This window comes from Solanum lycopersicum, chromosome 9 (assembly GCF_036512215.1).
Source record: "Solanum lycopersicum chromosome 9, SLM_r2.1".
NCBI lineage: Eukaryota > Viridiplantae > Streptophyta > Magnoliopsida > Solanales > Solanaceae > Solanum > Solanum lycopersicum.
In genome coordinates, this window is record NC_090808.1 from 62,894,448 (window position 1) to 63,038,626 (window position 144,179).

At 33.7% G+C, this 144,179-nt stretch overlaps 11 protein-coding genes, 3 long non-coding RNA genes and 1 pseudogene across 15 annotated transcripts; 5 read left to right on the forward strand and 10 right to left on the reverse strand.

Moving 5' to 3' along the window:
• Nucleotides 1-232: 232 nt before the first annotated feature.
• Nucleotides 233-3,256, reverse strand: LOC101265476 (F-box/kelch-repeat protein At3g23880-like). Its single transcript, XM_069289061.1, has one exon. It carries the CDS (start codon nucleotides 2,952-2,954, stop codon nucleotides 1,761-1,763), a length of 1,194 nt encoding a protein of 397 aa, XP_069145162.1. The 5' UTR covers nucleotides 2,955-3,256; the 3' UTR covers nucleotides 233-1,760.
• Nucleotides 3,257-9,173: 5,917 nt separating this feature from the next.
• On the reverse strand, nucleotides 9,174-10,334 carry LOC101264858 (F-box/kelch-repeat protein At3g23880-like). Its single transcript, XM_004247506.5, has one exon. The coding sequence runs from the start codon at nucleotides 10,332-10,334 to the stop codon at nucleotides 9,174-9,176; it is 1,161 nt and encodes a 386-aa protein (XP_004247554.1).
• An 8,972-nt stretch (nucleotides 10,335-19,306) lies between these two features.
• LOC104649373 (F-box protein At5g03100-like) lies at nucleotides 19,307-22,227 on the reverse strand. Its single transcript, XM_010328362.1, has 2 exons — nucleotides 21,060-22,227; nucleotides 19,307-19,404 (listed from the first exon to the last, which is right to left on the reverse strand). The coding sequence occupies exons 1-2, from the start codon at nucleotides 22,225-22,227 to the stop codon at nucleotides 19,307-19,309; spliced, it is 1,266 nt and encodes a 421-aa protein (XP_010326664.1).
• Nucleotides 22,228-25,910: 3,683 nt separating this feature from the next.
• On the forward strand, nucleotides 25,911-26,933 carry LOC101264553 (F-box/LRR-repeat protein 25-like). The gene has a single exon (XM_004247505.1). It carries the CDS (start codon nucleotides 25,911-25,913, stop codon nucleotides 26,931-26,933), a length of 1,023 nt encoding a protein of 340 aa, XP_004247553.1.
• Nucleotides 26,934-38,690: 11,757 nt separating this feature from the next.
• On the reverse strand, nucleotides 38,691-44,085 carry LOC104649355 (sm-like protein LSM2). Of its 2 annotated transcripts, none has more exons than XM_010328325.4 (4): nucleotides 43,787-44,085; nucleotides 42,461-42,516; nucleotides 42,085-42,243; nucleotides 38,691-39,069 (listed from the first exon to the last, which is right to left on the reverse strand). In XM_010328325.4, the coding sequence occupies exons 2-4, from the start codon at nucleotides 42,461-42,463 to the stop codon at nucleotides 38,950-38,952; spliced, it is 282 nt and encodes a 93-aa protein (XP_010326627.1). In that variant the 5' UTR covers nucleotides 42,464-42,516; nucleotides 43,787-44,085; the 3' UTR covers nucleotides 38,691-38,949. The 2 variants fall into 2 exon arrangements, with proteins under 2 accessions (XP_010326627.1, XP_010326628.1); XM_010328326.4 differs by having other exon boundaries at nucleotides 42,461-42,531; nucleotides 43,787-43,867.
• A 247-nt stretch (nucleotides 44,086-44,332) lies between these two features.
• On the reverse strand, nucleotides 44,333-50,689 carry LOC101243825 (BTB/POZ and MATH domain-containing protein 2-like). The gene is made up of 4 exons (XM_010328323.4): nucleotides 49,770-50,689; nucleotides 46,921-47,269; nucleotides 45,544-45,820; nucleotides 44,333-44,713 (listed from the first exon to the last, which is right to left on the reverse strand). Exons 1-4 carry the CDS (start codon nucleotides 50,201-50,203, stop codon nucleotides 44,535-44,537), a joined length of 1,239 nt encoding a protein of 412 aa, XP_010326625.1. The 5' UTR covers nucleotides 50,204-50,689; the 3' UTR covers nucleotides 44,333-44,534.
• A 4,443-nt stretch (nucleotides 50,690-55,132) lies between these two features.
• On the forward strand, nucleotides 55,133-61,102 carry LOC101268799 (uncharacterized). The gene is made up of 5 exons (XM_004247444.5): nucleotides 55,133-55,666; nucleotides 56,816-56,996; nucleotides 57,450-57,897; nucleotides 59,571-59,645; nucleotides 60,297-61,102. Exons 1-5 carry the CDS (start codon nucleotides 55,589-55,591, stop codon nucleotides 60,796-60,798), a joined length of 1,284 nt encoding a protein of 427 aa, XP_004247492.1. The 5' UTR covers nucleotides 55,133-55,588; the 3' UTR covers nucleotides 60,799-61,102.
• A 337-nt stretch (nucleotides 61,103-61,439) lies between these two features.
• On the reverse strand, nucleotides 61,440-67,892 carry LOC101268512 (elongation factor Tu, mitochondrial). The gene is made up of 12 exons (XM_004247443.5): nucleotides 67,512-67,892; nucleotides 67,287-67,362; nucleotides 66,908-67,000; nucleotides 66,751-66,825; nucleotides 65,140-65,244; nucleotides 64,962-65,052; nucleotides 64,638-64,843; nucleotides 64,258-64,341; nucleotides 63,584-63,646; nucleotides 63,431-63,493; nucleotides 62,844-63,084; nucleotides 61,440-61,877 (listed from the first exon to the last, which is right to left on the reverse strand). The coding sequence occupies exons 1-12, from the start codon at nucleotides 67,694-67,696 to the stop codon at nucleotides 61,807-61,809; spliced, it is 1,353 nt and encodes a 450-aa protein (XP_004247491.1). The 5' UTR covers nucleotides 67,697-67,892; the 3' UTR covers nucleotides 61,440-61,806.
• A 3,721-nt stretch (nucleotides 67,893-71,613) lies between these two features.
• Nucleotides 71,614-74,451, reverse strand: LOC101264252 (probable inorganic phosphate transporter 1-7; annotated as a pseudogene).
• A 13,261-nt stretch (nucleotides 74,452-87,712) lies between these two features.
• Nucleotides 87,713-88,374, reverse strand: LOC104649371 (uncharacterized). Its single transcript, XM_010328360.1, has 2 exons — nucleotides 88,190-88,374; nucleotides 87,713-88,010 (listed from the first exon to the last, which is right to left on the reverse strand). The coding sequence occupies exons 1-2, from the start codon at nucleotides 88,372-88,374 to the stop codon at nucleotides 87,713-87,715; spliced, it is 483 nt and encodes a 160-aa protein (XP_010326662.1).
• A 43-nt stretch (nucleotides 88,375-88,417) lies between these two features.
• Nucleotides 88,418-89,011, reverse strand: LOC101263640 (uncharacterized). Its single transcript, XM_069289617.1, has one exon. The coding sequence runs from the start codon at nucleotides 89,009-89,011 to the stop codon at nucleotides 88,418-88,420; it is 594 nt and encodes a 197-aa protein (XP_069145718.1).
• Nucleotides 89,012-101,140: 12,129 nt separating this feature from the next.
• Nucleotides 101,141-102,777, forward strand: LOC104649370 (FBD-associated F-box protein At5g38590-like). Its single transcript, XM_026032996.2, has 2 exons — nucleotides 101,141-102,418; nucleotides 102,733-102,777. The coding sequence occupies exons 1-2, from the start codon at nucleotides 101,141-101,143 to the stop codon at nucleotides 102,775-102,777; spliced, it is 1,323 nt and encodes a 440-aa protein (XP_025888781.2).
• A 3,759-nt stretch (nucleotides 102,778-106,536) lies between these two features.
• On the forward strand, nucleotides 106,537-107,608 carry LOC101268224 (uncharacterized). The gene is made up of 2 exons (XR_011211617.1): nucleotides 106,537-106,915; nucleotides 107,126-107,608. It is a non-coding gene; the product is annotated as an uncharacterized lncRNA (long non-coding RNA).
• A 3,663-nt stretch (nucleotides 107,609-111,271) lies between these two features.
• Nucleotides 111,272-112,578, forward strand: LOC101267933 (uncharacterized). The gene is made up of 2 exons (XR_011211656.1): nucleotides 111,272-111,586; nucleotides 112,136-112,578. It is a non-coding gene; the product is annotated as an uncharacterized lncRNA (long non-coding RNA).
• Nucleotides 112,579-125,986: 13,408 nt separating this feature from the next.
• Nucleotides 125,987-128,208, reverse strand: LOC138338285 (uncharacterized). Its single transcript, XR_011211711.1, has 2 exons — nucleotides 126,381-128,208; nucleotides 125,987-126,226 (listed from the first exon to the last, which is right to left on the reverse strand). It is a non-coding gene; the product is annotated as an uncharacterized lncRNA (long non-coding RNA).
• Between the last annotated feature and the right edge of the window lie 15,971 nt (nucleotides 128,209-144,179).

The following is a 144,179-nucleotide window of genomic DNA, read 5'->3' on the forward strand; positions in this document are numbered from 1 at the left end:
AAATGACTAAGGTCACCCCTACTTATATTTGTTTAGGAATGATTCTATCTAGAAACTAAGGATCTAGACTATTCTAGTCTTTTCTACAAATATCTCTTTTAAATATCTAATACTCCAGACTATCTAGATTTTTCTCAAGTATAAATATCAAAGATATTTCAACAAAGTTCTACAAAATAACTAAGATTTTTTATACCTCCAAAAAATCAACTTTAATTTTCTCAGAGGAGATCTCCCCTTAGCTTTGCAGATAGTCAAACACGGAAAAAGATTAAGTTGTGCAAGAACAAATCTCGTAGGCTTCAGCTTTGAAAATTAAGGAAGAAAGCGAAGCTGTTGGAGGACAAATCTAATCAACAATATCAACAATATAAATAGTCTTCTTTATTTTACCCTTTTTCTTTATTTGGCGACACAATATAAGACTAGAGCTAGTTGTGCAAAGGTAAAAGTTGAGGTAGACTTGACCTAAGAGAAATCAAAATTGCAGAAGAGGATGAAGTCACAGGGGAAGTTAATACTGGATGAATTACTATCAAGTATGACTATCTACCGAAATATTGCAATCATAGTAAGTTACAAGGACGTATAGAAGCTAAAATTCGGATACTACATCCAGAACTGGTACGACATTCAGAGGCAATTTTAGGTAGATCCAAGGACAAGGTGGACACTGCTGCCACACAAACTAGAATACTGAATAGTGATAAAGTTGTTGGAGATACACAAAAGAGCAGGAATGGATGCAGAGAAGAAGTAAATATGCAAAAGATTATGCATTTGCAACTAAGGGGACAAAAGAGAGAGGAGAAGACTTAGCATGAATACAACTAAGAAATAATAAGTTGCATACGGTATCAACACTTTAGTATAAAAAATATCATAGATATTTAGTAGAACTTTCTAGAGATATCATTAGTATTCAATTACAAGTGACTGTTTTACACGGTTTGGTAACCAAGATAAACCAGATGTTGCTGATTGCTAGCTGGAGTTTTGTGTCACATGATCCCAAGCATAGATTCACCATGCTGATCTTCACAGTTTTTGCAAAAAACAACTCAAATAAACATAGTTCCAAAAACTATACAACTGATTAAAAGTATTACAAATTGAATAAATTATGACTAAAATAATAAAGCAACGACATAACAAATGGGACATTAACTTCTGTTCAACCAGATACTACGTGCAAACATTCAAGGAAAGGAGAAGCTTGCTCAATCTTTTGTCACGACAAACCTTCAAGGTTCAACCTATCACTAAGCACGATAAAAAACTAGAGTTCCAAAATATATGTTCTTGCATATGGAAATGGAAATAATATTAGCATATCATAGTGAACGTTGAGAACAGGGAACACCCACACTTCATCATTTTGATATTTGCAATCAGTATGAGGCGTGAATCAGTTGTTTCTAACATCAGATTTCACTTCCTGAAAATCAATAATACACATCAGTTATAAAACCACTGTACTGATATGTCAAATGAAATGTAAAAGCAATGTTGATCTAGAAAACGGCACAAGCAAGGCTATCCCATGCACAGTCTACATTTAACATGCAGCAAAGATAACTTTGATTAGAGACTCTTTTCTTAGTCAATGCAAAAGACAAGCTCCATTTCACTACCAAACTACACGTAAGACACATGAGATTGTGCTTCCGTTCAACTTTTCAGCAATGAATATGAAACAATTACACAATTGATTTATCTAATGCTTAGAGAGCAGGAGCCTGCAAATTACAAGTCATTACTTACTCAATTGCATCCATGTGAGCTTCCGCACCCTTCATCTTGTTGTGTCCCTGATCGTTTTGTAAAATCGGAGAAACTAGGCTCTCAAGGTAAGTTGACTCCACAGAAACAAGATCAGATCGAAACGTAGTGAACTCGGGATGTGTGATTGATTCACCCTTCAGATTGTACAACACGAAAGTTTTTCCACACATCAACAAAACTTTACCTTTATTTGAAGCTAAATGGGGCGGATAAAACAAAAACATCAAAGAAGGATAAGGATGAGGATACTTAAAGGTAAACATCTTAGTCCAAGATTCTTTAACCCCATACTCCTTCCTAACCCATAGATCTAGGTCAGTTCCTTCATAATTGCCATTACATATCACAGAAAGATTATTTTCCAACACTCCCAACACAAAAATTCCATCTTCTTCACTATAGCAAGGCGCCTCTACCTTTTCCCATTTATCATCAGCCAAATCAAGAGAAATGATGTTCCGACCCTTACGCCAAAAAGGACCAGTACAATTAGAGTTATAAGCCCAATTAAGCTTCCCATTCACAAACTTACCACAGTTAAAGGATTTCACCCAATCCTGGGGAATACTGATGCTTCTCCAAGAATCATCCTTTAGACTATATATTTTGACGTAGTCTCCAAATAAAGGCAAAAAGCCGGGAGGGTAAATACATGCCACTACCTTATAGTCATCATGACACTCATCATATCCAAACCCATATATAAATCGTTCAGCATTCTTAAACTTAAATGTAAAATCAGGCAATTGTTTGTGCTTTCTAGTTGATGGATTCCATAGAAACAATTCATTTTCCGTATTAGAAAGACAAATCAGTCCATTGACCGAACCTACAACAAACCAAACATATGATGTCATGGAACAATCCAAGTCTGATGTATCTAGAACAAAGCTATTAAGTAAAGATGTAAAGGAACATTCTTTCAGATTGAAGTTGGGTTGACTACAACTCAACAAAATCTTATGGTTAGCAGATACATTAAGATGGGCCTTGATAAATTCAGGGGTAGAGGTGAAAGCAAGACAAGATTTTGAAACAGACCTAATTATCAAGACGGAACTCACTGGAAGCCTTAAGAGGATGTCAGTATTGAGTTCCGGTGGAAGGATTGAGAATGGCAACATTGACTTTGGGGGTTTGCTTTGTTGATATCCGGCTTCCGATTCCATTTGAGTTTATATGGAGTGTGTACTAATGTTAAAGTCTTGTTATATACATCTTTAGAGGACAATTAAAAGAAACCTATTTTGGATATTATTTCCATTTTTGCTATCGAAGCACCCTAATCGAATATTCAATTTTCTTTAGAGTATATATGTTATGTATGAAAAAATGACTTGCTACATTATGTTGGAATATTCATAGGCTAATATTGGAAGTATAATTAAACACCATAGTAAAGATTTTTCTGCTTAATTAATTAGTTATCGCTATTGTATAGCCAAATGTATTGATAAGATCTTTATCTTTATGCTTGATATTAGGTCATTAAAGAACTTTAAAATTGATTGATTCAAGAAAATTTGAACAAGGAAGTAGATATAACGAAAAAGTGGATGAGAAGCTACCTTGTGTAATACAATGGCTCTGCAAACACATAATTTACTCCCTGAAAATCTATATTGTTGAGTGGCCAATTCAACTCTATTGCTTACAGGTAAAAGTAGATAATAGATACTCTAACTGTTCCTTGTTAAATACGGACAAACATGCCTGTGGTCCTTCTCTTTATCGACAGTGTTATTGCTTGTCATTTGACGTATCAGTTAGGTGCTTTTGTGAAGTGAAATTTTTTACTTGATTCAGACTCCTAAAAAAATGTCACCACACAAGTGTCAGATCCGAGGTGCTTGATTCATCCTATGGTATTTGGAGAGTCCGAGCAATATTCTACCTTCCTTCAGTCAATACAGAATGAGCAAGTAAAGCAAATGCTAGCAATCTCTTAATGTTGTGAACACTTTACAGGTTATGAGGCACCAAATCTGAGGTATGCACTGCTTCTCGAGTTCAGCTTGAATTTGTCTAATACTACCTTCTAAAAATTACGTTGTCTATTCCACTTCACAGTTTGTTATTTTTTTCATATATTTCTGTACTAATGTCGGCTCTTAGATGCTTTCTTTGCCGTCAACAATATCATTTCTTGCTTTCACAGATATAACAATATCATATACAACTACAACTACAACAACATACCCAGTATAGTCCCACAAAGTAGGATCTGGAAGGCTAGAGTGCACCAAACCTTACCTCTAAGTACCTTAGAGGTAAAGAGGCTGATTTCCATAGACCTTTGGCTCAAGGAAAACCAGTCTAGAAAAAGGAGTAAAGGTCTAACAGAACTACAAGAAACATCACATTATAACAAAAACAACAAATAGTAACAAAATATGATAATAGTGGTAATACAAGGAACAACTAAGAGTAACAAAATATGATAATAGTGGTAATACAAGGAACAACAAAGAGTAACAAAACTCAAAGGACAGAATTCTTTACAGTAATTAAGCTGCAAGAAGTTTCTATTTTATCTTGGGCTGATTCCAAAACTTAACTGCTATTATATAGGAAGCTTGCCGACAAAGTTGCAGCTCCTGATTTTCTTTATGGGGATCCTTACAATCCTGAAAATACGGAGAAGCTGCAGTGCTATTGCACCCATCATTTGTCTCTGCTGAATGATGATTGTTTTTTACCAGAATCATTTGTGATCGGATTTAGCTATTACCCCTGGATTTTGTACAAGTGTGTTGCACATGGGACAAAACATTTGATGTCTCAATGGCACTAGAATACTGGTGACTTGTTCAGTCAAGTTAGGCTCTCACTGCGCGAGGCAGGGAGGTTCATCAGTTCGATGTTTAGTACTACGTCCAGATATTGCTGTTCTATCATGCAAAGTTTAGTTTCATTTTTATGTCTTACGTGGCACACTCCGTGACTCCACACAATTGATGCGTGTGGGAGATACTTGAAATCCATGTAAGCTATAAAGGTGTATAAATTATAAAAAAATAAGTTCAGGGGTAATAGGACCTTAGTTTAGTTAAGATGTGTCTTTGAGATTTCGGTCATAGTCTAGCGAGGTACTTGTGCATTTTCCCTTTACTTATTAAAGAAGATCTATAGTTCTTTCTTATGCATTTTGCCTGAGAATGATAAGCAATATGCATTTCTGGTACTGGATGTTCAGTATATTAATTAAAATGCTTACAAGATTGGCTATTGCATGCATTTTCTCTAGGAAAAGGCATTATTCTTGGTCCGTGGTGCAGTCTCAGATTCAAGCTTTACGAAAAATCCTTGGTAGGGAACGCATCCCTTAGCGAGAATTCATTGGGGCTTCTAATGTGGGTACCAGACATGGGAAACCAAAAAAATAAGTTTGGGATACTGCATCAAGGATAATCTAATACAGTATTTGAGTATATCAGAGATCGATAATTCACATAGCGGTGAAATTCCTTAAGCTAATATTATCAACCCTTTTGTCATACCTTCTCAAGTTAAATGTATTAAATGGTAAACTAATATCTTTAAATCCTGTTTTTCCAATGCAATCATTACAATGGAGTTTTTAGATTCATTGCGCAAAATCAGTAAGTGTTAATACTAAAGATTTAAGCATATAAATAATCAAGACTCATACAATCTTAACAGTTAAAAAACCATCAACTTCGAATTTCAAACAAAGTGAATAAACAGAGGAAAAGATTTAATGATCAATCACAAGGAGGGGGCACACTGTGCATTCAATTTGCAATAGAATAAATTGTATCACCAATTTAATAAAAAATAAAATTTTTCCATTTCGTTAGGGTCCCCTGTTAGCAGCTTCATGCTCCTGGGCTTCACAGGATGCCAACTCCCATTCTTCCTGTCAAACTTGTAGGCTTTTATCTGACTAAGTTGAGGCTTGTCTCCATGACTCGAATTCTTCATATACAGTAATTGATTGATGAGATATATAATCGTTTTGAGTGATGATGATATGTTGAGTCTCCTAGGACAAAAACACCACAAAAAAGCATCCACAAATGTTGGGAAATCCTCTCTTGACTCTATAATTACTTCTAAAAAGTCCACTTGTGGGATAACAACTCTATAGTATTGTTTCAAGTACTCCATATTAATCCCATCGCAACTGTAAATATGAAGGGAAACTTGAGACCAAGAGGTAGGATTTGATAGAAATTCCGAATTTAATAGGAATTCCATCAACAGATAAAACCAACCAACATTGAATGAGCTTTTGTTGAAATTAAGAATTAACTTGTTGAAATTGCTTGATCCTTTTGCAAGTTCAAGCTGCGGTATATCACTTCCTTCATACTCGAGTGATACCAAATTTGGAGCATCTACTTCAATTTTCTGACAACAACAAAGGAGCAAATTATTAATCTTCAGGTCCCTCAAAGATTCACTTCTGCCAATGTTAACCCTTGTTGAATAACAAGGGCCAAATAACTCTAAAGATTTCAGATTCGGATATTCACCAATATCCAATTTTCCCAAAACATAACTAGAATATGACAAGTGTTCAAGAGTTGGTGCTTCGATTTTAACAACTTGTTCACTCTTTACCGTAATGCTAAGTGACCTAATCTTTTGAAGATTCCGCACCTCACACTTTTTCCACCCACGACAATGGCGAATGATTAAATTCTCAACCAAGGGATAATTAGCGAGTAGACCCTGTAGCATGTTGTCGTCTAAAGTTACACTAGTTAGAGAAAGCTTTCTCAAAGAATGACAATTCCCCACATGACCACTAGGTAATGAACAAAAATACACCAGATTACAATTCCTCAGCACCACTTCTCGTAAACATTTTGCTGTCAACAATTTAAAAATATTGAAGGATGAATGATATCCTAAATTTCTATAGGCGAGTTCTCTTACACCATTCTGAAGAGCAACGTCAAGCCACTTATCAATCGAATCGAAAAGATAACCTGTAGTAGGTGTTACAATGTCCATGGAAAGCTCAAACTTGTCGATAGGAATCTTCTCATCCATGTATCTCTTCATAATTTTATCCACTATATCGGCGTCAATTTTACCTATCATCCTCTTTTCATCCGTACCCGAATAAACTACCAATAACAAATTGGGATGAGTCAACCAAGATCGTAGCCATGTTTTGGAGAGAATTGTCATCCGTGATGCCTCTACATAATTAAGATTCGACAATATTTTGTGAATAACAAGTTCAGGCAATATATCAGCAGCTGTAGGTTGATATTTACTATGCTTCTTCGTCTTCTTCTTATTATTGTACAACCATACCTTTAAAACCTGTTTTTTAACTCCAATTTTACTGCAGAAGTCGCTAATCAGCTTTTCATCTACGTTCTGCAACGTCCATCCAATTCTTTCCCCGAATTCAGACATTCTTTCATTAACACGATTGCCTAATTCTGCTCTCTTCATGGTTGTGTCTGGGAGTTTATAGATTTTAATTTTGGTAAAATTTATGTCACGCTAAAATAAAACCTTTAGTTTAACCTATTTAAAGACAAAATAAAACCTGTAGTTATAATCCTAATCAAATTCTAATTAAATATTTACGTGTAATCCTAATTAAATTCTGATAAATATTTATCTCTAATCCTAATTAAATTATGATAAGTATTTACCTGTAATTCTAATTAAATTCTGATAAATATTTATCTCTAATCCTAATTAAATTATGATACAATATTTATTTACATGTAGTATCCAAGTTGCCTTATACTACTAATTTCCTTGTTTAAAATTTTAATATTTATAAAACAACTGTAAATTGATTTTAAATATCTATGCATAGCTGAAAAAGGGTCGTAACATAAAGGTAATTATTAGTTTTGTTCTCGAACCCTTCTACTTAACTAAGTAAATTTAGATGAGGAAAGAATCAAAATAATTCATTCTTCTATTTTGGGTTAAGGCTCAAAGTATTACCCTTGTGCTTTTGTGCTTTTTCAATTGCACGATCTATTTTTCAACGTTTTTATAGTATGGGACAATTTTTTATTCGCAGTAGGAGTGTACAACGGTTAGTTCTGTTCAGTTTTACCAATAAGAAAATGCTTATAAAATTAATATATGACATCTCCAACAAGTTGATACAACAAAACAATAACGTAACTTACAAATGTTCATAAAATAGAAACAATAATAACTAACATGAAAAGAATTATCAAGTGTAACACAAAGAGAAATTTAGAGGAATATGATTCTTACTTTAGGTTTTGACGTTTTGTATAATGTGAAATTGTGAACTCAAAATCATGATTGTGAAGTGTGAATTGAAAGCTAAACGACAAAGACATTAACTAGCTAGTAAGGTATTGAGATAATATTTAATATTTATGCACGGAAAAAATAGTAAATCACTACGATCTTGATCGATGAATTATCGATTTATCCAATAATTCAATGTCAAAAAAACCAACACTGAACCGATAACCGAATATATTTTTCTCTATAAAACCATTAAAAACCCGTTAATCCAATAACAATAAATCAATAATACTTTTTTTTTCGCTTCGATTTATCGATTGATTCGATTTTTGTCCACCACTAATTACATAGGTTTCACAAAACATGTCAAATGACAAGCAATAACTCTGTAGATATAGAGAAGGACAACACTCTTAACACTCAATAGCAGTAGAAAAACATCAAAACAAGTTCAGAACAGAAACAGAAAGTTAGATATTAGCAGCAAAGGAAAAACTCGAAACTATATAACAACTATTACTATGTCTCGGTCCCAAACAAGATGGGATCCGCTACTTGAATAATTGTGTCCATTTCAGCTTCTGCAACCTTCATTCCTGCTGTATCCTTGGTTTGTTTTGTAAAACGGGAGAAACTAGGCTTTCAATGTAAATTTCCTTCACAATATCAGACACAAACTTATTAAACATTGGAGTAATTTGGTTCATCATTTGAGTAGCTATGACAGAGATAGACAACTTAGTTTACAATGGAGCTTCTTTGCTCAAGTTCTCGACATCTTCTAATTCCTGCAATATGCTAGCTTCAGAATAACAATTTAAATATGCTTGATCTCTAGAAATAGGGGTTATGCATTACGCATCACGTTCTCACCTAAAGGATGATCAGTCTAATAAATTGGTGATCAAAAACAACTCTAAGAAGGACCTAAGCTAAGATTTTAATTTCAAGTCCTTGGCGCTTCTTTGAAATTACACTGTTTAGAGGCATAACAGATTAACATCTGGTCAATAAGAGAAACAATTTCAAGGGCCATTTAGCATGAAGTTGAATGCAAAATTATTGTTACATGAAAATAGAACATAAGGGGAAAAGACTAACAAGACAACATAGTTTATAAAATAAGCATAATTCAACAACACTTGACAAGAAAGTAGTTGTTACTTCATTGTTTCGCAGCCTAAGCTTTTCATAACCATTTTTGTTGCATCCTCAGTCCCTACCGTAGAAAAAGGACAAACTAGGCTTTCAATGTAGATTTCCTCCTCGTCCCAATTATAGGAGTTAATAACCTTTGAAGATCTGAGCTGGTCACCCTTTAGATTGTATATCATGAATTTTGATCCTAACACAACCAAAATTTCACTTCCACTTGCCATGTATAAATGTATTGGTTCGAGATATCCATACACTGATAGATCCCGTAAAATATTGAGAGTAAACATCTTTATCCAAGATTCTTTAACCCCATACTCCTTCCTAAGCCAAACATCCACCATATCAGTTTCGACAAAACCACACCAGATCAAAAGATCACTTCCCAAGACTGCCAAGACTCCGAAGCTCAAAAGCAAACCTCTTCCTCCTTTCCAATAACAGGGTAGTTCCATCTCTCCCCATTTCCCGTCAGCCAAATCAATAGAAATGATGCTTCGTGTATTAGGATGAATGCTAGTAATCCAATAAATTTTCCCATTCACAAAGTTACCTGACTGCGTTAGTGGCACCATACTTGGACAATCATCAACCCATCTCCAAGAATCACGTTTTAGACTATATTTTTGTACCTCAATTTGAGGTGACAAGTTATCATTCCATAGAACGACTACCTTATAATCATCACGGAACTCATCATATCCAAAACTATACAGGCAATACCCCAAAGTAGTTTTAATTTTAGGAGTAGGCAACTTTTTGTACTTTCTGATGGATGGATTCCATAGAATCAATTCCTTCTCCGGACTAACAAGACAAATCAATCCATTGACAGAACCTACGGTATAAGCACAATCTGGAACTTGCCTGTGATAATACAAGTCCTTTGCCTCGATACATGAATTATTATATAAAGAGCTAACACTACAATCTCGAAAGCTGGGCACAATACGTTCAAACATCATAACCTTATTATGGCGGCGGGTGTATTCGTTGTTATTAGCATTTAATCTGAGATGAGTTTTGGCAAATTCAGGGCTAGAGATCAAAGCAAGCCATGATTTTGAAGCACACTTGAATTTCAAGAGGAATTTTACCGGAAGCCTCGAAAGGATTTCAGTAACAAGTTCTGCCGGCAGAACAGGAATTGAAATTGAATTTTCCATCCTTGTTGATGAAAATTGACAATTGATTTTACTTATTTGAATCTATTTGTACATAATATATACTAAAACCCTATTCGTAAAACTCCTTTTTGGTAGTGAATTCACATATAATTTTTAATTATTTTGATATAAAATTTAAATATTTAGAAATTAAATAAAATATAAAAATAGTGAACAATTCAAAATAAGGTGCAGCAGACAATATTTCATGATTCTTAGGCTTCTCTTCATCATATCATCATATTTAGAGCCGTCAATACGGGCTAACCCGTCGGGCCGGCCTGGCCTAATCCGGGATTTAATAAGGGTGGACTAAGATTTTTGGAGCTCATTTAAGAAAGGAAATTTTTTTCAAAATGTCAATATTTTAGCATTTAAGAGAACTCATTAGCAACAACTTCAATATTTAGTAAAAATGTCATTTTAGTTTGCTATGTATGTTTTTATTATTTATTTTTATTTAAAGAGTATAATTATTTAATAACAAAAAGGAGAAAATTAAGAGGGAATATTTCAAAAAAAGGTCGTCCTTAATTTTCTCATCAGTTATATTTTCAAATAAAATTTAAATTTTTTTTTCTCCAGAATTTTTATCTTTTTAAAATTATATTCATTTCACAATATATTCTTATATTTATTACAGTTTTTTATTAGTTTGTATTCATTCCAATAGGTATGCCGAATTTATCTATGTAGTCATTTAAGAAATATATTTGTATTTTTATATATTTTTTCCCTATATAGTTATTTTTTTCTTCAAAAATCCTATATGTATTCATTTCAATATGTATTTTATTTGTATTTCTATTTATTCTAGTTTTTATTTAGAATTTTGTATAATAATATATAAAATACAAAAAATTAGTATGATGAAAAAGTGAATGAAATATAAAATTGAAAAGAAATAATTGAATATTTGGTATACTCATTCTTAAATAAAATACATAACTAGTTGAAATACATTTAGAGTAAATACAAATTAGAAAAAAATATCAAATTCAGTTGACATACCTTTATTAGTTTGTATTCATTCCAATATGTATGTCAAATAAAATGTAGCTATTTAAGAAATACATTTGTATTCGTATATATTTTTCACTGTGTATTTATTTTTCTTTTCAAAATCTTGTTTCCTTTTCTAAGTCGTATTCATTCTAATATGTCTATTATTTGTATTTGTATTCGAATACAAATAAACTAATAGAAAGTTGTTCTTCTTATAAATAAAATACATAACTAGTTGACATACATTTGGATGAATACAAATTAGGGACAAATACAAGATTCATAAACCATACAACATGAAGTTTTTAATAAACACAAATATTGATAGTATACATAGTGATTTGAATACAAATTAAGAAAGCATACCAAATTCTAAAAAAGAACTATAAATACAAAACAAACTAATAGAAAATTGTTCGCGATCTTCGCCGTCTTTTTCAAGATCCTCACGAGTAGACAAATATTTTACATTTGCGTTTTGAATTTGAGGAAGGTTTGCACACCAATGAGTCTTGTAAATGTTCTTACCCTCTTTCTTCCCTCATTTTAGCAGCGGATCATACATTATACACTATTTGTTAAGTAATAAATAAATTAAAAGATGAAAAATCACCAGAAATTAGTTGATTAAGATGAATACCTCTAGTAAGCCTCTTGGATTCAGCCATTGGAGAGTAAATCATAACGGAAATTGAAAAATACAAACAACATTTTTTTAAGATTTAAACAAAAATAAAATTAGAAAAGAAATCTGAAAATAGGATAAAGATTAGAGATACCTTAATCAAAGGGATTCTTGTTGATTCAATTTTGGATTAAAAAAACAATCAAAATATATGGCAAAAAAATATTTGCAACTTGAATGTTGGAGGAAAATCAGAAAAGCAAATTGAAAATATAAATATGAGAGAGAATAATTTATTTTTTTTTTAAAAAAAAAGGATATATAGAATTAATTGAAAAAGAGAGATAAAATAGGAAGAAAATTGGAACACATAAATTTTTTAAAATAATGACATTTTTGACATTATTGCTAATATTTATAAAGTATGGATATTTTTACTAAATATGTTATTTATTTTGACTAGTTTACTAATTTTTCCTTTAAGAAAAAGGCTCTTTAGCCCGGCCTGAATAAACCTGCTCATTTGGGGGCTTGAGAAATATTGGTAGGGCCGGCTCGTGGGCCAACAAAAATTAATTTAAAAATATAATATAATATTAAAATTTAAAAATAAAGAGAGTCCAAAATCAAAATAATTAGGTTAATATTTCTATTTAGATATTTATACTTTTAGTTGAAAAAAAAACTTAATAAATATTAAGGAAAATGCACAAGTACCCCTAAATAATGACCAAAATTCTAGAGACACACCTTAACTAAACTAAGGTCCTATTATCCCTAAACTTTTTTTTTTTTGTAATTTTATACACCTTTTGTCTTATGTGGCACTCTATGTGACTCCACGCAATTGTGGCGCGTCAGAGATATTTAGATACCACGTAAGCTAAAAAGGTACACAAAATTATAAAAAAAATAAGTTCAGGGGTAATACGACCCTAGTAAGGTGTGTCTTTGGGATTTCGATCATAGTCTAGGGGGTAATTGTGCATTTTTCCTAAATATTATAAAGATTATTATATTTGTAAATTTGATTAACAAGTAGTGACAAGATCTCATTTGTTTCCATTAAGATTAGGACGTTTGAATTTGAATACACATTTAAATATTAAGATGTGCATTAAGATCTAGATGTGTAAATCTGAATATTAAAATATTGTCTCTTAATCTGAACTAAATTTTTGGGACAGTTTATTTTCAATATCTGAATGCACATGAAATTAAACGTTATATCGATAAAATATTATAAAAATCTTGTTAGTAAAATAGTTTTTTCATATAAAATAATATTTTGAACATTTTTACCGTAATAAGGTAATATGATTTTATCTTTTAAGAACTCAACATCAAGTTACATCATTAATATGACTATTTTTTGCACTCAAATACTTTTGAGAATCTAATATAATGCAATTTAAAATAGTTTATATAGAGTAGTAAATATATAGTTTAGGAAAATATTTTATTTTATTATAGAAATTTTTAATTGTTATCGATCAAATAACTAATACTTTCTTATTTTTTAAAATCGTCCTAAATATTATATAATGGGAGTGCTTATCAATTCAAATATATTGATAAAATTAGAAAGTAAAAGATGTATATTAAGTTAAATATGAATAAAGGAAATTATAATGACAAGCATGTAATTAATATTAATTAAATAAGAAAACAATTTTTATAGTTGTCGTGATTTAGTTGAATTAAGATAGGAGTCTTATTTTTTAGTCTGAATAATGTTAAGGGTGTGTTACAGATCTGATTCATTCAAATATATCCAGACCCATTAAGAGACTTATAAAAAAATAAAACAAACGAACTTAATGAATTGAATCTGAATAATTAAGATCCAGTTTTTAAAAACAAACACGCTTAATGAGGCAAAGCTGAATTATTAAGATTCAAACCCCATTAAGTGCAAACAAATGAGGCCTAACATAATGTAATATTGTTTTGTCGATATTTATGATAATATTTTTAAATTATAATTTATAATTTAATCTAATAATTATAAAAAAAAATTAGAATTTTTTAAAAAGTGGGCTGGCCCGACAAGCCTGTAGCCCACGTACTTGTCGACTGGACTGACCATTTTCTGACCCACACAAAAAATGGGCTAGCCTGGCCTGGACCGTAAAATGTCAAAGTCTGTATGAGTTAACCCGGATGGGGTGGGCTAGCCTATATTGACAGCTCTAATCATATCATATCATATCATCATATCATATATTATTATTATAAGTGGAAAAACTCCAAAGTGTAAAATTAGATTACCAATTTACCTCTGTACATTAATTGTTAATTAGATATTAAACTTTCATTACCTCTAAACTTGCTGAATATCACAAAAAAAACTGAAAAAATATTAAAAGTCAGTCACATTACATTATTTATCATAGTCAACCATTAGCATTATTTTAAGACCTTTCGAACTAAATCATTGTTTTAAGAAGTCCAAAAAAATAATATTAAATACATTATCCAATTAAATGTGAAATTTAAGACATTAAAGAAAATGAAAGATAAAAAGATGTGTATCTGTTTTTAAAACCCTCTTAATTAGTTTCTTAAAACTCTTGTCTCTTCATTTGCCTATATTGAATAAAGAGGATTTTTTCAAATTTATAAATACAAATATTGAATAATATGAAACAAGCCTAGGATGAAAGATTAGTTAGACAATTGCTAATCACAAAATCCATACTTTTATTTGATCTATTCGTATTATTTTAATTTTAGATTTTATGATTTATATGTATATTGTTATAAATCAATTGAATGAGTGGATAGTCCATAAAGTTGGTACATGAACAACCATCCATATTCACTAGGTTCATGAACCTTTTTGGATAAGAATATATCTATTTATTATGATACTTAATATGGTGACTTTTGGAGTGATTTCTCACTCTATAAATAGGATTGTTCATTCACTATTGTATGATATACAGATGAGACTTACATACACTTGAATAAGAAGAAAATTCCCCTTCTTCTATCTACTTCTCTTGTCTTCTTCTCTTTATGATTATATTTTTATGATCTTGATTTTATAACACGTTATCAGCACGAGTCTCTATCTAATTGAGAGTGAGTTCTTGTTTTTCTTTAGCTCATATTTTGGTTGATCTCGTTATGAAGATCAAAGTATTATATGCATAAAATCAGGTATGTATTTTCTAAAATATTTTATGATTTAGAATAAAAAAGTATTGAGTTTGAATATTATTTTGATTGTTTTGAAAGACTCAAAGAATAAATCATGTTGTACTTCGGTTTATTATACCGTTGGTTAAGGGTAAGACGATGGATTCAAGTTTCATCACACCAAAAGGGTAAGACATCAGGTTAAAGTCCGGATGCACCATAATAAAAAATATTTGAGGATAAGACGATAGATTCAAGTTCTATCTCACCAAAAGGGTAAGACATCAATTAGAGTTTTGATACACCGTGATTGGGTTCAAGTTCCATAGAATTATGGCGTAACACGCCTTACATGGGTAAGACATTGAGTTTGATCCAATGCATAAAATGATGACTAAGAAAAATAATATATTTTTGATGAAATGTCTTTAAATTCATCATATTGAATTTGCTCCATTTCTTGAAAAGAATATGGTAGCAACATGTGATAACTCTGAAATCCACCTGTTGACTTGCTCCATTCAATCATATGAATGTGGTAGCAGTGAATGATTAGTTTGAAAGATGACAAATAATTAATGATATAGAATAAGGGAGTGGAGGGAAAGAATTATAATAGTCATCATTGTGGTAATGATAAAAGGAAGAACACTATGAGTTCTTCAAATAGTCCTTCAAAATGTGAAGGCAACTTTTATTATCAAAATGGTATGAAAGGTTATTAGACTTGTCAATGTTGTCAACCCCATAATTTGACAAGTTTATAAATCCTCTATCATGACACAAGAAGATAAAGTGATGGTACACTTCATCTTTCAAAGTGATGTTGAGGTGTGTCATGGAAATATGATGAATTTTAAAGCCATGACAATGTGCTTATAATGCAAATTTATGAAGTACATATAAATAATTAGTTCATTCCTTGAAGAGAATGTGACTTGTGATGAGTATCGTGAATGCTCGACCATTCTATAAAAGAATGGGTCCAAATGTGATAAAATCATTATAGGTTGGATATATGCCACAACTCGCCTCTATGGAAGGTTTGAGAAAAAATGATATATGTCACTTCTCATCTCTACGGGAGATTTGAGAGGAAATAAATTTTATTTGGCAGAAATGGCTATTTGTATAGTACGTTTTATACGTCACTACGGTGTGTTTATTGTGAACTATCGAAAGGGCAAAAAAAAGAAATAGTTCTTGCCTATAAGGTTTGTGGTCATTATTGTGTGGCAATACAAATTTGTCATTGGTTGTGTACCTATGGTATAACAAAAGTAAAGCAAGAAAGACGTCTTGCTCGTAATGATTTTGACCATGACAATAATAATGTAATTTCCTCCTTGAAGGAGATGTTCACCATAGGGATGGTGTCATGCAATATGTGATAGTACACAAAATTAATTGCAAGCTCTAACGGGTTGTGTTATTATCAGAGGAATAATATTGGGGTTGTAGTAAGTCTAATTTTTTTTTTAAGTTTCGGATTAATTGAAAATAAATATTGAGACTATAAATCACTACAATCGAAGAGGGTTATAAATATTTATGTAAAAGATTACCCGCTTTTCCTCTTGTTTGTTGCACACAAACATGAACATGCTGATGAAATCACATGAGAAAGTAAATTATAAATGTACTGAAATAAAGATTAGTTGGCATGACTGGTTGACCATTCTGGTTAAAATATGAAGCAAATGTAAGTGGGAATTCATGTGGATTACATGATGAAGAAATAAAAGATTCTTCAAGAATTCTCATGTGTTGCTTGTTCTGTTCATAAAATGATCATTGTACCAGTTAAGGTTGAGATTGTAATTCCCTAAAATTTTTGAAACGTATAAAAAAGGTGAATATGGACCTGTTCACCTGTCATGTGGATCATTTGAAACTATATGATCGATACATCTATGCGATGGTCACATGTGTTTTGTTGTCAACTTACAAATTGATTTTGTAAGGTTGTTTGCTCAATTATTAACTTAAGAGCACAATTCCAACTATGAAATTATACTGATAATGCTGGTTAGTTTAGCAGAAATTGTATACGTTCAATTATAGTTAAACCATGGTTATGAGAACAAAACTCCCAAATGAGATTTGGTATGAGATATGTAACATATATCAACCACAATGTACGAAGATTAGATATACCATCACAAGAAATTAAGTGATGTTTTAATCAGGGGGAGTATAATACGTGTTGCACTCTTTTTCCCTTGACCGAGGTTTTTTCCCATTGGGTTTTCCTGACAAAGTTTTTAATGAGGCAACAAATAGTGCGTATCAAAAGATATGTGTACTCTTTTTCCTTCACTAGATTTTTTCCCCACAGAGTTTTTCTTAGTAAGGTTTTAACGAGGCACATTATCTATGGACATCCAAGGGGGAGTGTTATAAATCAATTGAATGAGTGGATAATCCATAAAGTTGGTACATGAACAACCATCCATATTCACTAGGTTCATGAACCTTTTTGGATAAGAATATATCTATTTATTATGATACTTAATATGATGACTTTTGGAGTGATTTCTTACTCTATAAATAGGATTGTTCATTCACTATTGTATCATATACAGATGAGACTTACATACACTTGAATAAGAAGAAAATTCTCCTTCTTCTATCTACTTCTCTTGTTTTCTTCTCTTTATGATTATATTTTTATGAACTTGATTTTATAACATATATCACATTTAATTATATTTATGTTTGTCATATTTTCTTTCTCAGCTTTGGGGGCATCAAGATTACCACATCAATTGTGCATTTGTGATATGAGGTTTAAAGTTTCAAAGAGAGCGCAAGTAATTTTATTTTAAATTCTTAAATATTTTATAGACTTATTTATTTCTTTAGGTTAGAATATTGATTATTTCAAATTTGCAAATTCTTGATGATTATGAAGTATCTGGAGTGGTTATGTTATATTAATCTTGATCTTGTTTTGATTTTTGTTAGCTTTACTCAGGTTAAGGATTTCAATTACGGATCTTTCATGCTTCAAGCCAATGACAACTCCTTTAAACCAAAGTTTTAGGACATATACTGTTATGAACCAAGTTTAACCTAATGTGGATACCAAAGGTCACACCAGTAGTTATTGGGCTGACAAGGGCTATTGGGGCTAGAACAAGCAATAGGGCCAGGTTAATTTGGGATATGGATCGAGTAGTGGATGTGAGAATTGTTCTATCAAAAAGTGTAACTGCGTCACCAATCCAATAAAAAATAAAATTTTATTGCTCTGGCTAATGGTCAACTCTCCACTTTCAAACTCTACCAGATACCAGTTCTGATTTTCCCAATCAAAATTGTTGCTTGTCACTTGTTGTAATTTATTACACAAAGGCTTGCTGCTTTCATGAGAAGCAGAATGACTCGAACTCTTCATATTCATTAAACGATTCATAAAATATGAAATCTCTTTATGAGTTGTGAAAAGGATGACTTTTCTAGGATGGCGATTCCATTGCAAATTCGCATCCACAAAAATCTTTAAGAATATTTTCTCCTCTACACTCTAGTGATACCAAATTTGAAGCATTGATAATATCAAAAATAGGATACCCTTCCCCAGCGGCAAGATAGTACAAGTGTTCAAGAGGTGCTGCTTCAATTTAACGTGTTGGTTACTTGATGTCTTAATAGTAATTGACTTGATCCTTTGAAGATTCAACAACTCAATCTTTTCCAACCCACGACAATGCTCAAGGACGATACTGACAATCAAAGAACATCTATTAAGTAGAGTCTAAAACATGTTATCGTCTAAACTTATAGAAGAAAGAGAAAGCTTTCTCAATGAATTGTAGTTCCCCACACCACTAGATAATGGAACAAGCTTCAAATCAAAACCCCTCAGAACCAATTCTCTTTAAGATTTCGCTGCCAAGATTGGGAAAATAGGTAAGGTGTATAATGTATACCGAGGAACTCTAAATACAATATCTTTTACACCGCTCTGAAGTGCAATGTCAAGCCACTTATCAAACAAAGGAAAAATTTCTTCAGAAAAACTAGTGTCAGATGGACACATATAGTTGATATTTTCTGTTGGATCAGAGATAGGTTGCCTCTAAATCATTCAAACATATCCCTAGTTATAATTCCCCTTCACTGCCAATATATAAAAAGCAAAAGTGAAGTACTATATCATGAAACAGTATTTGACTTTATCGTTATATCTTCTTCACTTTGAAGCCATTACGGCGTTACTGCTAATAATATCCATCAAGTAACCTTCAGCTGCTTCTTCCAATCTTCCAAATTCGATATTTTGCACGAAACCTTCAGCAATCCATAAATTTGTCAATTTATTTGCTGAAATGATGTGGTTCTCTGGGAAAATGCTCATGTGAAGAAGGCAAGGCTTAAAATAATCGGGTCAGTTATCATAACTTAAATGCATAGTCTTTAACCTCATGCTACCAAGATTACGACTAGGGCCAATCCTTTGCATCTTCTAGACTCACATCGTGTAGTTTAGACGGGTAAGCTTCCTTTCGTAACACCTTTTTCTGCAACAATTTTCAACTCTCTTTTAGTGTGAGGAATGGACAGAAATAAGGATCGGTATGGTGCTTGACATACTCACCCGCTTTCTCAAGTTGAGTTATTAGTGCTATTCTATTTCTATTCTCATCCCATGGCCATACCATCCCACATATCATTCAACACAATGAAATATCTCTTTCCCAATAAGCTTTTCCGCTTGGCTGAAAATATCTTGTAATAGCTCTCTCCAGTTATGTGTTGGGAAATGTTGTACCATGCTTGAATATCAAAATGAGAAACAATGATTTCATTATTATACAACAATACCCCCATTCCAACAATTGGTCTGATACCTAGCTCATTTGTCCCTCGAGTCAGATGCAGAGAACTGCAGCTTCTGTTTTATCTCTTAAAAAGATGCAAAATTCACAGGTATCGTAAGTCTAAAACAGAACATATGCAACTTAACTTCTCTTTTTAATGCTCTGTGTCAAAAATGTTTGATTCAGTAGAACTCATTGATTATATGTTACATTCACCATATGCGCTAAATATTACTAAGTAACCCTCACTTAAAAATATTTTTGCTGAACGGAATAGACAAAGCCATATATATTTCTTTTCAGTTCTGTTATCTCAAATTTGGTAAGCTAGAGCTTCAACCTATTCTGGTGCTCTCAATTCTGATTTTAATTTTCAGCAACGAGAAGTATAAAGTTAAATGAAGACGGAGAAGCTACAAATTAGAAGGTGATTGTCTTTCTGAGACTCCCATGGAATAGAATGTTAAGAAAGTTCGTTAAAAGAAAAGCAATGTTGGCATCATCACGTAATTTTGGAACAAAAACTGGTGCAGCAACTTCTGTACATAAGTTCCTATAGATAGGGTCTCACTTAGAACTCTACTGTTAGCAGGATGATTCAAAATGGGACGGGAAACGGCCTCGAGTATAGGGGCACATATGACTTACCGAAACATCTGCCAAACGACATCTATTAGTAACAAACTGGTGCAGCAACTTTTGAACAAAAACTTAAGTCGATTCAAAATGTTAAGCGTACAAATACTGAAGTGTTACAGCTCTGCTTATATCTAATAGCCGCATAACCTGGTTCATGAACTCTTTTTAGAGAGACATGAAAAAAAATTAACTAAAGTGCAATTCTATACTCGTGTGAAATAAGAGTTTTCACAGCAATGGAATGAACAGCGTCGCCACTATACTTTAAAGGAAACACCAAGCATACTTACTGTCATTCTGTATAGCAGAAACAGAATGTACAACATCACCAATGTAACATAAAATAAACATCAGAAACAGAAAAACAGAATACCAAACAGTGTGTGCATTCAATTTGCACATAAAAATAGAATGAACTGCATCACCACTCTAACGTAAAATAAAATTTCTCCCCCTCCTTAAGGATGCTTGTTGCCCGCTCCTCACTTCTGAACTCAACAAGCTGCCAACTTGAATCTAATGTGTAGACTTTCACTTCTTTTAATTGACTATTGAAAGACTTGCTTTCATCAGGAGAAGAATGACTCAGACTCTTCATATTCATTAAACGGTCCATGAAAGATGCAATCGTTTTACTAGTTGACTCAAGGATTAGTCTCTTAGGATAACAACTCCATTGAAAATTAGCATCCACAAAAGTCTCGGGAATTTGATCTCCCTTATACTCTAGTGACACCAAATTTGGAACATCAAGCATATCCAACATCGAAGACTCTCTCGAAACACTAAAGTAAGACAAGTGTTCAAGTGTTGGTGCTTGAATTTTAACGCGCTGCTTTCTACCTTTCCAAATGGAAATTGACTTGATATTCTGAAGATTGACCAGTTCAATCTTTTCCAACCCATCACAATAATCGCATACGAAACTGACAATCAGAGGACAAATATTAAGTAGAGTCTGAAGCATCTTTTCGCTTAATGTAACATAAGATAGAGAAAGTAATCTCAAAGAGTTGCAGTTTACGACACCAGTAGATAACGAAGCACGCTTTAGATGACAACCCCACACAACCAATTCTCTTAAAGATTTCGTTGCCAAGATTTTGAAAATAGGCAAGCGGTATGATGAATATTTAGGAACATTAAAGGCGATATCTTTCACACCATTCTGAAGTGCAATGTCAAACCACTTATCAATCAACGGAAAACCTTGAGAGGAAGAATCAAAGTATGATAATTCAAACTTTTCTATAGGGATTATTCTGTCCCTATATCTCTTCATGATGTTATCCACTATATCTAAATTGTTTCCGTTGTAATCAACTATGACATCTAAATTGGGATGAGTCAACCAGGCTCGCAGCCATGTTTTAGAGAGAATACTCAGTTTTGCTGCTTCTTTAAAACTAAGAAAACAAAGTATTTTGCGAATCACACATTCTGGTAATACGTCAGCTGTCTCTGTCCTTATAGTCATATAATTGTTCGGAACCTGTTCTTCTACTTCGGTGCTGCTCGAAAACTCGGTAATCAGCTCTTCGTCTCGCTTCTCCACTTTCCACTCAAGTCTTTCGGTAGATTCAAACATTCTTTCGACCAAAATTTTGTCCTCAGTTGCTTCTCCCTTTAGAGATTTCTTATTTCTACGATACATGTTCTTTCATTAATAAATATTAGTATATATAATTCAAAGAAAGAAGCATTGTGACGCAAATTATTATTTCATCCCTCAACTATTATGACAGCCTTGAGAACCCACTTACTTTATTAACCGAACTTAATTACACTTCCATCTTGCAATATGAGTGAAACACACCCTTAAATTCTCACCAAGTTTACGATGTTTTTGACAATTCTCTCAACTTTTTACTGAGAGTCACATGTCATGCGGTAGATCCGGAGTATCTAAGTTCTAAGTTTAGTCCAGAGTGTAGAGGAGCGTTTTAAGTTCGGACGGTAGAGGAGGACCAAACTAATAATTTATGTCAAGTTCAAGCTGTTTTTAGTACTTCTTTTTAATTTAAAATTTTAAAATAAGGAAATTAGTAGTATAAGGCAACTTAAACACTACATGTGAATATTCAAAATTTAATTAGGATTATAACTCTGTTTATAGTTTAAACTTAAGGTTTATATTTAGTGTTTATATGGAGTTTATAGATTTTAATTTGGTAAAAATTATGAAGAGATACAGAGATGAGAAAATTCCTATAGACAAGTTTGAACTTTCGATGGACATTCCAATACCTACTGGTTATCTTTTCTATTGGATTGATAAGTGGCTTGACATTGCTCTTCTGGCTTCAAATTTTAATAACTATAACAATTAAAAATAATTAGTGGATTTGTTGGTTAAGAAATAACTGAGATTTGGATTAAAGTAACAATATGTTATAGTATATATATTTTGATGTATGATATGATTAATTTTTTTTGGTGATATATCGGTGTAGAATTATAAAAGATATTGATTTTTAACATATGGTGAAGTTGACTTCAATAATATGTTACAGCCCTATAATATCGTAACACCATAAATTAGTCAAATATGTATCAACTTTTTAGTATCATCAAATTAATTTGCATGATGTACTATGTTTTAACCTTGGTGTCTAGTTAATGAATTATACGAAATTATAACCAAATAAATTTAAAAAATAAATAATTACCATTGATGATAAAGTTAATGCTTTATTATATGTTCCAGCCTACATTAATGTAAAAAAATATTTCTTTTTAAATGTAGGGAGGACAATAAAAAAGAACAAAAAAATATTTTGAAAAATAAAATGGACATAAAAAATATTTCTTTTTAAATTTAGGGAGAAAAATAAAAAAGAACAAAAAAATATTTTGAAAAATAAAATGGGGTAGAAAATAGTTTTTTTTAAAAAAAAAGAATAGGAGAAAGAAACGACTGAAGAGAGAAAAAAAAAGGAAAGAGAAAAAATTTAGAAAAAAGAGTGGAGACAGAAAAATATCTGCTTACCTAATAATTAATATTTCAGGAAGAAAATTAGATTAGAGGAGAAAGGTAAGGAAGTAAAAATATTTAAGGGGAGATATTTTAGGGAAAAAAAAAAAAAGAGAGTTTTTTAGGTGAAAAAAAAAGTTTTTTTTAATCCCTTTATTATATTTTAGTTTTTTAAAATTATTGTTCTGTTTTTGTAAAGATTTTATTGTTACGTTGGTGGAAAGTCAAATTACTGTTATATAGAACTAATTTGGGTGTTCAAATCATATAATTAGGTTTTTCTCCATATATATATATATATATATATATATATATTGGTGTAGCCATATATAATTAAGGGGTGTCGATCGATAATCTTTCGTCACAAAATACATTGTTAGAGTATATATATCTGTGTGTGAAAAGATTAATTAACTAAGCTATATTTTATTGGACATATTATCTGCAAATAATGGTCCTTATTATATATTTCCTCTGTACCTAATTACTTGTCGACTTTTGAATTGATACACCTATTAAGAAAATAATTATTGACATAATGAGTTTATCATTTGACCCTTATTAATTATGAAGTGGTTGAATTAAAAATCTAAGATTTTCAAAAAGTTCTACCTTTCTAAAAGTAATTAATTGAGGATATAATAGATAATCTTTTATTTTTGTCATTTCTTGATTTGTCAAAATGGACAAAATAATTAGGAACATGGAAGTATTACTAAAAGTAGGAAGCTCCAAAGATGAAAAGTCAGATTACCATCATGTATCTTTTAAAGTTAAATTTCATGCTCTATCTTTTTTATATTTATTTTAATAGTATTTTACCTTTCAATTTTTCATGTGACTATTCATGTTTTCGTATTTTTTGTACTATAATTAAATATATAAATTTTTTTAATAAAGACTTTTATTCACTACTCCTATAATTCTTGTGTAGGAGCTTTAAACAAGTGAAATAATGTCACAATTTGTGTTAAAGTCGTGAGATCCCTTTATGCAGTCACGAGATTAGACAAAATTTCAATTACTGAAGTATCACAGTTTGGTGGGTTAGTTTTGTACTTATTATTTGTATTGATTACAATTATTATAAGACAAATTGTATTAAAGTCGTGAAATTCCCTTATGCAGTCACGAGATTAGATAAAATTTCAATTATTGAAGTATAAGAGTTTGGTGTGTTAGTTTTGTACTTATTATTTGTATTGATTACAAATAATACAAATAACCTCGTTCGGCTGGCAGATCAGGAATTGAATTTTCCATCATTGCTGATGAAAATTGAGAATTGATTTTACTTATATGAATCTCTTTATATATATACTAAAACCTTTATTCGTATAGCACTCTTTTTATTAATTTATTTTTGTTGCTTCCTAATATAAGTCGAACTAGAATTCACATATATCTTTTAATTATTTTGAAATAAAAATTTTTATATTTAGAAGTTACATAAAATATAAAATAATTAACAATTCAAAACAAATAGGAAAAACTATGTTAATGGGCCATAAAATTCAAAAAAAATTACATGTTCATACCCAAATTCAAAGTAATTCCTGAAATATTCTTCTCATAAATAGTTACAGCTCATACCCCATTTATTAAGCCTGATTATAATTGTTTATACATATTTGAGGTCTCTTGTAAGAATTTTATCTTGAGCCAATATTTGGTACTCTTACAAATCATTACTTACACAATTGTGTCCATTAGAGTGCATCCTTGATCCTTCATTCTTGTTGTGCTTATGAGAAAGTAAGCTCTCAAGGCTGACTTATTAAACTTTGGATATCTTATTGACTCATCCTTCACATTGTAAGAAGAAGAAATTTTGTCAAAACTACATAAGAAATTTGAAACAAAAAGGGCACCTTAATTAAATGTAAAACAAACATCTTTGTCGAAGATTCTTTAACACCATACTCCTTTGTAACCGAAAAGTGTAGTCTTGATATGATAGAAAACTGTCCGATTCTGTTTCCTACTTGAAATAGAACTCTTTTGGAACACACACATATATTATAATTCTAATTTATATTGTTTTTTTTGACTGTGATAAATTTATACCGTCAATCAAACCTCTATAAACTTAATCTCAGGATATCTCACCTTATCTCAATTTATCAAAATAAATTGATAGGAGTTTTACACATGGATTATTAAAAGGGTATTACATTTGCCAATTGTGTAACACTAGGGTATATGTTAGTTATTTTTATAACAAGAGGTATATTATTATTAGTTATAAACCACAAAGTTTAGGGTTTATGGGAGACCCTTTTCCCTAGAATTTACGAAACTGTGGGCGATAAATTCAAGAAAACCCTAATACTTTTTTCAGAGAGATGAACAAACTAATCAGGATGAGAGCTACATCTGACATATTGTCTGATGGTCTCATACACAAAATACTCTCTTTTCTTAGTTTTAAAGAAGCAACTAAGATGAGCATTCTCTCCAAAACATGGCTACGAGCCTGGTCGACTCATCCCAATTTGGAATTCGAAGTTGATTATCTTAATGACAATATGAAAAAAGTGGATAGTATCATAGAGAGATATCGGGATGAAAAAATCCCTATAGAGAAGTTTGAATTATCTAATGCTAGTTTTCCCCAAGAAATTTTTCCTTTATTTGATAAGTGGCTTCACATTGCACTTCAGAACGGTGTAAAAAATATTGTATTTAGAGTTCCTTGCTATACAACATACACCTTACCTGTTCTCACAATCTTGGCGGAGAAATCTTTAAGAGAATTGGTTCTGAGGGGTTTTGATTTGAAGCATGTTACGTTATCTAGTGGTGGTGTGGCGAACTACAATTCATTGAAAAAGCTTTCTCTTTCTTCTATATGTTTAGACGATAACATGCTTCAGACACTACTTAATAGATGTTCTTTGATTGTCGATCTCGTCCTTGAGCATTGTGATGGGTTGGAAAATATTGAGTTGTTGAATCTTCAAAGGATCAAGTCAGTTACCATCAAGACATTTAGAAAGCAACGTGTTAAAATTGACGCCCCAACTCTTGAACACTTGTACTATTTAGATGCTGGGGAAGCATATCCTACGTTAGATATTATCAATGCTCCAAATTTGGCATCACTAGAGTATATAGGAGATCAAATTCCTAAGGCTTTTGTGGATGCGAATTTGCAATGGAATTGCCATCCTAAAAAAGTCATCCTTTTCGCAACTAATGAAATGATTTCACGTTTTGTGAATCGTTTAACGAGTATGAAGAGAAGCAAGCCTTTGCGTAATAGATTACAACAAGTAACAACCTACAAATTTGATTGGGAAAATCAGATATGGCATCTGGTAGAGTTCAGAAGTGGAAAGCTGGCTCTTACTAGGGACAAATTTTATTTTTTATTGGATTGGTGATGCAGAGTCACTGTTTCATTTGTAAAAGCTATTAGATTTTCAGTTCAAATTTGAAATATCAATAAACCGAGACACCACATTGTACGTGTGTGGTGTGTCGAAAAGGGAAGTTAAGTTGCATATAGTTTTGTCTAAGACTAGTATTTCTGTGATGTGTGTGTCTTTTCTCTGTCTCACTGCAACCATATTGCCTTCCCTATGAATATGAACAAGAGAGAATTGACCTCTCTGGATCAATAATGTTCTTAATGTGCCAAGGACTATGCATTTTCTTGTTCATCAGGTTAACCATCAGTTATATTTATATAAACGAATTCCTTTGAAGGAAAAATAAAGCACCTCTTTTGCTGTTACGCATTATATTGCTCGTCTATCAAGATTTTAGCACTGATATGAAATTGTAAATTAATGTATTTTATGGTAGTTAGGTTTGTCCCGAAAATTAGACTTGTAAGACTTCAAATTGTAGATGAAGAACTTCATGATAAATGGTCTAAAGAGTGATTCTTAGAGAAATGTTGATGATTTCCAGGGTGGGGTGTTATTGAATGATTTAGGTAAGTTTGCGAAGGTGAAGATTCATTGGGCTACTACTTGTCGTCTTGGTGATTATGCATATATTTATCCCAAAGTAAGTTCCTACAAATAATAGTGGACGTCTTTGAGAACGCGTTTAGGGAGGATGAAGATGTAAGACCAATAACTGTGAATGTATCGTAGGACGACAGAGTTCACCAGCAGCATAGGATAGGTGCATGGTACCCCAGCATTTCCACCTAGCTATGAACTTGTCAATTAGTACTTCACAATGTACTTATTTTATAAACGAAGTTCAGCCTAATGTGGATGCCAAGGTCACACAAGTAGTTTTTGGGCTAAGATCGAGTAATAGGGCAAGGTTAATTTGGTATCTGGGTTGAGTTGTGGGCTGGATTAACATGTTAAGGATAAAAGATGTGTATCCATTAAAAGCTGATAGCCCTTAATTAGATATTAAAAGAATAAGTGTAAATAGTTTAAAGATTGAATAAGTGCATTCAATTCGAATTAGAGACAAATTAACTGCATCACCAATCTAATAAAAAACGAACTTGCTCCTTCCGCTCCATAAGGGTTGTTGTCGCAAGCTCCCCACTTGTGAGTTGGGGCAACTGAATTTTTCCATCAAAAGCTTTTATTTCTTTTAATTGACTATTGCCAAGGTGTGCTTCTATGAGAATGAGAATGACTCGAATTTGTCATAAACACTAAATGATCGATGAAATTTGTAACCGTTCCAACAACATGTGAGAATAGGTTAAGCCTCCTTGGATGACAACTCCATAGCAAAGCATCCTCAAAATTCTGATTCATCCATTGAACATTGACATTTAAAACATCCACCCGAGGGGTAGAACCTATGTGGTCCATTTGCAAATCTGTCATGTTAATAACACCGCAATTGATAAAAAAAAAAGAGAAACTTCAGACCAAGAGGATGAATTAGATAGAAACTTCCTCAAAACTTACAAAACCATGAACCGTTTAAATTGTCGCATTTAAGAATGATTTTTGAGTGCTCCAATCGGGTTGACTCTCTTGCAATTTTAAGTTGAGGAATTTGACTCCCCACTAGTCAAGTGATACCAAATTCGGAGTATCAATCTCCCATGTACTGACGAAACTTCAAGACTTTCAAGGAATCCGACTTAATCTTTCCAAGATTCAGACCCAAACAATGCTCAAGACGGAAAGAAACAATCAAGGGACAACTATTAAGTAAGCATGTTCTCGTCTAATCTAACACGATATAGAAAAAGTTTTCTCCAGTAGATAACAAATTAAGCATAGTACTACAATCATACAGAACAAATTCTCTTAACGATTTTGCTGTTGCCAAGATTGTTGAAATAGGCACGTGGTAAATTGTATAGTTAAGGATAAGATGTTTTACACCATTCTGAAGTGCAATGTCAAGCCAGTTTATCAATTAGAGGGTAAACTACATGAGGATGAGCAGAGAACTCTAGTAATACAGATTCTGTTCCCTATCATTATATCGCCTTCCCAATGATTAACAGACAATTCTAAGTTGGGTAGAGTCGACCATGCTAGTAGCCATGTTTTGACTCGGATTTGATTCACATCTATTTTGGATATCTTGTCTATTACAAGATATCTTCATTTTCACACATAAGCTCGGAATAGTACTATAGCAAGCTCAATATTCAGGTCCCATGCTTGTTATTCTCTCTTGTGAGGGATTATGAGACTAAAACATATACACATAATATCAAGGCTTCCACTCTGTCCAAATATATACAGAGTATCATGTATCATATATATATATATATGTATGTATGTACTCTTAGTTCTGCAATTGAAAAATGAAATTGAAGAACGAAAACGTGCTCCAAGTCCTTATGAGCATCTCAGGGGAAGGAAAACAGAGTTCAAAGGCGTGTTTCTATGAGAAGTAGAATGACTCAAATTCTTCGTATACATTCATGAAACATGTAATCATTTTAACGCTTCAGCATACGTTGAGCCTCCTAAGATGAAATATTTTCTGTTCAAAAGTATGTTTTAGAAAGTGTTTCCGAAACTAAACTAATTTTTATCAGCAATATCAAACAGTCTAAATTTAACAAGCAAGTTTTGATAAATATCTTATGGTAATCAAAATATTTTTGCAAAACTCAAACACTAAAGTTGTTCAGTCGTAACTTAATACTAAAAAAATAAACGACCTTTTTAGTGTCTCTATATCTAGCCCTCTTAAGTTTTTTAATTTATATTCATAACTATAATTATTTATAATACTTTATATTCATTTGGATCCTTAAAAATATTGATTGAATTTTTCATACTTCTCATTAAAAGACTATACTAGATAAAATAGTCATTAAGTACTATTCTTTAAGGTATTTAAGAATAACAATTTAATTAGTTTCAACAAAAATAGTCTTTATAATATTGGTTGTCATTATTTAAGATACTTAAGAATAACAATTTAATTATTTTTAGTAATACTTAATGACTAATTAATACTAACATTGTTAGTATTGTTTTTTCTTCTTATTGCGAGTTATGTAATTTAGATAATAATAAGGAGTCACTTTACTCTCTTCTCTCTCCTAGGAAAAACTCTATAAAAAAAAATTTAGTATAATTTATTCGTACTACTATGAAGTTAATTAAGGATTCAACCTTTTCAATATTCTTTTTTATATTTTAATTAAGGGTGTTTCATATAACTTTCAAGTCATTGCAATATCCTATATAGTATTATTTCCTTTTAGTAGATTGCTAATAACCAAAATTATATCAATAAGTCCTTGAAGCTTGTCACTAGCAGCTTTCAATTGGGGTGGTTCAGCAGGTGGATCTGAAAAATTATCATCACACGTAGAAGAATCATCGAAAGCAGCAGATGCATGAATATTCAAACCAGCATAGTCTTTAGATTTTAAAAAACCAGGCAATCCTCTAAGATCATCAATACCGTCATTGTAATTCTCCAAACACGAACTATATCGTGTCTTTAGTTTTGGATCTGTAGCCTGTTTAAGCAATGTATCAACAAGATCATGCGTGGACTGCATGTTCTTTAGCGATATGTCTATTGAGATAGTCGCAAGGCCTTCAAGATTTGCACCTCTAGATCGAGAATCCCCTTTTAGAGCTGATAAACATGTGGCGGGTTTTTGTGTTTTTGAGCAAACATCATTTATAAGATCAGCTCTCGCGCTTGTTAACATGAGAGAAACCATCAAAAACGAAATAGACATATACAAATGTTTCATTTCGTATCATCAAATATTTTTATTTGTGTTTTGTGTTATGCGTGTTATATAGTCATACTTTAATTGAGAAAGGTATGCAATTATTGCGTTAAAAGAAAATTAAGTAAGAATCTACTAGTATTTAATTTTTCAGTCTATCACATATATTAAATGATTTTTTATGTACCTTTGTAAAACTAAATTAAGTTATATTTATGTTGGATAAGATTTTAATTTACAGTAAATAATAGGACTATATTTTTGGTAGAAGAAAAAATTAGGACCTTCAAATCAATAATGTTCCTTTAATTGTGGTGATTACATTCTATATTGAATAAATTATAGTGGAAAATTGCAATTAATGTTGTGAAGTTTATTGCAGTATATATTAATTAATGTCAATATTATCATTCATGACTTTGTTTTAAGAAAAAAACAAGGAGCTTTATATTACTAAAAAAGAACTCCCTCCTTCATCACACGGTCAAATAATATTTGAATGAATCATTTTTTTATACATTTATTTCGATTAAATTTGAATTAGTATTAAAAAATAAGAGTGTGCAAAAATCGAATAACATTATGATTGTTTTGCCTACTTTGAAATTTTTGAATGAAAGGATAAAAGATAGTGAGTGCAATCTATATTTCTAAAAAAAAAATCATGCTTTTAATATTATGTGTGTTGCACGTATGTGATGATTCATGTTTTATTAATTAAAAGAAAAAGATAAGTGTCAAAAACACACCCAAATTATTTACTTTTTTTGAGTTTTATACCTAAACTATCATTTTTTAGTTTAAGAAACACACATTAGTGGTGTGTGTAATGTACTCTCGCTTTTATTTGAAAAAACTGACACATGACATTCCACATAGATAAAAATTAAATAATAAAAAATTAATATTAATTAAAAACTAAAGATTACTATCCATATAAAAAATTAAATTTTTTTTTATCTCACTTTACCACCTCCTCCACGTCTCTCCCCCGCGACAACCCCATCCTTTCTTTTACAAAAAAAAATCATTTATAAAATATTTAAAAAAAAATTCATATTTCATCCCCCCTCCCCCGATAGAAATTGATATTATTTTATTTAAAAAAAATCTACCCCATCCTATTTAATTTTCCGCTCCTAATTTTAATTTTTTTACGTTTTTCTTATTTTGTGTTAGATATGCACGTACATATATTTTTAGAAATTTTTTTTTACTAGTGTGCCGAATATAACATAAACAACTAAAAGATATAAAAAGTCTTGTGGCAGCAAGTAAAAAATATTTTCGATATGTATGGCTAAACACTGGAAAAAATTTGAAAAAAAAATAGAAGATTAAGTGGGATGGGTAAAATTATATTTTTAAGAAAATAAAATAATATCTAAATTGGTATTTGATGAGGGGATAGAGATGAAATAAAAAATGAAATATTTTTATAAAAGAAATTTAAACAAAATAAAAAACTTTAAAAAATGATGTGGGGTAAGAAAAATATTTTACATTTTATTGTATAAAGAAAATATTATTTTTTTATAATAGTTTTTTTAATTTTTATTTTTAATTATTAATAATAACTTATTTATTTTTTTGTCAAGATTGAATATTTTGTCCATATGGAGTGTGATGTGGAATTCTTTAAAATAAAAGAGAAAGAGTGTATTACACATACCATACCATGATGAGAGTGGTATAAAAGAGAGATGTGTGTTTCTCAAACTAAAAAGTGATAGCTTAGGTATGAAACTCAAACTTTCAATAGTTTAGGTATGAAACTTTAAAAAAAAAATAGATGTGTTTTTTACACTTATCTAAAAAACCGTAAAAAAAATAAATAATATATTATGCTTAATTTATTTTTTTTTAAACAAAACACCATGTGCTACTTAAAATATTTTCTTCTACAAACGGTTAAATATTAAAGTTAAAGTGTCAACAAAAAGAGTAAAACAGAAACTATATAAAATTATCCCAAGACTTTTTTCTTTTTTTTTTTTTATTAAAAAAAATTCTAGTTGGTCGAAAATATACATCATATGTTTCAATTAATATATTTGCCTTACTTTTCAATTAAATTCATTTAAAAAAGATTATCCTTTTTTCTTTTTATAACTCTTTAGGGTGCGTTTGTTAAGGAAAACGTTTACTTGGGAAAAGAACAAATATATTTTTAAATTATTTTCTTATATTTGATTGATGATGGACAATATTTTTTAGTTTTAATATTTGGCTAGTGAATTAAAAAATATTTTCCAAAAAATATCTTTTCTTTTTTGTTTTGTTTGAGACTAGAAAATTCTGTTTAGAAGAATACTTTTTAACTCAAAAATCATCCTGATAATCAATGTAGGACCTGACCCTAACATCGAACTAGAAAACGACCCCATCAATCTTTCTAAAATTCGACTCTGAGATCTGACACAAACTTTCGACACTAGAATATTTTTCAAAATTAATATTTTTAAAGAAAAAATTGACGTTGTGGGGGATGTAAGGGGGGGGGGGGGCGTCTGAGGGTGTGGCTGGGGTAGGATGGTGTAAAAATGAAATCTTAAAAAATTGAATTTCAATTTTAAAAAAATTGACGAGGGGGGTGGCATAAAAATGAAAATTTTAAAACTTGAAATATTTTTCAAAAATAAAAAATAAAACCAAATCCCGAGGGAGGGGTGGTTCGGGGTGGGGAGTGGCGTAAGAAAATTAGAAATCAACGGGCTACCTAGAAAGAAGGGAAAGGGGTTAAAAACTCCCTTAGCGTATCTCAAATGGTTCAAATATATCCTCCTTCTATCTTTTAGTTTAAAAATGCCCTCAACATTTTTATAAGGTTTAAAATTGCCCTTTTTTTAACAGTTCACTAACATGGCAAATGGTGAGTCATTTTAATTACATAGATGACTTCATCTTATTGGTCCACCTAATTTTTTAAGTCCAACCTAACCATCCGACCCATTTATGCTACGAAAATTCAAACCCACCCAAAAACCCGTTTACATATTAAACGACCCAGAAATGCTGAGCATTATCATTGCTCTGTTTTCATTTTTGTACAGGGTTTCTAATGAGAATTTGAATTCTAAACGACGAGAGTTTCAAGATAGCTTCTTCAATATATGACAAACATATTGAATTCAAAAACTTGCTTACAATAGAACTAGAAAACCTGTCGATTCTCCATTCTTATTTATCGAATTCCAAGTCGTAATCAAGTTTATAGTTCAGTCATTGATTCCTCAGAGTCATATGCAAAAAAATCAACTTAGACAAATCTTGTTGACAGAAGAAATAAACATTGTAATTCTTCCATCTTTTATTTTTCCTGAAATTAACTACAGAAATGGAGAAAAAAGAAAGAGTTGAAGGAGATAGGAAGAAAGAAGAGAATTAGAATTAATGGGAACAAACGAACCAAATACGATTGGCATGTCGGGTCATGATTTTTAAATGGATTTCTAGATTAAGTGGGTCATTTATTTTGAAATGGGTAAAAGAAGATTCATGTCACATTTGCCATGTCAGCGGACCGTTAAAAAAAGGACAATTTTAAACTTTATAAACATATTAAGAGTATTTTTAAACCAAAAGGTGGAAGGAGGAGATATTTGAACCATTTGAGATACGTTAAGAACATTTTAAACTTTTTTTTCCTAGAAAGAATAACATCGAAGACATTTGTAGTTATGTTTGAAACACTCTAAAGTAGAAATTAAGTCTTTTTCCTTTTACGAAATTTGCATTACTCGTTACTTTTTTTTAAAAAAAATGGTTTTGCTTTTGCAAGCCCCTATAAGATTCAAGTTTAAAATTAGGCATAATACATATATTGGATCCTAAACTTGGCTTCAAATTTTAACTTTGACCTACAACTTTCATAATGCACAAATAGGCACTTTAACTATCCAATTTTTAAATAAATAAACACACGAGTCCTACATGGCAAAATACACGTAGAACACCACGTAGGACAAAAAATGACATGTAGGATGACATGTAGGACATGTGTGTTTATTTGTTTAAGTTTATACAAGTTTAAGTGTCTACTTGTGCACACCCAAAATTGAAGAGCATAAATGTGATTAGAAGCCAAGTTAAAGGGCATATTTATGTATTATGCCTTAAAATTATGTTCTTAGTTCTATTTTATTAATATCTAATACATTGTAACCAATGCAAAAAAGAATAAGTGCATTCAATTCAATTTGAAATAGAAACAAATTAAATTTAACTACACCAATGTAATAAAAAATAAACTTTCTCCCCCTCCATACGGATCCTTTTTGCAAGCTCCCCACTTATGAGTGGTAGCGACTGATTTTTTCCATCAAAAGCTTTTATTTCTTTTAATTGACTATGCCAAGGTAAGCTTCTATCAGAAGTAGAATGACTCGAATTCATCATAAACAGTAAATGATCAATGAAATGTGTAATCGTTGGAGTAACATTTGAGAATAGGTTGAGTCTCCTTGGATGACAACTCCATAGCAAAGCATCCACAAAATTCTGATTCATCCATTCAATATTGACATTTAAAACGTCCACCCGAGGCGTAGAACCTATGTGGTCCATTAACAAATCTTTCATCTTGATCTCACAGCAATTTATAAATCTAAGGGAAACATGAGACCAAGAGGGCGAATTTGATAAAAACTTCCTCAACTTACAAAACCATGCCGCATTTAAATGGTTGATGCATCCAAATTTCGAGTGCTCCAACTGGTTTGACTCTCCTGCAATTTTATCAATTTCGGGAATTTGAGCCCCCACATAGTCAAGTGATACCAAATTTCGAGCATCAATCTCCTCTATCTTGCAATGATGAATCTTCAAGACCTTCAAGGAATCCGACTTGATCTTTTGAAGCTTCCCAGAACAATACCCGAGGATTAAAGAATCAATAAACGGACAACTATTAAGTAGAGCCTGGACTATGTTTTCGTCTAATCTTATATTGGATAGAGAAAGCTTTCTCAATGATTTGCAATTCACAACACCAGTAGATAACGAATCAGGCATGCTACCCTGTACATCCAATCCTCTTAAAGATTTTGCTGCCAATATTCTTAAAATAGGCATGGGGTATGATTTAAAGTTGAGAGAAAGATGTTTTACACCATTCTCAAGTGCAATGTCGAGCCACTTATCAATCAGAGGGAAATCTTCACGAGAATTAGCAAAGCTCTCTACTAATTCGAACTTTTGTATAGGGATTTTCCCCTTCCTGTATCTCTCCATGGCTGTGTTCGCCGTATTTATATTGCCTTCCCAACAATTAATAGTGAATTCCAAGTTGGGAAGCGTCGACCATTCTTGTAGCCATGTTTTGGAGAGAATGCTCATCCGCGTTGCTTCTTTAAAACTAAGACAACAGAGAATTTTTTGAATGAGACAATCCGGCAATATATCAATCATATTGAACCCTAATGTCAAAAAGAAAAACTCTAACGTGCTTTTGGAGGTAGCTATGAAACAATTCTTCAATTTATAAAGTATTGTTTCCCTAAAAGACAAAAAAATAAAAATAATCTTTGTATATTACAGGAATCCTATTTCTAATTGGTTAAGGTAATTTTTCGTCCCTTTAACTTTCCCAGTTTTATTAAAATTTAGAAATTTATTTTTGGAAATACCACGCTTTAAAAAAAAAAAAACCTATTCTAGCTATGATACAAAATTCTTTAATTTATATATAGGAAAACCCGTACATATTATAGAAATCCTATTTCTAATGTAATTGTCCTCCTTTTCTAAAGGGAAAAAACTTACTTACAGAGTTTTTGCACCAATCCAATACATGTCTGCCGCGTGTTAAGATTGTATATTTGTATTCTCTTTTCTTTTAATTGACTATAACAAGGGTTGCTTCCATGAGAAGTAGAGTGAATTGAATTCTTCATATGCATCAAACGATCAATGAAAACTGTAGCCATTTCTCTTGTTAATTGCAAGTTGAGTCTCCTAGGCTGACTACTCCATACCAAATCATCCACAAATGAAGGGTATTCGCGATTCATCCACAGAATGTAGACATCTAAAACGTCCACCAGAGGCGTAGCAACACCAGATAACGAAATTGGCAAATTTATGCTGCCAAGATTGTTATAAGAAAATATTGTTTACGTCATTCTGAAATGCAATGTCAAGTCTGAAGCATGTTTTCGTCACATGTTAGATAAGATAGAGAAAGTTTTCTCAAAGAATTGCAATTCACAACAACCACACTAGGCAAAAGAGTACAATACTCCAGCACTAATTTTCTGACAGAGTTTACGGCCAAGATTGAGAAAATAAACAAGGGGTATGATGACATGGTAAGGTGTTTTACACCATTTCTAAGTACAACGCCAAGCCACTTATCAATCATAGGGACAAGTAATACTTCATGAGAATCTTCGATGAACGTTTCAACTGATAATTCAAACTTTTGGATAGGGATTTTTCCGTCCCAATATCTCCTCATGATATCATCAACTATTTTCATATCATTTTCTTTTGAATAATCAATTGTGAAATCCAAGTTTGGAAGATTCGACCAAACTTGCAGCCATGTTTTGCTCATCCGAGTTGCCTCTTTAAAACTAAGAAAACAGAGTATTTTGTGAACGAGACATTCCGACAATATATCAATGGAAGGTGTCCTATCGTACAACCGTACCTTAAAACCCCATTTTTCGACTCCGCCAATCAACTCTTCGCCTCGCTTCTGCAATTTCTGCGAGCGAATTCAAACATTATTTCCTTGTGATTTTGAGTTTCAATTGTTTTTTCTTCCCATTAGAGGTTTTTTGAATTTATAGGTTATGCCTAACAAAAGAAAGACCTATATAGAGCGGGTGACTTTAACTTTGAACAATAATCAAACTCCTCCGTTTTGTATTAGACACGTGATGGGTTGTATTTGGGATACAAATCCCTGCGATATAGGAGAGAATCGTGATGAAATCTAATGGAAGTGAAAATATTAATTTTAAACTTTAAAAAAAATAAATTCAATGTAGGAGTATATTCTATCCTTCTGATTTGAGTTTTAAATATCTTTCTTATAGGTCTATTATTATTTGAGTTTTTCTTTTTATTCCAATTTAATATTTAGTGTGAAAATATGAGAAATAAAAAGAAAGAACTATGAAAACAAATTGTGAAATCTTTGTCAGGGTTCTATTACCCTCTAGATTTTTTTTAAAATGGAGTAATAACATATTATGTTGTACTTATGCTTTAACCAACGAAAAAGGTACCGGAAAAAGAATCGACATTGAACAAGATATTGAAAACATATGCATAAGAAAAACTTGAAGTCTTGGAACACTATTTGTGGTCTTGTAACCAGAGACGGACGGACCTACATGTTTTTATGATGAGTTGTACGTACACTCGTTAACTTTGAAAAAAATCATGTGTAATATATGTATATTTATCTTCAATAATTGATAGAAACTAGATATAATTAATAGTGTCCCATAAAAAGTATAACAACGGGCACACGTTCAAACATCCATTCCGCGACTAAGATTCTATTCAAGCTATAACCTTTCTTCTTAGCTTAATATTGGTTGGTGCACCCGGAGTTTTAAAATCCTGGGTTCGCCTCTACCTGTAATTATTTGAAATTCACATGAAACCAACAGTACCTCTAACTCTTTTATTTTCATTCAAAATGTAAGACAACAAAATCAGAATCCATTCGGTCTAGAGGAAACGATTTCAGCAAATCTTTTCACTTAGAAAGTTAAACCATCGATTAGTCGATTACACAAAAACCAGCAATTCCTATACCAAGAAATCCAAGTATCAGCTAACGTCAACAAGTGTACAAATTTACCAAAAAGACTAGTTCCATGTGTGATTTTTCTTACAAAAACGTAATTCTAATTCTTACGTAGTGTAAGAACTAAATACGAGATAACAATTTTGCCCTATCAATTCCTTCCACGTTATAATTTTTAGTAATTATGTCAATCCTGCAGTAATTAGAGTGAATACAATGGAAAAGATGTAGCAGACAATAGCAAACCTTAGGAGTAATTTGGAGGGCTCTCGTACACTGAATTCAGTTTTAAACATTCTTAATTTGGTCAAAAGACAGATATCATATCAACAATTTTCACATTACGGGCATTCATAACATCTGCATACTAAATTTTAAGATGATGAAGAAAACCTCTACGCGCAAAATGCATCCAGTAAGAAAAATCAGTATACTGCTGCTGACTTATCCACTGAAATGTGAACAGACCAATTTCGAACTCTAGAATTCAGCCACCCCGAGCTTCTCTCCTCGTAGCATCATGAAGCAGTTCAATGTCAACTCCATCAGGAGGTAACTGCACGTATCTGACCACCGATCCTCTGATGAAGCAGTTCCTCACGGACCTCTATTGCCATAAAAGAAACATAGGACGTATGTATTAGCATTCTGATCAGAGAAGTACTAATATTCATAAATAATAGAGGGGGAAACAGAAGGGGTGATGGCAGTGGGGAGGAAACGACAAGGGGAACATACTACATATCCATGTTTCTCACTCCTTTTCTCAACTTCCATTTTCGTTTTCATAGGCTCGTAAGTCGCAAGTGTACATGTACATCGTGATACAGCAGTCAACACACATATCACTAGTTGCATAAAGGCAAATTTTAAGCTGTCAGGTCGGATTTATTAGGTCAATAACTACATGCAGCTACTTACTAGTAGATTCTACTTTGGAATATAGTTTCAATATCATTCATACTCTTGCACACTTTCGGAAAAATTGATCAATGCAAGAAGGTTGCTACCGGAATCACGGATATTCAAAAGAATAGGGATAGTGTGTATAGGGAATGGTTGATGTCTATATAACTTCTCATATAAAATACAAGGAACGGAAAGAAACCATCATTTTCTTATGATACATCTTCTTTCATTTAATGTTTGTAAATTCAGATCTATGAAATTTATCACGTGGAAGCTCTAGCTAGATCTGTTTTCCCAGCTCTACAGACTACAAGGAAGTGGGTGTGTACCACCACATCCCATGGGACATGAGAAACAGGTGAACTTCTGTTCTTATTAAATCAGAAGCGGGTGAGGCTGGTGAGTGAATGAAAAGGAAAAACGATGCACGAAGACAAAAGGAGAGAGAATCCAACTTAGTGGGAAAAGAGTAGAAAGGTGAAAGGGGGAATATGAAGTTCACCATTGACTTTGCTTGCCAGGGCGAGTGAGGCTTAATCAGCCAAAGCCCAATTGCGTTCTCTGACATCATCTAGATATAGTCGCTTCTCGTTCCAATTTGTGAATCTAGTCAAAGTATAAGGGCTGACAGAGATTGTAGCTCCATTTATAATTCGTACTTCTAGAAAACCAGATAGAAAAGAAGTCCTAGACAATAAGACTGGAATTGTGACATGCTGGAAATTAACACAATCACATAAGTTTTAGTTCAAAGTGGTGAGACCAAAAAGGCAGCAACTACACAACAAATTCAACCTGTTGAAACAACAAAAGAATTTCATCAAAGAGTTCCATAAAAACATGTGGTAGTGTATCTAGAGGAAGGCTGATAGCAGCCACGGAAGCATAAATACAATAAAGAACTTTGATGAAGCTCTTAAAAGGCCTATGACAAGATCTCAAATAAGAAACTTCAAAAAGAAACTAATTGGGCTTCAATTGCAAAGAAAGAAGTGTCTAGTTTTGGGAGAAGAGTTCAAGCCAAGAGGATCTTTTGCACAAGTGTTCTAGCTATTTTTGTGGGCCAAATTGAAGCCAAAGATGAAAAACATGCCTTTTATGGAGGTCCAAACCAGTGCACTTTGGACCAATTTAGGCACCTGGATTGTGCCAAACATGCACCTAGCAAAGCTCCCACTTGGGGCACATTTTAGCCCTTAAAATGAGCTTCCTTGCTATCCAAGAAGGATCACACAGGTGTACAAATTGATAGGAGAGTTGTTGCTTAAGTTGCTTGCAAGTTATCTTCAAGATGTTCTTTAATTGTAGGTTCTACGTAATTAAGGTAGCCCAACACATGGTTTCCCTATTTTTAGGGATTAGTCAAAGATTTCATATTTTATCCTAGTTATTTTCCCACTAAAATATGAAGGTTCGAGTAATTCCTAAAATCAAGGGAGACATGTGCTAGGCTCCCCTAATTAGTGCCTAAAATTAAGGAAACTCTTAGAACCTTGAAGACAACTTGCAAGCAACTTGAGCAGCAACTCTCCTATCGATTTGCACACCTAATGGGTCATTTTGGCTACAATGTGGCCTAAGTGGGAGATTCATGGGATGCAAGTTTGGCACAATTTAGGTGGCTAAATTTTTCCTAAATTAAAATGATATGGACCTCCTTCAACGGCTGGTTCTTGAACCCCATATCCTACCTCATCTTGGACTTCAATTCAGCCAATAAAAAAGCTATAACACTAAGACAAAAGATTTTTCTTGGCTTGAGCTCTTCTTCCAATACTAGGCACTTCGTCTTTACAATTAAAAACAATGAGCTTGTTTTTGAAGTTTCTTATTCGAGATCTTGTCATGGGCCTTCTAAGACTTCCAAAGTCCAAGTATTTTTATTGGAGTTATTCCTCCACACATGCTATCATAGACAATCATATTTCATTCTACCACATGCATTAGAGCAAAGGTTCAGTACAGGGTCTCGACTTATGAGCAACTATCAGGTCAGGACATGCTAATAATCTGCTATTTAAGGTAAGCTTTAGATCCTCTGCAGCAATGCACCGCTACAGTCATATTTAATTCCCAAACTTACAACTTCTTAGCCTTGTAATAAACAAATTATCAGTTTCCAAAGGATCAAAGACTGTAAAGGCAGACCTCCTTACATAGCATTAGTACTTCATTCAACAGAAAGGTGAACAGATCATAGCGTAGCTAACAAAAACTATGAAAGAACACTGAGCTTAAACATTTCTAGGTGAAAGCCGCAAATAATCATAGTCATAGTGATAGGAAAACCTCATCCCCATATAGACTAAGGATCCCATATCACAGTGAGCAGTAGTTGCCAGAATCATATAAACACAGAAGTTAATACATCAAATTGACCTTCTCGATTCACATATACAATCAACATTAGTAGTTTCCAGCAAAACTATCGGCTTCACAACTCCGGAGTACTATGGAAGAGAAAATATCCACTTGTTTTATTGCATACTACAAAAGCATAAACAACTAATTCAAGAATTCTTGAATTGAGAAAGGAAGAGCCAAAAACAGAGGTTTTCAACAGATCGTATACACATAAAAAGAGAAGGTGAAAGAGAGGCAAGATGCAATGCATCTTCAAACTAAATATAGGTAATAAACCATATTTTCACAGATAAAGCCAACAACAGAAAATACGAAGAACAAAGATACAAGAGAAAGAATGAGGAATTACCATGTGGGGATACTTGTCCTCATCAACAACCCTAGTGTTTTCAAGCTTAATGTTGAGATACTGATCAACTGAATGTAGTGTTCCTCGAATAGCCAAATCGTTCTTCAGTTCGACAGTCACTTCCCTGCCCACCAGATCCTTGAAGTATGAGAAAAACAACTGGAAAACACAGAAGGCCAGGGGGAAAACCAAGTTAGAACATAGACCAAACAAATTCATGAGAAAAAAACTCAAATCAGAAGTGATCAGTAAATAAACTTTCTATTCAAGACCAATCGAAAAAAACAAAGCAGACACCAATTATATACAAATTAGGCGTGTATAAAGAGGAACATACAGGCTACAGCATTAAGAAAGAGGGATCAGGTAGCAGTACCATTTTTATCTCTCAGGAAGTATCACACTGTGTTCTCTGTAATCCTTGGCAGCTATCTGCTTCAAAAAAAACTGTGAGATATTATTAAAGCTCATAATATATGAGGGATTTGGAGGTGAGATATGCAGATATCAAAGCATGCACAAGTTACCCTCCACTTCTCGAGAATCCTCAAAAGCTCTATGGATTTCCTCGTCAACATCCCTATACTCCGAGACCCTACTCTCTACCCATCATCTCCCTTAACCCCCTTACCACCTCGAACTCGCCCCCAACCAGTGTTTTGGGAAGAAAGAAGCGGAAAAAAGCGACGAGGGCTCGCTTCACAGAAGCGAAGCGCGAGCTTTTTTTAAGTAAAGCATATATAGTATAAAAATAAAAAAAATATTAAATAACTGAATAGAGGTAATATATTATTAGATTAAAAGTAAATAGATAGTCAAGAATCCTCATAAGTCATAACATATAAAGCAAAAACATAATTAAATCACAAAAGGATCAGACGCAGCAGCCACGCAGAGAAGAAGAGAAGAAGAAGAAGAAGAGAACTTACAAGCAGTGGCAGACTGGCAGCAACCAAAAATTGAAAAAAAGTCGCAGAACAGTCGCAAAGAAGAAGAGAAGAAGAGAACTTATAGCAGCGGTCGCAGCAGTCCAAAAAACAAACTTGAAATCGCGAAAGTGGTATGTGAAGTCGCCTAAGGATTTCAGAAATTAAAAGAAAAACATTTTTTAAACCAAAAAACCGTAATTAGCGCTATTTCACGCTTTCGCTTTTCTTTTTCAATGTCGCCGTGCTTCAGGAAATAAAAGCGCAGGGGCTGTGCTTCGCCTCGCGTCGCGCTTTAAGTGCGGTTTTCCTCGCTTTTTATAAAACTGCCCCCAATCTATAAACTAAAACTCAATAGCACACTATACACACCTTAATATCCCATTTGGAATATTATTCAAATACTTCTTTCGGCTGATTAGGAAATGAAATCAACTGTAGCTTTTCACTTACTACAATCCCAAATTCTGGAAAATAACAACAAAAACGAAGAGAGAAAAAAACATCGCACGGACTTATTTGTTTCTCCTAATCCTAAATATCAACAAAACTTAATCATTTCCAGCATAATACACACCATCACAACTTAAAAAGCAATCCATTACATAAGACGACAAACAAAAACCACAAAGGAACATGAGAAATCGAATTCAAGGATCTGTTTATAGTGCGTAGCAGTACAAAACATGGCAACAAAAAACGAAATTCAGTACTATTAGAAGGAAGAATTAGGGTTTTTTTTTTCGTTACAGAGATATCTAAAGAGGAGAACTTACATTTCGACTTCGCCGGAGGTGGAAGTGCGTCGTACAGCTGAAAGGGTAGACTACTTTAGCTGCGTCTGAATTTGGACTTAATTTGCTTGAAAACCTATACATATATATGTATGATATTTGTTTGAAAATACTTCAATTTTTATTTAATTTATATAATGCTTTTTTTTTCCTAAGAGTTATTTTAACTATATCAATTTTTTTTGAAATAATATGAAATTAGAGAATAGTTTTAATCAAACAATCGAATATATAACTTGAAGACCTTCTGCTGCTTTGGTATTGCTCTCATCTATTTCTTTTGCCCTCCGAATAAAAAGTAAAGGTGCGTGGTGAGATAAATAGACGTAGCTGCTATATTTTTTTTAATTATTACTCTCATATATGTCTTTTACCCGCCTTTATAAAAGTAAAGGAGCATAGTAAAATAGATAGACGTTTAATCATATTACAATGTTATAAAATATTTAGGTATAATTACATGTTCAACTGAAAAATCAAGAGCCAAAATAACAAATAAATAACTGAATGAAATACAGAGAACCAAAATAACAGAAGGAAATATTATGGACAAAGAGTTAGAAGCTGTCTAATCAAGACGACCCTCAAGTAGCACAATAACCATACACAAATAAACATTACTAGGAACAAGGTAATTATATAGATGATTACAACAATATCAATGACACTGACGGACCCAAATTTACATCTATGTCAAACTACAGCCTGCATCATGAAGTTACAACTTCAACTACAATCTTTGTTTCACGCGTCGACCATTGAAATCACCGCCGTCAAGGACAAGACCATTCCCTAGCTTGTTGGTGATGCTGGAATGTTCATTTACCCTAGCAACATACTCCAACAGTTCTGTGAGGACATGAGGGCAACTTTCTCTCAGATAGTCAAAACCATCCGTTTGCATTACAGCTGCATAAAAAAGGATTCTACGATGAAAATCCACTTTCATTTCTGCAATGCTTCAATTCAACCATATGCATCGAAATTGGAAACAAAATTTTTCTAAAGCAGCAGTAAGAAATTCCCCCACATGTGAATTTACTTCCCAGTGCTTTTGGCAGCAAAAATCACTTTTAGGAGGGCATCAACACATTCAAAACAAGCGAATGAAGGTCAATCAGAAACAGCTCTCATAGCCAATTCCAGTAAACAGCTGCCCAGAAAATGGAGGGAGAGGGCAGGTGATGATGGACTTTGAAAGAAAGTATTGTATGGCCTTGAGACCAATTAGGTTGACCAATCAAGTTAATTCCATGACCCCCCAGTTGACAAATGACAACAACAAACTGTAGAGTAGCAACCCCAATTTCACTCTTTTTTCCTTGTTGGGCCTAAAGCTGAACCCCTTTAGAACAAGGACAAACAATAATGTCTCATTTAAGGGCTTACTAAATATAGACTGCAACGGTAGGCAGACATCTCCCCTTCCAAGTTCAACTTAGGGACAATTCTTTTAGCAGTACATGAAGAAAATTGTTGAAATTGCGATCAGAACTTCTAAAAATTTCACTTAAGAGAGATTAAACACGCATGAAACACATCTATTACAGAAAAAAATTTAAAAGGGGAATTATATCTTTTAAGAATTATACTTAGAACAGATTATTTGTAGATCATGGTGACAAAATTATTAATGTAAACAAACCACAAAAACTTAAGTACTTGAACCAAATAATTGAACTGAATCCCAACTTTGATGTAACATTTTGACATAAGTTGATTAGAAGATAAAAGAGCACCTCTTAGATTTTCTGGCATGGCAACAAATTTGAGACAGACAGATTTCAGCTGGAAACAATGGTGCTGTTCAGCCAGGGCTAAAGTGGTTGCAACAGTATTAATAGCAACTTCCTCACACAGGTTAGCCTCACAGAGCAACCTGAGCCTATCTAACCCATAACAGTCAGCTGCCGCAAGCAGATGTTGAGACATCAAGGTTGATGCCCATTTTGTGTTCAACCCTGTGAGTTCTTCCATGTCCGGTAGCACGTCCCAGTACATGAAATGAAGAAGAGCCTGTCATCAACATACACGAGAATTGAGCAAATAACGCAAAATTAAATCACAATGTTAACTGAAAAGAGAGAATCACATCAAAATTGGAACCAAAAAATTTTTAGTGCAAAATGAATTCCAGGTATGGCTTCTCTATCTGGCATCTTTTCAGCGACACAGCTTGTTGTTGATATCATAACAAAATTACACAGCTTCGATGATTATGCCAGATATGCAATATTTTTTTACTTTGACAAGAAAACCCACAACCGAAGATATGCATGTTAATTAAAGCATGTAATCAAAAGCGGGTACATAAGACATAAAAAAATAAAGAAAAATAAATATATAAATATGTAATGCCAGGAAAAAGTAAACGTAAACTTGAACAACAATTATATAAAAAGGAATTAGAAAAACTACACTCATAATATGTGAGCAAATATAATAAATCAAGTTCAAAACCGAACTTGAATTTCTAAATCAAATGTAAAGATAAATTTTATGTATTTATATTCTCCTACTCCTTAATAATTTATTGAGAGTTGATGTATCACCCAAACCAATATATAGTACGAACCCCCTTCGGCGGAAAATTATATTATTTATACATGGTTAAAATAATTTATGTGCATACAAAAAAGATGTTGAACCCCCTTCGGCAACTTCATGTGTCTATTTCTACAGATTTTGAAACCCCCCCCCCCCAATTGAAAATCCTGGCTCCGCCTCTGGCACCTCGGTGCCTACACTGGAATAGCACCAAAAGGGAGGCAAAATGCGTAGCTTATGTTGGATCTAACCTCAAGAAGAACCTCGAGTGAGCCTTTAAAGAACATTGATCATGCCTAAAGTAGGGATCAGGTCAATGCCTGAAAGAAAGAGGCAGAAAAATAACAAATAAATGGAGCATTGAAAAATTTGCCAGATCACACTGTGATAGAAGAAGCAATGACAACTGAGAGAATAGAAGAATTAGAAGTTCGGTAGTAGCATAGCTTTCCAGATTATTAACAGGTGGTGACTTGAAAACTTACAGATTGTGTTATTGATAGTACACAACAAGCAGTCAAATCAACATAAAGGCAGGAAAGGGGTGGGAGGTAGTACAAGGCTTTGACCTTAAAAACAGGGGCTTCCATGTCTTCTACTTTTATATGCTCTGTATTTTGATCCTTCATTGGACCAAAAAGTTGTGCTCTGAACACAGGTGACCTTGCAGCAAGTACCAATTTGTGAGCAGCAAATACCTCTCCATTAACATCGAAGTTCACATCAGTATCCTTCCCACTTTCAAGTAGCTGTCCAAAATGCAGTCCAATATCTGATGGAGATAGAGGAATGGAGTATGTTTTAGGTCCTTCGGTGTGAGACCTCACTACACCAACACAGCAATGAACTTGCAGGCAATCATCCTTCAGGTAGTCAGATGATTCTAAAGCGGTTCTTTTAAAAAATCGCTTATATCCCCTGCAAAACCCAAATTCGGTCATGTAGATTATTACAAGCTGCGTGTTGAGTAAAAGAAACGTTCCAAACATGGCTAGAGAAGTTAAGATGTGAATTAAGAACTTTTTAAGTCAAATCTCGCTAGTGAACATTCTGGTATTAAGACTGAAATGCAAAATTCTAGCTAAGAATTTCAATCCACAAGAAAACCACCACCAAGCTTCAATTTCAAAAGCTCATATGGAAACAATATGCCGTTTCTTAAGTTGAGTAATGAAAATAGAAGTAAAACGATAAGACTGAATAAGCATGTAAAGGTTAGGAGACAATGACCAGTGAGTCGTACAAGGATAACGCTGTCTGCAGTTTCTTATAGTAAAGTTCAGCAAATCTATAAATAAAGACATGATTAAAACACTCAGTTGTCACAAAAGCACAAGTGTATCACAACACAATCCCATATATTTGAAAGAGGCAGAGTAGGTGTCACTAGCCAGTACTAGAAAATCTTCAAGAGTCTAACTTTGAGCTGAGCACATAGGAAAAAGTAAGCATTTTGGCCATTTCATTACTATAAATAAATAAATAAATATATATATATATATATATATATTTATATTTATATATATATTATACACCCATATACATAAAATCTTCAATTTTGTGTCACATAAAATCAAAACGGAAAAATGAAAAGGAAGGAAAATTCTCAAGTCAGTGAGGAAAGAATATGATCAGTAAAACACATGGATTGTTTAGAAAGGTGTAGCCAAACCAAAAATGCCTAAGAAATGTATCAACGTTTATTGAGATTTAAGCAGAAAGCACAATCAAAGGGTGATTCTTCAACCAATAAAAAGGCCAGATGAAAAAAAAAAGAGAGAGCATATGTATATGCAAGGAAATAACCATGAGCAAAAAGGAACAGACGATATTTCATTGGACAAGCATGTGAAGTAAGAATTTGTAAACCAAGTTCAAAAAATGAAGCTAAAATTGTGATTCAATTATTAAAAAATTATAAGTTTGTAATGTTAGAATCATTTCTTAAATGTGGAGTTAATATTAAATTATTGTTACGCTTTAGTAAACCGGGCTGAATGTTAGTAGGTGTAGGACAAGATACACACTGTATATTTGTGTGGATTCCATACGGGCCTATATCCCTTTCATGCCATGTATGTGGGATAGCAATAGTGTAGGACTATTGAAGACCAATGAACTTGTGATGGGAATGAGCCCCAGGTTAAGCCCGAAGAGGGGACCTAACCTCATATTTATAGGCTTAAACGCCTTAACTAGTATGCCTACCCATTACGGACTCGATTTCAACTGGCTTACACTATTGACAGTCCACACATATGACATGAAATGGATACAAGCCCCTTTAGAATCCACACAAAAAACACAGTATGCGTCCTGTCCAACAACTACTATCATTCAACTCGTTTAACTAAAATGTAATAATAGGTTAATGTTGTCCAATTGAGAGAATGTTAGGATTATTTATTCAATGTGAACTTAACATTAACTTATTATCTTTTAGTAAAATGGGTTGAATGTTAATAATTGTTGGACAATCACAAGTTGTGTATTTGTGTGGATTCCATATGGGCCTGTGCCCATTTCATGTCATATGTGTGGGCTTGCAATAGTGTAAGGCTGTTGAAAACTAGTGAGTTGCATCATGGGAGGCACACTAAATTAAGGCTTTTAAGCCAATAAATACTAAATTTAGGCTTTTAAGCCTATAAATATGAGGTTAGGTCCCCTTTCCGAACTTAACCTAAGATGCATTCCCATAAGGTGTCAGTTATGACTATGGCACATAAAAGTACGCACCTCCTTGTTGCATTTTCAATATAATATGTAGGTGTGTTCTCGATCTATGTAATTACTACTAGTTATATATATAGTTTGTTCTAACATGTAATTCACATTAAGTGACTAATTCTCCAAATCTAATATTTTAATATCTAGTAAATATTTGCCAATGGATCAATAAAATATCATATACATAAAATTTTCAACTCATTAACAATTCGTATTTAAGTTTGTCAACTACATTTTTTTTCAGCTAAGGATCTATTGGAAACAGCTTTTCTACTTCAGGAAGGTGGGAGGGGTGACCAGGTGAGGTCTAATTACATTGGGGTATGTTATTGTTGTTGCTAGCTACATTTTGATTGAGCCAAAGCTACAACATCACATTTTAGCATGTCCACTGCAGTGAAATGTCATCTAAACATAGGAAAGTGTTATTCCTAGAAATTGATGAATTTATCCATTATTATGGCACAAGAGAACGTCACATTGTTATTTAATCTTTTCTACTTACAAGAATATTATATATGAGCAATTCTTGCTTACTTCCTTAATGAGAACGAATTGAGGTCGGGAAACTGACCACCAAACAAGGAGTAAACTAACCAATTTATCGAGTCTCACCGGGAAAGGATCGTGGTGTCAGGGAAAATCATAAACCAACAAAACAAGCAGTGTTATAGTACATGAAACTCACCACATGCTTCCACGGTATTTAAGAGTGTACGGTCCACTCTCCAACGCTCTCCCAAAATGGCTATGCACTTTATGCCTACTCTTACCACTCTGATCAATCAGCGTCAGCTCAAAAAGCGCCCTCACATCCGTTCCTTCGCTCGCTAGAGCAATGAACAACGACACATATGTTGAATTATCTTCAGTACTCTTCCCATCAGGATAGAAATAAATCGCCCACGTATACCCACCTACCATAAACGTATCAGAAGCGATATACTTCCCAATCCCAATCCCTTTCGACAACGAATACCCAGTAATCTTAAAATCATGAGAACCATTCACCGTCTCAGTCACCGATGTTGACGTGGTCACCGCAGATGATGATGATGAAGATGAGGACGATGAGGAGGGTTTGGCAATTGCCTCTGTTTCAACCCTTCCCATGTCCACCATACGTGAAAATTTCAACAATAACCACCTCAATCAGTCAATTTTTTTTCAAACTGAGGTAATTCAGAAATGTGGATCAGATCTAGGGTTTAGAAAGAGAAATTTGTAGGAAATGAGCTACGTTAGGGTAGGGAATTGGGGTTTATCGGCGAAATTGATGGGAGATTTCTACGATGGAGATGGAATCTAGGCTCTGTAAATTTGGGGTTGTGGAATTTTCTAGGGTTTCGTGACAAAAGGAAGAAGAAGAAGCAGAAGAAATGAAGTAGATGAATGATTTATATATAAGAAAAATGGTGGATTAGGTAATGGTAAGGTGGTGCATATGATTGTGTTGTAAATGCATAATGTAACCGTTAGGTCTAAAAAGTAGTATACGTTAATTACGTTATACCTCTAAAGTTTTTTAAATTATAGAGTAATAATTTCGAAACTTCTAGAATGGATGTATAGATTCATATTTTTCCCTTGATATATAAGTTGCATAATAATTATACTGTATTAGATACATGACTATTTATTAAATTTATATCGATTGAGATTTGAAATAATTAAAATAAAAAAAGCTAATAAAAATATTTATACCATATACATAGTATACAAACATAATCGCACAATGTATACAGAAAAGAAAAAAGGTATTTTGTAATTAATTAAATGGTAATGATTAAAAGGATTATGTTATGTAATTTATGTATACGTATTAGCGATGCGGATTTCTAAAAATAGTAAACTAGATAAAGTATTAATTTTATGCCTGAACGATTTATCTTTTAATTACTAGCTTCAAATATAGATAGTTTTTTCTGATTATATCATGCATAAATAATAAACTATGTTTGGTAATTAATTAAGAGATAAATTATTTATATATAAAATTAATATATTATAATTAATTGTTGTTTTAAATTACACATAATTAGTATATTAGTGTATTTATATAAGCTATATATAAGAAGTGATACATTATTTTACACAGAAATGTAGAATGATTAGGATATATTTTATAAATTATTTATATATAAAATTAATATATTATAATTGATTATTCTTTTAAATTACAGATAACTAGTATATTTATATAAGCTATAAAAAGTTATACATTATTTTACACGGAAATTATAGAATGATTAATATATATTTTATAAGAGAAGAAACCAGTGGTTATTGGTCGATTTAGCATATTTATTTGATAAAAAAAAAGATATATGTTTTATAAATATACTTAAAGTGATATGAATTATACCATTTATGTAATTATATCATTTATGTAATTATATCAGGTAAATATAACCAAAAGAGCAATATTTCAGATTCTACATTGGACAAATTACCACACAATAATATTTTGTTTTCTTCGTGTAAAAGAGAGCCGGTGTGAGAGAGGAGTGGAGTCAGAATATATTAGTGAAAACTTATAATATAACAAAAAAAAAAATACAAGATTATAACTGAAAATAAAATCTTTTCAGGTTGAGGCGCGGATATCTCGCTCTCTTTAAAGAGATTCAAGCTCACTGCAGCAAATATTTTTACCGGTCCAGCAATAGTCCTCTTTTTGAACTTGTCCTCTCCAGGATACAACAGTCCTCACAAATTATAACTCAACAACTCCAGACAAGAGTTGAGTCAAAGCTCCACAAAAGAAAATATCCATTCAACTAATGAGAACTCTATTTTAGACTAACACTTTTACTCTATGTTTTCTCTTTGTGTATTGTGTGTTTCAAACCAAATGAAGATCACTAATATTTATACTAGAAGAAGTCTTCCTAGCAGTGAATAAAAAGATAAATGTGTAGTAAATAATGAAAATAATGATATTAAGAGTTACATAGATTATAAAAATAATGGTGGAGTAAAGAATGGAATAATAAGAGGGCTAACCAATGCCTCTAACGTACATAAGCACAACGGCCAACTTACCAAACGTTCATCACAAAGTATTATGCTATAATGTCTTTCAATATTAATTATCCACTAAGTAATTAGGCACAAAGCATTGCAATGGTCATAACGCCCATGTCCTCAATTATTTTAGCTTATAACAAAATTATGTGAGATAAATTAATAATAATCAAATATAAAATGCTCAAAATGCCAACAAGATATTATAATCACTTTCGTTAAAAAAAATTATATTATACATAAATTTAATAATATTTTTTTTCATATATATATATAAATATTGATTTTTTATTAAAAAAATTATATGTTTATCTTACAATATTTTGAATTTATTAGTGAGAATTTTCACGCCTCAAATTTTAAAACGTTAACTCATTAAAATGATAATCCTATCAAGTGCTATTAGCTTCAAAGTTGTGATCTCAATTATTATCATTATAATAAAATAATATAATTCTTTTAAATTCCTAAAATATTTATCTGAATCATTACAATATTAAATCAAACACTATAGAAACTAGTAACAAAAGTAAATTATCAATGTATAGGTCTAAGAGAAATTTGATAAAATATTGAGGGCATACTTTGCATTAGCAATTAAGGTTGTATAAAATTTAGGAGAATTGTGTCGAAATGATAATTACATTAACAGTTTTTATAATTTTAAATTTGGAGATGCTCACTTGTTTTAATATAAAATTACTATTTATCAACCATTATAAGAGCATATCGCAATATTTAAAATATTAATGAGAAAAATAAAATTAATCATATCTTTAAAAAAACATTCAATTTTGGAAGAATTTTTGTCATCTCACAAGAAATTCACAAAACAAACAGTATATTAACACAAAAGTTTAGTATACAAAAGAAGTAAACAAGAGAAAAATATTGAGAAGGAAAGAGGAAAATATAAAAATGTGTAATTAGTTGTTATTGGCAAAAATCTAACCCTTAACTCCCACTAAAAACAAAACCTTCAAACTAGCCACAAATTCAAAGCACCCATTAGGAGATACTTTTTATTTTTATTGGGTGTTTGGAATGTTTAATATTGTCTTTTTTGAATGTTTGAAATGTTTAATATAATTGGTTGTTGAAGAAATTACTATATATATAAATAATTTTAAGTTTGAGATCAGAAGGGTGTATGTGAATACGTCTCTGACTATTTACTTATTTATTTTTAATTAGAAATTTTGAATTTGAATTTAAATTTTTTAATATTAAATTATTTTTGTTAGAAAATAATTTATCACTTAATATAACTTTTTTTGATATAAATATAAATTTAATCAAATTTAAATATAAATATCAAATATAAAATATATATAACCAAGCACATGAATTGTTGAAGCACAGAGAGGACAGATGCCCACTGCGTTGGGTTTCTTTTTTTAAAAATAAAATAAATGAGGTAGAGATTTTTAATTTATACATTCTATTTATTCTCTGTTTCATATTATAAATTATCTTTTTCATTTTCATTTTCATATTTATATTAAGAAATAATGTAATTTTATTCTTATACTCTTATTCAATTAGTTATAGATTTTCAAGATCAATTAAAGTAAATATATTATTAAAAATTAATTAATTAATCAATAAGGGTATAATGAATAAAATATGATATTTATGTATAAATTTTATAAATGATATATATTGTGGTTCAATTATTTTTAAAAAGGGGTGACTTATAATATGAGACAGAAATAGTATGTTAGACCTTTCCTTGTCTCTTTTTTATATTTCCTATTTCATCTTATGCTAAGTTTTGCAAAGAATAATAATTATTTTTTTGTAAAGGCATAATACATAAATATGTCTTTTAATTGGGAAAATTGTATATAATAGTAAACTAATAACCTAAATTAAATGGAATAGCTAGGGTTTGATTTAATTGTGCTCCATAGCAAACATTAGCTAAAATTTGTCAGCGTGTCTCTTCCAAAAATCTCGCTCGCCACTCTCCATTCTCGCTCGCCTCTCTCGCTTTATACACAGAAGTGTATAATTTTGTTTATGTTTTGTATAAAGCGAGAGAGAATTATATATACACATGCAAAAATGTATATCTTCATGTTATACACTTAATTATACAATTTACAAACATTTTACTTCAAATATTGCAGAGAAAAAGGCCAACGAATTATACAATTGCGAATTATGCAATTGCAGTGAAATACAATTTTCTCTAGCTTTATACAACAGAAGTGTATATATTGTGTTTCTGTTTTTGTATAAAGCGAGAAAAACATATATCTTCTTGCTATACACTTATAATTATGCAATATACATACATTTTAATTCGATTCAACTGTATGCAAAACAAATTATACAATTGCAGCGAAATAGGCCAGCGAATTATACAATTTAGGCCAGCGAATTATACAATTTAGGCCAGCGAATTATACAATTGTATATGTATAACAAATTATACAATTTTATGTTTGCTATGAAGCGCAATTATGCAAAGTTTGCTATAGCATACAACTATGATTTTTTGTTTGGTATATGTAAAAGTTGCCCCTTTTAATTTGATTTCAACTTATATTTATGCCGTTCAACTTTAGATGTGCATAAATAGATACTTAAACTTATATAAAGTTGAACAAATAGACACACATGTCCTACATGTCATCCTACCTGTCATTTTTTGTCTTACGTGGTGTCCAACATGTATTGTGTCTTGTAGGACTCATGTGTTTATTTATTTAAAAGTTAGATATTCAAAATGTCTGTTTGTGCATTATGAAAGTTGAAAGTCAAAATCAAAATTTGAAGTTAAGTTTAGGGTCCAATATATATATATTATGCTTTTTGCAAACTATAAAAAGATTAAAGCGTAAATTAATAAACAAATTTAAAACAAAAATGGAATATAAATCACACAAAGAAGCATACATTAAAGTTGCAACACAAAAAACTCTTCAAATGAATACTATAAGGATTACTTACCATTCTAATTTAAGAGAAAAATATATGAAACTTATATAATCTTTAGAGATGTGAATAGAAAATAATGGTAAAATTTATCAGCAATTATGTTAAATCAATATATATCATGTTATATATTTAAATCTATAGTTCATTTTATTTTATTAAATCAGATAATAATTTCACAAAAAATAAGGTATTTTTAGATCTGCTTGGTAAAAAAATTAAAGATTTTCAATTGGGTGGACCAAAGGCAGTGTGATTATAATAATAAATCTGCACCACAAATCTAAGAAGAATCCAAAAACATAGAAAGTTGAAAGCTTTAATTTTGTCAAGATTCAAGAATCCAACCAAAAAGATGTAACCCCTAATTTCTGAAGGGCCATTAAGTTTTGTAAACCACCAAATTGCAATAAAATCTAGGGAACTTAAGGTGAATAGCAGGATAAGCCCCTGATGCTGTGACTATCAATAAACCAACCATAAAGAAGAGATTTTTGGGTCAGAAACTCAAGTTTCTGAGTTGGGTTTCTCTTAATCATGGTTGAACGTTGTCTTATGGCTTCTCATGGTTATCCTCCGTGGCTTTTTTCACCTCCTGAATTGAGGGTTTTAAAGGTAACTCTTTTATGAACTCGATATTTACTTGTTGATTGATTAGATGATGGGGTTTTATTTATTTTCATGTCTTTTGTGTCAATTTTTACTTGTTTTGATGGTCATAGTTTAGTTTTGTGTTGTTTTGTTTTTACTGGAAATTCTGGGCTTTACTGGTAAATGGGGTTCAATTATTATGGTATGGGATAGAATAATATCATTATTTTCTTAAAAAAAAAAAAGAAAAAAAAGAGAAGAAGCAAGATTTGATCATGTAGTCTGATCTAGATGATAGTTCCATTGTTGCTGATGAACGTTGTGAGATTATATTGTCATTCTAATTTGGAGGTGCAGTGATCAGCATCTATATATTAAAACAGACCTCGAAGCTGATTAGGCCTACTATAGGTTGTTCCCTTTTTCTACCTGAATTATCACCGTGTATGTATATTAAAAAACACACATAGTTAAGTAGATGATAATAGTTCAAGTAGGATTAGGTCTTAAATGATAGATGGCCTAATCAGCATTGAGGTGTGTTTTTAATACATAGATGGTGATAGTTCAGGTGTGAAAAGGGAATAACTTGCACCTCAGGTGTACTCGTGAAAAAGTGTCGGTTCAAGTGTTTTTTTTTTAACCATAAACTCTGTAGACATACATATAATTTGAGTGCTACTTGTTTATATGCTGGTTTTGCTCTTTGTCTGATTCCAGAATATGCTAAGATATTAGAAATGAAAAGATCAGTTGTGCTAATTAATATCTTCCTTGCTTCGTACAAGCCTGGAGCATATTCTAATATATTGTTGGATTATCCGACTTGAAAAGGAACACATCTCATACTTATCATCTTGTTGTCCTATAATAGAAGCATATTCTTTGCAATTAGAGATGTGTTATTTGCATTAGACTTGCAACTTTTTTTTGTGGATTTGCTTTAATTTTGAGATATCAAGTGACATGCACCTAAGATATCTTAGGTGTTACAATCTTATATCTCCGCGTATTTAAGCCCTGCTTCAGATATTTGTTGTTCCCTGTTATTTAAAGAATTGTCAAGTTGTCTGACAATTGATGAGCAGTTTATCACTTTAGTAGTATACTCTGATCTTTAACTTCAAGTGATCGTAGACCCACTTAAATGGTATGCTTTCTTTTTATTTGCAGGATAGTCTTCCTTTTTTTCCTAGTCCTGGAGTGAATCAAGATATTGTGAAGTCAAGTTGTGCTAGCGTAAGGTTTAACCAGAGACTGGATTTATGGAAACCGATGAGTCGGTTATTGGCAGGCAATCCCTTTGTCAGAATTCTATCAACCTCTGAAGGACCAGAACTCATAGATGCACGAGGTTCATAGTTCACACTACCTCAAAATTTTCCTTAAATTTTGAGTTTTAATTGCTTGATTATCTTAGATGGACCGTTACTGCTCATGAAATCTTTTATACCATGCTGATAATACCATCTAGCATGTGGTAGTCTATATGGAGAGAGAGAAACAATAAATGCTTTGAGGATATCTCTATCTCAATCCAGAAAACCAAAAGAATTGCATCATATTATGTATTTTGGTGTAATAAAGAGGGTATGGAAGAAGTTGAACGGTTAGCAGACTTTTAAGATCTTTGTAATTACAAAGATCTAAAAAAAAAAAAAGAGATCTTTGTAATTACTGCAACTTTCCACTGTTTCTTGGGCCTATGATTTTTTGGAGGTCCCCTGCATATCCTTTCTGCTGAAGAAAACAGCTTTACCTTTACCAAAATATTGTACCATGCTGATAAAGTCTTATCTTTCCGCAGACGATCATTTGAACTCAGTGCTCTTGAGCTTTGGGATTGCTGAACAATGCACAAGGCAGGAGAATATTCTGAAGTACCTTAGATCTGGATCAAATGATGTAGAAAGCGGTGAAATAGATATAGCTATACTCTTTGATCTCATGGGACCACTGGTACATGCGATAAACATGCATCAACAACAATTTCCTTCTTATCTCGAACAACAATCTCGTGATGCTCAGCCATCTCTTGTTTATCCAAGTGCTGCGCTCCACCTATGGGAACCTTCTTCAAATTTGATAGGACTCGATTCAGGAAAAATGATTCATTCTGATGGTCGTCTATTAGTTAGTGGTGTCACTGCTAGCATTGAGATGAAGGACATACTTTCAATTATCTCCGAGTTCTACTTCTCAAAGGACTCAATGAAATGCACAAAGCATGCAATGGTGGTTCCGTACTTTGACAGGTAGCAATAATTTCTTTGCTTGAATTCTGCTCTTTTAAGTTTTTGTTGAGTAGATGTGACAAGTGTTTTCTTGTTCATGTGGTTTATCTTATTGAAAATAAAAGCTTTTCTCTTCTGTATTGATTCTCCTCTGTGAACAGATGTAGCCCATAAAAGCTTTCTTTCTGGCTTGCAGCACCATAGGTTTGATGTGATTCGAATATAGAGATATCATAGCTAAATTATTATTTTTCTTTCTTGAATAATTTGGTACCTCAGTTGAAGTGAGTTAGTGCCTTGTCTCTCAGATGCTACTAGAAGGTGACTAAATGTGTGGGCTAGATATAAGAGCAACATGATAACGGTTATCACTGATGAGGACTAGATTGAGAAGCGATTAAATAGTTAAAATGAAGCCTCTACTATTATGAACAGGTAAATGCTTGGTATAGTTGCATATTATCTGAAGGTATAAGTACAACGATGCAATCAAGACCTAAGTAGCCAGATGGGCATGGGAAAAGAGGATGCATAGACAGCGATTTTCCAAAGGAGTGTAGAAAAATCCTAGTTCGGAAGTACAAAAACACTAGTTCATTTCTTCCCATATGTCCTAGCCTTGGTGGACACAATTACCTTGTTACTGATGTTGTGGAGGCGACATGTATCTAGTGGAATTAGTCAAGGCGTGCGCAAGCAGGCCCTGACACCACAATTATCAAAACAAAGAAAGAAAGTGAAGTGATATCCTAATTCAGTTGGAACCCCTAGAAAACCAAGGTTTTCATAACAGGTAAAAAATAAGCATCTTAGCATGTAACAGTTAGTAATTGTTGCTGGTGGGAAGCGACATTTATCTAGTGGAATTAGTCTAGGTGCATGTGTTTATTAAAAAAAAACCTTGTTTAGAAGTGAAGTGATATCCTAATTTGGTTAGAAGCCCTAGAAACCATGGTTTTCATATCAGGTCAAAATAGACATCTTTTTTTTTTTTTGAGACAAGTACTGTTCTGATCCTATGGGAAAGGGTACCATGCTCAAATACCCTGGTTTACATCCTTTTACTCTGAGCTGTAACAGTGTCCAGGCCTTCCGCCTGTATGGTTGGCATTGGTAGATGCTTCTTGTGTGCCTATATGGGGAAGAGATGTAGGAGGTGTTTTCTAGTTGTTACTATCTACATGTTAATGTAATGTAACCAGATTAAGCTTGGTTTATCATGGCGATGAGCCAGCATCATAATTGTCAAGGATTTCTTAGCTTCTATTGGTTCGAACCATTTAGAGTGGTGAGATTAGGATATTATGCTTCAGAATCTGTACGTGATAGCACAAAGGATGATCAAGTTTGGGAGATTGGGGATGTCGCAAATTGGTACCGGGGTGAGCAACAGCTCTTCTGCCTCTTTCACCTGGGCTAAAGGGAAGTCATGCTAAATCGTGTATTCCAGATTGATACTTCTGTATACTAGAAATAGGTGAGTTACTGACTGACGAATTTAGCTATTGATCCAAACTATAGAGTTTTGCTCAGAACCATATTCTTCTTCATTAATTGAGACAGTGTGTAATCATAGTGCCACTAAAATCATCCAGCATGTTAATTTCCCTGTCTGTTAATACTGAAAAGAATGTGTGTGTTTGATAAAGTGATCACAGCCCCTCAAGGTTTAAGTCAAGTCATCCTTTGTGCAGGAAGACATGCAAGACAAAGTCCAAAGGTGAAAGTTCTGCTCAGAAACTTGACGTGAATGCATCATCTCTACGGAGGTATCAAATTCATCTCATATTCCCTTTATTCATGCTCTTTGTTCTCTTGGCTTCATTTTTCGTATAACGATTTCTATGACATGGAAATATTATCCAAAGATACATTTGATCTGTGCTTTGAAGTTTGACTTTTTTTTTTTTTGAATATTTTCAATGATTATTTGACTGGGTAGCAGAATAAGTTAAACATGCAACTAGGATATATTTAGCTAAATAAGGCAATTCGACAAAGCAAGTAGATTTTATTACTATGGGGAGTAAACAAGGAAGCAATCGCATAGCTGAATGTATGATCCATGTTTCCCATATCTAGGATAAGTAGTTCACTTCTCAGGTCTGAGGTTTTGCCTTTGTATACTCTGTCGTAGTTTTCTTTAGCGAACAGTTGTAGCTGTTTCTCTATTTGACATGTCTATTAAAACCATGATGATAAATTCCATGTATCTGCTTGAAGTATTCATATACTTGGTGCACATTATGAAGAGGGAAATGAACAAAGGTTTACTGTAATCAGCTTATTTTATAGGCGGAAAGAAATCTCAACTTTCAAGTGTAATAGCCCATCCATTGCATGAGCTCTAATCTCGTGTAATTTCTAGTTTAGACCACCACAGAATTAATCCTCTCTCAAACGTTTACGCTTTTTGACAGTCCTCAGAAAACTAAGTACCAGACATCACCTCAGAGAAAGAGCAACAAGAGAGCAGTTAAAGAGAGTGAGATCTACAGGAACAATTACCTCCATGCATGTGAAAGCCTTCTGTCCATAATAGTTGACAAGAAACGGCATGGAAAAACTGCGATACTTTCATTGAAGAAATCGGGTCCCCAACTACCAAATTTTCTGACCACGTTCTCTGCTACCATCGCTGGAACTGGCATAGCCGTCCTTTTCTCAATTGCCTGCAGACTAGCCTGTGGAAGAATCGTGTTCTCTGCACCTAGACTATTGAACACTGGTTTAGGCCTTGGACTTATATGGCTCTCTTGGGCTGTCAATAATTTGAGGGACACAGTTGTGGTGATCAACAGAAGTTCAGGCAAGTTGGATATGATAGAAGATGACATGATGAATAATTTGGACAAAAATGTGAAGGAAATCTACTTCAGAGCAGCAACTTTGCTGGCAGTCGTAGTGCTGAGGCTTGCTTGATTTCAAGAACACAAGATTTAGAGATTGTAAAAACATGCACAGCTCGGGGGATGATATCAATAGCTCGTTTTGGGACATTCAACTGTAATATAGTATTTGAGCAGAAAGAACTGGATTTTTTCACAGCACGAAACATGTAGTGAGTAACAAAGTTTCAAGCCCTTTCTACTCGTCTAGTTTGTTTTGTAGCGGAGTCTTGTATAATGATGTGCACGAGAGTTTCTAAGCTATTCGGATCTTGAAAAAGAATTTTGACATTATGTTCAGCAGCCTAATTTTAATTCATTCAAACAAAGTTGAATAATTACTACTGGCCACAAAAGGATACAGAACCACAGAAGGCTGTGTGCTTTAATGGTCAAGTATACATCTTTTCCCTGCTACATTAAGTCTTGACAATATTGTGATTTGCATTATCAGTCCAACTTTATCTTACAAGTTTATTTTGCCTTTTGTTAATTAAGATGCTAAGATTTGTACTACACTTAGTTTTTTGTTATAATACATTTCCCCATCTCCACAAACAAAAATCAAAAACATTATCTGAGATAAAGTCCAAGGTTCATCTCAATTATGCACTACTGACGGCCGAATTTCGTGCATAGATGTGAAGCATTTCATATACAGAATACCTGAGGGAGTGCAAGCAAACGGCTCGGAATGATGGTAGGATTTATTGTGTACATATGATAACGTAGCATCTACCATGGAGTTTCTCATGAATGCTAGAGAAAAAAAGACCATAGTTCATACACCAAAAAGTTCATTATTTAAAGTAATGACTGCTTATGAACTATAAGATGCTACAGAGTGGACTATTTTCTCCAATATATCCAATTTCACGACGACACATCTCTTGGCATTGCAATATAAAAAAATGTCAAATGATGATTAAATTAGCAACCATCACGTGTCTTGTATTTCCGCAAGCAGCAATAGAATTTTCATTTGTTCAGCTCCTCTTGAGACAAAACCAGACTGAAACTGAAGCTTGCATTTTCAGAACCCTCAGCTCAGTACTTTAGAAACAACCCCAGCACCAACCGTTCTGCCACCCTCTCTCAGGGCAAATCTTTGTCCTGAAAAGTTACGGGCAGATGGAACATAAACAATCAGATGTGTGCCATTCAAGGAAATACTTTTCTTCAACAAAGTTGAACAACAATCAAATCTCTTAGAAAACCCCTTAAAAACATACAACACATGCATAATTATGAGGCAGCATTCAAAGCGAAAAGAAGAATCAATATTCTAAGTTGCAACATAATCCAAAATCTTGCATTTGTTAGAATCAAATAGTGGTGTTAATGGTTCGGCTTGTCCAGTTATTCCAATATTTACACTATACTGTTTTCAGTGGATCTACTGTGTATAACACATTTTCCCAAACCAATCTTATCATCTTGGTTTCTCTTCTATTTCAGTTAATTTTTGTTACTTCATTTTAAGAAGTCACAAAAAACATGAATGTTACTAGGAATCACATTGGCTACATAGAATACTATTGTTTTATAATGTTCAACTTATATTTTATTGAAACCCGTATTTATGGGGAAAGAACCAATAAATCAGTCCAGTAGGTTCAGTTCTCAGTGTTGTGAAAAACGTTTGACATGTCCAGAATCAAATTTCAAAAACTTTACACCAAATGGGTTTCACTGGACATCAAGGCTAACAGGATCGGAACTTCAGATGAAGCGGGACAAGGCATTAATCCATATGATCCAGTTGTTTTAGAATGAGATTGATCATCACATTAGTAAGAAAAATAATGAAAGCAATGTAAATGTTCCCTCAAGTAAGATGATGAGCTCTTCTTTATCAGGGAGAAACATAACCAGGCAAAGCACAAGTCAATGTAATGCACCCCAAAAAATCTCCAGATCTCAATAAGATAGTATCACCTTGTAATTGACAATGACCATTTCAAAAATATTGTCACTACGCAACTTCAAGGGGAGAAAACAAGAATAACTACAATCACAGATGAACCCTTACTCTACTGATAAGCAAAAATCACAAAATGATTTATGAAATACAAATACCTGTTTCAAGAGGAACTGGAGATATCAGCTCAAAGGTAGCTGTAACATTATCACCGGGCATAACCATCTTGACATTTTCAGGCAACTCCACTTTACCGGTAATGTCAGCAGTTCTCATGTAGAACTGAGGCCTATAGTTTGAGAAAAAAGCAGTGTGCCGACCACCTTCATCCTTAGTTAGTACGTATATTTCTGCCTCAAATTTCTTGGACGTTTTCACACTACCAGGCTTTGCAATTACCTATAGACAAAATACTATATAAGATGCTGGAAGATACACATGTACATAGTTACATTATCTGGGTAATGATTATTGGATTTTGACTTCATGAAACATCTCATTATCAGACTTGAACAAGCATGACAAGGGAAATAGCACAACGCACCACAAAACTCTGTGATTCTACCCTGATACCAAGCTACTTCTAATAAAATTCTAGGGGACAAACAAGCAACCAATGTAAAATGTAGAAAAAAAACGAAAGCAGAAGGAACTTTTACAACATCTCACAGATAAACAACTCTGTAGATAAGGTGGCACAAATGCCAAGTCACTTTATGAGTAACACAGTGAAATTTGGACTTACCATTCCTCGTGTAATATCTTCTCGTTTCAAGCCACGTAGAAGAAGCCCGACATTATCACCAGCCTAATTAAGAAAATAAATCAAAACAGGGACGCACAATAGGTGATAAATGAAAACTATTAGAAAGATGCATGGATTGACTCAAATCCTTACTTGACCATTATCCAAGATCTTCTTGAACATTTCGACACCAGTCACTGTAGATTTTAAGGTTCCCTATAAAAAGAAAGATTACATGAACAAATGCTAAGAAAAGCACAATCATAGTTCTTCTATGAAAGCCCATAATGTCATTTAACATACAAATAAGGAAACACAATTTCTGAAAACTACACATCCAGCTACGATTAAATTAAGCATCCTCATCATTACAATAATAGTTAACTACAACCTAGACTTGTTATTACAAGTGTCATTGTGCCATTAGAATTCACGTACGTCTTAGGGAAGAGGAGAAATAGAAGAGTTTTGAAGGGACAGAAAAATATAATGTCTACTTGAGAAATAGCCTCTCATTCCTAGTTTCTTTTTGGTGCATTCATGACGTTACAGTGGGTGTACTAGTTTGCTTGTTTACAAGAGATTTTTCTATACCTTGTAACAAATTTACTCTTAACTTGTAAGATTGTGAAATACTACACATAATAACCCATATCAATAAGTTACATAAAAGCATGGCATCGTTCATCCTCAGGTTTCAACACAGACAAATAGGAAAGGCATATCGAAGTCTAGATATCACAGAAAATCTGGACATGTAATGAACCAATATATTCTCCCCCTAAAGAAAGTAGGTAATTGAACAAGTGAATACGCTAACAACTAACCTGCATCAGCCCTAAAATCTCCACATCCTCTCCAACTTTTATTGTTCCCTGTTCAATACGGCCAGTAGCAACAGTTCCACGTCCCTTCAAACATTAGCGGTAAAAGATCAGTATCACATTAAAAACAAGGTCCTAGCATTATTATTTTTCCTCTTTTTGGAAATGAAAGATGGACAGCTGAAAAAAAAAACTCTCGGAGCAAAAGGATTGTACTTAAATAAGCATAAAGAGTTATAGCATCATAGCACAAAGGCTATGAACATATGGAAGTTAGAGATAAACCTCAAAAATGAAGTACAATTCAAGGGACCAGAAAGAAACTGAAAAAGGTAGTTTAACTGATCTGTGGTTAAACATGAGCTACTAGGATATCAGATTACCTGAATTGAAAATACATCTTCTACTGGCATTAAGAATGGTTTATCAAGCTGACGCACTGGATCTGGAATGTATTCATCTACAGCATCCATCAACTTTAAAATAGCTTTCTTTCCAATTTCTTCATTAGTTCCCTGTAAAGCAGAAAGAGCTGAACCACGGATGATAGGAATTTCATCCCCAGGAAACTTGTAGAAACTAAGAAGTTCTGCAAGAAAAGAAATCTCACGTAAGGAAATGAATAAAACAAAGTCATGACAGCTGCAAGCAAGTTACCAGGACTTCAGGTTCTGCATAAGTAATAGTACAATTAAAAGCTGGCGCACCTCGAAGCTCCATTTCAACAAGTTCCAGCAGCTCAGGATCGTCAACAGCATCAACTTTGTTTAAAAAGCAGACAAGAGAGGGCACACCGACCTGCAAAGCATAAGAAAAAGAAACAATTAGAATCACCAAAAAAAAGTCTATTTCAGTTATTTTTCTGGTCTATCCACGAGTATCCACCTGGCGGGCAAGAAGAATATGCTCCTTTGTTTGCGGCATAGGTCCATCTGGAGCAGATACAACTAGAATACCACCATCCATTTGGGCAGCTCCGGTAATCATATTCTATAGTTTAAAGCAAGTGATTAGAAATTGAATAAACAAGAAGTTAACAATTATTAGAATTTTTCAGAGCAACTTGGAGTCTGTTATTAGCATTAATACCAGATGTATATCTTCACTATTTTTTTGGTGGAACATGGCTATTGCAAATATTTTAGACACCAAGGTTGACTTCTTAAGCTTATTTAATAATCAGTAATTTAGCCCATATTGTAAATATTTACAGCACTTGTTGCTTTAATAACTAAAATACTTTTAACAATTAAAAAGGAAATAGAGGAAAAAACAGAGTTACATTTATACTTGAAATTAGTTTCCAACATCAAGCAGCAAAAATAACCCGAAACCGGGATGGGTCATATGTCAATTTTTGCTCAAAGAGCTAAACAGATTCATCTTTAGGTAGGGATTGTCAAGTTACCATTATGTCTCAATGCAGAATTTGCAACTTGACTAAGTCTCCATAAGTTTTATCTTCAAAAGAAGAATCGATCACCACAAGTAACAACATATGGTTTGACCAAGCAAGTATGAAGAGATTACAAAGGAGAACAAGTTAAATTATCTCTCACTTCAGAGAAAGATTTTACGTAATCCCACAAGTTGCTCCCAAATAATAAATTGTCACTGCTGCCCCCAACTAACACTATGTTTCTTGTTCAAAGAGCAAAAAGCTTGAAGAATCATTAAACAATGAAACAATGAGAAAAGATTCCACCAAGAAAGGGTTGAAAGAATTTGATACTCACAAACCACAAGAAAGTAGTACTGTAGTAGTGCTTTTTACACTAGGTACTCCTGCATAGGCCAAAATTTACCACACCAAACCATACTTTTTCAATCAGAGAAAGTGAAGCACAATGAGGTGTAAGAAAAGTTGGATGATGTCTACCACTTGGGGACCTATATTGTGCCACAATATTTTAGCCTCTAAAAGACAACTCCTGCCATTTAATTTGAATTGACAACACTCTACTTTGCAACATCCCAAAATGTATTGATTATTATACCATCTTATTTATTGTATACTTCCATACAAATTTCAATAAATCCACATTTCGGTTATTTTTCAATTACTACAAATATAATAAACAAGTCAGAATTAATTGCTCAAACTTCGACATTTATCACTACTATCAAATAAAATGGGCCAATATTTAAGGTAATGCGGTAGATGGTCTAATATCATGAACTTCCTACTTTAATGGTTTTAACCAGGAATAAAGCAAATGTACACATTCAACAGTCGATATCATAAAAGAATGGAGCTTATAGTTTTTAAGTAGTTTCAGTCTTCATTCACACAAACTTTTGATCTTAAGGGAACTAGGTAAATTCTTAATTACTAGCGTCATGGTGAGTGAAATAAACTCTCAAATGATAAACATCTAACTTAGCACTATTCACAATTCAGGAAAGACATAATTAATCACTCCTACAGCAGTGGCAATACATAAAACATGGTGAACGAGCATACTGCAGTAAATATAGGTATGTTTTGCATCTCACTTTAACGTAATCCGCGTGTCCTGGGCAGTCAACATGAGCATAATGTCTTTTAGCTGTCTCATACTCCACGTGGGCCTACAGAAACAACAGCTAAAGCATTAAATACAAATTAAAATTCAAAAAATATTACACCACAAGGGAGGAGAAAATCCCATACTGTAGCAATAGTAATTCCTCTCTTCTTCTCTTCAGGGGCTTTGTCAATTTCATCAAATGCAATTGCCTTGGCCTTTCCTTCTTCTGCTAGAACCTGGACAACGCAAAGGTGCTTATCAAACAATTGGTAGTTACATAATGAGTGGCAAAGAAAAGGGAACTAAAAATGTTAAATATCATTCCATAAATAATACACTACTTCAAAATCCATTTTCCTCTACTTCAAACTTTAATATAACATTTTCTATACGACCTTTTAATCCACTGCCACAAGTATAATACACTAATCAATTCTACATTAAATCTCCAGTTCCCTGTCAAATGATTTGTCATACAAAATGGAATGCAAGTAGCAATACATAATGTCCAACCACACTAACCTTTGTAATTGCAGCAGTAAGAGTAGTCTTTCCATGATCAACGTGTCCTATAGTTCCCACATTTACATGAGGTTTTCTGCAGGAAAACAGAAAATAAATTAGATATTATTAACAAATTCAGCTTATCAGAATTAAAATAGTATTAGATCAAGTGATTTACCAAAACATACTACAAGTAAATTTACTATGTTGAGCTACAGTAGTTGAAGTTTTTCATAAGCTTACGTTCGAGTGAAGGTGGCCATAGATCTCCACCATGGATTAGAAAGACTGGAAGTATCATTTCCATTTTTCGTTTCGGAGAGCAAAAACTGAGTGGAAACTGATCCTCCTCTACAACACGAGTAGATTTGAGGAGAGAGTGACAACACGCGCTTCGAATTGGGATTTCTGAAAACGACGGACGCCATTGAAGAAGCTACGAAGCTGGAAATGGCGTTGAGGGGTATTTGAAGGGTTTAGGTTTTTTCCCACTGTGTGTGTTTCTCCGGCTGTCCAGAAGGGTTTTACTTGGAAGGTACTAAAACGACGACGTTAGAGTTCTTACCTTGTTGATGGGCTTAATCATCAGTTTGGGGCTTTTTCTTACGCAGGCCCATGCAAAACAAATGTCCCTTAGGTATCTTTCAATAAATAATTAGGAATTTTAGCGATATTTTTTTATTTATTATTATTTATAGCAATATATAACACTATTATGATAAATCTGCAATATGCATTAAAAGTAAATTATGTATGTGATGTATGTATAAGTATTATAATTGTTTTAAAGTATACTGGGTTTGTTTGATAAGAAATTGACATATTGTATTATAAGTATATTAAATTATGTAATAAATGTATTATCCATCAATAAATCATATATTATATTTGTTTTATAAATTGTTATATGTAATATGTATTAGAATTATATTATAAATGTATTAAAAGTGATCAAGTGAAAAAAATATTATTACTATAAAATACTCCGTTTTCTTAATTATACTGAAGCAACATGGATGAGAATTCTCTCAAAAACATGGCTGCAAGCGTGGTCGACTCTTCCCAACTTATCGTTGTTATTAGTTGGGAAGGCAATACAAAGTCGGATTTATTCACAGTTAGTGGACACAATCATGGAGAGATATAGAAAGGGGGAAATCCCTATAGAAAAGTTTGAATTATTAGAATCCGTTTATGATTCTCACTGAGACTTCCACTTCCCTTTGATTGATAAGTGGCTCGACATTGCTCTTCAGAATATTGTAAAAAATCTTTCTCTTAAATTTGCATTATATCCCACGCCTATTTTAACAATCTTGGCAACAGGAAAATCTTGATGAAAATTGGTTCTATTTTGTTGTACTTTTATACATGTTTCGTCATCTAGCTCTACGAAAGCTTTTTCTATCTTATGTAACATTAGACGAAAACATGCTTGATACAATATTTAATAGTTGTCCGTTGATTGTCTCTTTCACCCTTGAGTATTGTTCGGGGTTGAGTATGACTCTTCGAAAGATCAAGTCGGATTCACTAAAGGTGTTGAAGATTCATCATCCTTACGGGGTAGAGGAGATTGATGCTCCAAATTTGTATCACTTGACTATGCGGGGTCAAATTCCTCAACTTAAAATTACAAGAGAGACAACACTCAAAAATTGCTCTTCAATGCATGTTCAATAATGCTGCATGGTTATGTAAGTTGAAGAAGCTTCTGTCAAACTCATCATCTTGGTCTCAAGTTTCCCTTCAATTTTTCAATTGCGGTGAGATCAACACTACAGATTTGCTAATGGACCACATAGGTTCTATCCCCCGGGTGGACGTTTTACAAGTATTTTGTCTAACTATGGAGTGCCCAACTTTTGTGGATGCTTTGCTATGGAGTTTTCATCCTAGGAAACTCAACCTATATCAAATAATATTGAAACGATTATACATTTCATCGATTGTTTAGTGTATATGAAGGATTCGAGTCATTCCACTTCTGATAGCATACCTTTGCATAGTCAATTAAAAGAAATAAAATTTTTTGATGGAAAAAATCAGCCGCTGCAACTCAGAAGTGGGGAGCTTGCACGAAGGATCCTTATGGAGGGGCAGAGAGTTTATTTTTTATCAGATTGGTGATGCAGTTAATTTTTCTTATTTTCAAATTTGAATGTACTTTTATTCATTTCTTTAGGATATATATTTTTTTCACATCCCGGCATATAATTCAACTTTTAATATATTGAGCCAACGTTGGTTTACTTTCGACAAATTTTGTATATATTACACAGTGGTGTGTCAACAGAAAAACCATCCTGCTTTTGTACAATAGATTTTTTTACTTACTTGATTTTATAATCTGATCACTTCATAGAGAGGGAGACAGATGTATTTTTTTCTCATGTTCTGTTTTATTTTCAATTACCCCTATATGTAGTACATAAATCCACATATGATGAATTATAATCGTCTCATATCTATACGACGAGCCAATTGAGTCAACCTCATCATATTTTGTTAAGGTAACAGTAGGTATGAACATGAATCCGAGCTGAATGTCATTTGGATTGTAGGAATGCCAGGACTCGATAGAACTACTCTGGCCAACAAAGTGTATACAATACATTAGTTGCTAGTCATTTCAATGATCCTGCTTGATGCATTGATACAAGTCAAAGGTATTGCGGGAGATTCTTCAACAAGTTACTGGCTCGGAAGGAAAAGAAAGTGAGGATGACTTTGCTGAAAAGCCACGAAGAGCACTACTCGATAAAAGGCACCTTATCGTCTTGGATGATGTTGGGATGTTGCAATAGGGGATATGTTAGTAGCTGTTTTCCAAAGGTTAAGAGAGCAAACAGAATTATTAGTGGTCTTCAGAACCAGCTTGAAAGTTCAACAATTTTAATGGGAATTTCCTTTGATTGCAGCACTAACATGTGTTTCTGGACGAATTCTCTACAATCCAAAATAAAATATTTTAGCCCACAGATTTTTATCAAGGACAAGTAGTATATTTGAAGATTTGACATGGCGGATCTACATTGACGGTTTAACATAGATTTAGCTTGAGGGCATTCTGTTTTTATTGTTGTTGCTATAGTTGATTAAAAAAACAGCAATGAAATCGACTACAAAATCACATGAAGAGCTAAGCAAACTGAACAAAACTAAGCCTAGAAATGTCCAAAACAAAATTGATAAGAAAGCTTTAAATCTGAAAAAGAAAATTTATCTCATATGTAGCAGTTGCAGTTCAAAGCCAAGAGACGTACTTAATGACACAATACATAATCATGACATTTAACTTGGTTTCAACAGATAACTATGCCCTTAAACTTTGAGTGTGCATAGACACTTAAACTTGTATAAAATTAAATAAGTAGATACATGTGTCCTACGTGACATAATACTTGTAGGATGCCAAGTAGGACACAAAACTTTCATGTAGGGTGTCATGTAGAATAAATGTGTCTATTTGTTCAATTTTATATAAGTTTAAGTGCGTATTTGTACACACCTAAATTTAAAGTTATAATTGTTGATTGACATCAAGTTAAGAGTCATGTTTATGTATTATGTCTTTTTTAATAGAACTGGGAAAGTTAAGGGACAACAAATTACATTAACCAATTAGAAATAGGACTCCTATAATATATAGTTTATGTTTTTTCCCGTCTTTTAGGGAAACCATAACCTATAAATTGAAGAATTGTATCATAGCTACCACCAAAGGCACGTTAAAGATCTCTATTAATATTAACGTTGTGATCCATTAATGTTAAATATGAATGACATATTACCTGATTGTCTCATTCAAAAAATACTCTATTGTCTTAGTTTTAAAGAAGCAACACAGATGAGCATTCTCTCCAAAACATGGCTACGAGAATGGTCGACTCTTCCTAACTTGGAATTCACTATTAAATGTTGGGAAGACAATATAAATACAATCAATACAACCATGGTGAGATATAAGGAAGGAGAAAATCCCAATACAAAAGTTTGAATTATTAGAGAGCTTTGCTAATTCTCGTGAAGATTTTCCTCTCATTGATAAGTGGCTCGATATTGCACTTCAGAATGGTATAAAAAACATCTTTTTCTTAACTTTAAATCATACCCATGCCTATTTTAAGAATATTGGCAGCAAAATCTATAAGAGAATTGGTTTTTCGGGGTAGTATTCTTATGCCTATTCCGTTTTCTAGTAGTATTGTGAATTGCAATTCTTTGAGAAAGCTTTCGCTAACTCATGTACGATTAGACGAAAACATGATTCACACTCTACTTAATAGTTGTCCTTTGATTGCCTCTTTCATCCTTATGTATTGTTCAGGAAATCTTTGAAAGATCAAGTCGGATTCCCTGAAGGCCTTGAAGATTCATCATCTTTTCGAGATAGGGGAGATTGATGCTCCAAATTTGGTTTCACTTGACTATATGGGGAATCAAATTCCTGAACTTAAAATTGCAAGAGAGTCAAGCCAATTGGAGTACTCAAAAATCTATATTGAATGCATCAATAATTTAAATGTCGCATGATTTTGTGAGTTGAAAAAATTTCTTTCAAATTCGTACTCTTGGTCTCAAGTTACTCTTTATTTTATCAATTGTGGTGAGATCAACACGACAGATTTGCAAATGGACCACATAGGTTCTATCTCGTACGTCGACATTTTAAACGTCAATATTCTATGGAAGAATCAGACTATGGAGTGCCCAACTTATGTGGATGCTTTGTTATGGAGTTGTCATCCCAAGAGACTCAACCTACACTCAAATACTAAAATGATTACACGTTTTATCCATTATTTGATGCGTACGAAGAGTTTGAGTCATTCTACTTCTCATGGAAGCACACTGTGGCATAGTCAATTAAAAGAAATAAAAGCTTTTGATTGAAAAAATCAGTCGCTGCAATTCAGAAGTGGGAAGCTTGCAAAAAGGATCGTTATGGAGGGGAAGAAGAAAGTTCATTTTTATTAGATTGGTGATGCATTTAATTTGTCTCTATTTTGAAATGCATAATATGCACTTATTCTTTTCTAAAGTTTATTAATTTATTTGTCAGATATTTACACCAGCTAATCCAAATATTAGGCTTATGTAATGTGATCTTGAAATTATTTAAAGCTAATTTTATTATAATCACTATTCAATATATATTATATAGAGCAAAGAGTAATGAAGACAGGTTAATAAGAGAAGAGTTTTTACATACTGCATCGAATAGATGACACAAAACACAAAACATATGCACCCAGGCATCGACAAGGTTGACTATGCCAAGGACAATGAGTGAATTCCTCACCCCAATTCAAGCAGGATACCCTGCATCAGCCTTGGTCTTGTCTTGTCGTTGAGCCGAACACAGGAATCTAAATGCACTCAGCATTACCCCTAACTTTCCACATGCAGTTAATATTCCATGGCAAGTCGACCGCAATCTAGCAGGGAAAATTTCAGCAGGCACGACAAATGTAGTGGCGTTGGGTCCAAAGTTGATAAAGAAGAAGGTGAGTGAATAGATGACTACAAACCAGATAAGGTGGCTTGGGAGAGTCCAGTGGTGGTAAGGAATGGCTAGAGAAAACATGAACACTATCATCATTGTGAAACTAATCAATTGAATGGTAAACCTGCCAATCCTGTCAATGAGGAACACTGTGAACCAGTATCCAAGCATGGTACTGCAGAAAGCAGTAAGAGTTTGGGCTAGTGCAACCTCTTCAATTACATTCATAGTCTTGGCAGCAGGAATCCTTCCAATGGCACTGAAGATATACTTTTGGAACAAGTTTTGGCTGTATTATGCAATATCAAGAAGAAGCCATATGCTGTTTGTGCCAAGCAAGTAATGTTCATGTCGCCTAAGAAATTGTTTTGTGAAAAACAAACTTCATTGTCGGACTTTACAGCAGGCTTTTTTTGGTATGTCCCATTGTCAACCTGCATAACCTTCCATACCTGCAATGGCCTGCTTCACATTCTTGCTTACAAGAGCCGTGTAACGAGCCGTTTTAGGCATCTTCATCCTTCGGTAGTAAGTGAGAAGAGCAGGAAATGACCCAGCCATCAATATGATCCTCCACGCATAATTTGCTTAAGGAACGGTTGAACCAAGGGTATCCACTTGATTGAAACAAGCATGGAATACAACAGAGATAATGATGGCAAATATACCCCCTATGAGGATACCAAATCCTTGGATAGCAAAAACAACAGCAATGAAGGCACCCATAGGGTTTTTATTGGCATATTCAGACATAATAGTAGCAGAATGGGGGTAATTGCCACCAATTCCAAAACCAAGCCAGAAGCGAAAGAAGAAGAGGGTGTCCATGATGGTCTTAGGATCCCTACCAAAAGAAAGGTCAGTAGCAATGGAACAACAAGACATAATAATAAGGGTTATGCCATACACTTCCTTCCGTCCTATTTTGTCACCAATCCATTCAAACAAGAGTTGTCCTGCAATGGGTACCACAAAAGGCGACACACTAATAGCAGCAGAAACATAAGGAGGTAGTGAACCGGGATTTGAAGAGTCATCGACATGGTAGTAAGTACGTCCACGCAACTTAGTGATTAGAAATATGCAGAAAGAGATTGTAGGAATCAGTATTAAATCCCTAACCAGCTATTATGATTGTTGTGAAGTGATACGATTGTGAAACATTAAACTTAAACTACAAACATATAGAAAATAATTAAGATGAGTGAAACAGTTGAAGTTATCTAATCAGTACACTTCTGGCAATCAAAAGACATGTTTCGATCAGCAAATCAACACTCAACCGAAGCATTCTCTTGAAGCTACAATAAGAACTCACTTCATGGTCACAAAATTCACAAGCTTAATCAAAACGTATGAATGACGCCATGTTGAAAAAACTAAGACGAAAGGGGTATTGTAAAGGGAAGAATGTTACCTTTCTTAGTTCAGCAAACTTCCACCACCAACTTCAAACTCTGAAAAAATGATGAACAGAATCAAACAGTAAAACGCTACAAGGACGAAAATCACAGTGTACAAATTGGAGAGGGACGTTGAGGTAGAAGAGAGATTAAAAAAAATCACAATCTGCGTTGGCGTGGGATTTTTGTTATTTTGAGAAGCTGCTATTGACATTTCTGGATTTCTTTGGGCCGTGTCGAGAATTGAAGTTGGGCTGGGATTGTCTGGCATTGCAACGGCGGAAAATTATGTAAGCAAGCTAACTTTTACTATCTAATTATATGTTATACCTATAGTATTAATTAATTATAGAAAAGGGTTAATGTTTAAGATTGTTCCCATCATTTCTGTATTAGACGTGTATATTCACATTTCCTTTTTTATACAATTTTTTCACTATCTCTCTCTAACCCACTCTTTAATTCTAGAATATTCTACCGTAGTATCTAGAGTATTCGATCTTAAAAAATATATAGATTTTTAGAATATAAATTTTACTAGAATTTTCTTTTAATTATATTTAAGAAATGTGTTGATATTCTAGAGAGTTCGATATCTGTAGTAAATGATAGAATAATCTAGATCTTGTTGTATCTAGAATGATCCTAACATAAGTATAAATAGGGTGTCCTTAGTCATTTATATGCAACCCAGAACAAAGACAATTAAAAAGTCTTCCTTCATAACAAAGTTCTTCTATCCAAATTCTTACTTTTCTTTTCTTTCTCTTCTTTAGTTGAATCTTTTAATTTTAGTTAACGATCTTGGGCTAACAATCTTTTTCCCGATTATACTTTTCTTTTGCTATCTTTTCACAAGTTGGGATCATTCTAGTCAATTTTAAAGAAAAGGCAAGATTTCTGGTAGGTTTTGCTGGATCGTTCTAGTCAATTTTAAGTCTTCTCAAAGAGATCAAATGGAATCAGAACCCTCACGTCGACACAAAAAGCGGAGGAAACACATAAGCGGTAATCTATTTGCTTCTTTTTCTTTTTCTATTCAAGATTCAAGCTTTAGATCTATCGTTTTGTGATTAAAACTCATTTGTAAAATTCTCCGAAGGCTTCCGGTGAAGCCCCTCTTCCAATTCAGGTATGTATCAAAAAGCTGACTTATCTCAGTCCCTCTTGTGATTTGTGGAATGATACATTTTCAACAAGGAAGAGAACAAGAGGAATGCCAAATCAAGAAATCTGGCTAGTGGAGAAATGAAATTGTATATGCTTATGATTTCTTGGTTTTGGCTACTAGAGAAAACAATGAAGGCCATATTTCAAAAGTGGAAGGCCTTGAAAATTTCAATGAGAGAAAAAATGAAGATAAAAAAGTATTAGTTGTTGGATCTGGAAATTCTGATATAGAAATTGCTTTTGATCTTTGAAATTATGGAAGTCAAACATCAATTGTTGTTAGAAGTCCAAGAAGTTTCTCAATTTTGTCTTTACTTCTTTTTGGTTTGCATCAATGTAGGTTTGTGTTTGTTGAATTTGTAATTGATATCGATGATGTTCGATCAGTTTAGTTGGTACCTCAATTATTTTATTGGGTATATGTTACTTTTTATTAGCACATGTAATATTGTAACTTTGTTCATTAAGAGATTGTTGTTTCTTGACCGTCAACTTCAGGTCATAAAAAAAATTGGGATTCAGGCATGATTTTCATTTATTTCGTTGATCACCCAATCATATATACTCTTGTGTGTGAATTCTGGCTTCTAACATGATTTTTCATGATTGTCATTTTGCTTGTTTGACAGTCAAAATCATTCATTACTCTTAAATGATTATTATTGATTTAATTTCTAAATTTTTATTTGGATTATGTTTTCTTCTTTTGAAAAATACATGAAGTTGGACCAATAGTAGAATAATTATCACCATCGCCACCTGTTGACACCCAATTTTGGACCTCCACAATATAAATTAATTTTTGAGCTTCTTAATTTTCAAACGATTCAGAATAATTAGTTTTATAAAAATTCAAATAATTTTACAAGTGGTCAAATAGTTTTGGTCATTTCTTTAATATTCCAAATAATAAATATGTTTTTTAACTAATTAGTATATTATATCATATTTTTAAAAAAAAATCATCTCAAAAGATTTTGCATTTTTAGTTAATTATCTTATTTATTGGTTTAGTTCAAATTAGGATTATAATTTTGACTATTTAGTTTATTATTGAGTTGATCATTCTGTTTCATTAGATTTAAGAAGCTCGTTAATTGATCTTGTTTAAATTCACCGTATTTATATTTAGCCGAATTCACAAACTAATTCCAATTTGGTAAATTTGTAACCTCGATTGTCTACAATTGCAATCCATATAGCCAAAGCTTAAATTGAGTTCTAACCATATTTAGTTCTAGCCTTAACTCACTTTTGGACCAGACTTTGGGCTCTTTCACTCAAAAAATTCATTCTCAATTATTGACCTTGATAAACCCACTATACTAATATTCGTAGCCCAATTATTTTCTGTCAAACAAAATCCAATACTTTTACTTATAACTATTGAACTTGAATAACCCTATAACAATAGTCATTTCTGTAAGTTACTCTAGTTTACAACATTACAGTCCAATTAAAATACCAAAATAACCCACTTCCAATTTACACAGACGCGTAGAGTACGCCGCCTGACCCTGTTCTTCTTCCTCGCGTGCAACAGACGACCCTACTTTGTATCTTTTTCTTCACGCCGAAACCCAAAAATCCCACCAAATCTGGCGAGAAATCAGCGTAAAATGCAGACCCGTCGCATCTCCAAGCAGCGCCAACAGTGCTCGCCCATACGCTTTGTCTTCCTTTTCTACTATGAGCTGTTGAGAAGCTGCTGTTGGGCCGGGTCGAGAATTAGAGTTGGGCTGGTATTGCAAGGGACTGCTAAAAGTTAGAAAAAGGCCCAAGAATTGAATTTGCTTTGGCTATATCAATCTAAATTATAGCCAATTGAAATCCCGAACATAGCCAGATTGAATTAATTAGTGAAATCGGCTAAAATTTATGTAAGATGAATTAACATAAAAATTAATTAATAAGTTTCTTAATCTTAACAAAATAAAATAGTTAATTTAATTATAAACTAATTAACCTAAAACTATAAACTATTACTTAAACCAAACTAATTGACAAAATATTTTACTAAAACTAAAATCTTTTTGAGATGATTTTCAAATATTCACAAATGTACTAACTATATAAAAAATTATATAAAACATATTTATCATTTAAAAATTATAAAATGACTAATATTAATTTAAAATAAACTTGAAATTTTTTTATTTGATTTTTATAAAATTAGTTATTCTAAATAGTTTGAAAATTAAGAAGCTTGGAAATCAATTATATTAGGGAGGGTCAAAATTGGGAGTCAACAACTGTCCCTCATTTGACTTGGATTGATGAAAGAAATTCGAGGAAAATTAAATTGACTAATCCAATTTCGACCGACCACATCTTCATCTTTTGGAAAAGGGATTTGATACTGAATTTAGGAATTATGATCGAACCTTGAAAATGAGTTTCCTACATATCTTGGGCTATGTGAAGTCATGCCTCTTGTAATTCGATACTCCTAATTTGACATACGATTTTGAAAGAATTTAAAAGTCACCTCGATATCAAATTATGGAGGGACCGAATTGCTCGAAAATAATATTTAGGAGTGAGTGTTCGAATACAACCGAGTTTTTAACACTGATCCCGCCTACATATCCCTCAACTTAGGGAATCAGACTGTTTGTAGTTCGACTCAATCAGTTAAAATGGAAATCTATTATGCTAGATAACCCTTGGTTCTGGAAGAGTGACAAATCAGTCGAGTATGAAAAAGTGGCTTGCAGCCTCTTAATTATGAATGCGGAGCTCTTCACATTCATTAGTAAGAACTTACACGAACATAATTTGTTGTCCATCTTGTATTCCTAACATACTTGAACAACTTGGTAAGACTACAACGATTAGTTTTAAGAACATTTTCACAACTAGAAAATTAAAACTAGTAGCGAAACTAAAATCAGAATCATATTAGAAAAAATATACGAAAAATTTTTCTTAAAGAGGAATTGTTGTTAATATGTGTTTAAAGAATTTTACTGATTCCAACAAACTTTGCAGAAACACAAAGTTGACAATGTTTAATGAACCAGTGAAGAACAAAAGAATAGAAGAAAAACCCACATGTCTTTTGATAGGGGTGTGGTTTGATTGTGGTGAAAGTCATTCATCAGTTCGCTTCATAAGAGTTTGATACTCGTCTTTTGACTATGTCCCAGTTCGCTGCTACGAAAAAATTTCACGTTGTGCTGCATCTTTTTTTATGTCATCAGCACATGTAGTTTGATTTGAGAATTCATCCTATTGGATGCTCTTGACAAAAACTGAAATAAACTTGCTAGTAGAAACTGTAGTTTTTTTAAAAAAGTGGTAGCATCTCTTATGTTTTTTCAGTTTTCTTGGGATAAGTACAAGCAAGGGAGACTAGACCATACCTTACCATTCCTAATGAGTTTAAGAACCTTTACTTTTAACAACCATGAAGAAAATAGAGCTAGAGATAATTATATTGTCTATGATGGTATTACATATGAGAATGCTTTAGTAACGCAAACTCATAAAAGTCGAGAAGAAAGTTGAGTTATCAACCTCAAACTTCCTTTTACAAATTGATAAACTAAAAAATATAGATTGATCTTCTAATGCAACCTGGAGAATTTTCTCTTTTCTTCTTCTTCTTCAAACCTGTCCAGTAACTCCTAATAGTTCATCACTTTTTCTGCGATTTTTTGATTCTTTTTGACATTGTTATGTGATTTTATTTTGCTAGTCAATTCAGTAGGTGCTTTTAAACAATTTCTTAGTCATCTCACCATCCCAACTAGTCTTTCTTTCATGATTATTTTTTTTATTGCATTGTTGCCTGTGAGCAATATCTGCATTTCTTGCTGCATTTGCAAAACAATGATCCAACAAATCCTCTTCTTCACCTTTCTCAAAGATGTTTTCGTCTTGTAGTTATCAAATCTATTTGGAGAGAAATGACTACTTCCACCAAGTTGTAGGTTTTTTTAGTGTTAATAGGTGTTAGAAAAGTAAACTTTTCAACATCGGAACTCATCACATGATCCCCTAAAATTGCAGCAACATCAGTTGATGGCAAACCCTTAACCATACATTACTGATTTGGCACTTCTAGGAACATTTAAATTAGAATTACTGCACAAAATTTTCACTCACTTGGACCACCAAATCACGCTCATCATCATCCCTATTTACAACTCAGTTTCCAACATTTATTTGTGGCGAAGAATTCCTTTGTTGGTTAGGACTAGAAACGTTATTTTCGCTACCAAACTTTTCAGCTTGTGAATGACCTGTAGCTTCAAGTTTTTCATTAAACCCTTGTAACTTTAGCTACTGGTACTAACACAAAGCTAAAGCTGCTACACAATCAGATAGCGAGACATTCCTAATCATACCATCTAGTTGTTGTTGAGGATTTTTAGCTTTATGATCATTATTACCAATTTGTATGATTTCATTACCAGCTCACTTTGCATCTAATATCTCCCTCGCATCACCTTGATATTTTTCAAAGTTCCATCTTTTAATGCTTTTCTGTAGTTTTTATTGCATTCTTTATCAACAGCAATCTACATCCGTTTTCAGCATGGCTTAGGTGCTTACAAAAGGAACAATAACATGGCAATTATCATATACAAACTTCTGAAAGTGATCCATAGCAATTGGCTAGGTCTCGACTTCTCTTTGGTGGTTTTATCAACAGCAATTGCCTTACCCACTGCCAACACAATGGACAGTAACAATTGTTTTGCAATCAAGTATGGCGGTAAATTCGGGAAATATATCCAAACAAAGGCTTTTGAGGTTTGTTATCTAGAATTGAGACCAACTCTCCTATAAAAAATCGGGAAAGACTGTGAATTGGTTTTATCTACAGTTGTGTAACAGGTACTTGATATATTTCACCGCAACTAAAATGTAATCATCATACTTATCAAATCTAAGCAATATCTGTCGACGTGCAAGCCATCCTACAAGGAAACAACCTTGACTTCCTAGTTTTGTAAGCAACAACTTTCTCAATTCTGCATATCAATTTATTTATGGGAAAACTTTATTAGAAGAGCTTGGTGTAAGCCTTTCTCCATTGTATATCACTTTATCTCCTCCTCATGAATTAACAGTAGGTTCCCATGTTTGTTGTTTTGGGTTCGGGAGTGCTGTATAAGAATCTTGAGAATTAGAATTAGGGTTCTTCTCTCCCACAACCAAGGGTTGGGTAGATGACAAACAATCTATGGAATACTTCGCCATTCATGTCACCCTAGTGACAGAGAGGGGAACAACTTTTTAGGTTTCTTGATTCAATTCGTGTTATGAGTAATTTATTGACTTGAAGTGAATCGTAAGTGTATTAACATGGAATTTAACTCTCTATGTAGACTTGAGAAATGATTTTGTAATACCCTATATTTAAAGAAGCTGAAAGCCCAAACAGTATAGCAACAACACTGCAATCAAAGAAAAAAAAGAAAAAAAAAGAGAACGTAACAGCTGTGTTTCTTTTCCAGCGAAAGAACAAAGACGATAAGAAAAAGTTGAAGGGTGAAAACTGTAAGGGCGTAGGAGGAGAAGGAGGTTTGAGGTAAAGCTTTGTTTCCTTTATTCTTTTTCAACAGACTTGCTAAGAACCCTAGCCCGGGTAGTTTGCTTGGGGGGATAGAAATGTGATTGCTAGAGATTGGAAAATATATAGAATTAGTTGAATAAGATGGATAAATAGATGAAGTTAATAGTTTATTTCTCCAATTGAATTACTCTTGGCTTGAATTTATATAATTCATCAAATAGGTAGGCAACCAATAGGTCCAAAAGGGGCTGGGTATTCTGAATTTTAGCATGAAATAGCCTAAATGAAGGAGTTAACACGAAATTGTTATGGATGTGATTATAGATTGACCAAAGGAATTCGTACGGATTAATCAAGTGGCAATCTTGGTAATTTGACAGGAGTACTGTGAGTAGTAATCTTACCACAATCGATGTTTTACAATTTGCATAATTTTCACATGGTTTATAAAGTAAATGTGTTACTGTATGTTTTGAACTTGCATGTGGATAAGTCTTTTTACTGGATATGACACTAAAAAGATATTTGAGATGATCTCATTTTTACAAGATATGATTATTGTTATTGAAAAGGTTCTACAATTATTTGAGAAATAGTATTTTGAAAGGTGATTGTTAAACTTTGAAATGATACGATCTGATAATATTTAAATTCTCTGTTCGATTTTGAAATGCTTCTTTCGATTACAAGAAAAATATAAATGGGAGTAGACCTTGATGAATCTCATAGATAACGGTGGGATCGTTAGACCCGGTGCACCTTTTAATTACCAATTACTAATAAATCCCTTACTAGTGGGAAGGTAGAACTAGTATACCATTACTGATTTCTTTCGAGTAGGGATCTACCTATATGAATATTTAACGCATTCACTGTTATAAGTTGCTTCGTAAAGGGAAGCACACTGATTACATGATTCATTCTTGAAAACCTCCCAGCTATAAGATTTGATATATAAATATTTTTCTGAGTTTACTAATGAGTATTTACATTGATTTTGCTTATATGTGGCACATAAGATGGATGCTAATATAATTTATGTTAGAGCATTACTTCACCATTCGATTATCATACTAGCATGTTTTCTGACTTTTTCCTCATTAAAACGGTTGTGTTTAAGTGTTATTACTCACTGAGTTGGCATCTCACTCCTCACTAATTGTTTTATAGAGAATTTAGGTAGTATTGAGGAGAATTTCATTAACTAGAGAGTGTGATTTGGTAGCATCCGGTGAACCCCGCATTGCTTCGCGTGGTAAGAGAACATTTGATTTGCTATGTTTCTTTAGTTCTTTAAAACTCTTAGAGTCGCTCCATTTGTTCGTTCTTATTAGAGTCAGGATATTCCTTCAAATTGTAGTCAAGTGCCTTGTTTGAACCTATATTTCATATTTGGAGACGAATTGGCTATATTGCGTGACAATTAGATGATTGATGGATTGTGTGTTGTGGTTTTATAGTTGTTATTAGTTGTATTGTGGATTTCTGAGACATGAAAATTTCAGGATTGACATAAAACAAAGGAAACTCTCCTGATTTTCTGTAGAATTCTGGTAAGACTGCTTTAGGATTTCCCCCCTTAGCGCTGGTCATGATCCTTAATTGGGTCATGACATATTTATAAAGAAGTTTGAGCTAATTCTTGTAAATTGAAATAAAATGCGTAAACAAGAAAAATATAATGGAAGGAGGATTGAAAATGACTATTGTGAATAAGTGCTATTAAATACGTAATCATTACACATGCATCGTTTACGTTTCATTCATTTGGATCAGAGTGGCAAACCTACAATTTTATATGTAATTTAAAGTGGCACATCTGCTCAATTTTATTGATGAATCAAATTTGCATACGTGTCAGGTTGGCATCATATGCATCTATTTTCAGGTTCACACTTGTACTGTCTTGGTATGGAATTTGATGGTTGATCGTGAAGTGACTTTGGACATATCTTCTAGTAATTCAAATGTGATTTGAGTTATTTGAACTTGTATTGTAGATGTAATTGTTGTTGACGACATTAGCTGATAGTCCCTATTTGTTGTAGTGAAAATGAGTAGCATTGTTTGAGTGCACTAATAAACTATAAGTTCCATGAGTATTATGGTTAAAGATTGTGCTAATGCTCGCTAAGTAAGAAATAGATGGACAATATGAGAGACAACCAACAAAATTGGAGTTTCTTAACATTTTTTTTGTGCATTTCAACATATTTGATAGTTTCATTTTTGTACTAATTTCCTTGTTATATATACCGTCTGCTCTTTCGGTTGTCGGGGTTAAGTGATGCACAAGTTGTGAAAAAGTTAAAGTCGATATTTTGGAATATGATAGATTGTTCAAGTAAAGTTTCTAGAGTTTATAGATTTTTAGAATATAAAGTTTACTAGAATTTTCTTTTAGTTATATCTAAGAAATGTGTTGATATTCTAGAGAGTTCGATATATGTTGTAAATGATAGAATAATCTAGATCTTGTAATATCTAGAATTAACCTGACACAAGTATAAATAGGGTGTCCTTAGTCATTTATATGCAACCAAAAACAAAGACAATTAAAGAGTCCTCCTTCATAAAAAAGTTCTTCTATCTAAATTCTTACTTTCTTTTCTAGCTTTCTCTTCTTTAGTTGAATCTTCTAATTTTAGTTACGATCTTGGGCTAGCAGTCGGTTTTCCGAATATACTTTTCTTTTGCTATCTCTACACAAGTTGGATTGTTCTAGTCAATTTTAAAGAAAAGGCAAGATTTCTGGTAGGTTTTGTTGGATCGTTCTAGTCAATTTTAAGTCTTCTCAAAGAGGTCAAATGAAATCAGAACCCTCTCGTCGACACAAAAAGCGAAGGACACACAAGCGGTAATATATTTACTTTTCTTCTTTTTCCGTCGAAAAGATACAAACTTTAGATCTATTATTTTTCTATCAAAGCTCATTGATAAAATCTTCTTATGGCTTCCGGTGAAGCCCCTCTTCCAATTCAGGTATGTTTTAAAAAGCTGGCTTATCTCAGCCCCTCTTGTGATTTGTGGAATGATCCATTTTCAACAATGAAGAGAATAAATGGAATGCCAAATCAAGAAATGTGGCTAGTGGAGAAATAAAATTGTATATGCTTTTGATTTCGTGGTTTTGGCTTCTGGAGAAAACAGTGAAGGCAATATTCCAAAAGTGGGAGGCCTTGAAAATTTCGAAGGGGAATAAAATGAAGATTAGAAAGTATTGATTGTTGGATTTGGAAATTCTAATATACAAATTGCTTTTAATCTTTGTTGTTAGAAGTCCAAGAAGTTTCTCAATTTTGTCTTTACTTCTTTTTGGTTTGTATCAATGTAGGTTTGTGTTTGTTTAATTTTTAATTGGTAACGTTTTTGTTTGATCAGTTTAGTTGGTACCTCAATTATTTTACTAGGTATATGTTACTTTCTTTTAGCACATGTAATATTGTAACTTGTTCATCAAGAGATTGTTGTTTCTTGATCTTCAACTTCAAGTCATACAAAAGTTGGGATTCAGGCATGATTTTCATTTATTTCGTTGATCACCCAATCATATATACTCTTGTGTATGAATTCTGACTTCTAACAAAATTTTCTCATGATTGTCATTTTGCTTGTTTGACCATCAAAGTCATTCATTACTCTTAAATGAGAATAATTGATTTAATTGAAATTTCATTTCTAAATTTTTAATCGGATCTTGTTTTCTTCTTCTGGAAAACATGAAGTTGGACCAATAGTAGAATAGTAGCTAAGAACAACCTATATCTTTATAAAGTGTGTTTATTTTTTTTTGTAATATTACAGTCGCTTATTAAGTTAATACATCTAAATAATTAGGATTTGTTTTATCACTATTTCCGTCATCCATCATTAGCAATTATCACCATCACCACCCACCATCTACAACTATCATTTTCAGCCACAATCATCACTAGCCATTATTTACAATTATTAGCTATCACTATTATCCACCACAACGATTAGTTGATTACACAAATTATCACTGACACCCACTATTGTAAGCCACCATCAAGATATACTAACAACTTACTACAAATGTACATTCAGATTCTGTAGTTGATTAAGGAGGAAATCCAAAAAAGAAAAAAGTAGAATTAAAGAGTAATGAAAGATTAGAACTATAAAACAATGAAGAATAAGAAAGAAGAGATAACTTTATTTAATTATTCAGTTTTTATTCACTGCCTAAGACTTGCACTTATAATAAAGAACTAACTTTATGTCCTAGAAATCAGCAACACATCTGCTGAAGATAAACAAACTCCTAGAGACTAGGTAAAGAAGTTATTTGAGGAAAACTAAAGCTAATTTACTGCGGTAAAATAAATAAAAGGCTGCAGTCCTAAAATATAGAAACTATCACTCCTCCTTGGTTTAGGAACTCCTGATTCCTAATTTTTCTCTGAAAAACTCAAACTTGCTGAGGGAAAGGGGCTTGGGGAACATGTCAGCAACTTTCTCGTCACTCTTGCAGTAAAGAAGCTTCACATCTTCATGTTTCTGCACGTCTCTTAAGAAAAACAACTTGATATTGAAATTCTTCATTTTTGCATGAAAAACTATATTATTAGCAATAGAAATTGCAGCTTGGTTATCAATAAATACCTCAGTCCCCTCTTTTTGCTCCATATTTAGATCACACATAATTTTCCTCAATCATAGTGCTTGATTCACAGCTGTTGTTGCAACAATAAATTCTGCCTTGGCATTTTATTGTGCTACTATATCTTGTTTCTTGGAATACCAAAAGAAAGCTCCTGACCCATGATTGAAACAGAAACATGAAGTACTCTTCATATCAGGTGCACCACCCCAATCACTATCTGAGAATCCGTTAAGTCTAAACTTCTGTTTTTTGTGAAACTTAACACCACAACTGATAGTTACCTTAATGTATCTGACAACTCTTTTAGTTGCTCTCAAGTGTAATTCACTTGCACAATGCATGAACCGAGACAAAAAAACTCATTGCATACAGAATATCATGCCTAGTTGCAGTCAAATACATCAAGCAACCAATAAGACTTCTATAATATGCCTCATCCACCTTTTCAGTTCCATCATCTTTTGGAAAAAATTCCTTTTGGTTCATTAGAGTACTCATAACTTTCCAGTCTTCCATATGAAACTTCTTTAGGATTTCTTGAGCATATTTTTTCTGGCAGATGAACACATTGTCTTCATTTTTTTTTATTTCCACTCCAAGAAAGTGCGCCGTTAGTCCAATGTTTGTTATTTCAAAGACCTTCCTCGTTTCCAACTTGAAGTCTTCAATTAGGCAAACCTTACTTCCTGTGCCAAACAGATCGTTAAAATACAAAGAAATAATAAGTATCTCTGCACCTGAACACTTAATATAAAGTGTAGACTCAGATAGGCTCTTCTTGAAACCTAAACTGAGCAAATGATTGTCAATCTTGTTATTTTCTTGCCACTTGGCAACAAAGCCATCTGGTTGCTCAACATAAATCTCCTCTTGGAGAAGACCATTGATAAAGGCCGACTTAACATCAAGTTGTTAAACTCTCCAACCTTTTTCTGCTGCAATAGCTAGTAGCAATCTGATTGTGTCAAGTCGATCAACTAGTGCAAAAGTTTCTGAGTAGTCTAATTCGAAGATCTGAGTGTAACCTTTCACTACAAGCCTCGCTTTGTATTTGTTAATGGAACCATTAGCATTCAACTTTGTCCTAAAGACCCATTTTACACCAATAATCTTTCTGTCATTTCCTACTTCATTGCTGCCACCCATTTGTCATCCCCTTCTGCTTCTTCATAGCTTGCAGGCTCACATATTGCAGTATTGCATCTCTGATAAATATCAGAGATTAACCGCGTGCCTCTAACAAGAGGATCATCTACTAGATCTTTTGGATTTAATAAACTGTCAACTGTTAGATTGTTTTCAGGCTTCTCTCAGTTCCAGTGCTTGTCCTCAATGAAGTGGACATTTCCACTTACAACAATTTTCTCTGTTTGAGGTTCATGGTTCATAGACCTTATATGCTTTGGAGAAAACACTATAGCCTATAAAGATATCAAGAACTGCCTTCTTGTCAAACTTATATCTTTTAACTTGTGGTATATGAGAGAAACACAAGCAGCCAAAAATTCTGAGAAATTGCAATGAGGGTTTTTGACCATACCATGTTTCATATGATGTTTTATCCTTCATAGATCTAGAAAGAAGTCAATTTTGCAAATAAACAGCAGTGCTGGCAGCCTCCGCCCAGAACCTTTTTGGTAGATGTTTCTCATGTAGCATGCACCTAGTCATCTCTATTATAGTTTTGTTTTTCCGCTCACTTACTCCATTTTTGTTGTGGAGTATAAGGAATTGTTAGTTGATGTTCTATACCAGCCTTGTTACAGAGTTATTTGAACTGAGTTGAAGTGTACTCCTTCCCATTATCAGACCTTAAAGTCTGAATTTTGCAGCCACTTTGATTTTCCACTTTTGCCTTAAAATTCCAAAACACATAAGCTACTTCAGACTTGAATTTTAAGAAAAAAATCCAGGTTAGTCTTGTTAGATCATCAATAAATACAATGTAGTAAAGACTACCATTTAAAGATGGTGTTCTATGAGGTCCACTTAGGTCTGTATGAATGAGATGAAGCTTTTTTTATGCTCTCCAACTTGTTTTGGGGAAAAGCAGTCTGTTCATTTTTCCAAGTAAACATGCTTGGCAATCTGTCCAACGATTCTGCAATCTTCGTAGATAATTCATAAGTTCCTTTCTTTGCAAGAACATCATACCTTGATGATGAAAATGTCCCATTCTTTTATGCCAAACTTCTGTAGAGTTGTCAGTCAGGAGAAAATTTGTCTGCTCTTCTTCGAAAGAATTAAGCGCGAAACACCTCCACTCCATTTGACCTTGAATATCTCATTGCCTGATGGATCTTCCATCACACAAGTTTTGTCTTTGAAGGACAGATTGAATCCATTTTCCATTAATTGATCAACACTGAGAAGGTTTCGATCTAGGTCTGGTACATACAAAACATATGTGATAAGTTTAGTTCTAGAGCCACTGGTAATGGCTATGACACCATTGCCTTTCACAGCAAGACACTCACCATTTCCAATTCTAACTTTCTTTTTCTCACTGTTCCACAATTTTTTGAACATCTTATCAGATGTCATGTAGTTAGATCAACCACTATCCATTAACCAACTTTTACTTGAATCAAAACTTGTGAAACAAGTTGCAACAAAAAGGTGATCTTCTCAATCAACAACTTGAGCTTCAACTTCAGGCTGCTGAATTTTGGCTTTACAAATTACAGCTTCATGACCCTGTTGATTGCACTTGCTGCATTTTGCATCAGGTCTCCTCCAACATCTGAAATGAGGGTGACATTTTTTTTCATAATGCCGACAAGGAGGATAGCTAGCCTTCTTGCTTTTAGCGAAATTCTCACTATTTTGTCCTTGTATCTTCTTGTTCTACTTCTTCTTGTTTCTTCCATCATCTTGATGTTTAACTAATAGGGATCCTTTAACAACTCCTTCCTATCTCATTACACGTTGTTGCTTTTGTGCTTGAAAAGCACTTAAGAGCTCCGCTAGTGTAATTTTGGACAAGTCCTTAGTATTTTCTAAGGTTGTCACAGTAGCCTCAAATCTTTCAGGTACTATTACAAGGATTTTATCAAAAATCCTTGAATCGTTAAAAGAGGAACCCAACAATCTGACTCGATTTGCTATATTAAGAAGTCGATCAGAATACTCCTTTCTGGTTTCACTTTCCTTCATTCTTTGCAGCTCAAACTCACGTACTAAATTTAGCACTTGCAACTCTCGAATTCTTTCATCCCCTTCATACTCATTCTTGAGATAATCCCATACCTCTTTTGCTGACTTCAAGGATGTAATACGAGTAAAGATGGTGGATGAAACTGTTGTATACAAGCATGTCTTTGCCTTTGATTTCATAGTTTTCCTTTCCTTGTGATTTTTAATCTGCGCGATTATGGGATTGTTTGGTAAGGGAACAATCTCGTAATCATGTTCCACAGCTTCCCAAAGATCCAAAGCTTCCAGATATGTCTGCTTTCTGACTGCCCAAATCTGATAACTTTCTTCATTAAAAGATGGTGGTGCCATTGAAGAAAAACTTATTTCTCCGTCCATGGAATTCACTAAAACAGATTAATGAACACATACAAGTCCCTCAAGAATAAAAAGCTCTGATATCAATTGTAGTTAATTAAGGAAGAAATCTAGAAAAGAACAAAGGAAAACTTAAGAGTAATGAAAGATCAGAAGTATAAAACAATGAAGAACAAGAAAGAAGAGATAAATTTATTTAATTTTTTTGTTTTTATTCATTGCCTAAGACTTTCACTTATAATAAAGAACTAACTTTATGTCCTAAAAATCAGCAATACATCTGGTAAAGATAAACAAACTCCTAGAGACTAGGTAAATAAGTTATTTGAGGAAAATAAAAGCTAATTTACTGCAGTAAAATAAATAAAAGGTTGCAGTCCTAAAACATAGAAACTAACAGATTCAAATGGTTTAATGTCAATAAAAACAAATAAGAAAATGTATAATTAAAATAAAAGTAAAACTACTATTAAAATTTCCTTTATCCCTTATAGATTCATCTATGCTCTTATTTATAAGCCATAACTTATTTCAATAATTTTAATTTCTCATAAAAACACAACAAAATTTATTTTTTCTATTGATTCCTCCAAATTGGATAAACACAAGTTGAAGAGATTTTTATCTATCCTCATAGTTTCTTTCTTTAATCTATTTCTTGTCTAAATTTTTTTTGATTTGTTTGAGCTCGAATAATTTGTACGTATTCTTCCTTCATCAAACAAAATCATCCCACTTTGAATCCTTCTTCTTGTTTAGTTTCTTAGACTTCTAATTTAAACATGATAAAAGCTGAATTCAATGTCTAATTATTGCAAGATTGACATAATACTAAAAATTATAATGTGAAAGAATCTTGTTACCTCAAATTTAATTCTTACACTACGTAAGAATTAGAATTATATTTTGACGAAAACAATATCACTTGTGGAATTTATTTTTTATTTTTGCTAGGCAAGTATTTACAGAACTGTTTTCTTATAAACAATATTAAATTTTTTGATCCACCTAACATGAATTCTGGATTTTTTCTAATTTTTCATGTGTATTAATCCATCATTTTTTTGGTAATATTACTGATCCTATATCTTTGACTCCAAATTTTCTAGGAATAACTGTAATGACTATAACTTTTGTAGGATCCACACCATTTTTTTTTTACTAAAAAAATCAATTAAGGATGACAAAATAGGAATTTTGGTTTATTTTCATGTGTATTAATCTATGTATTTTTGGAACATAACTTCTGCAAGATTTTCTTTACAGTCAAGGGTCGCAAAATAGGACTTTTCTTAATTTCTCTTTACCAATCACATAATCAACTATGTCTCATATCCTAAATTAGTTAAAGATTAGACTACACTCTTAAAATGCTTATAAGAAATATCAAATCAAATGTCACTACAACATCTAAGCTTTATCGCAATTATTTGGTATCACCTATATGCACAAGTATATATTGTTTTTATTTTAGGTCTACCTCGTCCCCTTTACTTGCAAATAGGACATATAAGAAAAACTTAATCACTAGAATTGGTGACAAATCCTCAATAATAGTTGAGTACTATTTGTCACCTCTGCCTATTTGTGTAGGTTTCATATCTATCATTATTGCTTAAGCCATCAGGCTGCGTACACACTACCCTCCCCTTATCTCACTTGTGGGACTACACTAGATATGTTGTTTTAAACACGATTTAGAATACGGGGTTCATCAATATTTAGCTACGTAGTTATTCTGATGACAAATTATACTTCTTAACTGAAAATTGCAAATCTTTGCGCTCACTTGACATGCAACAAACTAAAGCAAAAGGTAAATTTGAAGACTTGGAGATGCAATGACAGATACATCAAACTAGTTACTTATTAAAGTATATACCCTTCATATTTAAATTGAACATATTATTTTCAGAAAGACGATGAAAGCCTAATATTCAACTTTGAGGTTCATGTACCTCAAGTTTTGGTGATAAAGAGCTTGTTTGGATTGACTTTTAACTTCTAAGCTAAACATTTTAACTTATAAATCCTAACTTATGTCTTTTGACTTATTTTTATTATTTTAACTTTAACGAGTGCTTAAAAACTATTTTGACAACTTAAAAAGCACTTAAATTAATCCAAACATGCTCAAAATCTCTTCAAACTAGCTTAATATATATGTTCCGAAAGAGATATTTTATCTATCTCAGTGGCTAAACTAAATATTGTTGCCTTTACCTCTATGGATCGTAAACAAAGTTTGTAGTTGTCAGAAAACTCTGTAAACTCTGTTAGGATTGTCTGGCAAAACGGTCATAACTTTTTACTCCGAACTAAAAATGATGCAAATTTGGTGGTGCTGAAAAGAAGACGCATATACCTTTAATTTAAGGAAAAATTGAAATATAAGAGTTAAAAAGATAAATATCATAATTTGATACACCAGAAAGTAGTCAATATTGTCTCTGTTTTTATATCATATACCTATTTTTGAAACTGATACATAGTGCTCTAATTATAGAACATTATGAATTATGTATTAAGATTATTATTGGATAATGTATACATATGCATAGCCTTTAAGTTGGACAAGACTGAACAAACATTGAATATCGTAGATACATAATGTAACACCCCGTAGCTAAAACAGATCAAAAATTAGTTTTTTAGAAAAATCTGCAGGTGCAACCGACGTGAACATCGATGAACCGTAGCCTGATCTACGGTCCATTCGGCACAACCATCGATGGGATCAGAGACTCCCAAAAACTCAGTAGGGAAAAATTGGCTAAGTCTTGATCGACGAACGGACCTACGGTCCGTAGGTCAGACGACGGTCCATAGTTCGTGACCATCAATCTAGACCCCCTTCACCCACTCTCTGACAAGGACCACGGATGACCAGCACGGTCTATAAGTGGACCCACAGTCCGTAGGTGGGAACTAGTATCCAGTAGGGTCAAATTCAAATGATCATAACTATTTTCACAAAATGAATTAGGTGTCACATGACATACAACAATTAGATAATTGAATTAACTTTTTATAGCCACCAACCTTGCTAAAATCAGAGCTCCGAGTAAAAAGTTATGCCCGCAGTAAAGACCTATTGAACAGACCTAACCTACGGACCCAAACAACGATCGTCGATGGAATGACGGACCGTCTTTCCAGGTCATCGTTTGGTCCGATAGTAACCTACCTAGGGGTCTTTTGGTCTTTTCCCACTTCGTTTAAACCTTACGATACGTCGTTTGGACTCCTAAATCATCAGATTTTAATCAGTTTAAGCCTAGAAACATAACTAAAACTTACCTAAGTCAAAATCATTAATCAAAAGTTAGAAAATTAGAAGCAAGAAAGGAGAAAAAGCCTACCTAGGAATGAAATCAATTAGACTTCCACGGAAGTCAGACTGAGGAAATAGTTGCAGCTCTTTTTCTTGAGTTAGAGGGATAAATCTCAAATTCTTACTTTCTCTTTGCTAAGGAAGAAGCCTAAGCATCAATCTCAAATGATTGGCTTTCGACTCCTATTTCCAGGATTGAAAGAACCCTAGTTCAAGAATGCAACAAGTTTCCAGCAGGTATGTGGGATTTCACTAGTGGGTTGCTTCACATATTGGGTCCCTAGTTTTCAGTCAGTTCTTGATTCTCTTATCATGATTAAACCTAGGGTTCCTAGTCTTACAACAGAACTTCATGATTTAGTTAAAGTATACGTTCCAAATCAGATTATCATGTTATTACTCAGATTATCGTATGAATTTCAGAACCCTTGCTTTCTATTTCTTTCGTTCTTGAATTACACATGCTAGGTCACATATTTCAGTTACTTCAGATATATATTCCTCGGTTATGAATGCATAATTACCAAATTAATTGTTGCATTCTCAGTTTGAATGTTTAGTTTTGAGCTATCCAGACTCCAGTATTTACAGAAAATTCAGACATAATCAGTTAAGTACATAAATCAATGGGAGTAGCATAATAACGAGTTGAACTAGGGTTCAACGTACCAAAATAGTCCCAGAACTACTAGCAAAGTAGGTTGTAAGTCCCCTCTGTGGGTAATCAGTTTAGTGATCACACCAGCATGCCTTTAGACCTTTGGCAGTGTATATTGGGTCCTCTCGATGGGGCGTGTACATCAGAATCCACATCTAGCTCATGTGGTTTTATTATTGGTTATTAGTAGCTCCCACAATTCAATCAGACTCTCTGCATTGACCATTTATCTGTATATTCAGTATTCAGTTTCAGCATGTTATAAATTGGTCATTGGATTCAGTTAGCTCAGAATCTTCTATATCATGTTAGGATTATTATACTTGATTTTGTGCTTGTTCAGTTATGTTTTATTTCAGCTTTACTCTATCCTACATGCTCAGTACCTTCAAGTACTGACTCATACGTGCGCTACATCTTCTCGTGATGTAGTTTCAGGTTCTCAGCATTCAGATCACGCATAGATCGATTTCCGATCTCCACTTCAGCAGATTCAGTGGTGAGTCCTCATTCTCTGAGGACAATAGTCATGAGTTTTATTTCAGTCTTTTAGTCATTTAGTTTCAGTTTTGCTAGATTTAGCTGGGGCTTGTCCTAGTATTTCTTGTCCAGTTTAGAGACTTATTTCAAACGTAGTTAGCTTCAACTTAGTATTGAGTTAATATTTCCTTTGTATTAAACTCATTGTCTTCAAATATCTTAGTTATAGAATATGGGCATTCCCCATCTTTTTAGCTTAAATTATGATTTAGCTTCCGCATTCAGTTTATTATCTTTAATATTCTCATGATCATGTCAGCAGGGTTAGCTTGGGATCACTTGTGGTCCGAGGTTCCGTGTCTGCATCTCGAGAGCAGCTCGGGTTGTGACACATAACACACAACTGATTTGGTACTACATATATAACCTTTTAAACTTGAATAGGATTGAAGATATTGTAGATAGGTGTGTAGAAAATCGAACCAAACCGCAAACCGAGTTAACCTAGAGAAAACAACTCGACTATACTAGTAGTTGGTTTGACTTGATTTGGTGTTGAAAAAAACCCTGACTATAATTGGGTTGGTTTGGTTCAAACTAAAAAAATGAATCAACCTGAGAACGAACCAACCCGACATTATATATAAAATTTTAAAAATTTATTTTACACATAAAATATTTACTTAGATATAATTTTTAAATAACATTTCTTATACTTTTCCATAGCTTTTATCTTTTAATATATTATGTCAAGTTTGGAACTTAGAATTTTGGATGGTCACATAAAGATTATAGTCCACTTGTGTTAGTAATTATAATAATATTTAAATCAAAATCAAACTAATACAAATGCAAATAAGAAAATTAATTTAACACTAAGAATGACAATAATATTGAATATTTGTTCATTGATTTTACATTGGTTTAAACAATTGAAATACATAATTTAATTTTAAATTCCTTTAATATTTAGTTATGTAACTTATACTTACTACACTTATTTTAGCATGATTTAGTACTTTTAAATTATGATCATTTCCATTATGCTTTGTTAACTTGCAATATTTCTTTTACACAATTTCATTATATATATATATATATATATATATATATATATATATATATATGTCACGTCCGGAATCTAGACCCCAGACGAGACCGGCATCGTTGACTTCTCAGAGGTCGCAAATAAGCCTACTTACGTCATTTTTACTTTACATAGGTCAATTTTAGCGGAAAATTTGAATTTTTTATGCTTTAATCATACTTGCTAAACATTCTTAATAGATTGATAGTTTCAGTTTACTATTTGAAGTTTTCCAAAGTCTCAAATTGGTTTCATAATCGTTCATCATCAACCATCTAACATTTAAGAGATAAGCAACTGAAAGAAATAATTCATTAAGTATTAATTGTATATCGGCCAAAATAGCACCAATACAAAGTTTGAACCAAAACAGGAAAGAAATGCTAGTGGAACATGCTCCACTAGCTCAACTCTAAAACTACGCTAGAATGTAAAACAGTAGCATCCTCGAAATCACGAGGACCTACAAAACTCCGGATGAATGCCGACGTCCGGATAGCTGCAACAACGAACCTGTAGCTCTACCGTCCACCTGTGCCTGAACCTAAAAGTAGATGTTTGTATGGAATTAGTACACACTTGTACTAAGTATGAGTATATGCAAGAACACACCAAGGACATGCATGAGAAAGAATAGCTCTTTCCTAATGACATGATTTTTGGAAGTCAAGCCAGTGGACTTGCCAAATTGAGATTGGGAAAGTTATGCCATGAGAGTGACATGCATCATTATAATTATCATATTACACACAACACATAACAACTTCATATAACACATATCATAGCACATAACATATAACACATAGCTTCTTTCATATTATTCATTCATATGCTATGAGACATCGTTATCATGGACTTGACATTAAGACTTTCTAAAATGAGGGCTCAACATATGGGACCTCAACTAGGGAGTCTTCTTTAGCAAACACAGAGTCTGCTTCATTCATTCATACGTATTTCACTTCAGTTCATTCATGAGCCAGTGTGAACACCAGCTATACCTAGGATGTAGTTTAAGACTTTCATCGGGTTTGCTGTGCAATGATCAGGAATAACCTAATGTCATTACCTTAATCTAGTTGACCTCTTGATTATCCTATCCTAACACCTTCGGTATCATTCATCTCTTTATATGATTCATTTGAGGCTGTCCTCATTCATTCTTTGGGAACTTTAACTTTAATCGACATAGATCATGTGATCACTATGGAATCCAGTGTCTCCCCCACATCGAAAAGAGGTGGAATCACCGGCCAAAGTGACTCAATAACATGCTAGTTATATGGGAATTTAACCCCGCCAGATCCCTATATTGGCAGTATAGGTTTAAAGACAAAGAGATGTATGGAGACCCGTACCCGGCAAACCGGACAGTCTCATCTCATGAGAATTAGGTGAACCTTCGCCCTTCCCGAAAGAAGGTATCACCGCTCATAGCTAGCCTATCGGTACTCAGTATAAAGTTCCATTACATTCAACTCATATATCATGGAAGCTGGCTTCTAGTATGAGGACATCATATCTAAATAGATGATTTCTCATCTCATCATTAGTATTAAGTATTTTAAACTTAATATTTTCATTAGAGTGTTCATAGAGACTAGTCTCTTCATTATCTTACATTCTCATTGGTGAGTACATATTGGTAACATTTACTTAGGCTCATTTGAGATTTCTCTCATCATATACATTAGCCTCACATCATGATTGTCATCACATTCTTCATTATTAGCACATTTGTTTTTCATAGTTACTCACCTCTTATTACGTGAATGTTCATTTCTTCATTTCATAGTTCATCTCATCATATGTCAATACACTTGGACATTTAGTGTATCTTACATTCGTACTTAACCCTCCTAAGATTCATCATTTCATTACGTATATCTTAAGTTCGTTTATTTTTGAACGTATGTTAGACTTATGTGTCTATACATACAAACCATGGGGCTTCATTCATTGTTCGCTAAGTGATTTTTACTTTCCTAAGATTATGTATTACAAGACTTACGTATCTTGTATATATGCCAAGATCTTTATTTTTTATCTAAGTAGATGTCATTATTCTTGAATATTTTACTCACGTATGACTTATGTATCAACACGGAGGTTTGGGCACGGGAACCCAAATCTTGAATCACTTGGATATCATTTATATTTTTCAATGATTTTATTTTCTAATATTCATAACATTAAAACTCTAAATTAAATCTCAACATTTTCATGAAATAATTAATTTTCTATTTTAATTAGAATTCTAAATTAAATCTCAATATTTGCATGAAAGAATTAATTTTCTATTTTTAATTAGAATTCTAAATTAAATCTCAATATTTAAATGAAAGAGTTAATTTTTTATTTTAATTAGAATTCTAAATTAAATCTCCATATTTACATGAAAGAATTAATTTTCTATTTTAATTAGAATTCTAAATTAAATCTCAATATGAAAGAATTAATTTTCTATTTTAATTAGAATTCTTATTCAAATCTCAATATTTACATGAAGAGATAAATTTTTTAATTTAAATTTTACTATTAATTAACCGAAGGGTTGGGGGTTCGAGCCCCACAACCCCTTTGATTTTATTTTTTTGGATTAAATTCACTACCATAGGGAGGTTGTGGGTTCAAAGCCCCGCATACCCCTTATTTTTCTTTAAATTTCGCTGAGGAGGAGGCTGTAAGGTGGTGGGTTCGAACCCCCACAACCCCTCCATCTTTAATTTATTTAATAGGGGAGTGGCAGTGAGGTTGTGGGATCGAATCCCCACAACCTCACTTTATTCCCTTGTTATTCTGCCCCCCCTTCAGCGTTGAGGTAGTGGGTTCAATCCCCATGCCTCGCATTTCCTTTTTTTTTGGTGCACGTAGCTGGGGGTCACTTGTTTGATCTCCCCAGCCCCGTTTTCTTTTTTTTTTTCTCGCGCAAGACAGGGGCAAGGGTTCGATTACCCCCAACCCCATTTTTTATTATTATTTATTTTTTTGTTTTTCTGGTGAATTTCACTGGGTTCCCAACCCCAGTTCGAATCCCCCTTAATGCATTCTTTTTTTTATTTATTTATTAAGGCAGGCCTTGGGTGAGGTCTTGGGTTCGATCCCTGCAGACCTCACCTTTTTTTAAAAAAAATTTCCAAGCACCAAAAATTTCCAGAAATCGCCTGCAATAAATTTCTAGTTTCTGGAACTTTGTTACACATTTTTATGCAACATTTTACGAGATATTAGAGCACTTCTTTCTTAGTCTTAGTTAGGATTCATTACAAAAGTTAAAGGTATGATTTGGTCATTTGTTTAACTAGAATTTCTAGCATTTCAACCATGTGTACATCAAGATTTTAAGGGCCTCTAATTGCACATAAAACACGAGTAATCTCTAATCCATTAACATGCTAAAGAAAGACTCAAAGTCATGGTCAAAATCGTGCACAAATACATACGTATATACATTCATATTTTTTGAAAGACACAAAATATAATCACATCATCATGAACACATACTCGAAACAAGATCGTCACCACACACACAATGTCCCTAAACTCTACCAGCAAACATACCAACCTAAGATCATTGGGAGCTAGTGACAAGGGCATACAAAGGGGAACAACCCTAATTTTCGGAATGAATATCTTGAACTTTAAGGGATCTCTTGGGAAAGGGACCAAGAGAGAAGAAACTCATACCTTTATTGATGTTCAAACGAAGAATTTGCTGCCTAAAACTCTCCCCAAAAATCAGTCCAAGTTACCTCAACGTCCGCACCACTCAACGAACAACTTCTCTTAGCCTTAACGTTTTTGGTTGCTTTGTTTTTTTTCCTTAAAATTTAATGTGAGTTCTTCAAGTGTGAAGAACTCTTGATGTTTTCTCTGGTTTTTGTTGTGCTTAGCAAAATAACGTGAGATAGAGAGTTAAGAAGCGTGAGAGAGAGAGAGAGCGCTATCAGGATTAGGAGACTAAATTCAAGACTTAGTCAAGTAGAATTTAAATTAAATTAATACAAATCTGATTTATTTTAATTAATACGCGAAAGGACCATTATGCCCTTAAAATTTCAAATTTTTAATTAATAATTAAATCACCTTAAGTACCTATTTATTTAATTTATTTTTTCTTTTTTTTTCGGATCGTTACAATATATATATCATTATTTGTGTTATATTCTTAAGAAACACCTTAGATAGTTGTATTCTGGTAGGACTGAAGAAATATTTGAATTACAAGTAAATTATATGTTTGTATGAATACTTAAGCGGAAACCCCCGAAGAAAACCGAAAAACTTTGATGTTGAAAAACTCGAGTTTTATTGGTTTGGTTTGATTTATAGATTTAAAAATTTGACACAAATGGTTTGGTTTGATATTTGGAAAACCCAAACCAACCCGACCATGTACACCCCTAATTGTAGAACTCGATACATATAAATGATACATTAGGTAGTATTTATATATCAAGTACATTTATATTGAGCAGGATAAACACTACACAACAATTATATTAGAAAATTGTAGACGAAAAGGTAAAAATAATATTTTTTCAGACGATAATTCAAGAACTAGAAAAGAAATTGATAAAGAAATAGTTTTATCTCTTTAGAAACTAGAAATCGATAAACTGGAGAGAGAATGAATTTGAAATTCAAGAATGATGTGATGAAGACAATTGTTGATCTGTGAGTGTGATTTCAGATAGAGCCGTCAATATGGGCTAGGCCTGTTGGGCCGACCTGGCCTAACCCCGGATTTAATAGGACTGAGCTGTGATTTTTGGAGCCCAGTCGAGAAAAGGACTTTTTAGCCTGACCTGAATAAGTCTACTGATTTGTGGGCCTTGACAAATATCGAAAGGGCCGGCCCGTGGGCCAATAAAAATTAAATTTAAAATATAATATAATATTAAAATTTAAAATTAAGGAGAGTGCAAACTCAAAACAATTAGGTTAATATTTCTATTTATATATTTTTATCCAAACTGTGAACACTTACACCCTTAAATGCATTCATGAACTTAATGTTTTTTTCTTTAGTTTTAGCTTATAACTTAAACACACTACTATTATTTAGTGGAATAAGAGTTAAAAAAAGAAACTTACATAAATATACTATATTAAGAAAATATTTATTATTTATATCAATAATATTTTCTTTTCACTTGAACACTTTTATTATATGATATAATTTTAATAGTATATATTACAGAGAACAATATATAAAACACATATAATACAAGTTTTATTGATAAATAATATACTTATCACACAATCTTATACACTTATAACACAACATGTCAATTTCTTACCAAACAAGTATAATAGATTTTAAAACAGTTACAATACATATATATTAGGTTGAACACATAAGCAACGCCTTGAACTTGCACGCTATTTTCGTTTAGACGCGTTAATGAGGCCATATTCGTATTGAACACCTTATCTATACACAAAGTGTGTATATTAGACACTTCAATGACATTACCCAAAAATATATAGAGTGATTGATTTTCAAATACTATAATATGAAAAAAGAGTCAATCATACCGTGACATGTGGCAAATTAAAAAAAATATCTTTTACAAAAAAAATTATCAGATCCAGCAGCCCCCTCTGCATCTTCTTCTTTGAAGCCCCTCCTCACTGCCAACTTAAATTCCACCATTAATAATTTTATGAACTCTCTATTTGTTCTTTTTAACTTTATTATAGAAATAAAAATTCATAATTTATCCTCCCCTTTCCTCCCATACAATATAGAACTATTTCATAATTTATCCTCCCCTTTCCTCCAAAACAATATTGTCTAACTTGCATAGCTCAATTCTTCTTCTTCCTCTCTTTTTTATCATTAACAAATATGATTAAAACTTGAATTACCAAGAAATAAAAAAGTTACAACTCCATATTTAGTTATTTTTAGCAACTTTGTTTATGAGTTTTGTTTAATCATGAAGATGAATGAAGAATTTTTTTGGATTTTCAGCAAAAATGGTGAGATGTGAAGAAGAAAGAGATGAGAAATAAAAAAATGGGAAAATCTAGAGTTGGATAAATGAAAAGGGAAGATTTGGGCCGTTAAGTGTGCCAATCAGACACATCAACTTTTTTTCTCACTTCACGCGCTCAAAAGGCGTGCCTCAAACGACAGTGACAAGTCAGCCAAGTGTGTTTGATATGTACACCTTTTGTGTGGTTTAAGTGTACAATAGGAAGAAACTCTTGTGACCGCTTATGTGTTCTCCCTATATATTATATATATCTAATTCAATTTTAACACATATTATAGATTTATCATAGTGTTGTTATATGATGCTATAAATAGTAATAAATAAAAATATCATTAAAATCAGTAGGTATTTATTAAAAGATAATAATATTTTCTGATACTTTTGTATATATATATATATATATATAAAATTACCATTTATATGTTAGTAGTGTTCTAGTTTATATAGGTGTTTTTTTTTGTGTTGTTGCTTTCTACTGAAGGCATAACCTACAAACTGAACAAAGCCACGAAGCTAATGGGAAGAAAAAACAACTGAGAATCAAAATCACAAGGAAATAATGTTTGAATTCGCTGCTAGAGTTAGGCAGAAATTGCAGAAGCGAGGCGAAGAGTTGATTGGCGGAGTCGAAAAATGGGGTTTTAAGGTATGGTTGTACAATAGGACACCTTCCATTGATAGATTGTCGGAATGTCTCATTCACAAAATACTCTGTTTTCTTAGTTTTAAAGAAGCAACTCGGATGAGCATTCTTTCGAAAACATGGCTGCAAGCTTGGTCGAATCTTCCAAACTTGGATTTCACAATTGATTATTTAAAAGACAATGATATGAAAATAGTTGACGATATCATGAGGAGATATTGGGACGGAAAAATCCCTATCCAAAAGTTTGAATTATCAGTTGAAACGTTCATTGAAAATTCTCATGAAGTTTTACTTGTCCCTATGATTGATAAGTGGCTTGGCGTTGTACTTAGAAATGGTGTAAAACACCTTACCATATCATCATACCCCTTGTTTATTTTCGCAATCTTGGCCGTAAACTCTGTCAGAAAATTAGTGCTGGAATATTGTACTCTTTTGCCTAGTGTGGTTGTTGTGAATTGCAATTCTTTGAGAAAACTTTCTCTATCTTATCTAACATGTGACGAAAACATGCTTCAGACTCTACTTAGTAGTTGTCCGTTGATTGAATCTTTCACCTTTGACTGTTGTTGGGGCTTGGAAACAATGAATACTCAAAAGATTAAGTCGGTTTCCCTGAAGTTTTTGAAGATTCAGAATTGTGGAGGAATATGGGAGATTGATGCACCAAACTTAGTATCACTTAAGTATGCCTGGAAAGACATTCCTCAAATTAAAATTGTGAGTGAGTCAACTCAACTAAAGTACTCAAGAATCGTTTTCAAACTCTCAGAGAGTGACAATGTATATGCAGCATGGTTTTGTAAGTTGAGGAAGTTCCTATCAAATTCGATCTCTTGGTCTGAAGTTCGCACTGTATCCTATAGAGCCAGCGACATCAACATTCAAAATTTGCAGGTGGACCATAATGATTCTAATCCGCATGTGAACGTTTTAGATGTCACCATTATATGGAATAATAGGGAGAGCTCAACATTTGTGGATGCATTGGTATGGAGTTGTCAGCCTAGGAGACTCGACGTGTTTTCAACAAGTGAAAAGGTCACATTTTTCATTGATCATTTGATGTATATGAAGAATTCGAGTCATGGAAGCACACCTCTTGTTAGTCAATTAAAAGGAGTAAAAGTCTACAAATTTTACTTGAAGAAGGGGAGTTGGCAGCCTGTGGAACACAAAAGTGGTGAGCTGGTAACAACCAACTCTGATATATGGGTTTGGTGTTATTTTTTATTAGATTGGTGATGCAGTTTATTCTATTAAAAATTGAAAAATTGCACTTTTATTCTATTCAAATTTAAGATTTTGCACAACTTCTTTATTGGAAAGTAAAGTAGTCTTTTATTAAACATGATTAAGTTGGAAATATCAATACACAAGGACAATATGTTGGATTTTCAGTTTTCTTTGTTATTGTTCATGTTGATTTGTTGTACATATTTTTGGCTAACAGATGTCGTTCAGAAAATGACTCGATAGCTCATATGTTGTTGTGGTTATTTCAGTTTACAGATATTTTAGCAATGTGCATCATGTCTGAACCGGAATAGTGAAAACAATAGACCCTATATACGATCATGTTCTGTCATATAATTGTAAAAGTTGGATGATTATGAACTTTACTAGCCGTATTGACTCGTCTCAACTTACTGTTCTTTTTTTATTGATCCCCGACATATAATTCTGTTTTGGACTTGTCGCATCTGTTTCATAATGAGGAAATTGAGCCAATGTTTGTTTACTTTGGAAAAAATTGTGCAACACCATGAGCAGTAGTCAACAGAAAAACCATCCTGATTTTGTTTTTTCAACTTTTTACTTGTTGATTTTGTAAGTTTGAAATTGATAATCTATTTACTCTTTCATGGCTCATTTCAACTTGCTTCTCTGTTTCAATATATTGTGATATCTGATATACTTCAGTCACAACCATTTAGTAATGGTGTTATGAATCAGAGATGTGATAGAATAACCAGAAAAATATAAGGTTTCTTGTTCGCACCCTACTCATTATTCAATGATATTGTTATGGTATCATTAACATTTTTTTTGTTCAGAGTATATATATATATACATATATTCTTGTGGTAATATTAAGATTTATTATAGTAGTCTAGTTCTTTTTTTATTTATTTATTTTTATTAATTAGAAAATAGTTAGTTGTAATTTCATTTTTTTGTATTTATTTTGTTTTCTTTAAAAAAACGGAAAAAATATAGAAAAAAGAGAAGAAGATATTGAAAAAATTAAAAAGAAGATTAACTAATGATAAAAGGGAAAGAAAGACCAAAAGAAGAGAAGAAGAAAATAAAGAAACAAAATAATAAAATTATTACAAATGGTATCTCTAATAAAAGATTCATAGCTATAGTTTAATAATTATGATCATAGATGCATGTTATAGGGAGGAGAGAGACGAGAGAGATTGGGAGAAGGAGGAGAGAGACGAGTAAGAGAGGGAGGAGAGAGGTGAATTGTATATGTATATTGGTTAGATAATTGTATATTATATATATGCATTTGTATATATGAAAAGAGAGATTAGGAGAGGGAGGAGAGAAGCGAACGAGATTGGGAGAGGGAGGAGAGAGGCGGGCGAGAGTGGGAGAGGGAGGAGAGAGGTGAGCAAGAGAGGAAAATAATTTGTATAATTCGTGGCTACATTCGTATAATTCGCATGTTTTTGTATAGTTGAGTGATATAAAGTCTGAATTTACACAAATATGATAAAACTTGAAATAATGATTGATACAAATATAAACATATGAACGTCAAACAATTATATAGAATATGTTATACAAATTACATATTATATAAATTATATTATACAAAATCTGAAAACTCCAAGTTTATGCAAACTTTAAAAAGTTGTACGCAAAAAGATTGAATGCATATGGCGACATAACTGAAATATCAAAGGAAATCATCGTCATGTACAAATATAAACCATTGTATACAGATACAAATCAAAGAAAAAATTATTTAGTTGCGGATTATACAAATGAGGCGAACTGTACAAACGTGGCTAACTGTACAACTCGAAGTCAGTCCACATAATTAATAATCAATGTTAGTAACGAGTGGTAATTATAGCAAATTATAGTTATGATGAGTAATTAAGTAGTATAAGTTTGCTTAATAATTGCGTAATTTTTCCATTTATTTTATTGTATTCTCTAAAATTTTCTCTCATTTGATATCCTATTCTTAGATACATCACTCTTACCCGATTTATTGGGACATGTCTTGTATCAACAAAGGTTATGTATTGGGACGCGATGTATAGGAACATTGAGCGACATATCGGGACATTTGTGTCTTGTATCGACAAAGGTAATGTATCAGGGCGAAAATGATCTATCCAAAATCCTTACATTTCAAAGGATTTTTGTAATTTAGAAAGAGTAGGATAGGATGTAATTAGCTCTTAACACTATAGAATTTGTGTAATTTTACTTTCTTTGATAAGAGCAATTGACATAAATAACTGTCTACTCGAAATAATAGCTAATAAATCATAAATGTATATTTTTTAATATTAATATATAATATACATAAATTATACATTTTTAAGTTGTCGCATTTAGATCTGAATACTAAATAGTTAAGACGGTTTGTTTTCTCAATATCTAAATATAAAAATTCGTTTAGCTTAAAAGTAAAAAATATAAAATCAATCAAATAAACTTCATCTTATATTATATCAATAAAATATTTGAAATTCTTATATGACATTGGTTTGGAAGATGATGACTAACTATAGTGCTTGTGTGTTGATTTGGAACTGTGTTGACTAATGATGATGGTTGTGGATAGTATCTTATAGTTTAATTGTTATCAAAAGTGATTATGGTGGTAAGACTATAATAATTAGTATTGAAATGATATTAAATACTAATAACTAATGATTATGGTACAATTAGCGATAGATAATGTTGACTAATGATGTTAATTACCTTGGAGTGAAACTTGATCTTAAACCTAAAGAATTTTATGTTTTATCAGTGTAGTTACTGATATATAAGGGGTCTATTCCCATGCTGGAAGAATCAAAGAAAAACGTGAGAGCATTTTGTTAGTTATTCATTTCATATACATAGTATATATATATATATATATATACACACACTATGTGGCAACAACCTATCTATAATTATTTATCCAACAGTAACTTAATTCCCTCATCGACACATAAATATTATTCTTTCATCACTTTATTTTGTGTATGTCTTTCTTTACAAAAATACAAATTATAATGGTGGGATGTATTGCTTTTTACTTTATTCTTTCTGTTCCTTTAGCGTCTTCGTCTATACCCAATGATTCAGGCAGGGTGTTCGCATTATCTTCGCAAGTGGAACTAGCATTTCAAATCACAAATTCGATAGAATTCAGTAATATATATGTATATTAAAAATTCACTTATGTATATATAATTTATTGACAACCTAATAACTATTTTATTTTTTTAAAATGTGGAGTTCATAATTCAAAATTTTAGTTCCGTCTTTGATTATCCTCGTCTTTCCGAGTCTCCAACACAAATAATGAGATTCTTGTTACAAGTATGAACCCATTGAAATTCTTGCTGAATGCTACTTTTAGACTTTGAAGCACTATAGTATCTGATACTTCCCCTTTCTGTTTGGTGATTGGTGATGTTTTTTTTTTTTATTACGACCTAACTGTGACACAAGTCCAATTAAAACTTTACCATATTTGATCACTTTCTGATGTACGATCAATATTTATCCGCATTTGATATTTACATCTAACCTCGTAAGAAAAGTTATTAAGAATATGATCCTTCTTAATGACTATCTAAACCTTGTGTAGAATCATGAAGATAATTGGGGAACTTACATAAATATATTATAATAAAAAAATATTTTATTGTTTATAGCAATAACATTTTTTTTTTCGCTTGACCACTTTAATTCATTTATAATACAAGTTTAATGCTTATTACAAAAAATAATTTATTATTCACAAATAATACAAGTTTTAATGATGGATAATACATTTATCACACATTTTAATACACTTATAATACAATGTGACAAATCTTTACCAAACAAACATATTATGTTTCAAAAAGAATTATAGATTCAAATATATTGAATACATAATTCACTTTTAATACATATTACAGATTTATTACAGTATTACTATAAATGGTAATAAACAAAAAGTATCGCTAAAATCAGTAATTATGTTTTAAAATGTATTAATTTATGTAATTTTTTAATATGGCCCATAAGGAATATCTCCTTGAAATTTTAGCCTCCCTGGAATTTAACAATTATTCACACGAAAACGAGTAACATGATTAACTAAGGTCTAATTAAATAAAAAATTTAAATTCCTTAATCTCCTCTTATTTATTTGCTCTGTCCAATTCCATTTTCTCATCTCAAATCATGAATAAAGAGAGTGAGTCCCAAGGCCAAGGTGTTTGTGAAAAGATTTTCAAGTTAGCAATGAATATAAGTCCAACTTTTCGATCATTTCGCCGAAATTCTCCACTATTTGTTGCTACTACGAAGCCAAAAATAAATCATCAGAGGAATTATACAGCTAATATATCAAAACCAGTTGCTGTTGTTGATCAACTTGAGTTAAAACGCCAGCAAATTCCATCTCAAGGCAAATGTCATCAAAACTTTTCTACTACCTCCAACAATATGGTACTTATTACCTGTTTATTATGATCATGTTTGAATCGACGTTGTTTATCTAGATAAACTTGATTTTGTTATAAAGAAATTTGACTGTACGAGTCAAACATGTGATTTCGTTGTTTGGCCAAAATCTCTTACATACTACAAAATTTAACCTTTTTTTTTTATCTTCATATAGTTACAAATAGTTAAACTAATCATATTATGTCTGCACAGGTGCTCGTAGAATATAATCACATTGTAGGAGAGAATAGCACAACAACGCGCAAGTTCAAGGGTAAATCTATGAAAGATGTGAACAAGTCTTCTGTAAAGAACATGATCACTATAAATCATCATCATGAGAAAAATGAAGGTCCTAAAGATGATAATGATAGATTTTCTAATTATATTGATCATGTCAAAAGCAAGATGAGAAGTATCTCTAGTTTTGATGACAAGTATGGCTAGTTTTGATGATGATAAAGTCACTTACTGTTTCAAGTTCAACATTAATAATTAGACTATTGATGCTTGCTGGTGGGGAACAAATGAAGGAGTTATATTTGAACAATGATTATATGTACAATTTTTTATACTTTTGATTAAATAAGTGGAAAAAAAATATTGGGTGTTATACATATTGATTTTTATTATACTTTGTGTTTGTATTATAGAAAAAAAAATTGAATCTTGGAAAAAGGAAAGAAGTTTTTCTAATGTTTGGTGTTATAAGAATGATTTTGATTACTCATTTTTTTGGTGCTAATTTATGACTTTTTCAAGTTTGTGGTCTTGATTAATTGCTTGATAGAGAGATACCCAAAAAATCTTGCTTTCTTTGAGTCCATACAGTATAAACTTATTGATTTAGTAAAAACTATTATGTGATTTATTTCCATTTATTTAAGTTTTAGTGGATAAAATTGTTATTCTTACAATAACTTGTATTTATGAAGTTAATGAACAGAAACAGAAACAAGATGAAGCAGAAAAAATTTAAAATAGAAGAATTAATCCGAGTCCACAGAAACTACTGTGTGTCCTTCAGAAATTTAATCCTCTCACTGTACCCAAGGTTATGGATTAATTTCTCCCAAGATAAAACGGATTAAACCTGTTAAAGAAATAGCGGTACCTCAAACTTCTTTAACTTCAACGAACTGAAGAACAACAACAAGTCGCACAGACTCAGTCGATCGACACTTTGATTTTATTTGAGAGAAAAATAAATGCAGAGAAAGAAAAAATTTTCAGTTATTAAAAAATCAAAAATTGACTTCCTTTTATAGCCATTTTCAGCAAGGAACATGTCTGTTCAGTGAAATCTGTTCAGACCCATTTTATCCAAAAAGTTGTGTCTTTTGGAAAAAAAAATAACAACTTTTCGAAAAATTGTGTCTGTTAGGAAAATAACTACTTTTTGGAAAGTAACGACTTTTCGAAAAGTAACGACTTTTCGGAAAGAGTAACAACTTTTCGAAATGTTACCGTTACCTGCAAATTTATAAGAAATGACTTTTCATTTGCACTTTGCAAATGACTTTTCATTTTCTCTCCAAAGTAGTTCCCTCACTTTTGATATTTTCTCTTTTCTTTTCCCATTCACACTTGCTAAAACCCAACAAAAATCACTATAAGATTCTTTTACAAAGTAATACTTTAGTCTTCGCACTTTGTTTGGATGGTTGTTACACATTGTTCTATTATTTATTTTAGCGTATCAGTATGAGGTGACAATAATGTTATTACATCAAATCGATCGTTATATAAAACAAGAAATCTCATTGTTATCTAATAATGAATTTAATAATATGATATAGTAAAATTTGAATACCAATCGAACGACATTCACATACCATACAATCGTAACAATAACCATCCAAATGGAATCTTGTAAATTAGGAAAATATCAAACAAGAATGTGATTCCCCTTCATGACTAATGACTATTTTACACCTTGTGGAATCTTAGAAGAAACATGATTAAATAAACTAGTAATGAGTCTCCATAATATATGATCTCCATCTCCTCTGCATCCAACCTTCTCCCAATGTGTACTCTAAAATGGGAAAGAACCAAACCATCATCAGAGACACTCAATCTCTAGGCCAATGAGTATGTAAAAAGATTTTCAAATCGCTAAATCCAACTTCAATTTTATGATATTTTTCCCAAAATCCCAAATTAAAAATAGATCATCATCACAGAAGCGACCCTGCTAAAGCCACAGAATTAAAGCAAGTTGTTACTCAAAAGGATCAAATTGCCTCAAACAAGGTATATATGGAATATAATTATAATGACACTAGTAGTAATGATAGGTTTTCTAGATATATCGATCGTATGAAGAGCAAGATTATGCCTAGCTATGATGATGATGATGAACACGATATCGATCCATCTAAGTTTGAGATCAGAACTACAACTATTGCTTGTGGAGGTCAAAGAATCAATCAAGTAAATAACTCAATATTGAAAAAAAAATCTGTATAATCATATGATTATCAAACAACAACAACCTTCATGTTTGTACATCAACCTTAGATATTAAAAGTTTAACTACTCATGATTCCATTATAACGTAAAAAAAAAAGTTCATGAAAAACATATGTTCAATGATTAATTCGAAAAGAAATAAATGAATACCTACAAAAACAAATTAAAGTTCTCCTCGTATTAATTAAATACGGTAAAGATATGATACATGAGTTTAAAGCAAGTTTATATAAGGATGACCAAATTCTCATCCCTCTATCGATGCCCAGATCTCAACTGGAGCATGAACACTTCTAAATGGAAATCCAACATAGGTGAACAATAATTTGAGATGAGTCTAATTCTGACACCATGTGTTAGGATCAAGCGTTTTCTTTACATATATCCTTTAATGAACGAATTAAAAACTACTCGAATTTTGCCTTAATGTGGCGCCATAGGCTAATCGGGGATTTGACAACTCTCCAAGTGTAACTCGAAGAATAAAAGCTCGAAAAGACACTTTAAAGCACAAAATGTGAGCCAATCGATAGCAAAAATATTGTATGACTTAAGGTCTCACATCAAGAATTTTGTAAGTACTAATAATTCGTTTCATATTTATCATATATATATATATTATACATGAGAACAATCAATTCCGCCAGAGGGCGGACCTAGAATATGCCGAGGGGGTTCACCCGAACCACCTCAGCAAAAAATTACATTGAATATTTAAAGATATTTTAAAGAATTTTTATATTTATATATTGATTTTAAACCTCCTGAATATAAGATTAGAGGTTGACTTAGTCATTTAGGAGTTCAAATTATAAACTACACATAAATAATATTCTTTCTTCACTTTATTTTCCACGTATTTCTTTAATTTTTTACAAATTGTAATGGTGGGATCTATTTCTTTTTTAAGTTTATTCATACTATTCCTTTGGTGTCTTTGTTTACACCTAAGGATGCACGTAAGTACGACTTCAATAGAATTTAATAACTTTTATATAAATATTATATTTATTAATATATTTTTTTTATAAGAAAATTTAAAATTCATAAACTCGAAATCTTAGTTCCATCCCCCATGATTGTCTCTCCGAGTCTACGACACAAATAATTAATGAGTTTCTTGTTACATTACAATTTACAAGTAAGAACCCCTTGAAATTTTACTGAAAGCTAAATGTTCCTTTTAGACTTTTGAGAACGTATAGTATCTGATGCTCCTCCTTTCTGTTTTGGTGATGATTTTTTATTACGAGCGCACTGTGACGTATGTCCAAAAACAGTTACCAAATTGCACTTTTTTAATACTTGATGTACGATTAAACTTTATCTTACATTTGATATTTATACTAACCTAATAAATATATGCATACACGTGTCGTAACTTTACATTTTTATATTGCTAAACCATAATTAAGTAATTTACGCATTCTGACTTTTAATACAATCTCTATCATTTTGGTGTAATAGCCTGCAAACCATACAGAAAACGTAAAATTACACTAGGCAAACTTTATATAATAGACTCGACTCAAAAGACATTTAAGGGGAATCGATCCCCTACTATATATATATATATATATATATATATATATATATATATATATGTAAAACACCACCTTTCAAACCAATTAAGTCATCCGAAAGAGTACTAGTACTATTGATGAGTACGCAATATCATTATCTTATTGTTAATTAGGAAAATTATAAGGAAAGTTATTAACACGAATATGATCTCTTTTAATGACTGTCTAAAAACCATGAAGATAATTTGTCTGTTAATATGGCCCATAAGGAATATCTCCTTGAAATTTAAGTCTCAATGAAATTAAACAAATTATTCACACGCAAAACGAGAAACACATGATTAGTTAAGATTCTAAGAAACTTAATTAAAATTGCTTAACCCTTTCCTATTTATTTGCTCTATTTCTAACCCTATTTTCCCCATCTCAAATTTGGTTATTTCTCAAAATATTTTGAAAAATGGGAAAAAAACAAATCACTATCAAAGATAGTAGTACTATTCAATCCCAAGGAATTAGTGAAAATTTTTTCAAAGTAGTGAATATAAATTCAGCTTTTCGATCATTTCACCGTAGTTTTCCAGATGAAAATCCAAAATTTGCTATTAATTCAGCTAAAGCTTCTGTATTAAAACCACTTGAGTTAAATCACAACTTGTCTTCTGACTCCAACATGGTATAGTACTATTGAATAAACTCTACTCTTACTGTCTTAATTTATACGATTTATTTTCCCTTAGTCGGTGAATATACATTTCTATATTTTTAATAATTTAATTTTAAAATGTTCAGTTTACATTTAATGAAATGATTTCTAGCTACACAAATATTTACGACTTATTTTAGACTACAAGTTTTAAAAGTTTTTATTAAATTTTTAAATTTCGTATTAAGTCAAACTAACACGTATAAATTAAAATGGGAGAAGTACTTATATTATGTGTCATGCTTCTTCACGTCATGTATGAGTCTAATTCTTTTTAATCTTTATTAGGTCGAACAAATGAAAATACTTTATTGCTATTTGATTAACTTGAATCCAAGATCTCTTACCTGATAAAATAACATGTTGAAATTGTTTAATCATATTTTAGTTAATTGATGTATTTATTATGCCTCCTTACGTACGTGCTTCTATTTATTTTTTTCAGGTGAAAATTTCAATAGTATGATCATCTTATTTACAAGATTATAATATTTAATTAATTATATTATGTCTAAACAGGTCCTCGTGGAATATAATCACATAGGAAGAGACATGAATAGTGCAACAACTCACAAGTTTAAGGCTGGATCTATGAAAGCTACGAACAAGTCCTCTATAGAGAACAACATGATCAATATAGTTCATCATCATCAGATAAATCATGAAGATGATAATGAAAAGTTTTCTAATTATATTGATCATGTCAAAAACAAGATGAGAAATATGTCTAATTTTGATGATAATGATCATAAAGTCACTCATCATAACTATATTAATGACCGCTCCAAGATCAACGTTAATTAGAAGTACTACACACACAGAGTTATGTATGAATAAATTTTATCATATGCTTTAATTAAATAAGGAGAATTTTGTTGAGTGCTATATATAAATTGATTTTTATTATACTTCGTATTTTGTACTTGAAAAGATTGAATAAGGACTTTTGATGGGAGTACCAATTATTGTATGTGTAATTTAATTTATTCTTCGCAATAAACTAATTAAATATCACACCAACCATCATAGAGACTATACAAGCACTTATTTTACTATCTTTATAAAAATACATTTTTATGTTTATAAAGCGAGAGAAAATGTATATACAAATACATATATTTTCGTCATATACACTTATAATTTTACAAATACATATCTTATTATACAAACAACAATGTATAAATATGGATGTATCTAGCGAAGTATACAAATCAAAATCTCCGTAACAAACATAAAATTTGCTATGGAGGACAATTGTGTGAACTATAGCTATAACATACCAATATGCTTTTTATGATTGCCATATGTGAAATTTGTTCTATATAATATAATAATGTAAGTATTCTACTATACTAAGTGGTGTATATATATATAATTTAATCAATCTATTGTTAAAATTATTACAAAATTAAATAGATAACAATTTATTATACTGATAACTGACTCAAACTATAAATAGTGATGAAAAAAATTTTTCGGAGTCCAGCCAGTTAGCCTGATGGGCCTAAACCCGACCCCCGCCCATTAGACCCGGTAGAACTGCTTGGCGGGTCACAGGCCTTCTTTTCTTGGAATTACTGTTGAGACTAATACCGGCCCACCCGTTAGTGGGGAACCAAATCCGGTATGATCGAGAAGGTGTATTTGTAATGTCCGATCCGGTCCAGTTAACACACTTACTTCAGCCTAATGATGTTGAGCGCAACTTGAGTCCAAAGACTTGATGGTTTACGAAATTATGCAATTCACACGATTTCTTGAATATGTATTATAATTGAAATTTTGTGGGTGAAAAAAATAATTCAGCTTGAAAAGCTCATTGTCAAAAAAGTTTGAAAATCTTTTCAACCTATATCCAAAAATTATTTTGCACAAAAAAAAAAGTGATTTTGACACATTACTCTGATAAATACAATATTTAGATAGATTATACTATTTTTGTTGTTGCATAATGTCTCTTAACGTCTTCTTCTTTTTTTCTTATTGGATTTATTTAATAAAGATTTGATAGGGTAAGGAAGACATGCGAATAACCCAAATATCCAGGAAAAAGCATAATATTTATTGGAAAAATGGCTCACATATAAACAAATTTGAAGAATAAACCTACAAAAAAAAATGGTGCAATTAAAATAGAAGTATAACCGGATGATAAGAAAAAACAACAACAAATTTAGTGCAATCCTATCTGTGGGTACACACGTGTTATCTCTATTCTTACGAATGAAGAAAAATTGTTTTCAAAAGACTCTTCATTGTTCAAAGAGTGAAAAATACATTTAACAACAAACATTTAAAAAAAAAAAACAGGATAATAAAACACCTAGACAAAATAAATAAATTATACGTGGTGATAAATTTCTTAAATCAAGAGGAAAAAAGGAAAGAAATCCACCCGAGTACTAACTAGCTTTCTTAATGTTCGGCTCTTATTATATTGTGTTCAAATACTAACTTAACAGCTTAATTCTATTTATAATATCATAAGATAGAAAAGGAGAAATACTTTTAACAAAATTTAAGAAGAACAAAAAATATTTCGAGTCTACAAGTTGTTTGTGTTCAAATTATAACCCTCTCCCTATTATTAAGAAATTAGGTTACTTTCTCCGAGACAGAAAGAAAAGTGTTTCATGCATCACTGCACCATGGGTCATGTTTTTTAATACACGTGTTCTCGGATTGACAACATATTGTGTTAAGGTTTGACAGGTATATATTGACAAATACAAGGCCAACTCAAATTGACATGTTTGACCTGTCTTGAAACACAATCCAATGAATTTGACACGTGTACAAATCAATAAACTATTAAATTTGTAAGAAAGTTGATAGGTGGGATTCTTTGAGGGGTGCACTACCAACTGATCTTGATTTCTAGAAAAGGTTTCGAAATCTCTCATTGAACATATATAATGATAAAAATATGTTTGATTATGAAAGTGACCTAACAATTCTTTAGATTTTCAAAATTTTAAAAAAATAAAGATAATGACACGATCACATCAAATTGATCTTAAATAAAATAACACTTTTCGTGATTATTACAAAATAATACAATATAATAAAATTTAAATAACAGTTAAAACAAATAGTGTATATAAACCAACATTACAATACAATACAGGCGGTAGCAATACACACCTTTACTATTCAAAAGTGAATTTATTATCACCCTGAAACGTGTAACACCACTCTCACATTATGTGGTGTATTGCACTCGCTGCCACATCAGCACTGTGTTAGCACCATGTCAAAAATTATATTTTTAATTTTGTTTTCTTTATTAATTTTTTTATTACCTATATTTTACTCTAATTAGTCACAAATTAATTATTTTAGTTCTTTAATAATTATATCTTCTTAATCACTAAATTCCACTCATGGTCGCCCAACGCCAAATATCACTACCACCATTATCAATATTGATTTTTTCTTCTTCATCACCTTCAATTATTTATTTTAATTTTTGCCACCCGTCACCCGTCACCCATCACAACCAAACCCATAATGTTGCTATCACCGCCAAACCCAAAAATTGATTAACAACCAAAATTTCATTAACAAAGTTTATAAAAATTAAAAAAGATAGAAACAATCAATTGAAACTTTTATAGATAAAATATAACTAACTAATCTATGGAAATTAACCTGATTGCGAATTTTAAAAAATTATACTTTTAGATTGTGATTAAAAAAAGTTTGATAAAAATAAAAAATGAAGAAGAAGAAGAAGAAGAAGAAGACAATGAGTGTGTGTGAAGAAGAAGAGATATGGGGGTAGGGGTAGAAAGGAGTTAGAAAATTCACCTTTGAATAGTTTAAGCATGTCACTGACTTGTTGGGATAAGTTGAAGGGGAAATTTATGTCTTTTCTCCATACAATTATCAAACAACAACCTTCTGTTCGTACATCAAACCCAGATATGAAAAGTTTAACTATTCATGATTCAATTACAACGTAAAATAATCATGAATAACATATCTTTAATGATTAAATCAAAAAGAAGTAAATGAAAACCTACGAAAACAGAGTTCTTCTCCTTTCTTTGCGTTCTTCCTTTTATCAACCTCTCATAAAATGAGTTGGAGTTGTATTTACAAACTTTTCAAAAGTCTCACGATGAAAATATATCCGTCAATCAATTTTGTTATGATTTCACAAGTTAATACATATATATATACATATATATATGTATATATATAATTTTCTAATACAAATATAAGAATTTTGTAAGTATTCGATTCATATTAATCATATATTATATGTGGTAACAATTTATCCAACAGTAAAATTTATTTCCTCATCGACCTAATTAGATTACACATTAATATTATTCTTTCTTCACTTTGTTTTCCGTGTATTTCTTTAAGTCTTTATGTCACGACCCAAAAATGGGCGTGATGACACTCGTCTTATCCCACCAAGACAAGTAAGCCTAAAACTCAACTATTACAATAAAAATGCGGAAAATTTACTATCAACTTACATTATACCCCAAAACCTGGTTGTCACGTGTACAAGCCTCTAAAGTATTACAATCGGATCAAAAGAAAATATAAGTCTCAAATGAACTTGTTTCTAGAGTAGAACAAAATCATAAACAAGAGTAAGGAGGAATGTTGAGATGACCAACAACTACCTCATAAAATCTCCAGGAAGCCTCGGAAAAGAAGAGAATATATCATAAAAGTCCGGGCTAGTAACCTACAAAAATTTGTAGAAGCAAGGGGTGAGTACCAAACCACACGGTACTCAGCAAGTAAACCTCTAAACACAGGCTAAGGGAATGAAATACAGGTACTCCTACCACCCCTAACCGAACCTCCACAACTCCAACCTGCATAAACATCAGCCCAACCTAACAGCTCACAGTTTACATAGAACGTAACTCAACAAAAACATTTAGACAAATACTCCACAACAACACTTTAACAAATTACATATCCTCCACAACAACACTTTAACAAATTATATATCCTCAACATCAACACTTAAACAAATTAGATATCCTCAATAGCAACACTTCCAAAAATTTACATATCCTCAATAACACACTTCAACAAATTACATATCCTCAACAACAACACTTCAACAAATTATATATCCTCAATAACAAGCTCAGTATTCAACAATCACAAGTTCCGCAAAAAGTCAATCACTAGATCAGCAAAACACAATATCAAGTTCACTAATGATAAGTATGTGCAATGTAATGGAATGCAATGTCAAGTATAATGATGCATGTCTGACCTAGTGATACACACCCGCTGTCTCTCAGTCCGGGACCCATGGGGGACATATCTGTCCATGCATCTGTCGCGGCGCACGACACGACCCTCGATAATAATAACCATCGCGGCGCGCGATACGTCCCTCGAAATATAGTATCCATCACGGCGCGCGATACGTCCCTCGAAATATAGTAACCATCGCGGCGCGCGATACGTCCCTCGAAATGGTACATCCTCTTTAAGTTATCATTCTTTCTCAATGCACATAACACTTCCACAATCATATCTCAGAATAATGCAATGACATGTTCACACAAATAATGAGAAGATGACCATTTTCATAACATTGCACAGTTCACAACCACACAAACATGAAATCACATCAACAATGATTCAACAAGCCATCAAACTTTTCTCAACACATCACACATAAATAATTAATCACATCGCCTTTAGTTATCCCTTTTATTTCATCATTAGAATTAATCAATGTGGACAAATCAACCCATCACCAATCCCGTTACTCCCAAACATATATCACAAGGAAATACACGCATTCCATACACTTAACAAGAGTTTAGAAATTCACTTGCCTCAATTTATCGAACAGTCACTCCGGGACTTTAGTCTTCCCTTTTCGTTAGACTTCCAAATCAATCCAATCTATTCAAATAAATAATCACAATAAAGTTTTGAAACTAACAACACACATTATTATATGTCTAGCATTGACCCAAAAACTTGCTCATATGAACAGTAAAAATTTCTGAATCTTAATTCCAACCAATAGGTCAAATTCCATATTCCCTAAATTTTAAGTTTGAGATTAAGTTAATATTTCTCCAAACACTACCACTCTAATAGTATTCCTATAATTTAATACCCTTATATCTAATTATCTTTTTTTTATTATAGCAAAACGGAATCATAATGTGATAAGCCTATGGGTAAAGAACAAAATATCAAAACGAATAAAATTTGTGAATGTTCAATTCATTCGCTACCTGTTGCAATATGAAATCTTGAGTTCATCGTCCATATTCCTTCTAATTATTTAGGCCATTAGTACGTGATCAATGGACTAGGTGTTTCCAAACATTATTAACCAATATTTAATTATTAAAATATTGAATTCTATTTAATAAAATATATATACAACACAACAATTTTCTGCAAACCCAATATCATATTCCATTGTTAACATCAAAGCAACAAGTTTGTTTTCTCGCCTAAGCCTACAATTTTTAAATTACTAAGTTTGTAGAATTCTTACCTGACAGTTGTTTCTCCTACGCCGTGCATCTGGTGGGTTTTTTTTCGTCCATCCTTTCTTTCTTTTCTTTTCTAGATTAACTATATGTCAAAAGTAATAAACCCTAATAACTTATTTTTAGTATGGGTCAAATAGTATTTAATAAACTAAATAAATAAATTATTTAATATATATCTATTAATTAAATAATCAAAGTTATCGAATGATTCAAATTTGTCAAATTAATTTCACCGACTAATAAAAATTTACTCTAGGACGATAATCAAGAAGAGTAAAACGATAATGTTTTTAAAAAAAATACCAAAACTGAATTTATGGATCGTTATACTTTACAAATTATAATGGTGGAATCTATTGTTTTTTAGTTAATTCTTAGTTTGCACCCAACGATGCAGGCAGGGTGTTCACATTATCTTACGAAATAGACTTTACACAAATATTATATTCACCAATAACCTTTTTTTAAAAAAAAAAATAATCGAAAACTCATAAATTCAAAATTCTTATGGTCTCTCGGAGTCTCCAAAACAAATAATTAATAACCCTTTGAAATTTTACTGAAAGCTAAATGCTACTTTTAGACTTTTGAGAACGTATAGTATCTGATGCTTCTCCTTTCGGTTTGGTATTTTTTATTACGTGCGCACTGTGACATAGGTCCAAACATTTACCAAATTGCACTTTCTTTATTGTTGATTTACTATAAAAATTTAGGATGAACTTTTTAACTCGATTTTATTTTACGTTTTATCTTTCAAATTTAAGCATACATAATTAGACACTTAAATATGTATAAAATTGAACAAGTGACATAATATACGTAGGGTGTCACATAGGACATAGTTGTCATGTAGGATGTCAGGTAGGACACTTTATACAAGTTTAAGTATCTACTTGTGCACATCCAAAGTTTGAGGACATAAATGTTAATTGAATCCAAATTAAAGAGCATATATATGTATGATGCCAAAAAATTATTTGTATAAGTTGAATCTAAGTTAAAGAAATATTTATGTACTATCCCAAATAATCTTCATTTTGTGTAACAGCTGACCGATTTGGTGTGATCGTGTTGTTACCTTAATATTTCTCCTCATATTTTATCTTTAGTTATTATTTAGGCATAATATATAAACATAATCCTTAACTTTGTGTCAACCGACAATTATGACATTTAACTCTGGATGTGTACAAGTAAACACTTTTAACTTTATTTTATACCCTAATTTTCTTGTAGATTTATCATTCAGATTATTGATGTGTAACATTATGTAACAAAAAAAAAGTAAAATTGATGTCTTTCTAAATGTTGTTTTCATTAAAATCATACACTATGACACAAAAAAATAGAATACGATACAAAATAAAATATTAGGTAACAACCATCCAAATAGAGTCTAACTTACTATTGATAATCATGAGTACATCAACACATGTACTCATGATCTTTTGTTAATTAGAAAAATTATAGGGTAAGTTGTTAACACGAATATGATCCCTTCAATGACTATCTAAAACCATGTGTAGAATCATGAAGATAATTTGTTTGCTATTATGGCACATAAGGAATGTCCTTGAAATTTTAGAGTCCATAAAATTAAACAATTCACACACTGAACTAGTAATACATGTGTAGACACGTAATTTTTTATCGAATTTAAGTTTAACACAAATATTTAGAGTATAAATAATTTTATCAATCTAAATTAAATATATTTTGACTTTTTATTATTTTCATTAAGTTTATTTAAAAGATATAAAAATAAACAACATAAATATAATTTTTATTAGATAAATTTATTTTGATTGTTAAAAAAAAGGATATCTATCTATCTATCTATCTATCTATCTATATATAGATATATATTATTTAAATAAACTAATATTTTTTAATTATGTCTTTTTTGTTTTAATTACCCATTTAGCTTTATTTATTTATTACTCAAAACAATTAATAATTATATAATTATCATTTTTATATATATATATTTAATATTTAAAAAAAAAAGGACCCTCGATCCCACTCCCCATTACCCCCACTTTACCCAACTCCCCCCCCCCCCCCCCAACATGCACACACATGCACTATTATATTACAAAAACACAGGAGAAATCAAGAAAAAAGGAAGGCAACACAAACGTAGAAAATATTATTCTCATCTTTTTACTTTTTTAAAAAAATCACAAACAAAGGTTGAGTTTTGAGGTTCACTTTCGTGGTTTCAAGTTCGTGGTTCCTTGTTAGGATTATATCATTTCCTTGAATTTGATTTTCGCAAAAGGTATTATTCAATATTCATTTATAATATTATATTCATGATTATGTGGTATTTATTTTTCATGTTATGAATTTAATCAAGTTCTAGGTTGGTTCAACCTTCTCATTATAATATTGAAATACGGTAAATATGTGTATATTGTTAAAATTAGAACAAATTATCTATACTATCGTATTTTAATCTTTATGGCTAGTATCTGGTGAAATCGTTCTTGCTCCTATTTAATCATAGTAATTAATATTTATTTTTTAAAAAAAAACTTATTTTTATATATTTGTTAAATTGAAGCATGAGAAAAATTATTTAAATGATTGTATGTTCCATATAATCTGTAAAGTTAATTTCGACATTACGCCTCATATTTATTTATTTGTTTATTTATTTCCCCTTATAATTTTTAGTATGCATACTTTATTGTGAATATAAATTTATATGTCAAAAGTAATAAACCCTAATAACTTATTTTTAGTATGGGTCAAATAGTATTTAATAAACTAAATAAATAAATTATTTAATATATATCTATTAATTAAATAATCATAGTTATCGAATGATTCAAATTTGTCAAATTAATTTCACCGACTAATAAAAATTTACTCTAGGACGATAATCAAGAGGAGTAAAACGATAATGTTTTTAAAAAAATTACCAAAACTGAATTTATGGGTCGTTACATTATCCACCACTAAAAATCATGTTCGCCCTCGAACATAAGGAGGAAGAAATAATAACCGATGTTACTAAAAGTCTAAGTTATGACCTACCCATTGGTGTTCATCTCTTTAAGTGAGTTCTTCCTTAAGACCATTCCATCATGAACTCTACTAAGAACTAAACTTTCAAATCAAACTTTGAAATATCTACAAATCAAATGTGATTATCAAGCAACATACCATCCCATGAACTCAATCTAAAGTGAAACCCATTGGACCAGAACACAACCATCATAACAAGTCTTTTGTCACATAACCAAAATAACCTTCCAAATCAATCTTGGAAACAACTAGAAGTGAGCCTAAATTAACCACGAGACACCTATAATGCATATAAAATCACATATCTTATCACGATTTCTTTTTCACCATACAATATTTTCACGAGCTTAAGGTATAAAAATTTGATCTTTAAACATCGGAAACCCATTAAGGGAGAGTCAAACATATCTAACCCAAAAAAGAAAATTATCCAGTAAACACCTAGAAAATGATAAACTCATGCGTATAGAACCTCTAACATTATCAGATAACTGTAACTATTCACGAAAGCTCTTCTGTAAGTTCTCATAAGCAAGGTTGTATCTGTAGACATATTGAGATACTTTAATTATTTCAACAATGCCAAATTTATCATAAATGAAATGACCAAGTCTGTCAAAGGTTCCTACTCTATCAAGAGGACATAAGAGGATCGGTACATCCGATCCACCACTAGGAATTCACCCATAGATGTAAAAAAACGTGGGCATATGCAATGAATCATACTCCAAATCATGTCCGAAACGAAGTAGGTGGTCAACTTAAGAATATACGGAAGCAAGGTCGAATAACACTAGATACTTTCTCCATAATTCGCATATCAATATTTTCATTCATCTGACTACATCCCTCAATTTATTTATTTAATTTTTTTTCCACCCAAAACCAACCAGTCTGATCTCCATTACAATTTTACACATGTTGGATTTGCCAAACCCTGCATACTTCTCACAGTACTCCATCAAATCCAACACTATTAATATTAACAAATATCATAACCACACCACCCATTTACCTTACTTTCACACAGTCATTAGTATCACATTCTCCTTAGCAAGCACATTGTAGTCTCCAAGACTTTGAACCATGGTTTCTTATCTTTCCATTTAAGCGTCCCATAATAGATATAAGTCACACTTAATGTCAACTTCACCTAAACTTTCACATATCATTTTCAACCACCATCATTTACCTCATGCAATAACTCCAAGAAACCCTTGATCACTCCAATATTTATGTATACTATAATCTCATAACCTTTACTCATCATCATATGCCTATGTAACACATTATAACAGTCTATTTTGTCTCATCAACAAAGTACTTTTAATCCCCCCCGATCCTCATTAACCATGTAAAATTGTAGGTCCACACTATTTAACATCCATTTGTTACCTATTACATTCTGAACAATCTACCTCGACATAACCATATATAATCTTCCACACGTCATTTTATTGTAACCCAACCAAAACTTAATATTTAGAAAAGTTAATAATAAACCCATAGTCACATCTCATAGTCATATCTAAACTCTAAGGCGAAATCACTACAACCATCACCTCCGAATACAGTGTTTGTACGAGAGATCTTATTGTTCCTTTGCCTTTCTTAAAATCTTTCCATGACGAAAATTTCAAATAACTTTAACTCTTCAATACACCATAATTTTTTTTCCTTTTTGCTAACTCATTTACTGTCTTATATTTTTGACCAGCAATATGGGAAACCTTAGGTATAACAATCAAAAGTAACCAAATGTACTACTCAAATTTTAAGTCCTTCTATATGCTTCATACTCAATGTGATAAAACATTTCTTACCTTACCAATTCATTCCTTGACAAGATACACTATCAAAAATCTAAACTCACCACGTAAACTTGAAGTTTTGATCCCAACCATGTAATACAATTCCATTGTCTATCAATATTAGCTCACATCTGAAATTTTTATAAATTCATGTATCATAGCTTACCATATATCGCCTCTCTAGCGACCTTATAATATCCTTTGCTTAAAATTCCAATGGTACCCGTTACCAAATTCGAAACTATAAAAGAACTTATCACCACACTCAAGTCGAACTGTGTAGGATTCTTTCTCATTTCTTACCCAATATCTATATTTTTTTTTATCAATCTAATGAACGTATGACACTATTACCATAATCAAAATGAAACAGATGAAATCGCGTATCCTTGAACTAAATTCTCAACTCTCTAAAGATATATCTTTGTCCTTTATAATTATAGTAAATATCCTTTTTCTCGATTGTCTCTTTCCAATGACTAAAATACTTCCCACTAATTCTTTTCCATTTATGACTCTTTTCAACACATCATACAACTTTTCATACAACTACATTGTTCATCAAATAGTGAAAAACCACAACCTTAAATGCTCGCAAGTCGTTATTACCATAAAAACTCGTTTAACCCTCAATTCTTATTTTATGATTTAGTCTCAATCGCAATCCATCACAAACTCCTATTACCATCATGCTTAGTTAGCTCTTGTTATCACCACGAAGTCAACTATTTCATTAATATGAATCCTTAAACCCAGTTATACCAATCCAATCCAAAGAACTAACCCACTTTTATCCGCACTTCCTTACTAAAACTCTTAATTGTCTTCACATAAGTATACTCTTTAGGACTTCCTTTACCCATATGCTTGTCATTCAATATTGATCCAATTTCTTAGACATTACGATGAAATCACCACTCATTTAAAAATTCATAAAGTACATTTCACAATCTGAACATATCAATATCATACCAAAGATCCACTACTAAAAACTTCCTTATAAATAATGTTTAACACATCCACCCGTACCAACAAGCTAGTAGGGTTCTCAAATATGAGTTCAACACCAAATCTTATCATATGAGCATGTATACCATAGATAACTCCTTAAGTAGTTAATATTTGCACTTAACAAACAACATGTCCGTTTTCATGTACCACTAGTAACACATCGTGAAAATTCATTACATCCACCACTAGAACATATCATATCTATTGGGAAGATCATTTCCAAATAGGTCACATACTTTATCCATCAAATAACTATAAAATATTATCAGATTAGTTTTGTATCTAACCCAAGCTATATGTATTCTTTCGTAAGCAAGGTCAATATCAAAAGTAACACACTCCATAATTCTAACCAAGTACCCATCAATACCATTGTAATAGTCGTATCATGGCTTTCTTTGGTATACACTCAATCTGTGAAACCACAGAAGGGATTCTGACCTGAATTGGTGCAACATCATTTGCTAAGAAACCCATTAATGGTATGACAACTATATCAATTGTATTACTGTTTTATCGAAAAAAGGGTGGTGATTTTCGAAAAGAGTTTATTTTCGACTTTTAGGAGTCGCCACTTAATTTTTTAAGAAAAATCAAGAAAACTTCGTTTCTAAACAACTTAAACAGAAAAATTGTTTTGAAACATTTTAAGGGTTCGGGATTCCAATTAATATCTTAGGAAGGTGTTTAAGGCACCTAAGATACTCCGTTAATACGGTTTTCCGGCGATTAACTTATTTGACTATTTTATAAAGGCTAGCGAATTTTTAAAGATAGATTTCTCAAATCTTAATCAAACTTAATAAAACATTATTGCTTCAAAATTCCATTTAAAGTTAACTTTTTAAACTTTTAATTCTAAGCAAACTCGTGAGTTTGAAACGTCTATCGCTTTAAAGTTTCAATTTTTAGTTTTGATTTTGATAAACCAAAAGGCGTTCGACGGGGTTTGGAGTTTCTAATCCTAAACTAACGACATTTAAAACAAAACGTCAACAAATAGCAAAGAGAGATAGAGAGAGGGGGAGAGAGAGATTTGGGTCCAAGTTTTCGGGTTCTGTTCGCCTTGACCGAAACTTGGACCCACCTGCTTTTGGGTTTTTAACCCATTTCTTTCTTTCGTACCTGTCCTAATCTAAACATACAAGAATAAATACAAGGAAAGTAAAAATGACAAGGGCTTATGCCCAAAATAAATACAACTTAATAAATAAATAAAAAAATCTTCTAATACGCCTTCCTCGAGCTCCTTCGATCTTCATGGAGTTCGAATTTTTGCACGCCTGCTGCCATTCATATTTTTACACCTATTTAAGATATAGCGCTTCTGTATATCACTGTATACAGGATGTATATCAGCCTGATTTTCGATTTTTGAAAGTTGAAAGTTCCTTTCCAGAAGCATATTTTCACTTCCATCAACCCAGATTTTGGATTAGGCCTCCTGTGCACATTTTTACCTGTATATCAGCGTATAACAGACGTATATAGCTGGTATACAGCTTCTTCAACACCTGCAGATTATTTTTTACAGCCACTGTTTTGATTTTTCTTTGCTCCATAACAGCAAATCGATTGACTCAAAGACGGGAGAAACTCGGAGGAATGCGGGAGGAAAATGGAGTCCCAAAATGGACTCGAGAGGAGTTTCACATGCAATCAAAACAAGACAAAAGAAGGGAATTAGGAGGGTAGAAATCAATATCACATCATAAGATTAATGTCACCCATAAACAAAATAACCATGATAATCCATACGATTTACATCAATCAAACCCGACTAGAAAAGCAAATCGGAGGCGAAGCGAGATATAATTCAAACAAAATCCTACAAACTTCGGCTATGCATGCTGGAATGTATGAAAGCGACAGCCTATAGCTTCCAAAATTTCAAAAGTAATACTTCAAACTCAAATATGCAGAAATACAGCCATTAAGTATGAAGGAAGTGAGCTGCTAAAAATTGAAAGGAAACAGGTACACAACACACATACGAACTTAATCACGCACAATCCAACTGTTTATCAAACTAGGCAAGAAAACAATTCATTTAACTCGCTACAAGACCTCGTATTAATGCAGTCAACCACAAGTGACCTTGCAAGAGGAAAAACAGCCTCTTAAACTACAGATTTCCCGAAAATTTTGGATAACTGACGTTGGTTCATAACCGGTTTAAACACAAGAACAATGGCTTAACGTCAAATGCAAAACACACACATTCATTCCTGCTGACTATAGGCAGACTATATGAGAAGCATAGCAATTCAAATATATATATATATATATATATATATATATATATATATATATATATATATATATATATATATATATATATATATATATATATATATATATATATATATATATATATATAATGTAGACAAGCTAAGCAACCTTCATGTTCTCTTGAACCGTGTACTTGAACAAAGCTTAGAGATGGTTCAAATGAAGAGAGGCTTCAGCTACAACTCCAGCGAGATAAACAGCATGAACAAACTTAGAACGAGATAATCAAAACAAGAGAAGACTACACTCTAAACACACAAAACACACAAACAGTTCAATAGCATTCGAACGAACAGACTCGATAAGAGAATTAGCGAGCCAGCTGCAACATACATCCGTATTCAAATTTCATAACCGTCATCACCATACGAATCGTCAAAACATCAGAAGAAGCCATTTCGAAACGAAAGAAACGAGAAAGTTATGCGAAGCAGGGGATTACCTGTCGACGAGCAGCGAATTGAGACGATACGAGCAGGTGCGAACTACTTCTGCCACGAATGACAACTCGAACACCCAAGCGAGGGAAGGAAGCCGATGGATCGATCAACTCTTCCGAAGTGCGTAAGGAAAGCTGAAGAACTGGACTGTTCTTATGCTAAAATGTTAACAAAGTTTCAACCAACGATTCAACTTAAACTTTCGACCAAATTTCCAAAAAATATCCAACCCAAGTTCTGCTTTTTTCCGAATTTTTTCGATGAAAATCTCTCTTCTTATCTATTCTTAGTTTCACGATAAAAAAAACTTCGTATCTTCGACTTGATCGAGACAGTGCCAAACTTAAAGGAGATTTTTCGATAATCCTTCCAACCAAAATTCTAGCCAAAAAAAAATCTCAGTCCAAAAAATAATCCAACCTCTAATCGCCCCCCCTCGATGACTGAAAAAATGGAGGGTATTTAGAGAGGGACGCTAGGCCTCTATTTGAATTCGAAATTCGAAATTCCCTTGGGTCAAACCCACATGGTCGACATTGCGTGTTGCAGACCTGCTCGACAGCGACGACTTGCGTGTTGCAGACCTGCTCGACAGCGGCAGGGTATGGGTCTCTGTCGTTGCGTCTCGCTCACGCGGAATGGAGGGGGGAAGGGAGAAGATCGTGGGTGGTTGACGCGATTTCTGGGGAGTTTGGTCTGTTTTTCTGGGTTCTGTCGAGAGGGGAGGGAGAGAGCGAGCGTGGGGGAGACGCGGGAGAGAGGGAAGGAGAGGAGAGAGGACGAGAGTGCGAGAGCGTGGGGAGAGACGCGAGGGGGTCGCGTGAGGGAGGATGGAGCGTGGGGGGTCGGGTCTTTTTCTCCTTTTCTTTTCTGGGTTTCTGGGGTCGTGTAGGGGTGCTGGGGGAAGAAGAAGGGAAAGGGAAATGGGTCGGGTCGGGTAGGAATTGGGTTGGGTTTAATGTGTTGGGCTGGCATAGTTGAAAAAGGGGATTTGAGTTGAAGTGGGCTGGGATATTTAAGTTAGTGTTGGGTTGAGAGGTAATTGGGCCTGGGGAGAGTGAACGAAGTGGGCCTGGGGGTGTTGGGATTAAAGGAATTGGGTTGGGAATAAGAGTGGGCTGATGGTAACAAAAGGAAATGGGTTGGGATTAAAGGGTTTGGGCCATTAAGAATAAAAGGAAAGAGGCCCAAACATTTTAGATGTGTTTGAAGGGGCAATGAGTTGGATTAAATAAAAATGATAAACTCGGTTAAGCATTAAATAAACGAATTTGTATTAATTAATTAACGAGCCTATTTATTTAGCAACATAACTACTTAAATTATAAAATAAAGATTCAAAATATAGTTGTGATTTAAAGCAAACTAGTTTAATAGAATACTTTCCAAACTTAAGATATACATACATACATATACATATACATATATATGTATATATATATATACATATTTTTTTTTATTTTTTTTATATATTTTTTTTTAATTTTCGCAAGACTTATAAAACTAATTAACTTAAATAATTTGAAAACTCATGAAGCTCGATAATTAATTTATACCAACGCGGGTCAAAAATTGGGTGTCAACAACTGTCCCTCATTTTACTTGGGTTGATGCAAGCAACTCGAGGAAAATGAAGTTGACCGAACCAATTTTGACCAACTCCATTCGTTTTTAAACAGAAGGATTTGACAAAGAGTTTAGGAATTATGGCCGAACCCTTGCAACGGGTCTCCTACATATCTCAGGCTATATGAGAATTCAGGCCACTTGTAGTTCGATAAGCTTGATTTACCGCACGATTTCGAAGAATCCAAAGCCACCTCGACACCGAATTATGAAGGTATCGAAATGCTCGAGAATAGAATTCGAGAGCGAATGTTGGAATACAGCCGAGTTTTCAACATTGAATCCGCCTACATACCCTTAAACCTTCGGAATCAGGCTGTGTGTAGTTCGACTCGATCGTTGGAAAAGGAAAACTATTATGCTAGCTAACCTTCGGTTTTGGACGAGTGACACATTAAACGAGTATGAAAAAGAGGCTTGTAACCTCTTAGCCATGAATGTGGCGCGCTTCACACCCATAATTAAGAACTTACACAGACATAATTTCCCAATCTTTTGGCATATTGTCACTCAGATTGGAAATTTGCTTCCGATAAAACAAAACTTTCGGAAGCGGGACAGAAACTGACAGAACTAGAGAAAACCCGTAAGCCTCGAGAGGGTGGTTCGATTGTGGTGGAAGTCGCTCCTCTGCTCGCGTCCTAAGAGTTTGACATTCCTCTTTGGACTATGTCCCAGTTCGCTGCTAAGAAAAAGTTCCACGTTGTGCTGCATCCTTTTTGATGTCGTCCGCACCTGTGGTTTTTGGAGAATTCATCCTTTTGGATGCTCTCGACAAAGACTGAGATAAAACTCGTCAGCTTAAAAAATGCAATTAGGATGGGAGACAGTGTCTTTTACCATGTCGACACTTCATTGTTCTCCTCCATGTTCGACGTCGACTCGATCGGTCTGACGTCCAGCAAATAAAGCTTATGCCTTGTGTTTTGCAATATCATCTTCAATGTATTCCATACTTGATGTCGAAATAAATAAATAAATGCTGATGCGATATTGATGTTTCTTTTGTTGTCATCTTCGATGCTCTCCATGATGTTTATTTTTATAAGAAATAACATAATGCAGTCGAGGCCAATGGATAAGTATTGCTCTTTCTTTATCCAAGTACGTCTTCTTGCAGGTCATGAATATCTTCTCGCGATACGTAAATTCCTGCGAGATATGAATCTTCTCGCGATGCATAACTTTCAGCGAAGAATAAAATCTTCTTGCGATGTGCAAATTTTGACGAGGCACGAATTCTTCTCGTCGTGCATAAATTTTGACGAGGCATGAAATCTTCTCGTCGTGCATAATTATTGACCCGCGATGCATGATTCCGCGATGCATGAATTCCAGCGAGGCATAAATTCTTCTCGCGATGTATAAATTTTGACGAGGCATGAAATCTTCTCGTCATGCATGATTATTAACTCGCGATGCATGATTTCCGCGATGCATGATTCCGCGATGCATGAATTCCAGCGAGGCATAAATTCTTCTCGCGATGTATAGATTTTGACGAGGCATGAAATCTTCTCGTCATGCATGATTATTGACTCGCGATGCATGATTTCCGCGATGCATGATTCCGCGATGCATGAATTCCAGCGAGGCATAAATTCTTCTCGCGATGTATAGATTTTGACGAGGCATGAAATCTTCTCGTCATGCATGATTATTGACTCGCGATGCATGATTTCCGCGATGCATGATTCCGCGATGCATGAATTCTAGCGAGGCATAAATTCTTCTCGCGATGTATAAATTTCGACGAGGCATGAAATCTTCTCATCATGCATGATTATTGACTCGCGATGCATGATTCCGCGATGCATGAATTCCAGCGAGGCATAAATTCTTCTCGCGATGTATAAATTTCGACGAGGCATGAAATCTTCTCGTCATGCATGATTATTGACTCGCGATGCATGATTTCCGCGATGCATGAATTCCAGCGAGGCATAAATTCTTCTCGCGATGTATAAATTTCGACGAGGCATGAAATCTTCTCGTCATGCATGATTATTGACTCGCGATGCATGATTTCCGCGATGCATGAATTCCAGCGAGGCATAAATTCTTCTCGCGATGTATAAATTTCGACGAGGCATGAAATCTTCTCGTCATGCATGATTATTGACTCGCGATGCATGATTTCCGCGATGCATGATTCCGCGATGCATGAATTCCAGCGAGGCATAAATTCTTCTCGCGATGTATAGATTTTGACGAGGCATGAAATCTTCTCGTCATGCATGATTATTTATATTGCCCCCGTGAATAGTAACGGCAAGACGACCTCCAAATAATATATCGACTTGATCGATAATGATAAAAATAATAATTGCATAGCTGTCTCTTCTGAGGTAATGCATTGTCTTGATCGACAATAATCATCTTGCTTTGATAACGCGATGCAAATAGCGTCTTCTATAGAAATCGTGAAATCTTCGCTAAGATTCCTTTTTGATCCACCTTTGAATCAGGCCAGGCACTTTGTAAATTTCATGTATTGGGGAATGGCTTGAAATAAACAAACACATTCACAAGCATCTTGGCATAAAGATATGAAATGCTTCTTGCTTTCAATAAAATCACCGGCTTTGGAGATAGTTTTCTCCTTCTCCGTATTCATCAGTCGGAAGAATTCGACCGATTTCGAAGTGAAGCTATAAACCTGCATCCACAGAAAAATTGTCAGTTTTAAACATACTGATCTGTGTCGATCCCTTCGATTGTTTGCTCCTTGTCTTGCCGTCCTCGGTTGATTTCCCGATTTCCCGACTCTTGATAGATAAGAAAATATCTTATGCCAAAACAGATGAAATATAAAAGGGAAATTTTTAAGAGAAGCAGGAAATTTTTTAAGAAATAGTATCTCGAAAAAGTCAACGCCAAGTCATGTCATGTCAGGCTTAACGAGCTTCTTTGAGTCCGACGCTTGTCGAATGAATTTCAGAGGCATTCCGGACTTGTGGGGAAGTCCCATGACGAAATTTTGAGGCCATCCTCAAAAATTTCTGTCCCAGTTTAGTATCTTGTTCATCTTTCCATTGTAAACGAACAAATCTCAGAATTTTTGAGATCTTCTCAAAAATTCTGTCCCAGTCGCAAACTCGAAATGTCCTTAGTTTGATCCGCTGAGGAGAAGGTTCCTTTTGGAGAATTTTTGAGTCCCTCTCAAAAATTCTGTCCCAGTTTCTATTGTAGAAGGGGGAAATAGAAATCTTACGAGAGATATGACCGAGCCCTTGTGGCGCCTACGTATCCCGTTGAGGCAGGAATCAGGTCAAACGTAGTTCCCCTTTAAAGGTTAACAAGAATAAAATTTATAAAGAAACCGACCGAAGCCGACAAAGGCCGCCTACGTATCTCATTCTTGAGAATTCAGGTCGAACGTAGTTCAGGTCGTAGAATTTTGGTCTTCTGTTTTGACTTGTTAAAGAAGTCCAACTTCAAATGAACTTTTGAGATCCTCTCAAAAATTCTGTCCCAGTTTCCATTATGGAGAGAAATGGAAATCTTCTGGGTATATGACCGAGCCGTTGTGGCGCCTACGTATCCCGTTGAGGCAGGAATCAGGTCAAACGTAGTTCCAACACAAGGAATAATCAAGGGGAATAAATGGGGTGACCGAAGTCGACATAGGCCGCCTACGTATCTCGTTCTTGAGAATTCAGGTCAGACGTAGTTCGTTACAAGAGGGATAAGAATTCAAATTCGAACAAATACAAGCAAACAGAAGATTACAAGTAAATGATGGGAAATGCAAAACGAACTTCACGCGTAATATCTCTTGACAGTATCTGAGTTGATAGGTTTGGGCCACACAGCGCCATCCATCTCTGACAAGACTAAAGCACCTCCAGATAGTACTTTGCGGACCATGTAAGGACCTTGCCAGTTTGGTGCGAACTTTCCTTTGTACTCGTCTTGATGAGGAAAAATACGCTTAAGAACCAACTGACCAACTTCAAAATTTCTGGCTCTTACTCTTTTGTGAAAAGCGCGAGTCATTCTTTGTCTATACAACTGGCCATGACAAACAGCAACCATCCTCTTTTCATCAATCAAGGCTAGTTGATCAATCCGTTTGCTAACCCACTCAGCATTACTTAGCTCAGCTTCTTGGATGATCCTCAGTGACGGTATCTCGACTTCGACAGGTACGACTGCTTCTGTTCCGTATACTAGCAAGTATGGAGTAGCCCCAGTCGATGTTCTGACCGTCGTTCGATAACCCAGTAGAGCATATGGCAACATTTCATGCCAACCCCGCTGCTTGTCAATCATTTTCCTCAGAATCTTCTTGATGTTCTTGTTGGCGGCCTCTACAGCTCCGTTCATTTGAGGGCGATAAAAAGTTGACTTTCGGTGAATAATCTTAAATTGTTCACATATCTCTTTCATCAGATGACTGTTAAGATTTGCACCGTTATCAGTGATGATGGATTCTGGAACTCCAAATCGGCAGATCAGATTGTTGCGGACAAAGTCGGCCACCACTTTCTTGGTTACCGATTTGTAAGAGGCTGCTTCCACCCATTTGGTGAAATAATCGATGGCAACCAAAATAAATCTGTGTCCATTGGAAGCGGCCGGTTCTATAGGGCCGATGACATCCATTCCCCAAGCTACAAATGGCCAAGGCGAACTCATAGCATTAAGTTCGTGAGGTGGCACCCGTATCAGATCGCCGTGCACTTGACATTTGTGGCATTTTTGCACGAATTTGCAGCAGTCATGCTCCATAGTCATCCAGAAATAACCAGCTCGAAGGACTTTTCTTGCCAAGGTAAGCCCGTTCATATGTGTGCCACAGACTCCAGCATGTATCTGCTCAATAAGCCTCACGGCTTCAGCAGCATCCACGCATCTCAAAAGACCCAAATCTGGAGTCCTCCTGTAAAGGACTTCTCCATTCAAAAAGAAATTGAGAGCCATACGACGTATCGACTTCTTTTGATTAGATGTGGCGTCTTCTGGATATGTCCCAGACTCCAAGTACCTCTTTATGTCGAAATACCAAGGCAAACCATCTGGTTCTGATTCCACGTGTGAACAATGGACTGGATGCTCCTTCAAATCTATATCCAGCGGGTCGATGTAATCAATATCCGGATGTTTGATCATTGAAGCGATGGTGGCAAGAGCATCAGCTAATTCATTCTGTATTCGGGGAGTATGTCTGAACTCGATCTTGCGAAACCTTTTACACAGGTTTTGCACATATTGCACATAAGGTACAATCTTTGGGTTCTTCACAGCCCATTCTCCTTGAACTTGATGGATCAAGAGGTCTGAATCTCCAATAACCAGTAACTCGTAAACATTCATGTCAACGGCCATTTTCAAACCGAGAATGCAAGCTTCATACTCAGCCATGTTTTTTGTGCAGTTGAACCGTAGCTTAGCCGCCATAGGATAGTGCTGACCAGATTCTGATACCAAGACTGCTCCAACACCTTTACCCTGGTGATTCACCGCTCCATCGAAGAATAATCTCCAACCTGGATAATCTTCAGAGATATCTTCACCCACAAATGACACTTCTTCGTCGTGAAAATATGTCTTGAGAGGTTCATACTCTTCATCAACGGGATTTTCCGCAAGATGATCAGCCAAAGCTTGTGTTTTTATTGCCTTCTGAGTCACGTATACGATGTCAAACTCACTCAACAGCATTTGCCATTTAGCCAGCTTCCCGGTCGGCATCGCTTTCTGGAAAATATACTTTAACGGATCCATCCTGGAGATAAGATATGTAGTATACGACGACAGGTAGTGCCTCAGCTTCTGGGCAAGCCATGTCAGAGCACAACATGTTCTTTCCAGCAAAGTGTAACGAGACTCGTACGGAGTAAACTTCTTGCTGATGTAGTAGATAGCCTTTTCCTTCTTCCCTGTCTCGTCGTGTTGACCAAGTACACATCCAAAGGCGTTATCCGAGACAGACAAATATAGCAACAAAGGACTCCCTTCTCGCGGAGGAACCAATACTGGTGGGTTAGACAAGTAGCTCTTGATAGCGTCGAAAGCGGTCTGGCACTCCTCAGTCCACTTAGTTGGGGCATCTTTCTTCAGCAACTTGAAGATAGGCTCACATACCACCGTCGATTGTGCTATAAACCGGCTGATATAGTTTAACCTCCCTAAGAAGCTCATCACCTCTTTTCTCGTCTTCGGCGGAGGTAACTCCTGAATTGCTTTGATCTTGGAAGGGTCGAGCTCAATACCTCTTCTGCTGACTATAAACCCTAACAATTTCCCAGCTGGGACTCCAAAAGCACATTTGGCGGGATTTAGCTTCAAGTTGTACCTACGCAAACGTTCAAAGAATTTTCGCAGGTGTGTCAAATGATCCGAACTCTCGCGGGATTTAATTATGACGTCGTCCACGTACACTTCAATTTCCTTGTGAATCATGTCGTGGAAGATAGTCGTCATGGCTCTCATGTAAGTAGCACCGGCGTTTTTGAGCCCAAACGGCATCACCCTGTAGTGATATACCCCCCAAGGTGTGATGAAGGCCGTTTTCTCCGCGTCTTCTTCATCCATCAGAATCTGGTGATAACCCGCGTAACAATCCACAAATGACTGCATCTCAGGTCTGGCACAGTTATCAATCAGAATATGGATATTTGGCAACGGGAAATTATCCTTTGGACTAGCCTTGTTGAGATCTCTGTAATCAACGCAAATCCTGATTTTTCCATCTTTCTTGGCGACCGGAACGACATTCGCCAACCAGGTGGGATATTGCGTTACTTCTACCAACCGGGATTCTATCTGCTTGGTGATTTCCTCCTTAATCTTCAAACTCAACTCAGGCTTGAATTTCCGAGTCTTTTGCTTCACTGGCTCGAACCCTGAGTTGATAGGCAGCTTATGAGATACGACATCGGTACTCAGCCCCTACATGTCACTGACCTCCCAAACAAACACATCGCTGTATTCGGCAAGCAAATGAATCAGGCTCTCCTTCTGAGTTTTATTCAGGTGAGTGCTGATCTTAACCTCTTTGACACATTCTGAATCTCCCAAATTTACCGTCTCTGTTTCCTCCAGATTCGGTTTATGTTGATTCTCGAACTGTCGAAACTCTTCTACTACATGGTCTGGTTCCCCACTTTCTTCGTCGTAGTCGTCAGCCTCATCGTCATTTACCTCATTTTGTTCGTTTAGCTCATGACACGACATGACGTTGGCAGGTTTGTAACTTACGTTACTGAAATCATAAACGGACAAAATTAGAAAGTAAAATATAACAAGCAATCGAATAAACCAAGTCAAAATAAGGAGGCTTTCATTTAAATTGAATCAAGATGCAAAGTTGGGTCATGGCACAAGGCCATGTCGCCCTTTAAACAATCATAACAAAATTTAAAATCAAGAAAATGCAGAAATGGTGGGTCTCGGGCCTCTTCCGAACGACCACCGATTTTGGCATGCACAAAATAATTCCTTTCTACCCAAAAGTCCGGGACATCAGGATTGGTGTGGACGTCCAGTTCTTCAGCATCTCCCCAGGTTCAGCATCGCGAAAGCCAGCTGGCTAAGCCTCCTCCTCTATGACGGCATTGATCTCCTTGAACAGGTCACAGATTCCTTCCCCGTCGTCTTCAGGCTCGGCATGCTCCCGAATTGGAAAGGAGTGATAGAGATGCGGGATCGGCTTAGTCAACTCTTGATCCCTTCTCCTCTTCATCTTCATATCATCATCTGTGGGGATGTACCCCAAACCATACTTTGATCCCTGAGCAAGGACCGGAACAGGCTCAATAATTCCTTGGGAATCTCTTCCCAATCCGAAACCTGGCTCGAACCCATTTTGCAGCATCACCGTGGCTATCATTTTGTACACGGCTGGCATGGAGTCGAGGGCCAAATCTTCGTTGGTGGCATTCACCAGCTCCACTGTGTAAAAGTCTGCGCCTTGCGGCATCTCATCAATGACCGACACCTGCTTGCTCGAGCGACTTCCCTCGCCGTGAATCACTAACTCTTCATTTTTCCACACAAGCTTCATCATCTGATGGAGAGTAGAGGGGACGGCTCCAGCCATGTGGATAAACGGCCTTCCCAAAAGAAGGTTGTAGCTAGTGTCTATGTCCAATACTTGGAATTGCGCACTGAACTCTGCGGGGCCCATTTGAAGGGTCAAAGTCACAGCCCCTAAGGTGTCTCTTTGCACACCATCAAATGCCCTTACATTGACCTGATTCTGCTCCAGTTTCCCAAGGTCAAAATTTAGTTGCCTCAACGTCGTCAATGGGCAAATATTCAAACCGGACCCATCATCTACCAAAACACAGTTGACAACCTTTCCACGACATATCACGGTAATGTGTAGCGCTTTGTTGTGGGATCTTCCTTCGACTGGCAACTCATCGTCACAAAAGCTGATCCGGTGCCCCCGAATGACTTGATGAATCATAGCGGCCACGTTATCACTACTTGTACCTGAGGGTACGTATGTATCATCAAGAGCTTTCATTAAGGCCTGCCTGTGGGACTGAGAGCTCATCAGCAGGGCCCACACGGAGATCTGAGCCGGAGTCTTCTCTAAATGTTTGACGATGGAATAGTCCTTCGGTTGCATCCTTCTCCAGAATTCCTCTGCTTCCCCCTCGCTTATCGGCCTCTTAGCATGGTCCTTCTTCTGTCCTCCGAGAGCAAGCTCATCAGGAGTGTAGCACCTTCCGGACTTGGTCATGCCTTGGGCCACGGCAGTTTCAATGACAAATTTGGGCTTAACGAGGGTTTTCGAAGGCACCAAGGCAACAGCCTTTGCAGGTGTCAGAATAACAAACTTCCTCCTTTCTTTGACGCTTAAAGAAGCGACAGCCCTTTCCAAGTCCTCATGCATAATAGGGGTAATCATCTTTGTTCCACACCCGTCTTCATCCGTTTCAATCATATTAAGGTTGTCACCTCCATGATTCGGCAACGGATTTGTGTTGACGTTTGGCACCGCCGGTTGCAGAGAAACTACCTCCTGATCGATCAGGTCTTGGATTTTGTGCTTGAGGTTGATGCAATCTTCCGTGTCATGTCCAAACCTGTTGGAATGATAAGCACACCTTTGATCTGGCCAGTAGAACTTCGAGTTAACATCCCCGGGTTTGGGCCCCACAGGGTGGATGTATCCATCTGCGGCTAGCCTCTCAAATAGTTTGGTCCGGCTTTCAGCAAGTGTGGTAAAGTTCCTTGAAGGCCTTTTTTCAAATCTCGGACGGGAAGTATCATAACCACTTTGCCGAGGGGGAGGCACCCGCTGATAATTTTGGGTATTTGTACGAGGAGCTTGGCTCCGGGGATAAGGGTTTGCCTGGAAATTTGGCATTGGAGCTTGGTAATTCGGGAGGGGGTCCTGGTATAATGGAGCTCGGACTTGATAAGTGGGCGGAGGTGGTCGGTAGCTCGACTGTACGTTGGCACAGTTGGGAGCAATGTTCTGATAAGGGGATGGGATCTGGTATGGTTGAGGGTAATTTGGGAATATGGGAGAAAAATTTTGGAGATTAGAGGGTGTACCTTGGTACGACGAAATTTGAGCATTCTGATAGGTGGGGACAGTATTGTGGCTATTAGGATGATCGGGTTGTGGGTAGTTGGATCGGTGGGACTTTGGGGAAGGCCTGAAACGATCTTGGGAATGTGACGGGTTTCTAGGGGTTTTTCTTCCCCCATACGAGACAGCGGCAACTTCCTCTCTTCTCTTTCTTATCAATCCTGAAGACCCAGGCGACGCAGATACACGGGCTATCTTCCCCGATTTTAGACCATCTTCGATAGTCTCACCAACTTTGACTATCTCAGCGAATTTAGCTCCGACCAGCAATATGATTCGATCATAGTACTCAGGCTCCTGTACCCGCACGAACACTTCCACAATCTCTTTCTCGGTCATGGGTGGCCTTACCCTCGCCGCTTCTTTCCTCCACCTATAGGCAAATTCCCTATAGCTTTCAGTTGGTTTCTGCTTTATCTTCTCTAGAGAATACCGATCGGGCACTATTTTAACATTGTAGGCGAATCGGTCAATGAAGTCCTTAGCCAATGCATTCCAACTGAGCCACTGCCTGGTTTCATGTGAAGTAAACCACTCGAGGGCCTCTCCACACAGACTTCGGCTGAAAAGCCGCATCAACAAGGCCTCATCCCTGCCAACTCCCACGAGCTGGTCACAATACGCTCTCAAATGCGCCATAGGATTGCCCACTCCTCCGAAGGTGTCAAACTTCGGAATTTTAAAACCTTCGGGAAGGTTCAAATCTGGATGGATGCACAATTCTGCGTAGCTAAGTCCGACGGCGTCTGGGATGCACTGCAGCTCTTTCATAGCCCTTTTGATTTCTTCCTTTATATCGATCTTCACTTCTTCTTTCGCCTTCCATTCTCTTTCCTGTTCTTCATAGTGATCCAACTCAGAACCGTGCACCTCGTGCTCGGCAGGAACGGGAACTTGGAAGGTGGCTCTTTTTGGTAGGGGTGGAGCTATAGAGGGACTTGGAGCGTTTTGGGCGGTCTGGTAGTTTTGTGGGTAGGCCTGAGGATTGGTGTTCTGACTCAAATGCGGATGAAATGCTTGGGTATTGAAGGCAGTTTGAGTTTGGTTTTGATTTTGTGGCGGTGGGGCAGTTTGAGTATTCTGAGGATGGGGTGGTATTTGAGGGTGGTTATTTGGAAGAGGTGAAGGAGTTTGGTAAGATGCAGAAGCGTATGGAGGGTTTTGGGTTGTGAGGTCAATCACAGACGGATTATGCACAGGTGTAGAAGGCTGGTTCTGAGTTGGATCTATGTTTGATGAAGGGAAGTAGACCGGAGGTCTTGCATCAGCAGTATTAGTACCAAATCCAGGTGGAGGCGCATCCTGTCTCCGTTGCATTTCAACTTTCATTTCAGCAATCTGTTGCATCAGCTGCATGATCAATTCGCTCTGTTCCACTACAGTAGGCTGAGCCACCACAACGTCAGTAAGACGCCCTTCGTCATTGTTGTCTCCCATAACTGTTTTTCCTTTGTCTGAATTTGATCGAGGGAAGGAATCTGTAGGACCTTTCGATCTGGTGAAGTAAGGATGATCTGCCAGCTTTATTGACACAGATCAGTAAAAGGTACCTGAGATGTAAAAACAACTCAAAGGCAAATTTGTTAGTGCATATCCAGAGTACAAAATGCATAATATCGCACATAAAACAGATAAACACACAAGTCATTTTGTTTGAGGATATCTTAACCCACGAATAAGGACAGATATATATTTCGAACAAACAGGAATTTGTTTGTTTGGCGCTATCTTGAGAAATCTGAATCACGTTGAGCTATGGTCTTCTTGCAGCTGCTTTGCGACGTCCGTTGATCTTATCTTCGTATCTCCGAAACATGGAGGAGAATGAAAATTTTCTGTGATAGGGGCCGGGCCGAGAAGGCTGCCTACGTATCTCACGGGGAGAATTCAGGCCCAACGTAGTTCGGATTTTAGGATGAAAATTTTCCATTCATTCTTTCGTTGTGATTACAAGGGAATTGAAAAACAACATTAAGATTTCTAGCAGATCACATTCGGAGATTTCTTGTCTTGTGGCTGCGTCATTCCTTTCCTTTCAGACAGTCAGAAATGGAGGCTTGTAGACTATTTCTTCTTCATCATCCTCCTCAATCACTTCACGGCCGGGGCTACTGTTATCTGCTTCCTGATCACGGGCGAGGTATTTTCCGCCCTTTGGGTCGCTATGGGTCGCCAATTCCTCGTCGAGCGCCGCATTTCTGGCCAACGCTACGGCAGTCTCGATATCTATCTTCGCCTCTCTCGCCTTTCCTTCGTGTATCTCCAAACGAAGCAAGTTCAACCTTTTCCTTAGGCTTTCGGTTTCCATCTCAACCTCCTTCTTTCTCTTTATCTGTGATGCCAGATCTTCATCCAAGGTTGTGACCGCAGCTTTGTAGATCGCCGTGGTCACGTCTACCTTGAGTCCTTCCTCCTTAACCCTCTGAATCTCTTGAGTGACTCGCTCGATCTTTCTTCGCAATTCCTCCTCAGTGAGCTCCGTCTGGACGTTCTTGCTTTTGTCCATAGCGGTGATTCGACTTTCCTGAGATGATAGAGCGGTATTTAGAATTTATGGTATGGATTTTGTGTGAGAAACTTGAGACTCGGGAATTTTGGTCGGACATTTGTAATGTTGGCTTCTGTATACTCTTTTGAATTTTGGCTGGGAGTGGGTTTACGATATCCTCAATCAAAGCAACATAACACATAAACATTTAAACAAATATATCGTGTCCTAAACATGCATGTGACCCTTTTGTGCCAAGGGTAGGCCTAGCGATCTGAAGGATGTATTGCGCCATTTAAATAAGTAATTGTACCCCCGAAACAAATTTCACTAGATGTCATAGCGTTCATTACACGATCAAAATTAAACGGGATATATCTTGGGAAGGGGATGTAATGCAAATACATATATAAAATCAATCCCACGCAGGGGAGTTAAAAGGTTGATGATCCAGCTACTCTTCTGGCCTTCTCCACTTCTTCTCGGATAATGCACTTGCTGGTGAACACGTATGGCTCAGCGAACGCAGCTTTGGAAGATGTTGGTACGGCTTGTAAGGTGTTCATCTGCTCGTCCAAAATAGTGTCCAAACGCATTAGACAAGTCCTTGTGTCAGCTAATTCTTGTGACATTACGGCTAAAACTCTCTGATTTTCTAACTCCCGGAGTTGGTACGCTTGCTCCCTTTGTTGAAATTCCTGTTCTTTCTTATAGAATTCCTGCTCCCTCCGATCCCACTCTTGCTGAAAATGGTACGCGTGAATCTGAAGCCTTGTCTCCACGTCTTCGATTTTCCGACTCGTGCGTGGTGTCGGACCCACTACACCATGCAAATTGTTATGCAACCATGTCTTATATTCGTCGACATACCCAGCTCCATACCTATCTTCGTTGACCTCCCACTTCATGTTGACACGTCCGGCCCATTCCTGGAGGATAATTTTAGCGAAGGGTATTTTGTCCTTCCCGTTGTAATCAACAATGAAAGAGCTGGCATCTCCTTGGGCGGGTATGATTTGGACTTTCCCAAATTGCCGCATTACTCGTGTCGGGTTGTAAGGACGCAATCCTCTGATGCCGGGAAGGACTAAAAATGGCAATTTGGCCCCTTGTGCTGCTATCATCTGAGACCTGAAGCTCGGTAATACCCATTGTATGTCTCCTTCTTTCAAATTGTAAAACACCTTTGCCCACGCATCCCTGGTGGTGTGAATTGGAAATTTACGAATACTCAAATAGAACTCGTAATTATCAAGAGGACTTGTTTGACTCGGTTCGGCCAAACCCTGTGGTTGGGGGTTGTCTCTTTTGCATAGATGTTCTGTCAACCACCATTGAAGCAAGATGTTGCAACCTTGGAAAAACGGGAAACCATTCTTGCACAGGCTCAAAGATCGGTAAATGTCGGACAAGATGACTGGGGCAAAACAGCAATATTTCTTTTCTTCAGATTTTCTACCGACTCCTCTGAACATGGCATTCACTACCATCACTACTCTGGTGTCGATCTCTTTTCCTTCGTCTTTAGGGAACACCATAGTTCCCAAGAGGCATGCGGAGAAAGCGATAGCTTGGGTTTGCCTCCAAGTACTGTGATCATGAAATTCGTCCGGGAACAATCTAAAATAATTGTCGTGCCCCCACCTCTCGAAAAACCTCATCAGCGGAATGTTGTTGGTCTCTAACCAATCTGCATTCACTAGGAATAGCATATCCCTCAATTCGTTCTTGGTTGGCCTATCTGGTAAGAGAATGTGATGATCGGGACGCTTTTTCCTTTTGCCACTCGTCCCAATCGAGTCAAGGCAATCTTTGATCTCTTCTAATGTGGGTGTTATTTCGACATCTCCAAATCGAAAGACCATCTTCTTATCGTCCCAAAATCGGGTGATGACCTCGATAAACGTGGGCCATACCTTGAAATCCATTATCGAAGGTAGGTGACCCAAGTAAATCGAGATTTCTCTCTTTTGACACTCCTTAAGATTGCCCCACCATACTCGAAGAATGTCGGGTGCCTGGGTGACCATTTTGAAGTGAAGGAACTGACTTGACATCTACAAAAACATACAACTAGTTAATTTCAATCCCCCCGATACAACAACTAGTTAAACACGCAATACATCCTTCAAATTTAAACAACAAACATGAGCGTCCTATCGAGCCGCAGGCTCTTTGGACTCAAGGTGGACTTTTCTAATGGGCCCGACACTCCTTGGGTGTCGGGTCATCCTAGGCCAATGCACTATTTTCGGGATTTGGTTTCGCTCTATCCTAGTTTGACTAAGAGTGGGTTGTATTTAGAGTGGATTGGGTAACCCAAGCGGACTACTTGGGCTGGGACAATTAACGATCGTTGACTATCAAGTAGTCAACTACACTCGTCAGGGTGCCCCGAGAAGATTTTTGGTTAACGAACGACTGCGAACCCGCATAATCGTCCTTTAGTGGAAAATGTAAAAAATGTCGTTTGACGGAAGTATGTATGCTATGTATGCAGCAGTTTAAAAATCTAAACAATTTAAACATTTAAACAGTTAATCACAAATAATCAAATGCGTTAATCTTAAGGTTAGAATCCTCCAAACTCCCCAGCGGAGTCGCCATTTCTGTTTTATCGAAAAAAGGGTGGTGATTTTCGAAAAGAGTTTATTTTCGACTTTTAGGAGTCGCCACTTAATTTTTTAAGAAAAATCAAGAAAACTTCGTTTCTAAACAACTTAAACAGAAAAATTGTTTTGAAACATTTTAAGGGTTCGGGATTCCTATTAATATCTTAGGAAGGTGTTTAAGGCACCTAAGATACTCCGTTAATACGGTTTTCCGGCGATTAACTTATTTGACTATTTTATAAAGGCTAGCGAATTTTTAAAGATAGATTTCTCAAATCTTAATCAAACTTAATAAAACATTATTGCTTCAAAATTCCATTTAAAGTTAACTTTTTAAACTTTTAATTCTAAGCAAACTCGTGAGTTTGAAACGTCTGAAATTTTTATAAATTCATGTATCAATATTAGCTCACATCTGAAATTTTTATAAATTCATGTATCATAGCTTACCATATATCGCCTCTCTAGCGACCTTATAATATCCTTTGCTTAAAATTCCAATGGTACCCGTTACCAAATTCGAAACTATAAAAGAACTTATCACCACACTCAAGTCGAACTGTGTAGGATTCTTTCTCATTTCTTACCCAATATCTATATTTTTTTTTATCAATCTAATGAACGTATGACACTATTACCATAATCAAAATGAAACAGATGAAATCGCGTATCCTTGAACTAAATTCTCAACTCTCTAAAGATATATCTTTGTCCTTTATAATTATAGTAAATATCCTTTTTCTCGATTGTCTCTTTCCAATGACTAAAATACTTCCCACTAATTCTTTTCCATTTATGACTCTTTTCAACACATCATACAACTTTTCATACAACTACATTGTTCATCAAATAGTGAAAAACCACAACCTTAAATGCTCGCAAGTCGTTATTACCATAAAAACTCGTTTAACCCTCAATTCTTATTTTATGATTTAGTCTCAATCGCAATCCATCACAAACTCCTATTACCATCATGCTTAGTTAGCTCTTGTTATCACCACGAAGTCAACTATTTCATTAATATGAATCCTTAAACCCAGTTATACCAATCCAATCCAAAGAACTAACCCACTTTTATCCGCACTTCCTTACTAAAACTCTTAATTGTCTTCACATAAGTATACTCTTTAGGACTTCCTTTACCCATATGCTTGTCATTCAATATTGATCCAATTTCTTAGACAT

Bases quoted from the DNA above. Each gene is read 5' to 3' on its own strand.
- LOC104649370 (XM_026032996.2), top strand. From the start codon at position 101,141: ATGTTTGAATTCGCTGCTAGAGTTAGGCAGAAATTGCAGAAGCGAGGC. The intron at 102,419-102,732 runs GTAACAACCAAC...TGGTTATTTCAG, and splicing joins AACACAAAAGTGGTGAGCTG to TTTACAGATATTTTAGCAAT.
- LOC104649355 (XM_010328325.4), bottom strand. The intron at 39,070-42,084 runs GTAATTCCTCAT...TTATGGCAATAG, and splicing joins AGGACAAGTATCCCCACATG to AGGTCCGTGAGGAACTGCTT.
- LOC101264858 (XM_004247506.5), bottom strand. From the start codon at position 10,334: ATGGAAAATTCAATTTCAATTCCTGTTCTGCCGGCAGAACTTGTTACT.
- LOC104649371 (XM_010328360.1), bottom strand. From the start codon at position 88,374: ATGGAAGAAACAAGAAGAAGTAGAACAAGAAGATACAAGGACAAAATA. The intron at 88,011-88,189 runs GTAATTTGTAAA...ATTGTGGAACAG, and splicing joins ATCAACAGGGTCATGAAGCT to TGAGAAAAAGAAAGTTAGAA.
- LOC104649373 (XM_010328362.1), bottom strand. From the start codon at position 22,227: ATGTATCGTAGAAATAAGAAATCTCTAAAGGGAGAAGCAACTGAGGAC. The intron at 19,405-21,059 runs GTGAGGAGCGGG...GGATTGCTGAAG, and splicing joins GCAGCTTGTTGAGTTCAGAA to GTTTCGTGCAAAATATCGAA.
- LOC101265476 (XM_069289061.1), bottom strand. From the start codon at position 2,954: ATGGAATCGGAAGCCGGATATCAACAAAGCAAACCCCCAAAGTCAATG.
- LOC101264553 (XM_004247505.1), top strand. From the start codon at position 25,911: ATGAGAGCTACATCTGACATATTGTCTGATGGTCTCATACACAAAATA.
- LOC101268799 (XM_004247444.5), top strand. From the start codon at position 55,589: ATGGTTGAACGTTGTCTTATGGCTTCTCATGGTTATCCTCCGTGGCTT. The intron at 56,997-57,449 runs GTTCATAGTTCA...ATCTTTCCGCAG, and splicing joins AGAACTCATAGATGCACGAG to ACGATCATTTGAACTCAGTG. The intron at 59,646-60,296 runs GTATCAAATTCA...GCTTTTTGACAG, and splicing joins AATGCATCATCTCTACGGAG to TCCTCAGAAAACTAAGTACC.
- LOC101243825 (XM_010328323.4), bottom strand. From the start codon at position 50,203: ATGGTGGACATGGGAAGGGTTGAAACAGAGGCAATTGCCAAACCCTCC. The intron at 45,821-46,920 runs GTCAAAGCCTTG...TGTTGATGACAG, and splicing joins TGGAAGCCCCTGTTTTTAAG to GCTCTTCTTCATTTCATGTA. The intron at 44,714-45,543 runs GTGCTCTTTTAT...TTTTTTATGCAG, and splicing joins CATGCCAGAAAATCTAAGAG to CTGTAATGCAAACGGATGGT.
- LOC101263640 (XM_069289617.1), bottom strand. From the start codon at position 89,011: ATGGCACCACCATCTTTTAATGAAGAAAGTTATCAGATTTGGGCAGTC.
- LOC101268512 (XM_004247443.5), bottom strand. From the start codon at position 67,696: ATGGCGTCCGTCGTTTTCAGAAATCCCAATTCGAAGCGCGTGTTGTCA. The intron at 65,053-65,139 runs GTGGATACTCGT...TATGCTTTGCAG, and splicing joins ATATTCTTCTTGCCCGCCAG to GTCGGTGTGCCCTCTCTTGT. The intron at 63,085-63,430 runs GTAAGTCCAAAT...TTTTGTCTATAG, and splicing joins AAGATATTACACGAGGAATG to GTAATTGCAAAGCCTGGTAG.